General features: G+C 37.7%; 4 protein-coding genes and 1 long non-coding RNA gene across 9 annotated transcripts in view; 2 read left to right on the top strand and 3 right to left on the bottom strand.

Moving 5' to 3' along the window:
• SLC12A1 (solute carrier family 12 member 1) overlaps window positions 1-22,711 on the bottom strand; it is an 87,947-nt gene extending 65,236 nt beyond the window's left edge. The window contains exons 1-6 of one of the 4 annotated variants that reach the window (XM_059372768.1): window positions 22,603-22,711; window positions 20,779-21,414; window positions 9,494-9,628; window positions 9,263-9,338; window positions 4,426-4,521; window positions 643-782 (exon numbers count right to left, since the gene is read on the bottom strand). In XM_059372768.1, the coding sequence (XP_059228751.1) occupies window positions 643-782; window positions 4,426-4,521; window positions 9,263-9,338; window positions 9,494-9,628; window positions 20,779-21,198 (867 nt within the window). In that variant the 5' untranslated portion in view covers window positions 21,199-21,414; window positions 22,603-22,711. Of the gene's footprint in view, window positions 1-642; window positions 783-3,198; window positions 3,295-3,797; window positions 3,894-4,425; window positions 4,522-9,262; window positions 9,339-9,493; window positions 9,629-20,778; window positions 21,415-22,602 lie in introns of all 4 variants that reach the window. The other 3 variants (XM_059372767.1, XM_059372769.1, XM_059372771.1) reach the window with 3 other exon arrangements.
• A 3,797-nt stretch (window positions 22,712-26,508) lies between these two features.
• Window positions 26,509-26,754, bottom strand: CTXN2 (cortexin 2). Its single transcript, XM_059371198.1, has one exon. The coding sequence runs from the start codon at window positions 26,752-26,754 to the stop codon at window positions 26,509-26,511; it is 246 nt and encodes an 81-aa protein (XP_059227181.1).
• Window positions 26,755-49,875: 23,121 nt separating this feature from the next.
• On the top strand, window positions 49,876-82,380 carry MYEF2 (myelin expression factor 2). Of its 2 annotated transcripts, XM_059372764.1 has the most exons (17): window positions 49,877-50,188; window positions 57,001-57,209; window positions 58,440-58,492; window positions 59,707-59,714; window positions 59,819-59,912; window positions 63,904-64,095; window positions 64,795-64,948; window positions 65,496-65,545; window positions 65,665-65,728; window positions 70,046-70,147; window positions 71,646-71,696; window positions 71,992-72,060; window positions 72,301-72,399; window positions 72,700-72,762; window positions 74,554-74,762; window positions 74,842-74,893; window positions 81,659-82,378. In XM_059372764.1, exons 1-17 carry the CDS (start codon window positions 50,028-50,030, stop codon window positions 81,820-81,822), a joined length of 1,794 nt encoding a protein of 597 aa, XP_059228747.1. In that variant the 5' UTR covers window positions 49,877-50,027; the 3' UTR covers window positions 81,823-82,378. The 2 variants fall into 2 exon arrangements, with proteins under 2 accessions (XP_059228748.1, XP_059228747.1); XM_059372765.1 differs by lacking the exon at window positions 72,700-72,762 and having other exon boundaries at window positions 49,876-50,188; window positions 81,659-82,380.
• A 7-nt stretch (window positions 82,381-82,387) lies between these two features.
• SLC24A5 (solute carrier family 24 member 5) lies at window positions 82,388-109,400 on the bottom strand. Its single transcript, XM_059372766.1, has 9 exons — window positions 109,277-109,400; window positions 108,394-108,573; window positions 90,092-90,175; window positions 89,895-89,998; window positions 89,459-89,559; window positions 87,474-87,757; window positions 85,208-85,414; window positions 83,211-83,312; window positions 82,388-82,717 (listed from the first exon to the last, which is right to left on the bottom strand). Exons 1-9 carry the CDS (start codon window positions 109,398-109,400, stop codon window positions 82,395-82,397), a joined length of 1,509 nt encoding a protein of 502 aa, XP_059228749.1. The 3' UTR covers window positions 82,388-82,394.
• Window positions 108,973-111,738, top strand: LOC131999730 (uncharacterized). The gene is made up of 3 exons (XR_009399096.1): window positions 108,973-109,197; window positions 109,731-109,820; window positions 111,392-111,738. It is a non-coding gene; the product is annotated as an uncharacterized LOC131999730 (long non-coding RNA).
• The last annotated feature ends 32,441 nt before the right edge of the window (window positions 111,739-144,179 follow it).

Genomic DNA, 144,179 nt, shown 5'->3' with positions numbered 1-144,179 from the left:
CATAACTTATGAGCTGTATAATCCCCCCATTTTCTCAACTAATTTTCAAATAAAGGTACTGCTACTAATTGAATTCAACGAATGCTATCACTACCGTGAAAGAACTAGAAGTTAGTTCACCTACCAGCTAGTTAACACTCTCAAAGACAGACCGACTAGATGGTGTACTTAAACTAGGAAATGCTTAGTTTTCTTCAGTGAGTTGTTCTAATGTTTGAACTGTCTTTCATTTGGAAATCGATACCCATGGTAGTAATATTGCTGCTGATAACAGCATCCATTATTTATCTTTTGTTTCATGTTTTACACAGTGTTTCATGTATATTATCTGTTCTGTACCACATTTCTATGAAATCTATAGAACAGTATTATTAACCCATATGATAGATTTGAGAAATAATGTTCAGATGAATGGAGGGACTGGCCGTCTCTCTGAGAATCTCTCAGCTGATCAATATGAGAGCCAGGATTTCAAGTTCTGATGCCAAGCCTAAAGCTCCTTCAACTATATCCAACTTCTGCCTTCTACAGAATAAATCTATTTCCTCTCATTCTGCCATAATGATATCCCCTAGTGCCCTGAAAAGGCAAATTGAACTGAATTATCTTATGTGGCTGAAGTAAAGAGAAACTTTTAATTACCTTAAGAAGATCTACCACTGTTTCAGCAAATCCCACCACATACATGGCAACAGCCACGGCATTGGCAAAAGCAAAAATCAAGCCTATAGACCCACCGAACTCGGGCCCTAAGCTTCTGGAAATAAGATAGTAGGCCCCACCTAAAACAAAAAATGAACATGTTTTACTCTGAGGAAGTGCTAAGGGATTTAGTTTCTATGACCAAATAATTTTGAATAATTTTTTAAAGATTTTATTTATTTATTTGTCAGACAGAGATCACAAGGAGGGGCGGTAAGCAGGCTCCCCACTGAGCAGAAAGCCCAATGCGGGGCTCGATCCCAGGACCCTGGGATCATGACCTGAGCCGAAGGCAGAGGCTTAACCCACTGAGCCACCCAGGTGCCCCAATTTTGAATAATTTTTATTCTGTTAAAAATATTGCAACTTCCCAATGATTTTGAGAATCTTGTATCACTTTAATGAATAAGTTAGCCATCCTTTCTTTGTACTCTGTGAACTATAATAGAACACAATAGAATTATCCTGATTTAGTAAGTTCTGATTTACCAAAAGCCAATTATATTCAAATTGTATACAAATAAGACTACAGCAAACTTTACTAAAACAAAATACCTTGCCTTCTAAAAAAATTTCATTGGTGAGTTCAAATCAGTAATGTAACCAAAGTAAAGTTTTATATTTGAAATTTCCCGGAGCAGGCAGGCTTAGGCAGAAAATGAAGTAAGATTATCATTGCTATTCTAGCTTCCTTACTGGTGTACTTTTCTTGTATGTATTTGCTGCATTAAAAGGTGTCTGTTTATAGGTCCCCTGGGTAGTACTGTTAGTTGAGCACCAACTCTTGGTTTTGGCTCAGGTCCTGGTCTCAGGGTGGTGGAATTGAACCCAATGTTGGGCTCTGCTCTCAGCTCAGAGTCTGCTAAAATTTCTCTCTCCCTCTGCTCCTCCACCATGAAATACATAAATTAATCTTTTAAAAGGGGGGGTATCTGATTATCCACTCTATAAATTGGAATTGGTTCTCTATGTTTTTAGGTCAAGAAGGCCAAATACCCATATGAGTATGGGGGTGGCAAAAGGGAAGAAAGGTAGGTTTGGAACAATCACTTCTCCTTTGGACCTTGAAAAGATCAAAATATGTGTCTATGAACTTCTTTCTGTACACATGAAAGACTGAGCTGCCTGGTTACTCCTAGAGGGTAGTGAGAACAGGTAAAAAAAATACTAGGTGTAGAGAGGCCTAGGTAGCTAGAAGCTCTGATAGACTGTAGGAAACTAATGACTTCCTGCTCTGAGCTAGTCTTGGAGGTGGGCAGAAGTGGTAGGGGAAAGACACTGAGGGCGCCTGGCTGGCTCAGTCCTCAGGCTCCCTGCTCTGCGCTAAACCTGCTTTCCCTCTCCTTGTCCCCTGCTTGTGTTCCCTCTCTCGCTGTGTCTCTGTCTGTCAAATAAATAAAATCTTAAACAAGCAAAGAAAAAAAAAAAAAAGGAAAGAAGGAAAAACACTGGACAAATATATCTTAAAACAAAACAAAAACCTATCTTTTTTATTTTTTTCTTAATTTATTTGACAGACAGAGATCACAAGTAGGCATAGAGGTTGGGGGGGCAGTGAGCTGGGGAAGCAGGCTCCCTGCTGACCAAATGCAGGGCTTGACCTGAGCCAAAGGCAGAGGCTTTAACCCACTGAGCCACCCAGACACCCCCAAAACCTATCTTTTAAGGAAAAGGAATTTCCTCCACTGTAGTAACTCCTCTGGGTTAAAGGGTCAAAGCTCTCTTTGGAAATGTAACCAATTATCTGGGTGGAGTGAATCACTTCCTTTGTCTGGAGGTCCTTTAAATAACTTAGCGAGCAAGTTATTTTGGCATGGTCAAAAGGAGAGAGGGGCAGGGGAAGCTGTGAGTGGAGGTGTGTTTGTGGGAGGGAGGGTGCCTTAAAAGGCCCTGGGTAGGGAAACCTGGATAAGGTCCCCAAGTTGCAGCCCCAGGAGCCAAATAGAATGGGAGGGGGAAGACAGGAATTAGAAGCAATGGTAAACCTCGCGCTCTTCATTTTAGGCTTAGGCCTGCTTTTTCCTGGATGATTTAAAGGTAACTCTTTTTTCTGTTTAGTTGTTTCTATTTTCTTCTGAAGGATCTTTTCAGGCCTGGGGCCACTGGGAATGTCCTGTTGGGCAGAACTCAGGGCTTACTAAACCGGAAGTGTCGGCTGGGGTGCTGAGTGGGCCTGGGAGAGGGCCAGCCGGGCCCAGCTAAGGCACCAAGAAACCATGTATTTTACTGTAATTATTTATGTCTTCTTTCTAGACACCTAGTCACTCTCTATAAACATGTTTAATCACAGGAAACGGGTCAAAGAAAACCTTCTGGAGATCTCTTAATTTTAGTTGAGAGAATTTTGCCTTGATGTTTACATTTGGGTTAGTTCGTTTTACTTTAGAACTTTGGGGACTAATTATGAATATGAAAATTTTCCTTCCAACATTAAACCAACTGTAGACTTTACTCCGTAAGCCAAGCTTGTCGTCATAAGTAAATGAATTGACTTACCTCCTCTTACTACTCCATTTGTGCAAATAGCGGACATAGAAATACCTGTGAGTGTTGTCACCACCACACTCAGGCCGATGATGATGACTCCGAGACCTGCAAAATCCCCCAAGAAAGGAGTTTGGCTCCAGTAGGTCAAGAGGTCACCAGCAACTGGAGGAGGCAGCAGTCTGCGTCCTGTCACAGTAGGGTCTGTCTCCCCATGAAAAAACCTGAAATGTTCTAAAAGGTCCCAGTCCATGAAGGTCTCGGAAGCACCTGCAATGTACTAAACTTTAAAGCTGAAGCCACGTTGGGGAACCATTTCCCCAGAAACACCGGCAAGAGGCTTGCCGACTGGCCTGAAAAAGAAAACATTCGTCGGAGGAATTTGAGCACCTGGAAACTATGAATTGCAGATGGGCCCGCGAGGTCCATTAGAGGCGATCCCTCCGCTGAATGGCACGGACCAGGACTGAGCTCACGGTACCTTAGGTTTCCTTCTGCATCTGGCGTCAAGAACAGTGGGCTCCTTGCTTGCTCCAGTCAAAAAGAAATATATAAAAACTTTTCCTACCCGTGGCAAGCGATGAGGACATTAGGTATCTTAGAAATGTTACCTCCACGAACAAACCCGTTAGTCGCTATTGCAGAAGTTGACAACCCGGTAATAGAAGTTACCATGGTGGAAAGAAGAATTATGAGAACTCCAAGACCTGTTAGCAATGAAAGATAAAAGACAGTACGTTTTACTTTCCTTACTTGGGTTCCCTATTGCTGCAAACTACACTGCCTCTGATGTAAGTTTTCAAGTCCACGCCTTGGGCCCCAGTGGAGTTGCTTTCTACTCGGGAGAAACAGGCTTGCCTGGCATAAAGATCAAGTCCGAGGCCTGCTCATTACGATGAAGGATGGCTTCCAAAAGTAAACACAATCTAAAAGGTGCCCTGGAAAGGAAAAGTTGACTTATGCTGGTGTCCTGGGAAAGAAACTACCCCGGCTGCGGAAAGAGAAAACATGACATTTGACTTTCTCTCTTGCTCGAGAGGAACCTGCGTGAGAGAGTTGGGGGTTTGACAAAGGTTAAATCCTTCCCCGTTTTTCTTGCATCTGTCTTGCCTGGAGGAGGAAAAAAAGGAGCCAACTTGGATTACCTTTGAAAACACTCCAGAAAGGTCAGTGGTGAACTATCTGAGCCTGTGTTGCCTTTACCTTACAAATGATCATGCAGGTCACAAGTCTAATTACCTCCTCTGACATATCCATTTGTGGCAATAGCAGAGGTGGATAAACCAGTGATACCAGTCACTGTCACGGCTAAGCCGATGATAATCACACCAAGACCTCAGTTGAGAGAGGAAAAATAAAGGCAATTAAACAGTGGAACAATCCATTAGATCGTTTACATAAAAGCCAGCACGTCTAGGGTAATCACCAAAGGACCACGTTGAAATGAACAAGTTGGCTGGAAATCACCAGAGTAAATGCTCAGCTTTGAAGTTCTCTGCCTGTAGCAGCACAGATCCTAGAAAAAGAAGAGCTAAGATGTGCAGCAAAAATTGCCCACAATTGAACAACGATGGCTGGTCAAAATTTGACAGAACCCCATTTTTTATGCTGTTCTAGATACCTACAAACATTACAATTGGTCCATCCAATTCCAAGCTGCTCATATAACTGAAGAGTAAATGTTCGTCCTTCCAGGTGACTCTCTTTTCATGTCCATTTGGTTGTGTGGGAGTGCAAAATTACATACAATATAACGAGTTGTTCATCTGGCAGATAAGTAAAGTGCAAAGAATCAAATGGAACTATATTCATTTGATGGCTACACGACCTCTAGCAAGTTACTTATTTTCTGAGCCAAACATGGCAATAGAATTAGAAAGGAGACATGCGTAAAGTGTCCGACACACTGAGTGGCCCTGCTTTTTTGGCCCGTGTCCACAATAGTTACAATAGCTATTGTTTATTGAAAGTCTACTATACATCCAGCCAGGTATCAGGTAGCAAGAGAAATGCAAGGAACAAATAAAATGAGATGAAAAAAGCTGCCCTCAAGCAACTTACAGCACAGAAGGCCAATGATTCTAGGAGAGAGAAAGTGATAAACCAGGATTCAGAGAAAGGCAAGGCTACTTTCAGTTTCAGGAAGGACACAGTCAGGATGATACTGAAGGGTACCAGAATCTGCTACCCTGAAATGTACCCCTTTAGGAGAAAAATTAGTTTGAGCTAAAGGCAAAAAGAAAAAAGCAGATACTTCCCCCTATTTGCCTAAAAGCAAGACATAAGTTTGTAAAGTGACTCCATTTTCTCTACAGCAGGAAGAAGTTAAACATCAGAGCCAATTCTAGACCCTTATCAGCTGGAGGAGCACCAGAGGAACCTGCATAACGAACTCCTGATTTTCCAGTAGTCCCCACACGTGTCTGCCTTCCCACAATCTGCCACCCTAGAAACTCAGTCCTTGCCCTTTGTCTTGTGATTTCTCTAAGAAAATCTCGTACTCTTGTTAAAATGCTATGTAAGCCCGCTCCTTTGAATTACTCATTGCTGAGTCTTTTGTGTGTACACACAATGTGGAACTTAATAAACTTGTGAATGTTTTTCTCTTGTTAGGCTGTCTTTTGCCAGTGTTGCAGAAAGAAGTTTGGGGGCACAGGCACTGAAATCCCCCTGGCTCTAGCCAGAATGCCGTCCCCTGAGTCTGTTTGGCATGCTCCGTAATTGTTGGTGGCAGACTGTCTTGCTCCCTCTTAGATGAGAGGCCGTGATCCCTCTGGCCATGAGAAGGGGGAAGTGGAGGAGAGGAAAGACAGACAGAAATGGAAACAGGGCACTGGAGGCTGCCTCTTTTGAAGCTCCCAGCTGTATCCTGGCTCTAAGAGAAGTCTCGAGGCTACTTCACAGTTTGAAGTGCAGTAGGAAGAGGCTAACTATAAGCCTGAGATGTAAACTTGGACCATATTGCTTCGGACCCTACAAAGTTTGGTGTTGTAAGAAAGAGTTGCACTAAATTCTTCGAATCTGTTGCAAGGGATCATCTCCACATTACCATGTGGCCTCAGTTCTGTGTACCCCTACAGATAATTTCCTCTTATCTTTTGCACACTATTTTGCTTCTGATTTTGTTTTGATGACTTTTGATGTCAAATGTTCAGCTGACCCCAGCAACTTTGCAGAACTATATAGTTTGCATTTCAGGACATTAAACCTACTCTGATTACTTCCTTACCCTTATTTTCCCTTTGCTTCTATTTTACTAACAATTCTTATTTATTCTCTTACATTGTATATATTTCTGTAAAACATTTGAAATCCCAGAACAAACCTTTATACATTTAAACGGCAAGAGATTTACTTTTCTCTCACAATCAAACATAAAATCCCAGGGTAAGAGGCAACTTCTGGAACATTCAGTTTGTAGTTTCCTCCAAGAGAGTTGAACCATCTGCTTCAGGAAAGACCTGAAGTGTTTATTAAAAATGCCCAGACCCACAGGGTACCTGGGTGGCTCAATCCATTAAGCATCTGCCTTCAGATCAGGTGGGGCCGAGCCCCACCTTGGGCTCACCCTGGAAACTACCTTTCCCTATGCCTCTGCCTGCTGCTCCCCCTGCTTGTGCTCTCTCTCTCTCAAATAAATACATAAAAAGCTTAAAAAAAAAAAAAAAGTGCCTAGACCCACTGAATTTGAATCTTTCAAAGTGAATCCCAGGATTCTGTGGTTTTGTAACCCAGCTTTCCAGGTCATTCTTAGGCACCCCACAGTCTGGAGACTACTGCACTACCCCAGCCTATCTCAATTTGTGTTGCTTAGACAGCAAGGTTCTTTAGCTTTATCTTCAAAGAATTGGTTGGCAAATAATTAATCCAGCTCCTTCATTTTGAGATGAGAAAATGAAACTCATGGAGTATAAATGACTTGCTTCAGGTCCTACCTGTTTCATGCCTTTCTTCCATGCCTGATGTTTATTAGGAACTATCTTGCCCTAGCCAAAGTCTCTGAGACAGAGAAGAACAATTCAATGGCATTAATGGCTTATTCTACTATTGGCTTTTGGGGAAGAGAGAGCCCAAACTCATGGCCTTAGAGCAGCTACCCAAGGGCTGTAGCTACTGTGACTCGTGGCTCCAGCTTCCTTCTGGCTTCGTTCCCAGGATCTCCTCTAGAAAGTGTATTCAGTCTTTTTCTCCAGACTATCCCCACAACATGGCAAAACTACTTGGATTTGCTTCTCTTCTTACCCAATAAAAGGACTCCACAGGGACCCAGAAGATGACTTAATCAACTCATTTAGCTTTAAGTTCACAGCAAAGGCCAGTAAAACTGAGTAAGGGTGGTGATAAATTTCTACAACTCACTAAAGTCTACTTTCTGAGAACTAAAACAATGACAGACAAACCTTCATTCAAAGGAAAACCCGCTGGACACCACCTTAAAGTAGGATATGACTACTTAAAAAAAAAAAGTCTTTATTAAAACAATGCTGATATCTGAAAGTAGAATACAGTTTAGCAGAAGATGGGGTTCTCCATATTTTACAATTTTATAATAAGCGTGAAACTGAGAAGACTAATGTAAAATCTGATTAAAGTTCAGATTATGGCCCAAACTCGTGGATGTTAAATAAGTTGCATTAGAAAGAATTACTCTTGCCCTTGGCTACGCTCACACCTCCAAACAAAGTAATGTTGCTTGATGATCTCAATAAGTTACTAAACTGCCCTTAAAAAACTAATTTTGCATGAAACCCTGGAGCAAACACTTGGCAATGCTAAGATGCAGATTTTCCATGGAACAGCATACACTTACTTTGGGCCCTGCGGCTGTAAGCATTCATTTGATATGCATCATAAAGCTGGCAAGCAGCCCTTTGTCAGGAACCCAGCAGTTGCCAAACATGAAACGTGGAAACACTATGGGAACTGGTTCCAGTGTTTCAATTTACAGCTCAGCCCTTTCTTGTTGAGAGTTAGTCTGCCGTTGATGCTCAATATGTTTTGAGGGGCAATGGCAATAAATAAGGACCAAGTACCTTTGAATGTGAATTGAGGTACATTCTGGAGCAGTTATCTAAAAGCGCATTTGAACCTCTATGGTCTTGACACTCATGATTTATAGGTGTTCTCCAAAAGGGATCTATAATGTATTTCCCAAAATACAGAGTAGAACATCATCAATTTTTATCACACTGAACCAGGAACTTTGATAAAACTCAATCAAATTTTTCATATAAATTTTACCACTATATTCTAGATTAAAAAAAAGTTTGCCATAGGAAACGATATTTTATAAAAGACCATCTTTAAGAACATCAAATAATGGTGTGGAAAGTTGTCAGCATTTGGTGTCAGAAGGGAAGTGTTCTCTGAGTATACATAGGTGTTTTTCCTTTTGGTAACACAGTGTTTGGCAATAATAGGCACTCAATTTATGTCAAAGGGATGGTGAATTATACATTAAAAAAATCAAATAATCACTCAAAATAATTTCAACATCATGCATTCTCCATTGGAAAAATTAGTAATAGTTATATATCGTAGTCATTTTATTTATTATTTTTAAGCCTCTATCTGGCAACATTTTATTAATCTTTGTTTTCTTACCCCAGGTACCTGAAAGTAACACAGTTATTTTCTTTGGAAAATGTTCAACTAATTCAGCATTAACCTGGTCACACTGTTACCACTTTTCCCACAAGCTGTTTTCGATGAGTGAAATGTTGCCAGTAATCATAAGGGAGATACACAAATGTCAGTATGTCCCCAAATATGAATAGTACTACTTCAAATGTATATGTCTCTCTATATCTGTACACCTAAAACTCAAGGGAAAGGTAAAAATATTTGCTGAGCATTTATCTGGCTAGTGAGCTGGAAAATTCCAGTCTCCCAGAAGTTAACGCTTCACCTTTCCTCTCTGACAAACATCGTCAAAGAGGCAAAGGGAAAGAGCTGGCGCACAGATTATTTCTGTGACCTTCATCTCACATTCAGCGTTCATGGTCAAAACAAGTTGTGTATGGAGTTTATCCCTGACATTGAAAACTATACGCGGGGCATGGGGAAACATGCTTACCAATTCCAGCTTCTCCAACGATCCAGGAGAGGCGAATGAAGAGCATCACACCCCAGATGTTCAGCATGCATCTTACCTGTGGGTTGAAGGAGCATCAAAAGGGATGTGAGACACGAGAGTGGGGCAAAACCCAGCCCTCTCCATAATTCTGGTGTCCAGGCTTTGCTAACCCTGAATCCCCAAGGACACTGAACAAACAGATTTTATTTGGAAACATAGGAGCTTTCTCACCAGCACACCTTTCACCCATCCAAACTTCACAGCACCGGCTTTATCCTCCCCTTCCTTGTTTTCGGCTTCTTCATCTCCAGGCATCCCATCCCCGTTAGCAACCCTGTCAGCGGAACCTGGTGCCACTGCGACGTTCTGCGTTTTTACAGGTAGCAAAAGCATAATATTTGGTCAACACAGGGACCAGTAAAACTTTCAAAAGCAAATCAGAACAACTGACACAAAATTTTAGACACGCGCAAAAAAAAGAAACATATTCTAGCAATTGAATAAAATAATTTTTTTTTTTTTTTTTTTTTTTTTTTGCCCTGGGCGCTGATGGGTTTGTTTTGTGAGTGATTTCAGGCACAGCAAGGCTGCATGGGTGGTAAAGGAACTTGGGCAGTTCTACTGGTGAAAATATTACCTTAAAAAACCAGTTAGATTTGGGTACATTTAGAAGACAAAAAAGAACAAAGGAGAAAAAAAGAAACTCAAGGCAGGGTGCAAAGCCTATCAAAGTGAATGAGGGTCTTTGAGGCATAGTAGGAAGTTAATCTCATTGACGCAGACACTCTGGACTTCTTTCCAGTAACCTCCCTGGGCTTCACTTGATTCACTTAAAATAATGATAATAAAACTTCTCTAATCGTCATCTTTAAGAAGATTGAATGAAAGAACACACAAAGCGTTTCTTTAAAAACAAGAAGAAAGGGGTTACAGTTCCAAAGAGGTTTAAAGATGCTATCTGGTGACAAGAATGCTATTCCTGTAGAGGAAGTTTCTTTTACATTTGATATGTCTTTGCCTGAAAATTGCTGGATGTCCTAGTAGTCTTGTACAAAGGGTAAGAAGTCTCGTGACTGACTGACTACTAAAAAGGTAGGTTGAGTAGAAATAAGGAGTAAATTGTATAAAAAATGTCAAAAGCTTATTTAGTGTTTTTTTGTGACCTGATTTTGAAGACATTCCTTGTCAGTAGGATAATCTGAATTTAATGGGGGAAGAAAATAGCCCTGTTTCTCTCAAGTAAAGAACAAATCGAATTTCTCTTTTAGATATGACTTTGAATACTTTCAGATGCAGCCACTTGATTTAGCCTATCTGGCACCTACCTGACTCTGGCACCTGAGTTACCCACTGAGTTCCCCAAAACAATCTTATCCAATAAGGGGTGGAAACCACTGGGGATGTCTTTTAGATTCAGCACTTAATTACCATTATTAAAGAACAAGCTTATTCTATTTAAGTGCTCTAAATTAGTTTAAAGCTGGGACAACGTGTTCCCGCATTACTAGTTAAGGAGTCTCAGACAAGGACAATTGTTTCCCCCTCTAAAATGGGACTGGTATGAAATAAATATTCAGTATTTATTATAAGGACTTTATTTGAAGGTGATCAAAATCCTTGTCCTTACTATGCTCAAGGTTTATTGCTTCTTTGGGCTTTGATGTATCATTAACATACCCACTGTAAACTGACTCTAATTTGGGCTATTTGCTCCAAGTGACTGACTTCTTGTCTCCATGTTCTTCTACTGCTCTGTGTAAATAAGGATTTCCTCCAACTTTGTTTTCCCACAAGATTTTTTTCATACTAGTACGACACTTGGGTAACCAGTGCAATTCAGTTTGGTAAGTCATGGTATATTAACTGGGGGATGTGGGCTACTTCTCCTCAATGCCTGCCAAGAGCCAACCATATAGCAGGTCATCAAAAGAGTATTGAATCCATAAAGTGGATTTGAAGACCACCTGACCTCTACCATTGAAGAACAGATGACCTTGTTTCTTATTCATTTTTGCCTCCTATTTCTTTTCTCTTCCATCCCTATTGGGTATTACATTTCTCATGGTTTCCTCTATATAACCTACATTTGCAAAAGGGAGGGGGAAGAGAATGAATCTCAAGGCCGACCATCTTACTGTTTTTCCAAAAGAACTGGGAGTAAAATTCAGTGAAATGAATAGTTAAAATTTAGTCTTGAATTACCTGAGGAATATCTTAATTTTAAGCATCCCCAGTCCCTATTTGCACAGAAAATTGAAAACTGACATCATATGTTCACATCAGAGTAAGATACGGATAAAAAGAAGTCCACAGAAATCGAGGCTGAACGAGCAAGGCAGAAACTGATTATCTATACCAGCTAGAGATGCAAGTCATGTGTGTAATTCAAATATTTCCAGTAGCTCCTTCCAAAAAATTAAAGGGAAATTAAAAAAATAACTTGGGTTCAGATTTGGACCCTCAAGTTTTAAAAATATACTTAACTTTTTTTTTTTTTTTTTTTTTTAGAGATTTTATTTATTTATCAGAGAGAGAGAGAGAGAGAGGGAGAGAGAGTGAGCACAGGCAGACAGAATGGCAGACAGAGGCAGAGGGAGAAGCAGGCTCCCTGCCGAGCAAGGATCCCGATGTGGGACTCGTTCCCAGGATGCTGGGATCATGACCTGAGCCGAAGGCAGCTGCTTAACCAACTGAGCCACCCAGGCGTCCCTATACTTAACTTTTGAACAATATATTCTTAATGTTTGCAATTAATTCATTAGCTATAGTGGCATCCCACCTTGGAGGAGGAACCTGAAAATGGACTGTTTTAATAATATATTTAATAATATATTTTACTTAATAGACTTCTATAAAACATTATCATTTTAACATGAAAGCAATAAAAAAATTAATGAGACATTTTACATTGTTTTTCACACTATGCCTTTGAAATCTGGTCTGTAGTTTACACTGATAGCACATCTCAATTTGTACTAGCCACAGTTCAAGGGATCAAGGGCAGCAGGTGGCCAGGGTTATCCTATTGGAGCACACCTGTCTGTACACTGCAGTCTATTACAGATGGATGAAGCATTTGAGGTTTCTCTCCAGGCAATTAAAAATTCTATTTTTTCTCTGAATGGATTCTATACTCATAAGGCAGCTGAGTGATTCATATGTAACTTTCATTTTCCATAACTAGAAAATCAATGAAAGCACAGAATTGAGGAATGTGTTAAGATGCCCACGAATGTTGAATAGATTATTTCATTAAGAAATTCAGGGGCGCCTGGGTGGCTCAGTGGGTTAAGGTCTCTGCCTTTGGCTTGGGTCATGATCCCAGGGTCCTGGGATTGAACCCCACATCGGACTCTCTGCTCAGCAGGGAGCCTGCTTCCTCCTCTCTCTCTGCCTGCCTCTCTGCCTACTTGTGATCTCTGCCTGTCAAATAAATAAATAAAAATCTTAAAAAAAAAAAAAAAAAGAAAAGAAATTCATTTATTTGTGGGCGCCTGGGTGGCTCAGTGGGTTAAAACCCCTGCCTTCGGCTCTGGTCATGATCCCAGGGTGCTGGGATCCAGCCCCGCATCAGGCTCTCTGCTCAGTGGGGAGCCTGCTTCCCTCCCTTCTCGCTGCCTGCTTCTCTGCCTACTTGTGATCTCTGTCTGTCAAATGAATAAATAAATAATCTTAAACAAAAAAAAAATTCATTTATTTGACTTGGTTTGAGAAAAACTTTTAAAATTGTCAATATTCTAGTTAATCAAGATCTCCATGGCCAGACTCTCAACAGCTACTCATTCAGGGAGAAGGCAATTTCCTTTCCCTCAGTTAATTGTGGATCCCATGAGACAGAGCCCCTGGCCACTTGCTTTTTAAAGGCAATCTTGGGAATAAAACCTATGTTTTCTGATTAAACCTAAACTTGAGGGTTTGGTGCAGGAAATTGCTTTGTTCCTGGCTGAACTCCGGAGGTAACTGTGCCCCTTACATCTGGATTAATGGGAATACCAATGATTGTTTAAAAAAAAATAAAAAAACAACAACTTACAAAATAGGCTAAAGGATGAATAAGATATTTAAAATTTCTCCTTAAATGGGCATTTCTACCTGGCAGATGCCCTTCTTCTGAGCACAGTTTAACAGTTCTTCAATTTGTCATTAGGACATCACAATATGAAGCAAAAGGACTATTCTATGAGGGCACATCAGGGAACTCATCATATATGGAAGTTAGTAAGGCCATAATTTTTAAAAACTTCAAAAATAGAGCCAGTGTAGGATGTTCCACTCTTTCTTAGGTGAATATTTTCCATCTCCTAGAGTTTCAAAGTTTTTAATATATTTATGCCATAGAGGGGGAAAACCTTTAAATGTATATTTCTTCTCTTGACTATAAAGGACTGTAGTGAATTTTTAAGTACAGAATCCATTTCCATTGCTTACTCTCCTACAGGAGCTGAAAAATCACTGCACCATATAATCTAGGAGACTTGGAATCTGGTTTCAGCTATGCAATTAATTCAGGGTGTGTCCTCCAGCAAGTTACTTAACCTCTCCTGGATGCTGCCAAGGAGAATAAATCCAAGGGGTTTTCTGAAAATCTTGCTTTGAAATAATTTACTCTAAGGAAAAATCATTTTTCTGTGTTTGTCATCTTCTCTTCTAACATGGCAAAGCAAAACTTGGTTTCACTCTTTAATAGATGTCTCCTTTGTAAGCCCTACAGCAATTATAAAGTCAACTTATCATCAAAGTACTGAAAAGACTGGGTCGAGGGTTTGTGGGCACTTGATGGCTGAGAGCTATAACCAACCAGTGGCTGGCAGGCTTCTGGCTGGTTCATGTTCTTGAGACCAAAGTCTCAAAGACTAAAAGTTTCATGATTGCTGCCTGAAACCAGTTTTTTCCCTCATACTTTGGATTAATTTGTTTGTTCACACTCCATTACCATAAATGATGACCCACCACCTTTCGTAAATGCATTTTAAATTGCATGGCTTTAGGGAGTGATTATTTATTTATCGAAAGTTTTACCTGAGCATTAAGTTTTCGAGTAGGTAAAAGGAGATGCATTAGGAAGAAAGAAAGAAAGAGAGAGATAGAGAGAAAGAAAGAAAGGAAAATAAATAAATAAATAAATAAATAAAAGCCATTTCTCCCCTCCAATACTGATAAACTAGTGAAGTTTCAATCACATAAAATCTTTTACTTAATATAAAATGTGTGATTTTTCAGACCTCAGAAAAATGACAAATACCTTTCTAGCTGTCATCGAAGAAGAAAGAAATAAATATATTTATTCTTTAAATTCTAACTAGATAATATTTGCTACTATGCATGTCTTTAGGTTTTACCTTTTAATCTCAGGATGGTAGAAATCTTATCCCATCATTGAGAAATAGCTCCATAGATGTTTAGGACTACATGATTCCCTCCCAATTGTTTTAAACTTTCTCTTATTATTGAAATATTTAAATATATGCAGTAGTGGGGAGAATAAATAGATCTCATGTGCCTATCACTCAATTTCAACAATTACCAACATATGGCCAGTATTATTCTACTTAAACCTCTTACAACATTGGGATTTTTTTTTTTTAAAACCAATCCCAGTAAGGATCAGATAATTCCCAAGGTTCATTTCAGAATGAAAAGCACAAGTCTAATCACATGTCTATATTTTATTGATCAATGTTATTATAGTTGTACATTACTAGCCCTTTATGATAAAGGGGAGTATTTTAAATTTGGAAAATGAAGGGTTTTTTTTTTCTTGTTTTAACAGTTACTATAAACCATGCCTCTCAATTACTGCCAATGGTCACAATTTGTAATCACAATATTTTTACTGTACCTGAAAACACTTAGTTCACACACGAATTGACATATTTTTAGTAACTTAGGCCAAAAGGTGGCTACTGTGTGTAATAAAGAGCATAAAAAAACAAAACCAAAAGATTCTTAATATTTTCCACATATACTTCAAAGAAACTTCTACTTTACTTACCATCTATTACTGAATGCTAGAGACTACAGCTAAAACTTCTAACAAATATTAGAATGAGTCTTTAATTGCAGATTTTCACTCCAACAAATATTTTAGGCCACTGGTCCTTACTGACCTTCAAAGCATTTATTGCCTCAATTTTCATGTCTATTTTATTTGGCTTGGTGATATTTCTAATTTTGGATACCCCTAGTCTGAATGCTAAAGTTCCAAATTTGAACTTCAAAATACTTTAGAAAATATTATTTTCCAGAGAATGTATTTGTACACCTTTGTCTTTTTATAGACTATAAACACTTATACATCTGCCCATAATAATGCCGTTTGACATATAAAATAAATTCTGGGTAGTAGATATCAAATCTCTTTAACTGACTTTATACAGCAGCTCTTATAAACAAAAGCTTAATAAATGCTTTTGATAATGACAATGAAAAGGATTGAGACCGACAATTAATTCTATAGGAGAAGCAACATGATCTTAAGGAATCGGAATCTCCTGTTCTGCCCATCAGGACTGAGAAGCAATTTCTTCTTTGAGCTTGAATTCCACTATTTCCTATTTCCACTATTTCTTCTTCTTCTTATTCTTCTTATTATTATTCCTATCACTATCCACTACTTCCTATTTCCTAATTCCACTATTTCCTATTTCCAAAGTGCTATGGGAGAGCAGACTGAGGATGAAAAGTTCTGAAAAAGAACATGGACTCTAGAATCAGGCAGACACGGGTTCAACTTATTAGACACATGACCTTGGCTTCTTGACCTTGGAAGTATACTGACTTGAGTTTTTGTTTTCTCTTCAAAAGGATCCATAGGATTTTATGAAACCTTTGCTATCTATAAAATAGCAATAATAACATTAGTTACCCTGAAGTGTTGTTCTAAGGACTGAATGAGAATTTGCCAAGTGTGAGCATCCCATCTGATACATTAAAAAATGCTCAATAAAAAGTTTGTTTTTACACCAGAGCGTGTGTTTTGGTTTTTATTCACAAATTACTTTTTCTAATGCTTTTTATTCACAAATTACTTTTTATCGATGATAGCCTAATGGCCCCAATGTGAAGTCACCCCATTGTTTTTATTTTGGAAGAGTTTGTAAATGGTTGGTTTCCTTTAAAATAATAGTTCTGTCTTAATTTTTACATTATTTTATACTTTTCATAGACAGTTTATTTCAATAACATGAGAATGCTGACTTTGATTGAAAGGCTGGATATTTTCCTGATTTCTATATAATTATATTTTTCTGAAATGCTGACAACAATGGTGGTTAGTAAGGCTGAAAACGAATTTCATTTTGGTTAGCCCTGTAGTTAGGAACTGTGTACTAAAAGGTAGCCACAGGAGTATACTGGACACTAAAAGTGGAATTATTTTTACAAAGTAAAAATACGAGATTAAACTTGTCAGATGTCCAACAATCATTATACATGTTTTGATATGAAAAGACCTCCAATGTATATTACTTAGTGAAAATAGTAGCATGCAAGGCAATGTGTAAAGTATGTTTCAATATGTGTTTGAAAAAAATTACAGACAGAAAATTAAATTGATAGGAATAGAGAGACATAGATATATTTGTATGTTTGTATAAGCATAGAAAATTTCTGGGAGGATTTATAAGAAACTGCCAGTAATGATTGTCCTACAGAGAATAACTGAAGATCTATCTTAGATAAGAAACATTTATATATATTTTTAGTACTTGTTAAATATGTTATCAGTGCATATTTTACTTTTTAAATAAAAATCAGCTAATATGAAAATTACCATCATTATTATCAACAACCTTTTATTGAGTTTCTAACAATTGTAGGCACTGTACTACACTTTGCATACATATAAACTCAAGTATTTACAAACATCCTACAATATCAGTTGAAATTATGTAGCTTGTATAGTATTGCAGAGAAAGTAAAGGATGGAGTCATTATTTTCCTGCTTTTGACTAGTTTTTGGAAATCCATAATTCATAGCCACCTGTATAGGCATTTAGCTCTTTACTACACAGAAAATGAAAAGATTTCTTCAACTCTGATCGCAAATCATTGGGATTACAAGTTTTGTCAATATGTATTACTCCTAGAGTTTCAGTTAAGGTAGAGACTTAAAATAATGTCTTTCAAATCTATTTTTCATTTCAACTATAAGGAAAACCTTTCACATTTTTTTTTCTGACTTGGAAGTTCTAACTTGGATTTGCACAAAATCCAAATAGTCTCTGTCTAAATATGTTCTGTCATGTAGTATGAATGTACGATTCTCATATGGCTTTTTAAAGCATTAGAATCATGGGTACAAAAAAAAATGTCACTCGGGTGCCTGGGTGGCTCAGTTGGTTAAATGGCCTTCAGCTTAGGTCATGATCCTGGAGTCCCGGGATAGAGAAGCGCATCCGGCTCCCTGCTCCACGGGGAGTCTGCATCTCCCTCTGACCTTCTCCCCTCTCATGCTCTTTCTCACTTTCTCTCTCAAATAAATAAATAAAATCTTTAAAAAAAAAAAAGTCACTTGTACTATGTTAATTGGTTCCCACTTTTAAATTGTTTAGGTAAACATTATCATTTATAATTTTTTGCATACAAAATCTGTGATGTGTCTGGGTATTATTACACAGCATTTGCTCTATTGATCGTTCCTAGTTGTAGTCTGAGGGACCGCCATTAAAATGTCAAGGGCCAGGAAGGAGCAGCAAGCATAGCTACATTCCACTACAGGTCCTCATCTATTATGCTGTGAAGCAGGGGAAAATAGAATCAAATTCACTAACAAAGAAGAAAGAGATGAATTGAAGAAGGCCTGGATGATTCATGTTTGATATCGAAGGAGAGCACAGAAGTAGAACATGTGGAGAGGTGAACGGGGCCCTACAATTTTAGAAACATTAGAATGTGTATTCCACTGTTGAATTTGAATTCTGCTCCTAGTTTAGCTATGTGGATATTTCTGTATGATTTAATCAAGATGAGTAAGATCTTGGTAAGTAAGGGTTGGATTCATAAAAAGAGTGACTTATTACTATACCTTATTCAGGGCATTGGGCCTAAACCTGATTTTTTTTTTTTTTTAAGATTTTTATTTGTTTATTTGACAGAGACAGATCACAAGCAGGCAGAGAGGCAGGCAGAGAGGGGGAAGCAGGCTCCCCGCTGAGCAGAGAACCCGATGCGGGGCTCGATCCCAGGACCCTGAGATCATGACCTGAGCCGAAGGCAGAGGCTTAACCACTGAGCCACCCAGGCGCCCGTAAACCTGATTTTTTAAAAAAAGTTTTAATTATTTTAGAGAGAGAGAGCACAAGCAAGAGGGGCAGAGAGAGAGGGACAAAGAATCTCAAGCAGATTCTGCACCGAGAGCAAAAGCCACCACAGGGCTCAGTCTCATGATCCTGAGATTAGGACCGAGCCTAAACAGAGTGGCATATTTAATGGACTGATATTTAATATTTAATGCCATCCAAGCACCCCGGGCCGAAACCTAATTTTTAAACTCTTTAATTTGCTACTTCTTTGTAGCTGAGAAAAAAGTGTTTGAGGTCAAGGTTCAGTCCTTTGTCTCATTACATCTTTCCAAAAAGAATATGATATCCCAAACAGCTGTGCAATCCGTCAAATACAGCTACTTCATTTCGACCCTGGTCATTCAGATGGCTTTGGAACAACCAACCCGACTATTGTTCCCTGAGAGGTTTTCTCCCCTAACATAAAGATTGCCTTGAACTGTGGCTTTGGGAATTGTAAACAAGCTACATATCACGCTCAGTATCGGTCCAAAGAACAATGCGAGTTTGCTCCATTTCCTTTTTAATGGAATTAGAGTTTTATTTTGTTTTGTTGTAAATGAGGAGAGGAATGTGAGTGAGGATATTTAAATTTTGATGGCAGTTTTGTGAAAGATGCAGGTTTTAAAAATTATCATGTGTAATGAGGTTGATTATGGTAGGAGAGAATTTCAGGTCTTTTAAAAGTCTCATTTTCCTTCTTCAGAATAAATTGAAACCTCTTTAGAAGGCCCTAAATTTCTTCTTCTGCCCTTCCCGTATCTTGAAAATTTCTCTCCTCTTGAAACCCACTTCTCATTCTTTGCCTTCTCCCCTTTCTCTCTTCTTTCCTCTCTCCTACATGATGCAAAGTGACACCTCAGTCTGATTTCGGGAGCTTCAAATCAACCTCCTTCTCAACATTCTTAATGGGGGCTGCCATTTTTTTTTCACATTGTCACCTTGCTAACATCTTTTGATGAAAATGTCAAATATCCCAGACAAATTCTAAATCTTCTATCTGTAAAGAAACCAGCCTTTCAGCCCAGTGTTTGCCAGTATGGTCCATGGGACAAGTAAGGCGTGGTGGGGAGAAGGGATAAGGGTACAGAGTTCACAGCATAGTCTCCCCTCAGGAAGTCTCTCAGTCTCTGCTAGTAGGATGCAGAGTCAGGGAAGCTGGGAATAAGGGGAATAAGTTTTAAAGATGGGTGTCCTTGTGGAAAAAAGAATGAGCAGAAACTAAAGGGAAATCTTCAACTTTATCGGCATCTCTCTTGGGAGCAATATTCTAAGACTCCCCAGAGTGGGTGATCATTTGATTAGGAAAAAAAAAAATTGTTAAATGAATGAATATGAAAGGAATTGTTTCAGTTAATTTTTTCTTTCACCTCAAAAGCTGAGCAAAAGTAAACTACATTTGGCTATGTGACAGCTAATTATTCTTTTGAGCAAGTAGTTATATCCATAAAGAATGATATTCATTCCAAACCCTGTTCCAGAAGAGCAGAAAGATAAAGTGCTTCAACCTATTTTGGAGCAAGGTATAGAAGAAGCAATCTACTGAGTTTATAACTGATTGCTACAAGATTAGAAAAAGTGCTGCCTCATGCTTCTAGCAGATTTGGGAACCCTGGCTATATTCCTTAAATAATGAAAAGTTTAGCCATGTCTGTTGCTTCTGTACTTAAATTTAATTTAGTTACTTTTACATGCTTAAGAGCATTCAGGAGCCTTAGGCAAAGTTTTGAAGAAGAAGGGATAAAATGCTTAATCTTATAAATCTTTGCTCTCTCTTTAAAGAATATAAAATACCCATGTGCTCCAAAGGCTTGCATCACGGTATGAAGTACAGCAAGGGCCTGTGATTGTTTCTTTTTTTTGCAACAGCTGCGGAGGCCTTAATACTAAGGTGAAACCAGCTTAGTATTTAGCTCGACATGTTTAACCAAGTGTGCATTGAGCAGACCATAACGGTAAACAAGATACGACACATTGCCTAACTTTCAGAGCTAATTTTTTCTTTCTCTGTGCTCAGTCCATGAACGTTCGTGAGTCACTTCTGTGCATTTTCTGGTTATCGGGAAGTAAGGGGGCACCTGGGTGGCTCAGGGAAGTAGGGACAATCATGTCAGGAAGAAGGGTGGTTCGGAATAGACCTCTCCACCAGACATGGTGACATTCAGTGCGTTCTTAGAGAGCAGGAGATCGCCTGAAGGAGCAAAGGAGGGCACGTGCCTGTGCCCTGAAACTTACCTTTGCAAGTTGCTCATGAATCTCAAGCAGGCTGGGTCGGTTGACCTTGGGCCCACTGATGCTACCGGTGTTGCGATAGTACTCAATCTTGGGAACGGCATCCACCGTGTTGTGGCCAAAGGTTTGTAGGTAGTATGTGTTTGTGTGAGAATCGTAAGCATGAAAACTGGCATCTGTTTTAGCGTTTTCTCCATTTTGGAGGAAATTGTCATAGCACTCCTGATTCCCAGGCCTAAAGCTGATTCTGAATCTGTTATGGGTTTCATCCCCAAAAGAGGTTTCCTCATAATGTGGAGGGTCGGCATTGTTATCCACAGCTGCGCTGCTTTCATGACTCTCGTTTATGACATTAACTTGAAAGCGATTGCTATTCCCTGGCACTGAATCCAGAAATACATTGGAAGTGTTGTTCAGAGACATCTTCCAAAGTGGATTTTTTGTTTTTGTTTTTGTTTTTTGGACTAGGCTGTCTACTTTGTGGTTGCTTTTTTTTTTTTTTTTAATCTATGTCTTTTCTCCTCAAAATAAACTCTATGTGTTTACTTTAGGGAGTTCCTGGCTTTTGTTTTAGAAGGACTCAATAAATAGATTCTTGATGCATTGTCTCCTATACAGTCTTCAGAATGTTCTTCAAAGCTGTCATTGAAAAAGAAAAATAAACTTGTTTCAAGAAATATAAATACATTTAAGTAGGGATGGGGCTATGAGGAAACAGTTTTATGTCACAAGACATACAATTTTAAGTTTGTTTCATTAAAAACTACCTGTCCAGGAACTTTAGTCACCGGAACAATTAAATCCCATAGTAAATAACTGGAGAACTGTTTCAGCAAACATAATTTTCAATGCAGTCACCAAACTGTTATATGTGTTTGTAGTATTTGTTTAGACTCAGTGCAGTTGGATTTAACGTGATTTTAGAAAAGATATAACTCTACCAACTGAGTACAGGAAGAGCTGATGAGAATAGTCTCAGTTCTCAGTCTGAAACACAGTTCATTGACCATACTAAATGTTGAAACTGCAATCTATTTTATTACTGCTATGAATACATATTATGTGATAGTGATAATTTTATTATATGATGATTATAAAATTTTAAAAATATTTTTAAAACTTCTAAGAAATACATGCTATTAGTTTATAAAAATACATCCTGTGAAGAAGATAGCTTTGTAAATTTCTGGATTTTTAAAAAATTTCTGGATCTTTTACTGGCCTTTTTTTTTGCTCATACATTTATATTTTACAAATGCTATCATGGAATCTTTAAAAAAAATATGAATATTAGGATAAGGAAATAAATTTCAGTCCTTAATAAAGTTGTATGCTATATTTAGGTAAAAATCACACCCTATTGATTCCCTTTAATGAAATAGTCTCAAATACATAGAGAAGCTTATATTTAGCCATGAGATAAATAGATTACATAATCACTTTACAATCCATGAGCCCATCTTAGAACATTCTTTAATTAGAATAATATTTCTTTATTGATACCTTAAATTTTGGCTTTTTAGAAAAACAGACAAATACAAACAAAACCTGCCTCTCTCCTAAAGTTCTTAAGCTATCTATTTGAACTAAAAACAAAAAACAAAAAAAAAAAGAAAGAAAGAAAGAAAGAAAATTTTAACTTTAACTTGCAAATAAACTTTTATGGGGGAAATTATAAGTGAAGTTGTCATCTCTTTATTTTTTATAGAATATACCACTTATTATTGTAGTCTTCAACATCTTTTACTTCTACTCCACTCCTCAGAATCTACTTTATGACATAATATTAAGTGTGATTTTTACCCCACCCAACAATGTTTAACTTACCACCAGAAGAAGGAGAGTTCTTCTCAGGAAATGTTACCTGTTTCAACATCACCCAGACATATATGGGGCACTCAGCTTTCAGCCCAGAATCGTAGGCTTCTTCTCATTGGTTGGAATCTTCCTTGAAAGAGATGATTGAGCAGTGATTGGTGTGGGATCAAACTGTGGGCGCTGCCCAGTCATTAGCCCTGAGGAAACTTAAGTAACGCCTCAGCTAGTAACCAGTAGTAAACCATTAATCCGTTTAGATAGGAAGTCATATAAAGTTTCTTTAATTCATAAGGGGAGTTGGATTGCTCAACAGTAATCATCCAATAAAATATAAGCAGTGCTTCAGTCGTTCGTTGCTAAGTAAATTGAATCCCATTGTCTTCACATGATTCCTGGTGACTTCTTATTGTTTAGCATGTATAGCAAAATCTAGGCTTCCAGAGGTAATTTCTATACTTTGTAACTAGAATATGGTAGTTGAGGTCATTTCATCTTGCTTATAGTAGATATTAGCTTAATTCTTCTCTGCATGGGAAGTGAGCAGATTGAATGTAGACTCAGTGATTTACTGAAAATATTTCTTAGTGGGAAAACCGCTTCAGGCAAGAATGAAACTATGTTAAGTTTCCCAGTGGCCTTTTTGTCTCTACCTGACAAAACATTTATTTCAAACCCAGTTTTTTAGTTTTGTTGAGGGAAAGGTTTTGTTCAAATCTGTGAGGTGCTGATTATTAAGAGAGCACAAACAATTCCTCTGTGCAAGTTCTGTCACTGGTTTTCGATCGGGTGACGATCGGGGTGACTGAATGAATCCTCCTCGTCTTTTATAGAAGAAGCTGTCCAAGTGATTTCCAGCTATCTGAGCAGCATGATTGTAGCTTGATGCAGTGCCTAGGAGCAAGACTCTGAAGTCTGTATACTCAACTCACATCCAGTTTTGCCACTTCCTGTGTGAGCTCTGGCAAATTGGATGATCTCTCTGTGTCTTGACTTTCTCAACTATAAAATGCACTTGTGAATAATAATGATACCCACCTTGCTGTAAAGTTATCAAGGGGATAAAATGAGTTAATTTGTGTTGGATTTAGACCAGTCCTCGTTTGTACTTAAGCACTTTCACTGTTTTGGAAATATTTACAATTCACTGATGATTTTACTTAGTCACATCGGAGATTCCAGGGTGAATCATTAGAGATTGAGAGAGGTACTATGCCTATTAAAGTAGGAGAAAAGGTAGGTCAGTGAACCAATGCTGGATTGTAGAAAAGGGTCTGCAGATACCTAAGTAAAACCCCTTAGATGTTAGGCGAATGCCATGTGAATCAATCAGGCTAATGTCATGAGGCTGTTTCAGAAATAGAGACAGAATTACAACTATGTACCACTAACTCACTCTGCTCTTAAGTACAAGGCATTTATCTGTTCAACAAAAGGTTCTGAGTCTCCACACAGAAGGCACAGATTCAAATTCATTTGAGATTATTCCAGCTCTTGCTATTATTTAAACAGCTAAGATGGGGCTGGGACTCAAAACAAGCCCTCATCACTGGCCCTGGATGGAAGCTGTGAACTCACTGGCAGTTACTTCTGCTACTTCTAGTCCCCTTTTCCTTCAACCATTCCTTCAGCACCCCCCCCCCTTTCAGGAACCCACCTATTTATTCCTTAATCTTTTTCCTCTGCCGAAGATTGGGAATGTGTCCTATAGTGGTCAATTTCCTTTTTCCTTGCTGCTTGTCTGCCTGACTACAGTGTCGTGTGAGTTAGTTTTAGTCTTGGTCTTATATCAATCAGACATTTTCATTCTAAGCCTTTTATCTGTAACTGTGAAATGAAAGTCTTTGTTCTCTATTAAGGGGATTCAGACGTTCTGGAGCAGATGGGAGATGGTTTGGGGGATATGGATGAAATTATACCATCCATAAAGCCAACCTTGAAAGGTAAACCCAAATTGGGCTTTTCAGACATGTGGGTAAAGTAACAGGAGGAAAATGTCTGGAGGTATGCTCCTCTATTTTCTCTCTTGTCTTTTCTGATGGGGCTCTCAGGAAGGGGCAGCTAGGGGATCATCTGACTGTAACATTGGACATTCCTAGAAGAATTAGCATCTCATGAAGTTTTCATGATGTATGCATACTGTAACCATTCTTCATATTTTTTATATTGTTTCTGGCTCTGAAAAAAAAGACACTGATGATTCTTTCCCTGCTGCTACCCTCCAAAAGTCTAAGGTAAACAACAGATCATGAATAAATGCTATGGATGAAGAGATGTTTGGTTAAAAGATTTTCATTTAGTGGGACTGAAAATAATACTATGGTGGAATTGATGATATCTGAAAAGCTTTCGAGTGTTGAACTTTCAGAAACAAGGCTCATATGTCATAAACTTTTCTTGTGTTTTGGGTTTTATGGTCTTTATTCTTTTCGAAAGAAAAATTTGTCCTTGTTATGTTCTAGTCACCAAAATGGAGGGTCTTGCTGGGTATCCTCCTTGGGGGACAAATGGTGCATCTCATACTTGGATGTATATCTTAATAAATACTTAAGAAGCCTGGGTCTCAAAGGAGATGCTTAGTGTTCTGGGCACACATAATTTTCAGTACATCCAGCTGACTTGGCTCAATGAGATGTTCTTGGACAAAACTAACTGGCTATAAGGTGTCCCAGGCCCACACTCCTGTACCTACTGGAGTTCAAAGAGCTCCTTGAGGTGTGGATTTGGTCCAGAAGATTAACACCGATGTGTTCTAAGTCTACTGGGAGATAGAAAGTATCAGGAATGAGACAACTTGTTTTGGAATGTCATAGACTTGAGCAATAACCATACTTGTAAGGTGTACAGAAATTCTCAGGATAGTGTCTTGGAGTACATCATGGTCTTTATAAACAAGGCATCTGACATTGGACTGCCCATGTTCAATTCCTTAATCCACTGAGCCACCCAGGTGCCTGCCCATGTTCAATTCCTAACACAACCACTCTCTCACTTGATGACCTTGGAAAGTTATTTAATCTCTCTCAGCTTTAGCTCCTCATCTGTGACATTAATATAATAAAATGGAAATAGTAGTATTGAACTCAGAGGATTCATAAGGGTATCAAATCACATAATAAATGGAAAGCACTCAATTTAGTGCTAACTCATAGTAAATATTAGCCTTTTTTTTTAGTGTGTTTGGCAGTTTTGTGTTCTGGTGACACAAATAGTTTTGTATTTATTTATCTCCTACTATCTTCTTCCATTTGTTAATCAGAAAGAATTTCATAGTTGGAAAGAATTTTAGAGTAATATAATTCTATCTTTTCATACATCAAATGAAGAGAATGAAGATTGAAGAGGAATAACTTACACTAAACCATTCCTTCTTGAGGTTTGAGAATCTCTATTTCTATTGCCAATGAGGGTAATAAATAATGATGGCATGGTATGTTCCAACAATATTTTATGATTTTCAAGTTGCTTTCACATTCATTACACATCACTTGGTCCTCTCAACATCCCTGTAAAATATGCAGGATAGGTTTCTTTATCCTTGTTTTGCAGATCTGGAAAAGTGTTCCTTAGTCATAAGGCTAGTTCTTGACTAAGTCAACATTAGAATTCAAATCACAAGAGATTAGACTCCTAAACTGAAAAACATCTAATGACATCTTAAATCTTCATTCTTCTCAGGTCTCTGGCTTCCAGATACATTCACTGGGTTCATAGGGCACTAGAATCGAAAGGGACATTAAAAATGCTTTAATTAGCCTCTTCCTTGAAGTCCATACAGGTTAGGTGACTTGTCCAACCACACGTGTTTATTGAATTTACTGAATGAAATGAGCTTCTTCCAGCATGCTCAAGGAAATTACAATTGTATCTTCCATGTGTCGTAGTGGCATAGCCCTAAAAGCCTGAATGGTGGAACTCTCACGCAAGTGCGTATTCAAATGTCCCTTTATCAAACTCTTCAACTTCATCTTCCCATGTAGAGGAAGGCATGCTACTATATGGGTCTAAGAGGATTTTGAAGCATCTGATAATAAGAAGTCCCAAGAATATACACAAAATCCCAACAAAAGCAAAGCCAGTTTTTTGCTCCAGAGTCAATGAAAAAGCTGATACTTCGTTGACACTCATCTTAGTTGAAGAGTTGCCACAATAGGTACTACTCATTATTCACTGTCACAGCATTATGGCTCTTCAGAAGTGCTGAGGGAGTCACCTCTTGACCTAGACACAAAATTGGACTCAGTTTAGTGTTATTCGTGTATGGTATTGAGCAGGTAACCTTTCTAAAATCTGGCAGTTTTCAAACTCTCTTGACTTAGCTCACAAAAGACATGTGAAAACATCAGATATGGATCAGGATCAAATTGGCATTGGAGATGTTACTTCTATTGTACTCATTACGGAGTTGCCTTTGGGGACGCCTGAAACTACCCATACGCACTGAATATAAAATCAGGTATGAAAGTGAATATTCAAATAATTAGCCCCAGAAGCTTTTGGTTCAGTGTAAGATGGTTAAGTCATGGCTTCCTTGACCTGAATTGTCACCTAATATTTACTTTGATTTTTGTATGTGTAGATAACATCATAAATAATCATGGGGTGTAGGCTGGTCACACCCAGGTCACCTGGTGACCCTGTAGGCTGGTCACACCATGTTTTAAGGTCTCTCTCCAGTGCCATTTTGTCTGATGCAGATTCTGATCCTTTTAAATAGGTGCAATGTCTTCTCTCTTTTTCATTCTCTTAGCTTTTAGACTTATATACCTGTGTTTTCTTTCCCACGACCGCTCCATATGCTAAATATTAATTTCTTAAAGAGATAGATTGTGTTTACAAAATTATTTTAATAAGAGCAGTATCCAATATAGCATCTTGTAAGTAGTAAGCAGCAGTATCTGTGCATTAACCGTCTCCCCACCAGCCCCATTAGCTTTCAGCACCCTAAATAAACATAAAACCAAGTGAAACAGCATTATTTGCTATAAACATTCAGCTTCAAGATGAGATCCCCAGTTCTCTTCCCAAACAGATTTCCAGTCCTAAGCTCCTTCTGTACTGAGATTTTAAAACTACAGCAAAAGTATTCACAAAGTATGTGTTGGATTGAAGCAAAACAGATTTTCCCATTTGATGTCTTAATGTTAATTAAATTAAGATTGTTTAATTAAATCAAATGGTTACTAACCCATAGCCACCCTTCTTGAGTGGACTTCTAGCAAGTAACTTGTCATCCAGTAACAAAGAATAATAAATTTTTCTTGTTTGCATTTTTATTACTGCTTTTTCTTATAATTTTTAAGAATTACTTACTAAAATGGCTTGACCAAATTTTTTTGGATTCGATTTTCAGAAAACGACGGATACAGAAGAGATACGGGATGTAAAGAGTAAAAGGAAGTAACTAATAAGAACAAACTTGTAGCTTTCACAGTTATTCACTAATGAATAAGCCAGTTAATATTAAACAATATTTTACTTTATAATAGTTTGGATTACAAAACAGCTCTACCTTCAAACCTTAAGTGTCAGGAATATTTAATACATTGTGCAGTATGCAGTAACCGAAAAATATTGTTTCAAACTTCTCTGTTACACTTCATCCCATCAAATCATTTTTTTTCTTCCTTAATATGTATAGTACAGTGACTATACTTTAATTTTTTAAAAATTTAGTATCACTTAGATGGATCAGAGTGATTTTTCTGATTGAGCTCTTGTACGATTTATCCTGTAGAAGACATGAGACTGGACTGAATATCTAATGACCTTGGGACTTAACAAGAACTTTTTTCCCTGAGGAAATCTCCACTTTTATTGCTTTTATCAGTTAAAGGTCTTTTGCTGAGATCCATACATTCTCTGGTTCATTTGTTTAACAAGTGAAGACACGAAAAGCAGGATGTTTCTACATGGACATGCTGAACCAAACCTTTGTTGTGTAACTGATTCAGCCAAGTAGCTAGTTTGAACTATTTTTTTCATTAGAGTCTTGACTTTGCTAGGCTGTATCATTTGACTATTTCAGAGGATATGCTGATAAGAGGAAGCAATAAACCTGCTTTACTGGTGGATGTGTGTGGTGTGTCTAACAGGCTCCCTTCAACGCAGGACTTCTTGCCCAGAAGCTGGGAGTGCTGCCACTAGATAATCTTCAGCTGTATGTAGCCCCTTTCGTGGGGAGCTGCCTGCCTCATGCAAGGTCACAGTCTGTTCCCAGGGCAGACCATTTCTAATGACTGATTGATGCAAAATTAAAAAGCCCGGTCATTTCGACTCAATAGAGCACAACTCTGAAAGACCATTCTAGGTCTAGAGTTGTATATACAGTAAACTAAGACTGCACTGGTTCTACATTATAGTTCAACTTCTGCACACTCCTGCCTATTCCCCACTCTTCCACAAGTGTTGGGCCCTAGGGCACCACTTAATAAATGTCCTCACACTGAACTCTGCCTCAGAGACCAGTTTCTGAGGAACACACTTGCAACAATTGCTAATGCAAAAGTTAAAACATCTGGGCAGTTTTAGTAATAATCTGTACATTTTTCAACTGGTCCATATTGACATTATGTAGAAAAACCTAAACTATGTATAATTATGATATTAGTTCAATTTATTTATGTTGTAAAAAATCATACCGCAGACAGAAACAAAGGGTTGTAGCTAAGCATTAAAAGAGTTGTCAGTTAGCTCCTAATGAATAATCCGCTAGTCTCTGTTATTTATATTAAAGCCCATCAATTGACCAAACAAACAAACAAAAAGAGGCATTTTCTAGCTGTAGCAATAAAACATTTATCTCATTTGTCACTATTAAAATTAAAACACAGTATCTTCCAAGTTTGAGATACAAGATATCTTATTAAATTACCTAACACACCAGATAATGCCTCCTCCTGAGAGTCTCAGACAATCTGAATTACTTTCCTTTTTAATGCAAAAATAACTAGTTTTCAAGTACTAATTACAGCTCTCAGCTTCTATCATAGTTATCCAAAAAATATCTGAACTGAATCAAAATAAATGTATTGAAAAATCTAATTTTTGATGAATAAAGTTCTGGTTTCTGAAAATCTGATTTTTAGGCATCCAGAAAACATGTCAAAAAATATTTAACATTTAGTTGAAGTGAATAAGAAAACTTCTGTTTGATTTTAAAAAATTGGCCTCGGAGATAAATATCAAAATTCAGCAGCTCAGAGTTCAGTGTTTCTTATTTATTTTTATCAGATTGATTAATGATAGCATTCCTAGAAAGATTCACATGATTTTTACTCTAGGTGATTCCAACCCGTAAGGGCAAGGGTCCATGCACAAACAGGAAGAAAACAGCATCGGTTTCTACAAAGGCAATAGAAGGGAAGAGGGATGGGGCGCCTGGGTGGCTCAGTGGGTTAAAGCCTCTACCTTCGGCTCAGGTCATGGTCCCAGGGTCCTGGGATCAGCCCCACATCAGGCTCTCTGCTTGGCAGGGAGCCTGCTTCCTCCTCTCTCTCTCTCTGCCTGCCTCTCTGCCTACTCATGATCTCTCTGTCAAATAAATAAATAAAATCTTAAAAAAAAAAAAAAGAAGGGAAGAGGGAATAAGCTTGTATTTAGCATACACCATATACCAAACATTGCTTTACATCTATTATTTTTATTTAACCCCCATAATAACCATACAAGGTTAATATTATTATCTTTAATATCCTGACAACAGAAGAGATGCAAAGCCAACAAATTTAGAGGAAATAGAGATTTCACTCATTTAAGGATCAGGAAAGAGATTGTAAGAAATTGTATTTGAGCTTAGTCTTGAAAAACAGAAGATTTAGGTATGTGCAGAAGGAAACAGCATGACAATAAACACGAAGGTAGAAAAGTGCTGAATTTGTTCACAGTTTGGCACAAGTAAAGCGGAGTATGGGAAACAGTACATTAGAAAGGTAGGTTGAGCCAAGATGGGAAATTCTTTGACTGTTAGGCTGAGTTTGCAATTTATTTGCCTAAAGGTTGAGTTGCTTGATGATGAGGCCAAAATAGACAAAGATTTCAGGGAGCGAGCACCATGAGAGAAATGGTCCAGGTGAGAAGCAATGAGGGCTTGGACTAACAAAATAGATATGTGGGAGAGGAAATGGGTTTTGCAGATGTTTGTAAAGATATTGGGGAAGTTCTGGCAAATGATGGAAGGTAGAGAGCCATGGAGAGAGAGGTATCAAAGATGACTCCACTCTATTAAGCCTGGACAAGTGTAAAGACAGTGCTTTCATTAATCAAAATTAAGAAAATATGTACAAAGTGTCAATTTAGAAAGTAAATGAAGAGTTTAGTTCTGTGCTTAGCGAACTTATGGTGTCCATACCTGGGACATAGTAGATACTCAATAGGCAGTTTTAAACAAATTAACCCAGATCATGTTGTTTAGCATAAAATTACTGGTGAGAAGAATATCTTAAGGATATTACTGACAAATAAAATTTGTGTGGAAAAATAGCTCCAGGATGAAGAGAGTTTAATACACAGAATTTATAGATCAAAACTTAAGAGAAAGAAAGAGTTGCTGAGTTTTGCAGAAAAGGAAGACCAAGGAGGGTGCTAACTGCATTCAGATATTTGAAATGTTACTGTAGGAAGCCAGATCTACTTGTTCTGGATTGATCCAGAAAGCAATTTTTATGTCATCCCATTAAGGTTCTATTTGCAGTCACCAAAAAGGATTGAAGATGAAAGAAACCTAGCAATGAACCTCTGAGAATCCTTCTCTTACAAGAGGAAAGCAGGATCTGCTAGTGGAGTTGCATTAGGAATGATCAGAGTCATAAGTGACTCTGTAGTAGGAAGTTCACTTAGAACAAAGGAAGCTAGAGTTTCTAAAGATATTGGTAAACATTGTCAAATTCTGCAGTGGTGATAGAAACTACGTGCTGAAAAACAGGGCCTTGGGTTTGGCCTTCAGAATATTTTCATTACTTTAAAAATTGTGGTGGAATGTCCAGGAGGGACACTAAATTGAAGAGGGTTTTGGAGTGATGGGTAATGAATAAATAAAGCCAAATGATAAAAGAAACTTGACAAAAAAGATGTTTTACTTGCACAAAAATTTAAGTGCAAAAGTTTAGATCTAAAAAACAATTATTTCTAATAATAAGGACATGATTATATATTCAAATTTTAAAAGTAGAACCAAATAAATTCAGTTGGGGTTCAAAGAACTGGGGAATTTCTATTTTTAGCCAGAAATTGGGGAGATAAAGAACAGAGGTTTTATTAATATCTTAAAAGAATTTGGACTTTTAAATTCATTTTAAAATTCTATCTATACTAAAGATGAAAACAAGGTACAAGTCAAGGTAAACAATTTAAGGGTAGTATTTAAGATGGGAAAAAAGTCTGACCATTGCTGCAGGCTGTCTCCATAAGCAAATAAATAAAAAGTTAAGCAATTGCCTAACAATATGTTCAGCAAATAGATGCCCTTGGTAATTTAAGCCATAGGTGTAGCAAATGAAATACCAATATTTTCAGGCCTATTTTTTCTTCAAACATTTGCCCAAACTTTCCATTTTACTTGCTGTGTGAAATGAACAACTTGTCTCATTTCAACAGCAAGTTCTAAAGTTTTTGAGATTATATAGTAAGTGCAATGAGCTTTGTACTTTTCTATTGATATAGAGCATAATTTGATGAAAGAAAGTATTGCTAGTAACAAAATACTGTTAAAAATAATAGAACTCTCCACTTAAAATACTGACTTCTTCATAATCAATAAGATATCTGAAATTACTCGATGAATGTGGATAAAAGATACATTTTCACTTTCTCTAGTCTGTGACAGAGATGGAAAAGCAAAATAAATCATTAGGTTCTGTAAAACAGACATTTTAATGCCTACCTCAGAAGGAAAACATCATCTTAATATCTTGTTTACTGGGAAATAGAAAAATGAGAGACATTTAGACCATGAAGTTATAATACCAGGACAAATAAACCCTGTTGAGAAAAAAGAAATGAATTTTCAAAAAAAGAGTAGATGTAAAATTGTGCAGTAGAAGTTATTTTAAATATGCTACACCACAAAAAATGAACAAGATCAACATATAGGTACTTTAGAAATGAGCAATTGAGTTGAAAGTACATCATTTCCTTCATGACAACTGTCAGGTACTAAGATTTTTAAGTCCTGATGAATCATAGGATTGGGCCAACAGTATAGCTGTAGACCTAAAGGCCAAAATCTCACTCAATAGCTTTGTAATTAATAACCAATAAACAAAGTCTTTCTATGATCATACAAATCATACCATTGTGAGTAGTCAAAGATACCAGTATTTTTATACCATATATATGTGTGTGTATGTATATAATATGCATATACATACACACACATATATATATAGCCACATACGACATGGATGTTGTATGTGGTTTTTTTCTTCTGTGAATAAGTTACTGATTAGAAATATAAAATTTCACTTTTCAGAAACCTATAGTTCGTTTGCATGCCACAATGTTGCAACTGTAGAAACCAATATTGAAAAGTATATGCCCATTTAAAAAAAAAAGAGAGAGAACCTCTTGTATTTTATTTTAATCAACAGGTTTTTTTCCCTCTGGTATATTTATCTAGTAATGATAGTCCAAACAGTATATCTGAAATGACAACTATTATAGTGGAATATGGTATTCTCGGTGAAAAGTATTTTGATACTGGATATCAGATATAGTGATCTTTAATGCTAATAATATGAACACACATGATTTCATAAAATGAGACATGTAAGAAAACCTAGGCTAAAAAATGATGACTCCTCCCATATACACATATATACACCCCCCACCAAATATCAAGGTTATTAAATCCCATTCAAAGTAAACAGGGAAATGAAGCATTGTTCAGACCATTTCTGCACAGACTAGTTAATCATTAGGAATGGAATGTGTTGGAATTAAAGGAAAACCTTAAATTACAAACCCAGATGTCGTCATAATGGTGAAGTACATACATTTCAGGCCTTGCCAGAGATCCAGAACCCTGGGATCTGCCAAAACCAATACCCTCCCCTCAACCTTTCAGATTTCAACCTTTAGAGAATCTTCGTATGACTCCCCAAGGACTCTGACATTGGATCTTTTCAAATACTGGATATCTGGTCGGAAATTTTTCAAAATGTCTCACTAGAGAAACCTGGACTGTCATTATCGTTCTGCTTTGTCTCCAGTTCTCTTTGGACATAGTAAACTAAAGAAGCGTAGAAACCTCCTACAAAACATGGGAGAAGCATCAGAAAGCTAACTGCAAACACAAAACACATTTTATTTTTTCTTTTTGACAACAGCAGCAGCAGCAGCAGCAGCAGCAGCAGCAGCAACATCAGGGCTCTTTTCTCCTTTAGAATTTGAACTGACCAGACCTGCAGGCTGTATCCCCCCACCCCCCTCCCCTTTCCGGCTTCCTAGCTTCAGAAATACAAGAGAATGAGAACAGGCTTCTCCTCTGGACCTTCACTGAAACCCTGTCAGTCAATGCGGAGGGTAGGGGGAGAAAGTTACTTCGCAGGCAGCGATGTCTCACCTTCCATGCTTGTTGCCATGGAGATGAAATCCAGCGAGTAGACTTAAGTGTTGGCAGGTTTGTCTGTGTTCGCTGATCGGTTCAGTAACAGTGTAAAAGGCGTGTCCTGGGAAACTGCGTGGAGTCACAGGACCGTGGTTAGCGCTCTCCTGGCCTAGGTGTGTAAATGTCTGTATCTGTCAGGGAGAGACAGAGGACGTGGGCGCCCGCGAAGTACGTGTGCGCGCGCTAGTGTATTTGCAGGAAAATGTGCCTGGATTTATTCGATGTGGCAGAGTGTAAATATTTGCGCGCGCGCGCGTGTATGTGAAGGCGTCTGTGTTTGTGACACAGAGGAGTTGGGAAATGAGAGGGGGGCGGGGAATGGGTCACCGCAGCAACAGGCTCTATTCCTCAGTGTTTCTAAAAAGAAAAGGAAAAAAAAAAGGTGCTCATTTTCACTATCACACTGCAGGGTAGCAATCGGAGTTCATCATTCATCTGGCTTCCCAAGGCAGTGGAGGTTTAATTAATTTATTCTTAAAATCCGTGTTTTCCTCTGCTCTGCATCCGTAGCTGTGCCGCGGGCATTTTGTTGTACTGGTTGACCGCAGTCTCAGCCGAGGAGTTGACGCTAAATACGTCTTCCTTCTCGTCTGATAAGAGAAAGACGAGAGTGAAAGTGTGTTGGTTTAACTGGGGACCGCATGCGTCATTTGGAGTTATTTTTCCCTATTCTTCACCTTTTCTTTTCTGCGCAAACCCAACCGGATCCTGCCCTCCCTGCCCGCCCCTGCTTTTTAGGGATTGGCGTCTAGGCGCTGTCCGTAGTGCTGAAAAATTGCGTAGTAAGACCTACCAAGGAGCGAGAATACACCAAGACAGGAATGTTCCATAAAAGCCCATATGTGATTGCATGGCACGTTTTCTAAACACTGTTCAGTACATAGACTCTAAACTTAAACGGCATTGAAAGCAAAACAAAAACAAAACAAAAGAAAACAACAACAATACAATCTCTTCCTGCATTCTTACTTGGGGGGCTTGTCCAACTCAATTATAAGGGTCCAATTCTATTTATGTTTGGATACTATATTCAGAACCTTCAAATTGCAAACACCTGTAGATTCTCTAAAAACTTAATTATTAGTCCTGTATGTTATTAAATTGTCAGCAATTGGGGGAAACGTTGGTGCAGAATTGGGTCATTGTTAGTGTAAAAAATGCTGAAAGCCCATGATGTAAAGATGAGTTAGAATTCAACAATAAAGTGAAGACAATGTATTTAGAGTATTTACTAATTTAGGAAATTTCATGGTCTTACAAGAAATGGGCAATGTATAAATGGGAGTTCATACAAGACTATACTGAAAAATACTTATTCTTTTTCATTTAAACCTTTTAAACACCCTGGGGATACACAGGTGGTTCAATTGTTTAAGTGCCCAACTCTTGATTTCTGCTCAGGTCATGATCTCAGATTGGTGAGATTGAGCCCCACAGTGGGCTCAGCACTTAGCCTGGAGCCTGCTTGGAAATCTCTCTCACCTATTCCTCTCTCTCAAATAAATAAATAAATAAATATAAATCTTAAAAAAACAAAACAAAACAAAACACCAAAACTATTAAACACTCTATAATATAGGTGGACTGCCCACCAATGAAGAAAGTGGAAGAAGTTCTTCTAGTAACATGTTCCTAGCCATGTCTTTATCGACTTTAAAAAAAAAAAAAAACTTGCTAAGGGGGGCGCCCGGGTGGCTCAGTGGGCTAAAGCCTCTGCCTTTGGCTCAGTCATGATCCCAGGGTCCTGGGATGATGAGATACATTGTAAAACAACATCCTTTCTGCTCAGTGGGGAGCCTGCTTCCTCCTCTCACTCTGTCTGCCTCTCTGCCTACTTGTGATATCTCTCTCCGTGTCAAATCAATAAATAAAATCTTAAAAATAAAATAAAATAAAACTTGCTAAGGGCCCCCATCCTATTTTGGTAGTATATGCTAGAGCAGTGCCTCCTGAAATTTAATGTGCATATGAAACCCCTCAGGAACTTGAAAAAAATGCAGGTTTTCATTCAGCAAGAATGAGTTTGGGTCTCAGATTCTGCATTTCTAATATCCACGTGATGCCAGAGGTTGCTAGTTCAGGACCACACTTCAAGCAACAAGTTCCAGAAATATTGTGTCCTGGCAATACAGTCACTCATAGAGTATGGGAAAGGAGGTCATTTTCTTCCATCTATTATTCTATGTATGTTTCTAGACTGTTGCAAGAATGTTCTATTCAAATAAGTTCACAGGTTAACCATTTAATTTACACATTTAATTTACACAATATTAACCAACTGTTTGTATCTCAAACTGCTTTTAAATTTGTTCATTTGGTTTTGATTTTGACACTGTCTACCGCAGTTTACATCACCCTATATTTTCATACTATAACTGGCAATTATTCATTCTCTTTGCATTCCAAACTCAAGGAAAAAAAAAAAAAAACCCTAAGTAACTGATTTTACTGCTGTATGGGCCCCACACCAAGGATTTATTCTCATGATTTTGACTTGTCATTTTATGACTTTTAGTATGGCTTCATACTAAATGCTCATTATACTGACTTTACAAATCTGAATGTTACAATCTAATTCTCATCCAACTTCGAACGTGAGATAGGGCTATTGTTTCATAGATCATTTGAGTAAATGCTGATCTGTCATGTCACTGACATAGCCTAAGTATAGTTAGATTTTGAAGATTCTTCTGGATGGTTTCCTCCTCCTCCTCCTTCTTTTTAAATTCATACATATATCAGTTGATACTCTGTTTTTAGTCAATATTTTTGAATTGAAGCAAAAGATAAGTTTTGACTATATATTAAGTTCCTTGGTGTTAGTTTATGCATGATCTTGACCTTTCTCAAGCTATATGAAAGGTGATGATGTTCTGGAAAGTCTGCAAAATGGCTCACTTAGGAAAATATAATGAATTAAAATCCATTATGTTCTACTTCCTTTCCTAGTGGCTGGGTTACAAAGATAGATGATCTTTGGTCTCTGACCTTGATGAGATACATTGCAAAACAACATGGCAAGTCTACTACGTTTTATAGAAGTGCAGAGATTAGTAATTTCTATTCTATTCTCCATTGCCAAAGAAGTGATGAAGAATAGCAAAATAGACAAAACCCAGAATACCTGCATTTCAGGTCCTTGTCAATGCCTGCTGCTTAATTTTTATTTTAAAAAATTATTGACAGATAAGAAACATATAAATGCTTTTCTAAAGCACACATGATTAATCCATACTTCTGGATAGTCTATTATTTATTTTCAAACAATACAAATTATTGGAAAGGTAAATATATAGGTAGCATTGTTTAGACCTCCTCCAAACTGAATTGCCTTTCCTATGCTTCAACATTCTACTTTCAGCTTATATGCAAATATTCTGTATAAAACAATCCTCAGTTTACATGCCCTGCTCAATATGTACTATAGGGTTGTTACTACAGACTCGGATTTGCCCAACACATCACTTAATGTTCCTTATATTAAATCTCTTCAAAAACATTTTTTTCATTGACAGTTTCCTGAATTGAACTCTCATACTCCTCCTCACTTAAACCATCCAAAGTTAAGTGGGGTGTTCTCTTATACACAATGTGCATCATAAAATTGATCCCCTTTGCTTTTTCTTTTAGTCACTAGGGATGGCCAAGTAAAATTAATATCTAGAAATTAATAACTGTGTAAAATATTAAGGCCTTTATGGTTTTTTTCCTCTATTGCCTTGACTACTGCAATTTTGTTTTCTCATGTATTGGTATATTACTTTTTTTTCATTATCTGTTTTAATGTGTGTCCTATATAAATGTCCTCACAAAATCAGAAATGAAGTAAAGAAATTAGAAGTAAGTAAATACATTTATTTTTCTACATTTATTTTTCTGCTTTTTGGCCAAAAATGTTGACTACTGTGTGGGTATATATAGCTAGTTGTTCTAAAAGTTTATTTTTAATAAGACACTAAAATATAGAAAAAATCATATAGTTAGCTATGAAGATAAACATATAATTTATTATGACTACATAAATGTTAAGCTAGTGGAAGAAATTTTAACTTAGATGACTATAGATCAGGTTTGTTTTAAAACACTTTGTTTCTCTGTCTATATGCTAAATAGTATCCTTTGTATGAGTAGGACTTGCAGAAGTGTTGATTATCCAACTTCCTAGAAGATGTGGCAACTATAGAAATTTAAGGAACATGACAGCCCCACTTTTATGAACATACATTAAAATAATAGTGCAACAAAGGAACTAAAATCAAGAATTTCTTCTAACAAGCTGGCTCAGGATACTTTTCAGAGGGAAATTTTCCTTGCTGTGAATTCTTGCTACCCTGGCTCCAGCTGAATTCTTGCGCTCATGTTTTCTATGGTGAGATCATCTCTTGAACTTATTAGGCCAACATGTTACCTTCAGCTTTTTGTGGAAACCTACATCTTGTCTGGTTGAAGTTTGATTATTCTTTCTAAACTAAAATGTCTTAATATAGCTGGGTCTTTTTATTTGAAGTATTGCTATTTTCTCAACTACTGAACTCTAAAAAATGTATTAAAGACAAATATAAATTATTTTTGCTATAAACACTAAAAAATTAATCCAATGCTTATTTGGCTTTAGATGGTAGGCAATAATTAGCTATATCCAAAAGTCCCTTTTATCTTTAAACGTACATTCTTACCTATTCTAGTGTCATTTTTATCTAGCCATGCCCTTTTCTCATGTGAGTGGTTTTAATTTTTTTTGAGTGTTAAGATTGATTGAAAATACCATAAGAAATACATGACCTCTACCTAAAAAAAATTCTGCTCACAGCTTAGAGCATTCAGGGGGCTTGGAAGTCCATTTCTATTATCCCAAAGTAATTCAAGGAACAATCTAAAAACCTCAGCAAAAATGAATGGTCCATGGTCTTGTTCTCAGTCTTGTAACTTAGTGTTGACTGGCTTAAAGTCCTATACTTTTTTTGTTTTAACCATCCTATTAGTTTTCTATTTTCTTTCCTTGGAGTTCTTCCTCTAGGTCATTTTACCATCTGATCTCTAGAGAATAGCCAATGCTGAATATGCTGACATAAGATTAGAGAGTGCAGGGGTGCCTGGGTGGCTCAGTGGGTTAAGCCTCTGCCTTCGGCTCAGGTCATGATCTCAGGGTCCTGGGATCAAGCCCTGCATCAGGCTCTCTGCTCAGCAGGGAGCCTGCTTCCTCCTCTCTCTCTGCCTGCCTCTCTGCCTACTTGTGATCTCTGTCTGTCAAATAAATAAATAAAATAAAATAAAAATTAGGTAGTCCTCTCCCGATTTTACATACGTTAAAAAAAAAAAAAGATTAGAGAGTACAATAATAGGATGATTAGATTTGATTAGAAAATGACTGTGGGATTTTTGTCAACAGTGAAGAAATTATCTAAAGTAACTGGACTCATAAGTGAATTGAGCATGATGACACTTCAGTGTGGATAATGATCTAATGCTGCTCTGTTTGATGAGCACCCTTGGAAATGAGATGTTATGTTTTGCTGGTAAACTTTTCTGCAAAGAAAAAAATGTGCTAAATGCTTCAGTTCAGAGTGATCTATTTGAATGAAGTTTCATTTAATTGGCTTTAATTTATAGCCCATAAGCCTTAAATTGTTTCATTTAAAGTATACTTGAAGCGCTCTACTATATTTACTGTTGAATCTAATGAGTATGAAAGGATACCTTGGGCACAATCTCCATAAATGTGTGAGCAATAACCAGGGTATAATATATTAAATTGGTTTATTTTACTGGGTTAAAGAAACAAAGAAACAGAAGGAGTTTATTTTGCTGCAGTGCATGTGTCAGTACTATGAATCAGTTAATACATAATTGGCAAATAAGTATGTCAATAGCATGTGGAAATCAATTGATTTATATACAGTTTTCCTCCAAATGTTAGGGCTTGACTATCAAGTGAAAGCGGCTTGAACCCAAGTCTACATTAACACAGCTGAATGCAGTGAACTGTGGAGGAAAGCAGTCCTATACACATGCCCATTTCACTCCTTCTTACTCTTGGCTCAGTCTGGCCATGTGCTCTGTCTTGTAAATGCATACATATCAGTTTTTCCTGGTCTTTGTGCATTGGTCCCTATATTCATAATTCAAACTTTCTTTACACTTTTTCTATCATTCTTTCCTAACTAAAAATTTTCTTGTGAGGTTCTAGTTATATTGTAATGTATATTTTTAACTATGTTAGATTTTCATTTTTTGTAAATGTTTTTTGTGGTGTTCAGGCTGTGAAGATGAACGGGTTTTACATTTTCCCCCCAATGTGATTTTTTTCTCCTAAATATTTTCAGTTTCTTTTAATTGAGTGGGCTTTATTTTTAATTTTAATTTTTTTTCTGGGATGGGGGCAGAGGGAGAGAAAGAATCTTAAGCAGGCTCCACACCCAGCACAGCCCGGGTGCAGCTCAATCTCACAACCCTGAGATCATAACCTGAGCCAAAATGAAGTCTGATGCTTAACTGACTGAGCCACCCAGGCATCCCAAGTGGGCTTTATTTTTTAGAGAAGTTTTAGTATTACAGAAAAATGGATCAGAAAGTACAGCAAGTTCCCAAATGCCTCTTCTCCCCTTGCCCTACAATTTCATCTACTATCAACATATTGCATTAACATATTGCATATAACATATTAACATATTGCATATGGTGCATTTGGTACAATTGGTAAACCAATATCGATACATTATTATTAACTAAAGTCCATAGTTTAGAGTTCCTCTTTGTGTTTCAGTTCTATGGGTTTTGACAAATGTTTAATGTTACCCATCCACCATTATAGTATTATAATAGTTTTACTTCTTTAAATATCTGGTGCCCCACTTACTTATTTTCTCCCCTCCCTTCCACCCACCTGCAGCACGAACCCCTGGAAACTATTGATCTTTCTACTGTTTCTATAGTTTTTCTTTTCCAGAATTGTATATACGGAGTCATATAGACTGTTACTTTTTCAGGACAGCTTTTTTCACTTAGCAATTTGCATTTAAGTTTCCCTCCTGACTTTTCATGATTTGATCCCTCATTTCTTTTTTTTAAAAAATATTATTTATTTGAGAGAGAAGGACAGATTAAGCATGAGAGAGCACAAGCTGGGGGAGAAACAGAGGGAGAGGGAAAAGCAGACTCCATGCTGAGCAAGGAGCCTGATGCAGGACTCGATTCCTGGACCCTGGGATCATGACCTGAGCTGAAGGCAGATGCTTAACTGACTGAGCCACCCAGACGCCCTCATTTCTTTTTATTGCCTAACAACGTTTCACTGCATGGTTATACCACAGTTCAGCCATTCACTTATTGAAGGACAGCTTGGTTGCTTCCAATTTTTGAAAATTATGAATAAAGATGCTATAAATGTTCATGTACATGTGTGGACATAAATTCATTTTGGTAAATAACCCAAGAGTTCGATTGCTGGGTTGAATGCTAAGACTATGTTTAGCTTTGTAAGAAACCGCCATACTGTCCTTCCAAGTGACTATACCATTTTGCATTCTTACCAGCAATGAATGAGAGTAAAGTTCATGACCAGCATTTGGTATTGTCAATGTTTGGATTCTAACCATTAATCATCATATCTCATTGTTTTAATTTTCAATTCTCTAATGATATAAGATTTGGAACATCTTATGCTTATTTTCCATCTTTGTATCTTCTTTGGTGAGGTGTCTGTTCAGATCTTTTTTTTAGTTTTTAATTGGGTTGTTGCTTTCTTATCATTGAGTTTTGAATATTTTGGATAAGTGTTCTTTATCATATATGTGTTTTGCAAAGATCTTATCCCAGTCTGTCTTTTTACTTTTTTAAGTGGCTAGTTATTTTCCGGGGATAATTTTTTAGAACAGGAATTTTTCCCCCCAACCCCCTCCAGGAATGTGTGCATTGTTAAAGAAGAAGCACTTGTATAATTGATATCAGATTTCTACAACTAAGCTAGACAAGTAACACTCACACTTCTCATATTCTAAGTAAAACTAAACTGTATGAGTGTTTAATCACTTTAGGCAACTATAGACGTTAACTAGAAAGGCCTACATAGGGACCCTATCTTTCAATACTACCTAAAAATCAGTAAAATAAGTTCAAGTTAGTGAGTAGAGCACAAGGGGATACTTGAAAGTATGAAAATTCTAAGGAGAAAATATAAACCTAATGTTATGAGGACTGATTAATTTTATAATTTTTATATAATCTATATAGTAGTTCTTAGTTAACTGTTCTTAGATGATACTCAAAGCAATAAACCGTTGGGAAGAATGAGGTATGATTTTTCAGAAATATTTTTGACACTGGCTTCCAGAAATATTAAGAGTCTATATGTGGAAATCTAGGTTGAAGTAAATGGAAATTTATGTACACCTAAATTTCCTCAATGACTCTGGGACTATCAGAACAATGACCTTAACAGTACTACCATGCAGTTTCCTTAAAAATCTGAAGGATAGCTCAAAGCACTCACAATTGAGATTTGTTGATGTAGTCAAAAGAGTAACATTGCTGGGGCGCCTGGGTGGCTCAGTGGGTTAAGCCCCTGCCTTCGGCTCAGGTCTTGATCCCAGGACCTTGGGATGGAGCCCTGCATCTGGTTCTCTGCTCAGCAGGGAGCCTGCTTTCCCCCTATTCTGCCCCCCCCCCGCCCCCACCTATCTGCCTGCTTGTGATCCATGTCTGTCAAATAAATAAATAAAATCTTTTAAAAAAAAAGTTAAAAAAACCAGTAACATTGCTCTAAGTATTTTTACATATTTAACCTTATTTAGAGGCACAGACATTCCTAAATTTAACAGATACAGTGAATGAACTGATGAATGAAAAAATGGACATCGTAATTCTCTCTTTTGTTTTGGTGTACCTCAGAATATATACTAAATGGCCTAGACACTGTGCCAAATATGATTAACTGGTACCCAGCCCCATCTCCTTTATGAGACATCTCAGATTCTGTAGCCTGCAGTAGTTCAATGTAAATTATACCAATGAGAGGCACTGGTTTAAAATTTAAGATGGGGGGGAAAGAAAAAGAAATCTTTAATCTCACTAAACTTATAGTTATTAGCAAGTGGCAGGTGAGGTGTTACACCAGCAGTTTTGGGGTGTTAGTAAGCTCTGAGACTTAACTTTCTCCTATAGGCATAGGGCTCACTGGTGATAGATTCTCCATGATTCCTGCTCTTCCCAATTTTTCAAATTCTAGCAGTAGCTCCTAGACCTTTTTTTTCACCAGCCCTAATTATTGTGTAAACCTCAGTCTTTCTGCATTAAAACTTACATGAACTATCTACCATGTTTGGTTGGATATTGGTTAATATTTTTAGCATGTTTAGTTTGTGAATAGAAATGTAATGACATGAAATCACTCCAGCCTACCATTCTGTAATACACTATGAAAAAATGTACCACATTTGTATACTACCAAAAACCATTGCTTCCGATGAACTAGGCTCATAAGCAGCCATCAGGAATGGTGTGTCCTTTGTTACAAAAGGTAGTAAGAGGGTAGGATTTTTGAATTCTGTTCAGTTTCATGAAACTGAGGTAACAGAAATCCAACAACAATGTCTAAGGTAAAGGAAGTTATTTTTCTCCCCAAATAAGAAGTTTGAGTGAGTATAGGCAGGCTGGGAGTTTTACAATGGCTCTGTAAGATCCTAAGTGTTTCAGTCCCCTGTTTTTCTGATCTGTCATCCTTAGCTGTGGGTTTTGTTCTCATTCCTATTCTCTCAAGGTTTCCAAAGGGATACTCTACCCTCTAGCCTCACAGGAAAGAAAGAAGGCAAATAACTTGTTAAGAAAGACCCCCTGGAATCCCCAGTGTATTTCTCCTTACAGCTTCTTAGGTAGAGTTGTGTTCCAAAGCCACTCCCAGGATTTTAGCTGGGCACATTGCTAGTTTAACCAAAACCGTGGTTCTGTCAGTAAGGAAAAAAGGGAGAATGAATACCATATAGGTAATTTATAGTGTTCTAAACCATAAAGCAAAGGAGCAAACAAAAACCAATGTAAATGATGTCTTCAGAAAAAAACATTTTTAAAAGTAGTGTTGTGTGACCGCAGTGTAGAAGAAACTATTAAAGTAACTCAGTCATTTCTATAAAAATACTGATCATCAGGATTAAGTTTAGCTGTATAGAAGAAGAAGACTCCAAATAGTAGCAATTTAATTAGGATAGAAATTTATTTCCTCCTTTTGACAACAGTTTTGGGTGGGAATGTGAAGGTTGTTACTGTGGCTATCTAAGGATGGGCTGATTAATCTATTAGTCTATTTTCTTTCTTTTTTTTTTTTTTTCTTATTAGTCTATTTTCAAGTTCCATCATCCTTAGCACTTAGTTTCCAATCACAAAATTACTTTATGGTCAAACATGGTTGCTACTGCTATAGACATCATTTTTTCATTTAAAGCCAGCCAGCAGCAGGCAGCAAGGGAGGACAAAAAAGTCCATTCTTCCAATTAAGTCAGTTCTTTCTAAGGAACCTCCTGTTCGGTCCTCACAACCTTTCTGCTTATATTTTCCTAGTCAGAACAGAGTTACTTGGTCATGGAGAGCTATAAGTGAGACTAGGGAATAGGGACTTTTATCAATTTTCATAGTCACCTTAAATCAATTTCTATTATCAAACAAGAAGAGGAATATGGATTATGTTAGTTATTATCTCTATCACCACGATTTATAGGATTATCTTCAAATATGTGGGGAAACATATGGATTGAATCTTATTCATCACTGTAAGAAATCTATTTTCTCTTCCAAATGTTGTAGTTGAAAACTGAGAATAATAGTTCTAAAAAAAGTAATTATTTAAATGAAAAACAATATTTGTTATAATCATTTTCATTAGTATTCTTTAGATTAGGACTAAACTTAAAATAATTAAAATAATATTACCATACAATACTCATTGCCTTGGACAGAGGAAGCCCAGTTCATTGGATTATTAAAGAAGAGGGAGCAGGGCACCTGGGTGGCTCAGTGGGTTAAGCCGCTGCCTTCGGCTCAGGTCATGATCTCAGGGTCCTAGGATCGAGTCCTGCATCGGGCTCTCTGCTCAGTGGGGAGCCTGCTTCCTCCTCTCTCTCTCTGCCTGCCTCTCTGCCTACTTGTGATCTCTCTCTGTCAAATAAATAAAATCTTAAAAAAAAAAGAAGAGGGAGCAACTAAGCCTATAGGCAGAAAAGCAGGGCAGAAACCTTAGAAATTGGCTCTTCTGAGCCACCTTTTAATGGAGTTACTGGGGTGAGATTGAGGAAAAAGCAGGATGATTTAAGAAATTAGAAAGTGGACAAAAATTGAGACAAGTAAATGTATAGGAGTTATAGGAGTCTTTAGTCTTCAAGGAAAAAAATGTCCAAATATTGCTTATAAAAATCAAAAGTAAATTTGTGATTGGGTGATGACCCTGGCATTGTAAAGTTGAAAAATGAATCAGTTACCCAAGGAATTCAAGCAAAACCCTTTGTATTATCTGAGTTATTTGAATAATTGAGGTGAACGTGGGATTTCTGCCTGGATTATTCAGATAATTGCCTTAATTCCAAGATTCATTTAGTTGGTGGAGACCTTTCCTTAGGATGTATTTTTAGAATGCTAAATGTGAAAAATTAGATTCCTAAATTAAGCAGAGCAATAGAATGAGGGAATGTGGGAGGAGAGAGAGAGAAACAATGAGAGAGAGGGGAGAGAAGAGAGAGAGAAATATAACCAGTTCATTGTCAGAATAAACCATACTTTTCCCCACACTTTTTCTAATGACAATAACTGGCATCCACTTTTTCATCATACAATGAACTTCCATGATGAGAAAAGGAAATATATATGGATCTCAGATACAACCCATGGTATTTCCTGAAGTTATAAATTCCTTTTTGGGTTTCAATTCTTTAAAAGTGTGGAAACTTAGTGGCTCCAAATTCAGCCATTTAATTTTACAAAGCCAAGTAAATTGACTTAAAAATCATACTGTACTGGGGCGCCTGGGTGGCTCAGTAGGTTAAAGCCTCTGCCTTCGGCTCAGGTCATGGTCTCAGGGTCATGGGATCGAGCCCCGCATCAGGCTCTCTGCTCCACGGAAAGCCTGCTTCCCTTCCTCTCTCTCTGCCTGCCTCTCTACCTGCTTGTGATCTGTCTGTCAAATAAATAAATAAAATCGTAAAAAAAAAATCATGCTGTACTGTTTGTACTGTTAAAACAAATTAAAAGGATTATCATATTAAATTGACACTCCATTCTCTTCTTTGGAAACACAACCCTGGGCAGTGAACCCAACTGGGAAATTATTTGCCCACCTCCCTTATAGCTGAGTGTGTCATATTACTAAGTTTTGACCCATGATGGAAGTGTTGTTTGATGTAAGGACCTACTTAGCAAGAGGCTTTCATTAAAGTTAAACTGTCCCGCTCCCCTTCCCCCAGGGAACAAGGCCGGAAACCAGCTCCAGGTAACAAAGCCCAGATACAAGGGTGGGTCAGGCCAGGTGGAGACATCCGATCAGTGGGGGGGGGATGCATACTGTCTCCCTGGTTACCAAGGAGTATGGGCCCCGCCCTTTGGGAGCCTTTTGGGTGCCAATCCCAAACAAGGTGATAGGCTGGGTCAAATGTCTACTAGGGTAAATTGTAACTCAATTGGTCACCTAGCATCACTGTGGAGTTTCCTGTGTGTGTTACAATCTCATTAGTCACCTGTGCGCGGCCAGACCTGACAGCATGGCCTTTGCCCTTAAAAGCTAGACTGTGAAACAGAGAAGGGTCGCATGTCTTGTAAGAGGTGCGTCCCCAAACGTTCAGTCAGATTCTTGATGCTTGGCGTGAAATAAAGCTTTGCTTGACCTTCACTTTCTATCAGTCTTGCTCCTTTAATCATGGACCCATTATTGGGGCATAACATTTGAGACTTCTAGATAGGATCCCCCTTTTCTGAACTACTTCTGGCCTCCAGTGAGTTCAAGATGCCTAGATCTCCAGTAGCCATTTTGGGCCATAACATTGGAAGCCACACACAAGGATGGTGCAAGATTTAGAAGGAACCTTCGCCCATGATGACCATACCTGCTCTGTGATGCCTACTTCTGCACCACTTTTACTTAAGAAAGTAGTAACTTCTATTTTTTTGAAGACACAATTATTTCTAGTCTTTATTACTAGCAGGTGAACACAATTCCTAAATAACACACACATTAAAGTATTGATTGAAAATATTTTGGAATTTTAGGCTTAAATTTCCAGATATGTATAATGGCCTCTTTCAATCTACCCCTCCCTTCACACACACACACACACACACACACACCCCAACTAAGTGGTTATGTGATGTTGTACCAGTTATACATTTTCTGCAATTGCAAATAATAACATTTGCAGTGGGAATTGTGAGAAGATAAAAACTAAAGCATTACTCAAGAATTTTTCAGTATGTATACATAGACTTAAAAAAAAAAAACAGTGGAGGGAAGGAAGGACAATAGAGAAATAGAATGTAGTAATAGAATGTTAATAACGATTTTTTATTTTTACAGATTTAGCTAAGGTAATTATAATATTGATAACATGAGAGGAAGGAAACATCATAGAGCAATCTAATGCAGTAGTATTAATTATTTTCTCTTTAGAAGCTGCCCCAATTCTCTTCATCTTTTAAAGATCCAGCTCTTCCATGAAATGCTCACCAATCCCTCTTCAGAAAGTAGCCTCTCCCCTTTGTTGCATTTATTAGGGCCAGGACTAAGTTACAGTAAGGGAAATATTTGTTTTAGGCACAACATTTTAAGGGGTACCAAAAAAGCTCAGCAGTCAACAAAAATATTTTAATGGAATATTTTAATTAACACACTACACCAAGCAGATCAGTCTCTTGGTAAATAAAATTTTTTATAAATAAATTTTTAATTATGCTTCACATTTATCTCTGCTTTAGCACTCAAATAATACTTTTTATAAATGTTCTCCCCAACAGTGTTATATGCATTTTCATATTCCTCATGTGCTTACTACTTTGTTTTAAGCATAAAGTTCTCTTAAAAATATTAAATTCCATCTATTGAAAGATTTTGCAAGAATATCCTGTATTAGGGACAGCTGGATTATGTTTTCAACATTAAAGTCAACTATAGCAAAAGAATAATAGAGGGTGATCAATGTTTGAAATTACTTATAGTTCAGTTCTATGGAAAAATCACCTGACTTCTCTTTGACTAAAACCCTGCTCAGCCTGGAGAGATAAGGAATTCTAATACTATTTTATATTCATATAGCATTTTGCCCTACATAAAGTGTTTTCTTTTAATTCTCACCTTAATCCTCCTTATTTATTACAGAAAGATTGAGAAGTTAAGTGACCTGCCCAAGGAGTAACAGGCAGAAGTGGCAGAGCTGGGGTTCAAACCCAGGTTTTCTGTGTCAGAATTCAATGCCTTTCTGCTATTCCAAATGCTGAGTTTTGGGATTGACTGAAGATAAGGAATTCATGAAGCAACTACAACAGCATGTGTTGTGTTTATGAAATAATGTCAATAGCACCCAAAACAGTAGTATTTTACCAACTGTATTGCTCAGGACCAAGACTGTTCCGATTTTTTAATGTGTGTATGTTTGATGAAGTAGTGCAACTCTTCTGTTCCAAGGTATTTTTTTGGTTAAGGGCAGAAATCTACATAATTAAAATGCCAAAGAACGGGGGAAAATGAGGAAATTATGTATTTCTTGAATATTAGTTTCTAACTACCACTTTACCACTAATCTGTGTGTGATAGTCTGCAAAGCATGTAAACCATGTGTTAGCTTCTTTTGGGAAAGTCTTTAAACTTTTCGGCTGACAAAGGTTATTTAAATGTGAAATATTATTACAGTACTCAGGAGTTAGGAGTTGATTAAGTTTAACGGGTTACTTTTTCATATTTAGGGGGAAAAATCTGACTATATTTTAAAACTCCACATGGTAATTAAATGTTTGAAAACCTATTAACTGCTTCAAATATAATTTTCATCAACATAAAATAAACAGAACTCCAAACCAAAATATCCATTATCAGCCATTCTAGAAGATTTCTTATTAAAATTATAGATTCTCCTCATTGGTGGCTGCCCAGAGAATTCAAAAACTTCAGTCTTCTTTTTGTAAGCTGATAGCCCAGTTCTAAAGGAAAGCCTCCTTCTTAAGAAAAACCAGAATTCAAAGAAATTCAAAGCTATTCATTTTGGTGAATTGCAACCTGTCATCAATAACTATTTATTGAATGTCCACAGGGTGCCTAGGCATTCAAGTGGCAAGTGATTTATTTGCATTATTCAAAGGATTTCTAAGGAGAGTCTGAAGATTTGCAGATGTCTTTAAAGATGCAAAGTGGTATGTGCCTCTTTAATTTAAACTGCCCCTACCAGGGATGAATTGCATAGTCTGGGTTTCAGAGCTCTAGGGATTTCTAGCACTCAGAGCCGACTTCTGTAAGCGAAGACCCCATTGGGTGCCAAGCGACAGGCAGGCTGGTGGTCAGAACAAGGCCCCACCGGGGGATTCTGGACAAGTCAAGACCTCCCCGGGCTGAGGCAGGGCGGACCGCCGCAATGGCAGCCCTGACCCGCCGCCACCCCATCCCTCCCCCCTACCCCTCCACTCCCACCCCCGACATCAGGCTCACACCCTCTCCCAGTCTCCCAGCTCCGACCGGTTCTCGCGAGATCCGGGCAACTGAGCGCTCGGGGCCTTTTCAAATCGGGATCCGTTACCGCTTTCGCGGCCGCCGCCATTGTAGCGCTCGGAGCCCCTCAGCGCAGGCGGCTGAGGGGGAGGCGGAGGCAGCGGGAGCGGGATGGCGGACGCCGACAAGCCCGAGGTGCTTCGGGCCGCTGGCGACGACAGTCCGCATCAGCAGCCCGTGGAGCAGCCGGGCGAGCCGCGGCGAGAACCGCACCCGCCGGAGCCGGAGAAGCAGCCGCCGCAACACAGCAGCAGCTCCAATGGCGTTAAAATGTATTGTCTTTTTCTCCGGGGACCGGGGCGAGGTGGGGGGTGGGGAGTCGGCCTGTGGCGGGCGGGCGTGTGTGTGTGTGTGTGGGGGGGGTCGAAGCCGGCCTGGGCCTCGGTGAAGGATAACCGCCCCAGGGCCGTGGGCGGCGGGAGGAGCAGGTGCAAGCCGGGCGGCTCCCAGGCCTTACCCTCCCGCACGGTGCCGGGGGAGCCGGGGTGCGAGCCCGGGGCCGACGCCCCTCCCCTGTTGATCCTCCCGAGACTGCGGGTCACCCCTTCTTCTCAGACTTCAGCTGGAGAACCTTTGAGCAAAGCTCCGCGGCCACCACGGTCTGCAGGAAAATGGTCCCCCTTTTAAAGCCCAGTACTGTAGTTAGTGTTCATCACTAGGGAGTATCTAGGGATGACATCATCGGACATTTCCTCTTAACTACAGAGAACGTATTTCAAAGGAATATTGCCCTTTCTCCTGGCCTTATTCTGAGCTTTAGAAGTTCAGTGTTTACTGTGGCTTTCCAAAGGATATATTAATTTCTGAACTGATACATACCAAGAGGAAGTTTAATAGTGTGCTGTTAGACTGAATCCATTGTGTTATTCTTGAATTGGTAGGAGGTTATTCTGAAAGGGAAAAGGCGCGTGGTGTCTTGCTCCCCTCCCACTCCCTACCCCGCAAATGTTTCTAAGTCATGCAGGTTCTTTTTTAAGAACTCATCGTGTGATGGTTTATTCTTAATTTTGGTAAGTTGGTAAAATAAGATTTTGTTTTTTAATTGAAGAAAACCCACTACTTCTAAGATTGCCCCAGTCATCAGGGCTTATAAAGAATTTAGTTAGCTCGAATCCATAATTTCTAGTTATAAGAAAATACCATGCTTCCCATTGTTCTTGTTATGTAGGGGATATGAATCAGGCATTCCTTTGCATGTGCTCAGCTCTTTAAACTTGAAGTTGAAAGTATGTTAATAATTTAGCCCAAACATCCTTTTCCTTCTCTCAGTTATGCTTCAGAGTAGAAGGCAGTTGAACATATGGTCACACTAAAATAGGGAAGAGAAATGTTCTTTACTTTTGTATAAAATGTTTGAAGCAATAGGGGCAGACCTGGACTAGTTTGTGTAGGGGTTGAGTGCAGATGAGGTAGCTCTCCCAGCTCAGTTATGACACTCTTGTTCTTAGTTGGGTTTGAATAGCACAAGTGGCATCTTCTAGGTAGAATAGAGATGTAGGTATAAGAGATTCAACCTCAGTGGAATTTGTTGCTAGGTGCAAAGTGGCGCACCTCAGTAACTGGGCTGAGGGAAAGTGATCACTTTATACCATGCCTGCCAAAATTGTTGGCTGTCTGGAATTTGGCATCATAAATTCGAATAAAAAGCATTGGAATGCTAAATATAAAATATGTGCTTTTTGTTTATATCTAAACATGGGCTTGCCTGCTGAACAAAAGGTACAGCCTTGAATTACAGAAAGAAGCCCTACTATACTTGGGTATGATTAGTATAATAGTGTCAGTACAGATAAAGCTGGTATCTAAACCTCCCAAGTCTTTAATCTCTTTTAATGTCTCATTTTGGTTTACCTGGATAGGAGAGGACAGAGGTAGGAAAGAATCTCACTTCTAACTGAAGATGAGGAGACTATAAAGTGAAGAAATTAGGGAATGTTACTAGTAAATACAAATGAAGATTTTTTCATATTGCTTATAATTCATCTCTCGCCCTTCCTCTTTTCTCAGAAGTTGAGTAAAGATGCAAATTTATTCTCAAGGGTTTCTTGTACTGTCAATTCCATAAGAACCGTATAGTGGTCCAGCATGGGTCACTCATACTGAGTAACTAGGGACATTTACCTGCGTCAACCTAAAAAAACCTTTTTTTTTTTTTTTTCTTTAACTCCAAGAACTAACTGGAGTAGTTAATAATCCAACACAAAACCCTTGAGTTGATTACTGTATGTGTACTTAACAATCCAACCCACAATCCTGGAGTTGATTACCATACATTTTTAAGGATAAGGATTCACAGATTATAAAAATTACCAAATATTGCCTTACTTAGAAGTGAACAGAGTGCCACTTACCAAGATTGAAATGACTTTTCTGAGGTTAATCCATAGTCATTGAGGATGGAAACCCCTGTGTTTTATTCATCTTTGTATCCCCAAGGCCTTACGCTTTACTTATTTATTTTTTGAAAGAGTTTATTTATTTACTTGACAGAGAGATCACAAGTAGGCAGAGAGGCAAGGGGAAGCAGGCTCCTTGCTGAGCAGAGAACCAGACATGGGGCTCCATTCCAGAGCCCTGAGATCATGACCTGAGCCACCCAGGCGCCCCTAGGCCTTACGCTTTAAAAGGCCTAGTATATTTGTTTAAGAAATGCAGATGTGAACTTTTATGATCATGAAACATATGCACAAGGACTTTGTGGGCATATTCACATCTTTGGACAAGAAGTTAAAGATGTTTTCCTAGGTTTAGTCTTTTTGTTTATGTCAAAATGGTATACCAGTTCTCCTTTTCTTAAGTGAGTAGGAGGTAAAATAGCAGTATTGTTACAACTCTATTATTTCTGTGTCCTTAGGTAAAACCGTATATAGAGATTGAGAGTTATATTAGGGTATAAAATATTGTATGAAATATTAAGCATTGAAGCAAGGTGAAGTGTTTGAAGTGTAGTATTTTTTTTTTAACCATATTGGTAGTAAAGAATGGAACTGTGCTTAATTTTATTTGTATTTTTTATTTTATTTTATTTATTTATTTGACAGAGATCACAAGTAGGCAGAGAGGCAGGCAGAGAGAGAGGGGGAAGCAGGCTCCCTGCTGTGAGCAGAGAGCCTGATATGGGGCTCGATTCCAGGACCCTGGGATCATGACCTGAGCTGAAGGTAGAGGCCTTAACCCACTGAGCCACCTAGGTGCCCCTGTGCTTAATTTTAGATTGCATACTATAGCACTGTTTTTAAAATTAAAACTATTTTCCTTGTTTGGTGTTGAATATTGATTTTTCAGATATTTATATTATAATTTGGGTAGGCATAATTCCATCTTAAGAGTAGATAACCTGTTAGTGATTTAAAATAGTCACAGTCTTTATCTCAAGTACATTAAGAAGAGAGTTTGTTTAAATGAATAGTTTGAGCATTATTACATGGAATTCAAGATCTAGTGCCAATATCTGATATTATGTAGTGTTGTTTCTCTGAGAGTTTTCACATGTATCTTAATTGTCTATTCCATGGTGTATTTATGGCATAAAAAGAGTTTAGGAATTGAATAATTATATCTTAGTTTCTTTTTTTTTTTTTTTTAAGATTTTAGTTATTTATTTGACAGACAGAGATCACAAGCAGGCAGAGAGGCAGTCAGAGAGAGAAGGCAGGGAAGCAGGTTCCCTGCTGAGCAGAGATCCCAGGACCCTGAAATCATGACCTGAGCTGAAGGCAGAGGCTTAACCCACTGAGACACCCAGGCGCCCCTATATCTTAGTTTCTTAATAATCAGACCATACCTCTAGCCACTAAACTGATCTGCATTCCATAGATAATTTATGCATTATAGATGAGCAGTGTAACAGTATCTTTAATATCTGCTAATTGTTGAAAACTTGAAGAAATTGCTCTGTCTTATCATTGTTGGAATAAATATTTTAGAGAAGATATCCTACCCTACACAATAATTGCTTTTTTTAAAAAAAAGATTTGATTTATTTATTTGAAAGAGAGATGGTGAGAGAGAGCATGAAAGGGGAGAAGGTCAGAGGGAGAAGCAGACTCCTGTCGAGCTGGGAGCCAGATGTAGGGCTCAATCCTGGGACTCTGGGAACATGACCTGAGCCAAAGGCAGTTGCTTAAACAACTGAGCCACCCAGGTGTCCCTATAATACTGCTTTTTAATGGAATTATCAGATTGTTGTCAGCAAACACAACATTCATGTAAGAATAGAAGAACATAGTATTTTAGAACTTTGTGCCATTTTCATAATTGGTTCCATCCAGGAAGAAAATAGGTAGGAGGGCGCCTGGGTGGCTCAGTGGGTTAAGCTGCTGCCTTCGGCTCAGGTCACGATCTCAGGGTCCTGGGATCGAGTCCCATATCGGGCTCTCTGCTCAGCAGGGAGCCTGCTTCCCTCTCTCTCTCTCTGCCTGCCTCTCTCTCTATCTACTTGTGATCTCTCTCTGTCAAATAAATAAATAAAATCTTAAAAAAAAAAAAAAAAAGAAAGAAAGAAAATAGGTAGGAGAAGGCGTATTGAGCTAGCGACTATATAGTTGTCGGGTTACCTGAACAGACTTATTTTAAAGCCATTCACTTAATTCAGCCTACTATGTAAATGGGTTCCTTGGGGAATTAAAAAGAAGAATTCTTGTATCTGTTGTACTCAGAAACCAGAGAAAAGGCCTTTTGGCTGCTTCCTGCCATTTTCAGAAGTGGCACACTATTCAGACAGATAGGTACTTGGTGGAGTTGGACAGTTGTAAGACCACTTATAGGCTCTGCCATTTCTGGTGAGAGATGTTTGACCAGAAAGGTGCTCCTGTCGAGGTCTGAAAAGGCTGGCAGAGCAAGTTTGGCCCTTAATGTCTCTTCCTTGATTTTAGCAGTTTTTCTGGCAGACAGCAGCACCATCTGTGCTCCTATTAGGATGGGTTCTTAATTGACTGTTCATGCATTCAAAAATTAATATTTATTGAGTGACATATTATGTGCAGTCACAGTGTTAGATGCTGCTCATACCAATGCAGAGAGTTTTTGTTCTTACAGTTTTACATAATTTATTTATGGCTGTGCTCTTACCTGCTCAGGAAAGTAGTACCTAAAAAGCTTAGTATAGTAAGGAACAAATGACCACATTAGGTGTGTGTGGAGCACTGCAGTGTATAGATTTCCCACAGTTACTTGACTTAGAAGATAAATTAGAGCCTGCATTATGAATCCTGGTTGGTTGTTGGACTAAGTGAAGAAGCTTTAAAAGATTTGGATTTTGAATGTCATTCCCAGAGATTTTTATTAGTATGTGTTTGTGGAAAATTATTTATCTGTTTGTTTATATTTTTTTAGAGAGGGGAGAGAGATAACGGGGGGGGGGGGGGTGGGGGGGTGGCATGTATGGGGAGGTGCAGACGGAGAGGGAAAGAAAGATTCTTAAGTGGGTTCCATGCCCAATATAGAGCCAGATGCGGGGCTTTGAGATCATGACCTGAGCCGAACTCGAGAGTTGGATGCTTAACCAACTGAGCCACCCAGGCACCTCATGGAAAATTACTTTAAATTGAAGTTTTACTAAATAGTTTTAGATTCACTAGAGTAATTAGTGATTTAAAAGAAACCTATTGTTATTTATTCTGTAAAAAAAAGATTACTTTTGAAAAGTAAATTATATTTTTGTAATATATACCCAGATTTTTTTTCTTTTTTTTTTAAAAAGATTTTATTTATTTATTTGACAGAGAGAGAGATCACAAATAGGTAGAGAGACAGACAGAGAGAGAGATGAGGAGAAGCAGGCTCCCTGCTGAGCAGAGAGCCCTATGCGGGACTCGATCCCAGGCCCCTGGGATCATGACCTGAGCCGAAGGCAGAGGCTTAACCCACTGAGCCACCCAGGCACCCCTACACCCAGATTTTTATCTATAAGGTTTTCTTTAAGCATATATTTACATGTTATAGATGGTTGGTGTGTACCATCATATAGTTGCATTGTGATTGCAGTCTTTTTTTTTTTTATAATTTTTTATTTTTTAATTAACATACAATGTTTTATTAGCTCCAGGGGTACAGGTCTGTGAGTTGCCAGGTTTACACACTTCACAGGACTCAGCATATCACATACCTTCCCTAGTGTCCATAACCCCACCACCTTCTCCCTGCCCTGCAACCCTCCGTTTGTTTTGTGAGATTAAGAGTCTCCTAATGGTTTGTCTCCCTCTGGATCCCATCTTGTTTCATTTATTCTTTTCCTGCCTCCCAAACCCCCCACTTGTGATTGCAGTCTTAGAAATTAAATATTTTTCCAGTTAGGTTCTCATTAAAAAGTAGATTTATAAAATTCTTATTTGTGTTGCCTCTATGTACTGCTTCCCATCTCCACTCATACTCCATCCCACCTTCTAGGTAACAACTACCAGTAAAAGTTACATGATTCTATGAAGTACCCTATCCTAGTTTATAGGTTAATACACAGGAAATACTGAGTATGAAAATATTAGAATACCTGACCAATTAATTACATTGATCAAAATTGAGAATAGAAAAAATTTAAAGAAATGTAGGAGTGTATGCATATATAGATAGTAAAACTGTGTATTTTAGTTATGTTTTTAAACAAGGAGGAGAAAAGTTATGTGAAGAAACTGTTAATCTTGAAGAGATAAACTTTTTTCAGGGTATCCTTTTGCAGATTAATTCTTTATAGAGTTTTGATTGAAGCTCGGAAAGTTAGGACTTCTTTAAAGAGGGCTGTTACATATATTCTAGGAATAAAACCACCCATTTTCCCCTCTTGTTAGGTTCTAATAATATTTATTAAGTAGTATAATGGGAGAAGCTGGGAGACTGGATGCTGCAGCTATTTAATATGCGAAAAAAGAGGATTATTAAATGAGAAGTTTGGTAAGATGCCCAAATCCTTGCTTTGAAATGGCACTGGGTAATTTCAAAGCAAGCAAGCTGACTCTCCAGCTGCTTTGCTAAGGTCTTACTGGAGAGTTTTGTGAAGTGAAGTGATAAATATAAAATATTTGTGTAATGTAGGCTTCTATTATTAGAAACATGACTGAGGTTTTCTTCTTGTTTTGTTTTTAATTCATAGGGAGAATGATGAATCAGTCAAAGAAGATAAATCTGAATTAAAAGAAAAATCTTCAGGAAATAAGAAGGCTAATAGATTTCATCCTTATTCAAAAGACAAGAATTCAGGCACTGGAGAAAAGAAGGGTCCAAATCGAAACAGAGTTTTCATTAGCAACATTCCATATGATATGAAATGGCAAGCTATTAAAGATCTAATGAGAGAAAAAGGTAACCATCCCTGATAAACCTACTGTTGGATAATCTTCATATAGAAAGGGGAGGGAAGTAAGCAAACGTTTTTTATTCCCCTGAGCCACACAGACTCAAAAAATTGAATTTTGTTTATTTCTTGACATGAATTCTTTTCCTCCTCTTTCACTTGACATGATTTCATTACAAAGTCTTATGGATAAATGAAGTTCTTTTTTTTTTTTTCCCATTTTAGTGGTATAGTAGTGAGCCAGCATATGCATGCCACCAAGAATTTTGTTAAAGTGATTGCTTTGTCTAGTTGAAGTTTTTATAGATTTTTAAAGGACTATTGCATTAGTTAAGCAATACATTTAGCGTGTTAAAGTATGAATAATAAGGTCTGATTATTTTTTTCCAAAAGCTGTCTTGTTATTATCTTGGTGGAGTCTGGAATCTGGCTGTGGAGTTCATTTTGTTTGCATTGTCATGAATGCCATGATGCTGTCTCTGCAGTTCTATATTAAAATTGCGTTACTGCTGTTGCAGTTTTGTTTTTAGAAAAACCTGAAAACCTTCATTTTATATACATGGTTGGTTTTGGGGAAAAATAATTTTAATATTTGATCTTGTAAAAGTTAGCTTTGTTATCTCTTGAAAAATTGAGTTTCAACAGTCCTGCAAATTATGTACTTGGCTTTGAGGCTGATCTCTTCTAATAAATAAAAAAAAATTTGCATTGGTGTATCTGTTGTAAGGTGACAACTATTTGATTGGTTTTATTCATTGACTTTATTTAGAAAGTGTGTGGCTTGCTGTGAAGCATGACTTGTAAATTTAGTTTACTGATGGCAAATATGATTGAAGACATTCAGGTAGAAAGTCACCTTAAAACAGCTGTTGTGTGTAGGCGACCAAAGTTATTTGAAAAGTGTTAATGTTGATGTTTTTAATATGATAGGCTAAGGGACCATTTGTATGTATATGTGCATTTGTTCACCAACTATATCATGCTGGCCAAAATATGATCTGTAGTATGAATTAGGTTAATATGGTTGTTAGCTTTTTTTAGAGAACGTGGATGATGTACATTTCAGAAAATTAGTTAAATTTATATAGCCATTGATAGGAGGTATGTTGGTCTGGTTTTGATTGTTGGTGAATAATAGGTGCTTTTCTGTAGAGTTGTGCACAGGTGTGCAGTAAAGCAAGATATTGGTGTTTAAATGTATTGTTTCTTGGTATCTTCCTTTTGTATGTCTTATGTAGTTGGTGAGGTTACATACGTGGAGCTCTTTAAGGATGCGGAAGGAAAATCAAGGGTAAGTGCTGTGGGCAATAATCTGCTTGAGGTTTAAAAGTTCCTCAGCAGTTTACTTTTTTGTATAATATTTGTACCAGTTTTTGGAAACTTAAGTTTCATTTTGTTTTACTTTATTATGCAAGATTTGAGGCTTTATACCAGCAATTCTGACACTTATCCAGACCAAACTAGCTGCCTGGAAGGGCTGGGTTTCATAAAGGGCATTCACTTTTCTAATGCTCTAAGGTAATGCTTTTTCTTAGCCAACAGATTTTAATATAGGATTTTTTTTGTTGTGTTTTGATGTCTTCAAGGATATTTTAAAAGTTACTGAATTGATAATTTTCCCTAAGAGTTCTATGAGAAGCCCATAGCTCAAAGGTGTTAATTCAGAATGTATGTTTGAAACTTATATTGAAGAACTTAATTTGGTCGCCTGCAAGACTACGTTAATAGGCAGGGCTCTGACCAATTGGTATGAATGACTTTGATGATTAAATTGACATAGAAGGAATTGGTTGATAGTCGTACTATTTTGATTTTTAGCAACAAGAAAGCAATACACAGAAGAATACAATGGAAAGCTTTTAAAAGTGTTAAATTATATTGCAAAAACTAGTTGGTGCATGAGAAAAGCTTTGTCATCACATACAAATGGCACTTCAAACAGTATAATGACAAATAATTATTTTAAAATGATTCTATGAATTTGTTTCTTTAGCATAGGTGATTTTCTTTTACATACTTAAACTGGATGCTGTTAAATTGTATGCAGCCAGTTTTCTGTAATAGAGAACTTAGTTAAAAATGCAATTATTTCCTATTTTGATTTTAATTGAAAGGTATACATGAACTTTGTACATCATACATCTTTTGAAAATATTTTTAACAATATAAGAATAGGTATGTTGAAACCTTCAGTTATTTCCTTCAGTTACTTTTGATTAAATTTGTGCAATGACATTACTTAGTTTTAATTTAAAGAAGAGGCCTCTAAAAATAAATATTTGCTTTAAGATTGTTAAATGCTAGATTTTATCGTCTTAAATATAGATTTAAACATTGACAGGAAATTTGTGATACTTGCCTATTATGTTCTGGAAGTGTAAAAGACAAAATGTAATTATTGATTGCTTTTAATGGACTTAAATATTAGAGTCTGCCATTAACTTCATCTACTGATCTAAAACTTTTTTTTCTTTTGCATATATTGACCAATCTACCTGGATATAGGGTTGTGGGTAAGAATTTTTTTTTTAAAGTATCTTAAGTCAAATTTAAACTTCTGATTGGAAGGAAGTAAACTTAGTAAATAAACATTTCCTATAAATTTTTCCTCCTTAAGTGTGGTTGAATTCAAAGATGAAGAATTCGTAAAGAAAGCACTAGAAACTATGAACAAATATGATCTTAGTGGAAGACCCCTGAATATTAAAGAGGTAAGATTTCTTATATTTGGAATAATTTAATCTTTTGAATATAAGGACACGTTTTCTTTTGATTTTTGTCTTTGGGGATGTATTTCTCTGACTACAACTTTTTTTTTTTTAGCATAGATGCTTATCAAGGCATTATATATTTGATGATAGTTTTGCCTGTACATGGTTTCCTATTTGTCTTTAAGCACTTTTATGTATTTGATTTGTTGTAAGTTATTATAAATAACTAAATGATTAAAAAAAACTTTCAGATATTTCAAGATGGCGAACTTTAGGTGCTGACTTAATTTGGTATAGACATTTTCAATTTTTAGATTGTGTTGCTTAATTTGAGAAATGTAACAGATATTCTTACAGTTAATAATAAAAGGTTGCTTGATAATGCAAATACCTAATGGCTTTGAGTAAGATTAATACTCACTTTTAATTAAAATTACCCTGAAACTGTACCAGATTAAAATTTAAGAAAACTTATGAATCTATTAGTGAAATTTGTAACTGGAACTTGGAAACCTCTAAAGTGGAGGTATTCCCTTTGTACTAAAGGAACTGTAGTAGCATGAATCTCTTGAAAAAAGAATGATCAGAAGATACATAAAAAACTATTTACACTTAGGTTTAATTGACCTTGGTAATGATTAGCTTGAATAGAAGTCATTCTCATATCTTCCTTTAGTTTATATTGTTACTCTTATCTGAATAGTTTGGTCACAGACGATTTATTTTTACTAAACTCTGTATTATAAATAATTGAGAATGTACTTTAGGACCCTGAATAGTCTCCACCTGCAAGGTTGCAAGTCATTGGAGTAGAGCATTACTGTTGGTCACAGTTTAATTTGGTTTAGTATACCATATAAACTATTTAGTATTATCATATAGACTATGGTATAGTCCCAACTCTTATCACTTTCTAACTCTGTGACTAGGCATGTTACTTATACTCTAAACCTCAGTGATTATAATAGCACTACTGATAGTATTCACCTAATAGGGTTTTTATGAGGATTAAATGAGATAACATGGTAAAGAAGTCAGGCTTTTGTATCAGATAATCTGTGATTTAGGGCAAATTACTTACCTTTAATTACTTAACAAATTCCCCAACTTTAATTACTCTCTATTTCTTTGTTTCCTTATCACTAAAATGGGAATAATATTAGAAGCTATGTGATGATTTTACAAGGACTCAGTTCATATATGTAAAGCATTTGATAAATGTTAGCTACTATGATAGTGATGTTATTATATAAAACTCTTAGCATAGTAGTCAAAATATGAAATAACTACATAGTAAATGTTAGCTGTAATAATAATTGTTACTGCTGCCTGAGGTGAGAATGTTACTGGTTGTTGATTTCTTGATCCTAAGTATGAGGTGTTAATAGCTTAAGATGAAATGCTGTGCCACCAAAAAATACAGGTATCCCAAATCCCTTTATTGGAGTCAGCTTCAGAATTCTACTTCTGTTTGAGTCTGGGGGTTATTTCATTCTTTATTTCTTTATTTTTCTTTTTTTATTAAGATTTTATTTATTTGAGAGGAAGAGAGAATGAGAGAGAGAACGATAGAGAGAGAGCATGAGAAGGGGGAGGGTCAGAGGGAGAAGCAGACTCCCTGCCCAGCAGGGACTCCAGGGACTCCTGGGACTTCAGGGTCATGACCAGAGCTGAAGGCAGTCACCTAACCAACTGAGCCACCCAGGGGCCCTCTTTCTTTTTTAACATTTTGACTGGGAAGTGGAGAAATTAGTAGGGAAACTACTATTGTAGTCTATGCCAGCCATTTATGTGGTGGTTTTTATGCTAAAGGCCAAGTCCATGTTGTTTGTGTTACCTTTTTAGCATGTCGTAGATCCTTAGTAATATTTCAGAGACCCTAGTATAGAGTTAATGTGATCCAAATTGATGTAGGATACTTGCGTTTTAAACTTTTTTAAGAGAGAAAAATAACCGAGTTTGGCCTAGCTAAGTGAAGAGGTATTCTTCATTCAGCTAGCTTTTTCAGATTAATATCATAAAGGTTTGTTTCCCAGGAATATCTAATTTATAGATGGGTGGCTGAGCTCAGGAAGGAAAAATAAATTGCCGGTATTCCTTCCCAGATATTGGAATTGTGTTTTTTTCATTATATTAAATGGGACTTAGTAGCAGTTATAAGCTTATAGGCCCTCTAATAGCAATAGCTGGTAGTGACCAGCAGGCTCTCATCCAAGGGGAAAGAGGCATAAAAACCATGTTATATAGTGGTTAATTTGTTTTAGATAAATTGTATTTTATTTTATTTTTTTTAAGATTTTACTTATTTGACACAGAGAGAGAGATTGCAAGTAGGCAGAGAGGCAGAGAGAGAGGGGAAAGCAGGCTCCCCACTGCGCAGAGAGCCCAATGCAGGGCTCGATCCCAGGACCCTGAGATCATGACCTGAGCCAAAGGCAGAGGCTTAACCCACTGAGCCACCCAGGCGCCCTGATAAATTGTATTTTATATATGTTTTATGTATTTTTATGTGTATGTATATATTTTTGTGTGTACACATTTATATACATATTAAATATAAAAAGACATATAGGAATATGCTTTATTATTCTTAAGATGTTAAGGACAATCAGCCTATCTTAATGGTTTATGAAGCACCTCTCCTACCCCTCCTCTTCTCCCCATAGGTAACCACTATCCTAAATTTTGCATTTGTACAAGTTTTTGAAGCTTTAGTTAGATGCGAAGCATTATTAACTTAAAAATTTTATAGCATTTTCCAAAACATTTATTTCTTTATGTTTGTATTTTTATTTCTTCATGGTGAAGAAATACTTTGGAAGCTGGTATACCTTTATACTTGCATTTACTTTTCCACCTTCTATTCTTCCAGCCTTCCTAGAGAATTTCTTAAGGTTATCCAATTTTCTTTTTATTAGTATCCCCAAAATGAGTCCAGCAGAGTAGCATTGATTGGTTACATTTATCATTATCATTTGGTATTGGAGATGATAGCGTACAGTGTGTTAACGTGGATTTGTTTTTTGCATTCTACCTAGTGAGATACGAGTGAGAAGTACATTGAAACTCGCTTTTTTAGTTTTGTTTAAAGGTAGACTATCTCGGGGCGACAGGGTGGCTCAGTGGGTTAAAGCCTCTGCCTTTGGCTCAGGTCATGATCCCAGGGTCCTGGGATCGAGCCCTGCATCGGGCTCTCTGCTCAGCAAAGAGCCTGCTTCCTCCTCTCTCCCTGCCTGCCTCTCTGACTACTTGTGCTCTATCAAATAAATAAATAAAATCTTTAAAAGAAAAAAGGGTAGACTTTTCTTTTATAAAGTTAATGAACTTATTAATAAAAAGCAATGTTTAGCATCATTCTTTACTTGGACACTTAGCCATTCTTTATCACTCCCCGGCCCCCTTCATCTCTGGTAAAATTGTCAGGTCATACACATTGTTGAGGAAAGAAGAAGGTTGGAAATTAGGTAATTATATTTTGTTTAGGAATGAAATTTATACATTATAATAGTTCCCCTTTACTCCAATATTCCTGGGTTTTATAACAGTCTGTTCCACTGTTGAAAAGCTTTCAATTAGTCTCATTTGGCATTGCCTTGGGCATCTATCTGGTGGTGAGAATTCACCATTACTGCATTTTGGAAAGAAAAGAGTCAACAGTAAGTATTTTGTTCCTCTTTGAGTTATGTATATTTGTGTTTTCTGTCATATATTTGTACACTAATATAAGGGCAAAATTAAACTAATTTCAAGTTCTTAAGTGACTTTAGTGATTGGAAAGAGGTATTTAATTGACACCCCTGGAGACTGAAATCTTTTGTCTGTCCACAGGTTTTTATGGGACTGAATTCCCTGGATAAGAAAAACTCACTCTTCAAGAGGGCCAATAATTTGAGCCAGTTGGGATAGCTACTGTAGAATTTGAAGTTGTTATTTTAATGATACAGATTTACTGATGTATCTAGTGGTATTTAACATTCAATGTGTGTTATAGGATCCTGATGGAGAAAATGCTCGTAGGGCATTGCAACGAACAGGAGGATCATTTCCAGGAGGACATGTACCCGATATGGGATCGGGGTTGATGAATTTACCACCTTCCATTCTCAATAATCCAAACATTCCTCCTGAGGTTATCAGTAATTTGCAGGCTGGTAGACTTGGTTCCACAATTTTTGTTGCTAATGTAAGTTTAAGTTTTAGTCTAAAATTTTGTCATTCCGGTGTTTAATTCTAATCATGAGATTTTTAAATTAGATGAATGGGTTGTAGGTTTATAGAACATTTTGCTTATTTTTAACTAAAGTAAGCGAAACAGTAATGGTAAACTCGAACCCAATTTAAGTCTATATATATAAGATTAGGGTATAAGTATGAGTAGGATTCTTTTAAAAGAGAACTGTGGAATTTATAAATACCTAAGCAGTTCTTGAAAATGTTTACTTGCATTACATTGTGATTTTGTTCATATTGGGAAATGGATTTCTTTCTTTAGCTTTGTTATTTGATATTTGTGAATGTGCACGTTGTAGTTGGTTTGTCATTTGTTCGAAGCTTTTGAAAGTCAGTGATATCAACAATACTTTCCAAAGACTGAATTTCTCAGTAAAAATAGATGTGCAAGTTTTAAATGTATAAAACAGAGTTGGGCAGTTGAGAGACCATTTTGGGAATAAAAAAAAATTAAGGATAAGGAACAATGTGGATGTAGCTTAACTGATTTTAAACAACTTAAGATGTTTTTATTTGAATATTCTTGATGTACTGTCTAATAAGAAGTATACTTCTTTGTAGTTTTGACAGTTTAGAAAAGATATGTTTGTATTATTTGTAAATGGGAAGAAGGGTTTATTAGGTATGTAACTTTATATAATTTTATGTTAAGCTTGACTTCAAAGTTGGTTGGAAGAAGCTAAAGGAGGTGTTCAGCATAGCTGGAACTGTAAAGCGGGCAGATATTAAAGAAGACAAAGATGGCAAGAGCAGAGGAATGGGCACAGTCACTTTTGAACAAGCAATTGAAGCAGTTCAAGCAATTTGTATCCTGATTTACACTTTAGCATTATTTAATAAGGTTGAAGAAGTTTGATACTATTTTGTGGGGTTGTGGAATTTAAGGTTGCTTGGCTTAGAAATGTGTATTAGACTTTAGTCTCCAGCACATAAAACCTTTACTATGTCCAAGTACTAAAGTCACTCTTAAAACTTGAATTAGCCATATTGTATAAGTCTGGTAATGAACTTTTTTCTGCTTTCTCTTCCTACCACAACTAATTGTATATATATCTGCTGTTGACAGTTAATGTAATCCATTATATATTAATGCAATTGCTTTAAATGAAGCCTTGTTAATTTTCTTTTTTCAGTGGTTGGATTAGATTGTATTTTATTTATAAAGTAAAACTGTAAAGGAAAGAATTCAAGATTTTTCTTTGAGTATATGGAAGGGACTAATACAGATAAGTACAATAGTAAAGATGATTAAAATTTTAGGGTTAGTCTGACTCTTAACTCTAAGATTATTAAAAATGTATGTTCAGGTATAACTTTATAGTCTTAACTGAGTTTCCTTGACTGAACCAACAGCTATGTTCAATGGGCAGTTTTTGTTTGATAGACCTATGCATGTGAAAATGGTGAGTTCCTATATATCACTTCAACCCTCCAATCTCTTCAAATCTTTATCTGCTTTCCTCTGCATTATAGATCCTTTCAGTTATGAATTAACCGTACAATAAACTTTTTTTGCAATTAGGATGACAAGTCTGTCCCTCATGAAGACTACCGTTCACATGATAGTAAAACACCACAGTTACCACGTAAGTAAAAGTTATTATTAGAAACAGTGCAGACTATTTTGTTTTTCAATTTTATTATATGCTAAACAAAACTCTTTATACAGACAAAATAAAATTACTCCTGTTGTTACCACAGGTCATATTGTTTTAGATGAGTTTTCTTTAAAGTAAAATTTTACAGATAAAATTGAGACTCCCCCTCTTTCCTGACCACCAGATACCATATCAAGAGGAAACAACTTAAGGAATATAGTGTTTATCATTTAGGCTTTAGTCATTTGGCTACGCATTTATACATCCATAAACACTCCATGAAATTGTTTTGCTGGATAAAAATTTGGGGTGAGTGATATCATATTGTATATATTATTCTGAAACTTGCTGTTTTAGGTTTAATATTGTTTTGAGATGCATTTATATTGATAGATGTCGCTCTAATTCCTTCATTTTAATTTGCCAATACCGCATTTTATATGTATTTATTTTTTAGGTTATTTCCATTTTTGGCCATTAGAAACAGTACTAAGTTGGGGAGTATTTATTCTTTTTCTGATAGAATAATCTGTTCTCGCATTGTTTTATGAGAAATTACTTGTAAATACTGTCTGGCCTTCCTCTTTTATTTGGGGGAAGACTTGAACTAATGATTGTTCATATTTCCTATTGCTTCTTGAGTCAGTATTGGTCATTTCAATTTTTCTAAGATTTTTATAATTTTTGTTCATTTTCACATTTATTGGCATAAAATAATCTCTTAAATTTCTGCTACATCTCTAGTTCTTCGCTCTGATAAATTCCAAAGGTTTGCAATTTCCCCTTTTTTCTTGGTCAGTTTTGCTTAGATTTTTCAGTTTTATTATAGTAAGTGCTTTCAAAGAAGTGAATTTCATTTTTGTATCTTAATTTCTGTTCTTTGCTTTAATATTTTCTTCTGTCTCTTTGGGTTTAGTCTCTTATTTTGTCCAAATTCCTTAAGTTGAATGTTTACTTCACTAATTTTACAGCCTCTCTCTTCTAATAAAAGTAGTTACAACTATTAAATTCAGCTGTTGTATGCAGGTTTTGGTATGGAGTATTTTTATTGTGATTTAGTTTTTATTAAATTACTATTATGATTTTTTCTTAAGCCATACTTTTTTGAGTTTCTAAATGTAAGGGGCTTTTTCTTATTAATTTTTAACTTAACAGTATGGCCAAAGAAGATATGATTGTGATTCTTAGAATTGATTTGGACTTTGCATATGGTAGCTTAATATATGGCACTTTTTAATATATATTCCAGGTGTGCTTGGTGAGTGCAGTGTTTTATATATGTCCATTAAACAAGTTTATTAATCATTTACATTTTCTTATGTCTCTACTAATAGTAATGTCTGTTTGTGCTGTCAGTTACTAAGAGTTTTATGTGGTAACATTTCCCACTAGAATGTTGGATTTGTCTTCTTTTTTCTTGTTTTACTTTAAATATTTTGAAACTAAATTAGTAACTACATCCAAGTTTAGAACTGATATAGTTTCCCAATAATCAAAATTCTATCATTTTATTTTTTAATTTAATTTTTTTCAGTGTAAAATTTTATCATTTTAAACTGATTTTTATCTTTACTAGCTAAGTCTTATCTAATATTAATGTAGATACAAGAGCTTTGTTTTATTTATTCACATTTATTGATTTATTTGGATTAATGCCCATTATCTTATTTTGTATTCTGTTTTTCTGGTTTTTTTTTTTTTTACAAATATTTTTCTCCCATCTTGCTTTCTCATCTAGTGATTATCCTGGATTTTTAATATAGCAATACAAAGTCTGAAGTTAATGTAATTATTTGTTTACTCAATAATAGAGTGCCCTTTGAATGTTTTAGTTCTGATCACTCTTCTACTGAATTATGTGTTATTATTGCTCATTGTCTTAGTTGTATATATATATTTTTCAGTCCCACATATTAGACATTACTATTACTTACCTTTTTTTTAACCTTACCTTTTTCTGCTTTTACCCTGGCACTAATTTTTTTTTCCCCTGAAAGATATATTTTAAAAACTCTTTCAATGAGGATCTGTTGTTAGTAAATTCTCTTAATTTTGGATACTCCATAAATATCTTCAAAGATAGTTTTATTGGTTTGCAGTTTAAGGTTTATAGTTATTTTGTCTCAGCACTTTGAAAATATCCCAGTGTTTGGGCTTCCATTGTTGTTATTTTAAGCCAGCTATCAGTTGAAATGTCCTTTCTTTTTGGTTAATCTTTGTTCTTTATGTAGCTGATTTTAAGATATTTGTCTTTGGTGTATAGTTTTCTACAGTGTGGGTATGAATTACTTTTTATTGAGCTTTCACAATATGAGAATTCAAGGTTTTTTGGTAATTTCTGGAAAATTCTCAGCTCATGTGTCTTTGAATATCATCTTTTCTCTCTTTATAAGATAAGGGCAGTCTTTTCCTGCCTCAACCAAATTATCACTTAGTACTTTTCGTCTTCCGAGATCCTGCCTGGCTTTCTGCAGGGGACTTCTGGTTTACTCTCCACTATTAGTACTCTTCTATTTATTTATATTAAAAAATAATTCTCTGTTGTATTCAGTCTTCTTCTTTATCTGTTTTTTTGAGATTTACATTTTTATATATTCTTCTTTCTTGAGATATAATATGAATTCATAGACTTTATTTTTTTTTTAAGATCTTATTTATTTATTTGACAGACAGATCACAAGGTGGCAGAGAGTCAGGCAGAGCAAGAGGGGGAAGCAGGCTCCCTGCTGAGCAGTAAGCCCGATGTGGGGCTTGATCCCAAGACCCTGAGACCATGACCTGAGCTGAAGGCAGAGGCTTTAACCAACTGAGCCACCCATTCGCCCTGAATTCATAGACTTTAACAGAATCAGTTTGTTGTTCGAGTTAATCATTACTAATGTCCTTTTTCCCTTCTCTTCTTTTGCTCAAATTATTGTAACTTTGTCAGGTGGGAGCCTTCTCATTTCCTGTGCTGCTGATACTCTTACTTTTGGTTAAAAGCATGATTTCCCAGATCTGGGAAGGTTTTGTTTTTTGGTGTTTTTTTTTTTTTTTTTTTTTTTTGTCCCAGAGACATGGAATTGGCCTAGTTTCAAGGAGTCCTGGTTCCTTTTAATAAAGAATGATATCAAATGAAAGTATGAGTTTTAGGCATAGACATGAGCATTACTGATAGTCAAATGTGCTATTGCTTTCAGTTAGACCATTTTTGGGAACTGAGTTGAAAAATATTTCTCTTACCAGATCACATTAATCTTTCCAGCTTAACACAATATGCTTCTGTATGTATTGAAAAATATGTATTGTAAAACTATATATGGTATATAATTTTCTCAGCCTCTACCATTTAATTGCTACATTGCTAGCAAGAACTTTGGGCTAAGTCATACTCAGATTTAGTAGAATAAAATAGTTGCCACTCAAATATTAAGTCTTTAAGGTCATCAAATTAACTTCTTAAAGTCTATTTTCAACAAATTTAGTTTAAGAGAGGTAGTAAAAAGAATATTGGATTTAGGGGCACCTGGGTGGCTCAGTGGGTAAAGCCGCTGCCTTCGGCTCAGGTCATGATCTCAGGGTCCTGGGATCGAGTTCCGCATCAGGCTCTCTGCTCAGCAGGGAGCCTGCTTCCTCCTCTCTCTCTCTCTCTCTCTGCCTGCCTCTCTGCCTACTTGTGATCTATCTCTGTCAAATAAATAAATAAAATCTTAAAAAAAAAAAGAATATTGGATTTAGAGACAAAACTTAAATACTCGTCCTAGCTCAATTACATAGCTAAAATGGCATTATACAAGTAACTTAAGGTTTCAAACATCTCCTCCTCTATGGAAAATAGATGTGAAAACACATAAGGTTGCCATATAAATGTTAATAAATATGTCATGGTCAAACCAAGTAATGTAATGTTTGTTTTATTCAGTATTATGTTATCATTGTTGTTGACTTTAGTTTGATTTAATGCATCTTAAACGTAATTCTTGTATTTTAAGTGGTTCTGTAAAATTGAGCAACTTCTCATTTTCAGATATATATACCATTTTTAAGGTATATAATGTTATTCAAAATCCTCTTGGTATTTCATTAGTCCTTTTTAATATTCCTTGAACCTAGGATAAAAGATGGGGCTGCTTCATAAAACACTTCTCATTAATAAATGGTATTATAGTGACACTTCAGTGTGCTGCATTCTAATAAAAAGAAGAACCAGTGCTCTTATTTGCAAAGTTTTGGAAGTATTACTACAGGCATCTAGCTTTAAAACATTTACTTAGTGCCAGTTAGTTAATTATATATGGGTGAGTACTATTCTTATTTATGTTTTAGGTGGTCTTGGAGGCATTGGAATGGGACTTGGTCCAGGTGGACAGCCTATTAGTGCCAGCCAGTTGAACATAGGTGGTGTAATGGGAAATTTAGGTCCAAGTGGTGAGTATTCTCACATTTTTATTTCTTTTTAAATGGTACATTTGCTGGATTACAAAGCCTACATTTACTAGTTTGTAGTAATGTTCAAAGGACTCTGTTTTTTAGTTGAGCTAAATTTAGGATGTCATTCAGTCTGATAAAAGAATGAAACCTTGAGAGCAGAGAACATGAAAAAGGCTGAGCAGAGGTCAGTCAGGTTCCACTGGGGCCAGTTGTGTTGTAGCTAGCCTTTTAGCACTTTGGATTTTAAAATGTCTGTAAGGCAGAAGGAGAATGTTTAAATGTAGTGCTTTGTGTATGTATCATGGTTATACAATGTTTGTATATGACTGAAATGCTTCCCTCTTATAAGCAGGTTAAATTGAAAGATATAGCTGGGACGGTAGCTCTTCAAATAGCTGTTTGGCTCTTCACCTGGACTAATTTAGAGTTTGTCTTTGAAGATTAGTTTTTATACTTTGTGGTTTCAGAATTCTTTTACTCTCAAAATCTGTTGAGGATCCCAAAGTGCTTTTGTTTATGTATTACGTTTTGTTTTGTTTATGTAGTTATGTAGTTATGTTTGTCGGCATTTACTGATAAGAAATTAAAACTTAGAAATTTAAAACTACTTATATATTTAAGATAACAGTAATAAACTTGTGTTAACATAAATATAATTTTAAAGAAGCTAAGTTGTCTTTTCCAATACAAAAACATAGAAGAGTGGCATTGTTTTACCTTTTTGTACATCTCTTTAATGTTTGGCTTAATGCAAGACAGCCATGTTCTTGTGTCTCCTTCTGCATTTAGTTTGTTACAGTATCAAACATCATGTAGTTTCTGGGAAATTGGATTTTATATTCATGAGAGAATGAGAGTCAAACAGTCAAATATTATCTTAATGTGATGTTTGAATGAAATAATTTTGACTTATTAGACCCAGATCATACTTTGATAACTGTGTCTTAATTGATGGACTAATAAATGCTATCAGATTCCTGTTTTTGCTGAGATGCTATAGTTAAACTTTTAAATTATTAGGGTAGCTACAGAAATCATTCTGACCCAAAGAGATAGAAACTTGTTCCTTACTCTTAGGCCCTCTGCCCTCCTAAATACATGCTTTTTTATTCTTAGTTTTTTATTGCTCCCTTAGCTGCCATGTAAAGAGTCCTTACTTTCTAAAGTGATCTCTAAATCTGTTGTGGTGATATTTTTATTTGTGTGTGTTGAAAAAAAAGGGAGAGCGATTACCTGGTCCTAGATATTCTCTGCTTGAATATGAGTGTGACCAGTGAATTTTGTTTTTTCATTCAATAAATATTCGTAGAGGCCTTTTTGAAGACTCATGATAGATAGCTGATGTGGCATAGCACACATGCCACCTGCGTTCCACTGCTTCTCTAGCATTCCGTCATGACTAGACCAGTGGTATCTTTTGCTGTATTGCGTTATGTCATTCTTTAGTCATAAAAATAAGATTGACTGAACGTACATACTGTGTATTTTATTTGAGGTATGGGAATGGATGGTCCAGGTTTTGGAGGAATGAATAGAATTGGAGGAGGTATGTATAAGCATTTGTTTTTTGTATGTACCCATCACCATTTTTAGTAAATTAGAAGCTGTGTTGAGAATTCCAAGGAAAAAAAGTCATGGTTTATTGTTGGCTCACACCTAAAGACTGCTAGCAGAGATTGAGCCTGGTACATACTTAAGGGATATGGAAATGGATGTGTTAAGAAGCCCCTTGGACAAGGTAGGGTGGATGAAGAGCTTACTGATGAAACCAACATTTACAAAATGTACCTTTCAGCTCTCTAACTGACAGTCGGATCTCAAAATTAATCTTTATTCCATAGGAATTGGGTTTGGTGGTCTGGAAGCAATGAATAGCATGGGAGGATTTGGAGGAGTTGGCCGAATGGGAGGTAGGTAAATGTAGGAATGGGTACTGTAGAGGTCTTCGGAGGGCATATGGGCATAGGGAATAGGACAGGCATGACGGGACTGGGATATTATATGGCATGTGAGGTAAGTTGGTAAATCACGGACTTTTTTGTTTTTATGACTTTTGCTGTCTTTTCAGTTTAGTTTCAAAATTTTTCTAAATAGATTACCGTGTACTGATGCATTTGAAAAAGGGTTAATTTGTTGCATAATCGTTTCAGAGCTATACCGTGGTGCGATGACTAGTAGCATGGAGAGAGATTTTGGACGTGGTGATATTGGAATAAATCGAGGCTTTGGAGATTCCTTTGGTAGACTTGGTAGGGTTGGCTGCATATTTCTCCTTTTCGTTTTGTAGGTCATATTTTTCAAAGTCTGTTTCCCTTTTTTTGTGAACAGTTGGAAATTTATAATGTTTCACGTAATTTATTACTTGATGAAAAACACATTAGGTATTTTAATGTACTTGCTTGCTATTTCAATATGTTATGTATTTGAATCCTATTTCTAGAAGACATATAGTTTTTTGGTTACTGTACATCTGAAAGCATAGTACTTTGGGAATTTTAAAATATGATTATTCAAATTAATTAGTATATTATCTTTCCATCCTTGTTTAGGCAGTGCAATGATTGCAGGAAGAATAGGAGCTTCTAACATGGGTCCAGTAGGATCTGGAATAAGTAGGTTTAAATTTTACTAGAATTTATTCAGTAGTATTTGAGTGCTTGCAAAAGATTTTGCAAGAATAGTTATTGTAGTATTACTATACTACAAAATCTTGTTCTTATGTGTTACTATGTCTTGTCATAATTTAGAGAAATTTTAATATTTACTGAGCTTTTCTGTTTGATCACTGTTTGAAATTTGCAAACTAACTTTGAATTTTACTTTGACATTTCTAAACTAACACCAGAGTATGTGTTAATTGTCAGCTAATCCAAGAAGCTCTATTCCAACTAAGGAATCTGGGGATTTCTGTGATCACATGTCAGGAGAAACTTTTGCTTTAGCACCAACTTTGTTTCCTTGCCTATTGTCTACAGTTGCTGGTTGGTGACTAGCTTATTTCATCTGTGAACATTTTGTGTCTTTTGGTAGATGCAGGTGAATCGCCCTAGTTATAACACCTCTAGAGACTTCCTGAGGTTGAAGGCTAAGGTTGAAAGAGATGCTTATTTCCTCTCCTCTTAAACTTTTCCTGTGATAGAATCAAGAGTAGTTGCAACACTGGGCAATGCCCCATGTCTTCCATCTGTTTCCACTACTACATTTGAGGCCTTATATTAAGTCTTAAGACATTGCTCAGTTTTTGATCTCTGTTGCTTACTGAGCCATGTCTTTGTGAGCTCTCCATACTTAACTGAATTCCTTTAATTGATTGAACTCTCACAAATAGGAAATATAGCCTACTTGAACTTTTGTAAAATCCTGTTAGCTAAAGATATTTACTTCCATTGTACCTTGCTTCTCATTCCCTTTCATCATTTTTTTTAGCCTTGGTCATCTTCCCATTAATCGTAATAACTTCCCTACCTTCCTTTTTTACCTCAATGTTCATACTTCTGTTTCCCGAGCTTTATATTTGTTATTCATAGAAAGTCAATTTGAAGGTGATGTTAATTTTTAGAATTTCTGTGTATGAGGATATTAAATACAAGAGAAAAAGATGAATTTTGAGGATGAATAGGATTGGAATTAATTAAAGGGGACTCAGTGCATAAGAATGAATTAGGTATGCACTGTGAGTTAAATTCTCAAGCTCTGGCCAAAGGCATATGATTCCATTTTTTGTTATCTCCTTAAGATCTATATAATATTGAGATTAAAAGTTAGGTTTTTCTGTGGTTATTGCATATTGAATTGATATGAAAGAGAAATTGCATGTAAAACAGAAGATACTGAGGTGAAAAGAATATTATATGGGAGAGTATGATGAGATCAACAGTTAATGCGTTGGAGTTGTAATAGCAGGGCGAGGTAGATGGGGGGAAAAGGGGGTCGGGAATTTGAATTCACTTCATATATCTTTGTTCTTGCATTTATTAAACATGATATTATTAAAGAAAAATGATAAAAACTCATATTCCATTAATGGATCAAATATTGGGCAGAGAATTTATATAACTTATATGATGTATTTTATGATCAGAATATAATTTTATAGAAGTATATAGGTATGATGTATTTGTGTAGTGGCTAGATTGAGATTCAGTTAGCCATTAACAGTCAACTAACTGAATGTACATCAAATTATATTGTTTCTTGGAAGATTTTTCTGTTGTGTATAAGAAAATGATTCTATGTTTATATATGATCTAATTATATAAATGAATTAATTTTTCTCTTTCTTTCTTTCTCAAAAATGATTCTCTCCCTCCTCTTTTCCCTCTTCTTTCTCCTTTTTCTTCTGTTTTTAAAACAAAAACACCCAAATTCCCAAATCCCCCCCCCCTTCCCTTCTTGAAATCTAGGTGGTGGCATGGGTGGCATGAACAGTGTGACTGGAGGAATGGGGATGGGACTGGACCGGATGAGCTCCAGCTTTGATAGAATGGGACCAGGTATAGGAGCCATACTGGAAAGGAGCATCGATATGGATCGAGGATTTCTATCTGGTCCAATGGGAAGCGGAATAAGAGAAAGAATAGGCTCCAAAGGCAACCAGATATTTGTCAGAAATGTAAGCAACTAAATGTAAAGGATACTTAAAATTTTTTTTTTCTTTGTATATCTGTTACTAATACCTTTTTTCATTCTAGCTGCCTTTTGACTTGACTTGGCAGAAACTAAAAGAGAAATTCAGTCAGTGTGGTAAGTATGCTAATGACTGCAGACATGTTAATATTGATTATGGAGGGAAAACTGATTTTAAACTTTTAAACATTGTATTTAGACCTTACCTGCCCGGATGTTTGTTCCTGGATAGTACGACAGGTCTACTTCTACTTCAAATAAATTACTCTGTTGTCCTCTGACATAGAGCAGGGCAAATTACTACTAAATAACAAGATTTAGAGTAGAGCCTGTTTTTGTCTTCTGTGGATAAAGAAAGGGCTTGTTTTATTACCTGATTTTTAAAAGGTTAGTATATCATCATTGCTTGCATTTAAAAACCTTTTTTTTTCTCTGTGGGAAATATTAATGAAGGGTGTATTTATTTCCTTGTTTGTAGTGTAGTGCAGTATATTGTCAACATGACCCTAAAATGCTGACATCCAAATGATGTGGAGTTAATAGATGACACCTGTTCTGCATACTCTATTACCTATAGGACACAGGAAACTTAGTTGATAGCTAAGGAATTCCTTAGACAGGTACATTCTGGTGGCCCTTCTAGTTTTTTCATAAACTATTCTTGGCTGTGATGATGCTGTCTATACAACCTTACTGTGTTTATTAGTCCTGTAGGTCTTCTTACTTTAGAAGAGGGCTTTTTTTTTTTTTTTAAGCTTTTGTTTATTTATTTTACAGAGAGATACACAGTGAGAGAGAGAACACAAGCAGGAGTGGGAGAGGCAGAAGCAGGCTTCCTGTTGAGCAGGAAGCCCGATGAGGGGCTCGATCCCAGAAACCTGGGATCCTGACCTGAGCCAAAGGCAGACACTTAATGACTAAGGCACCTAAGCGTCCCAAGGCCTTTTTTTTTTTAGATGATGAGAGAATTAGTGTGAGTGGAACAACATAAGCAGATTTTCTGCCAGTACTTTCCTGCTATTGCATTGTATCCCAGAGACTATAATCATAATGGTAAGTTATAAAGGTGGCATATAGTGATGAAAAGGGACATTCAGTTTTTGAGAGTTGATGGAAAGTTAGGTGTATTTGGAATATATCTTTAATTTTTTGAGATCTTGAGGGGAATAACTTTAGTTGTGATCAAAGTGATCACGTGGCTGTCATCTGCTCTGTTCTCAGAATACTTTATATATACCCGACTCTGTGATAATAATGTGCTCACATGTTTTCTTCCCTCCTAGATGGAGGCTCTTGATGGAAGAACTGTCATTTTTAGTCTAACATTTTTCACCCCCTTGGTATATGTTGTAAGAGTTTGTTGAGGGTTTATGAGTGAGTTAAACACTCTGAGCAAATCTTATTCATTTATTCAGTTTTTAATCATTGAATAAATCTACAAATACTGTACTTTTGACAGTTGATTATCATTAGAATTAGAAATGTGAACAAAGAAAGACATTATCCCTCTTGCCCTCAAAGGACATACAGTGTAAATCTGTTTAGGATGTTCGTGGGACTCCATTTGTGGATTTTTTTTTTGTATTTCATTTATATTTTATTCAAAGAAGAGAAACTTGATTTTTTTTTAATTGTAAAAAAGTTGTTGAAAATGAGTTAACTACTAAATAGGTATCACTAAGAGAAAGTAGAATTGTAACAGTTTTGCAGAGTTGGAAATATTTGTAGAAGTAAGAAGTCTACCAGAACGAGTAAGTGGCATTTGGCAATGAATCACATAGACTGCAGAGGAATGAATATATTAGGGCCTTGTGAAATATGTCAAATGAGGAGCAGTGGCAGCAGGTATGGATGATCTCTGTGATAGTTTCAGTAGGAAAAAAAATCTCCAAATGAGATATATGTCATTTTTCAATCCCAGAACCCTGGCATCATGCCCTGAGCCAAAGGCAGATGCTTACGACTGAGCCACCCAGGCACCCCGTTTTTCTCAATTCTATTGTAAGAGCTTCTGACTTTTAGATTTATATTAAGGTAATACCATATTTAAATAATTCCTTGGGGCACCTGGGTGGCTCAGTGGGTTGAGCCTCTGCCTTCGGCTTGGGTCATGATCCCAGGGTCCTGGGATCAAGTCCGCATTGGGCTTTCTGCTCGGCAGGGAGCCTGCTTCCTCCTCTCTCTCTTTCTCTTTCTCTCTGCCTACTTATGATCTCTCTCTGTCAAACAAATAAATAAAATCTTTAAAAAAAATAACTCCTTGCCTTCTTCCTGTTTTTAATCTTGAACTACATTGGTGGGAAAGAAAATAAGTTATGGTAATATGGAATTTAGTGTTCAGCTATTGACAGCTATGGAAAGTATCTGGCTTGTATGAACTGAACCATCTTTATTTTTCTGCCACGTTCTTTTATTTATTTATTTTCAAGTCTTGGAAAGGTTTTTCTTTGTTAGTATGGGGAGTTTGTTTTTAACCTGCTGCAGTCAGTAATGATCTCTTTAACAGCAAAAGGCAGGTTTTTTTTTTTTTTTTTTTTTCTCCCTTGAGCCCAAAGTGAGTAAGTGTATATGCTTGGTTGCTTCTTAGTAAGAGTCTTGTGGTAGTCCAAGCAGCTTCCCTAGGCAATATCTGCCCATAGGTGACTCACCAGCAAGCAGTTTGCTTATTAAATGTCTATACAGATCTTCCACGACTTAACAATGGAGCTATGCTTAACCTACTGAGCATCATAGCCTCACCTAGCCTACCTTAAACATGCTCAGAACACTTAATATTAGCCTACAGTTGGGCAAAATCCTCTAACACAAAGCTTATTTTATAATGTGTTGAGTATCTCACGTAATTGATTATATACTTAAAGTGAAAGTGAAAAACAGAGTGGTTAGGTGGGTACACAATGGTTATAAATGTATGCATTGTTTATCCTTGTGATCGCCTGGCTTACTGAGGGCTGCTGTTCAATGTCTTCTGCCCTGTATCATATATCACATATCATCAGCTTGGAAAAAGATCAAAATTCAAAGTACAGTTTCTATTGTGTATCGCTGTTGTACCATCATGATGTCAAAACATTGTAAGTTGAACCATTATAATTTGAGACCATCTATATAGTGGTTAAATGTCCTTGATAGGGCAAATACAAAGGCCCTAGAAAATGCACTTTAGGTTATACTACCTTCAGTACATTTCCTCAGCCTTTATAATTTAGGGGAAAATGTGTTCAGATATCCCAATATGTAACAATATGAGAAATAAGTGACTTTAATAAAAAGAGATCCTGTCTATCCTATCCTATGTGATTCTTCAATGACATGCATTTTTTAGAAGGCTGAGTATAAATAAATTAACTGACTCATTCAGAATTGGACACCACATTAGTTTAAGTTGTGCTAATGGAGTCATATAGATAGTCTTTCAAACTTGCTCCCATATTTGTCCACTTTAGCTGTACTTTGACCTTCTAGCTCAGTATGATGATGTACCATAATATTTTAGAACTGCAGTGCAAGGAAAGCACATTTAATTATTCTCCTATAAACCATGTAAACAAATATAGCTTTGTTTCACACATTGCCATTATGGAGTTTTCTAGATCAGTATGCTTGTTAACCGGCTAGAAAGTAGAGACTTGTGGTAGATTTTATTTACTAAAGCACATGCTGCTTCAAGCATGACTAGTGGATTTTAACTCTGGAATAATTTAATAGTAAAAATAATGCATGGAGAACATTCATTGATAGCATTAAATCTTTGTTTTTTGTCCTTTATATCATAATTATGGCTTTTTGTAGAACCTGATTTTGCTTTTTTTCTCGTTTCTATGTTACACTTCACTTTGGTAGTAGATTTTATTGAACCACTTGTTTCTGCTTTTAATTTGGTGTATTTTTAGATATGCTTTTAAATCAGCATTTCTCAGATCATACCACAGGATAATATTAATAGGCTGGATTGAATAAAGTGAAAAGTTTTCTTTTCAGGATAAGTCATTTTTATAACTAGTACATGAAACAGCAACATGTTTGATTATTCTGTGGTACTGATTTCTCATTGCATACTATTTTGTCCTATACTGTTGTTAAAATAGCAATTCTATTTTTGCTTTTTGTGGAATCATACAAGATCAGTAGATATTTAAGTCATTTAAGAAAATCCTCAAGAGCATGTAAAAATAGCCAGGGAAGTCAGATTTTAACTTTTTGAAACAAAATTTTTTTTCTCCTCGATTATTGCTTTAGAAAAGTAAGTTATCTCAATCAGTGTTTTTATGGGATTAGGAAGAAACTTAGAAAACACACAGCTCTTTCTGGTTCTATGCCTAGTGGGGATTTTTGGACAGCCTAACCATGAAACACAAGTATCTATAGGACATTTTCTATAGCGTAAGTGTCCCAACTGTAAGCATGTTGAAGCATCTTGGCTGATAGACCTTGTCAAATTGAAATGCTGTGAGGTCACTGTGAGTTTAGGAATTTAGGGATCTGAGTATTGATTCCTAAATTGAGAGATACAGTTTAAGAGAAGAAAAAAAGAGAGAGAAGCTTATCTTGAAAGATTGAGACAGATTTTGCACGAGGTAATTACGTATTTTCCTCTGAAGTTCTGAAGGTTTCTTGCTTGAGTGACTCTTAGTATTATTGCTAATAAATCTATGATGGGATGCTTACATTAAGAAAAGCCCTAAATTTTTATAAAAGGTAAAAGTAGAATAAGGAGGAACCTCTAACCTTAAAAGCCCTTAAAAATTCTCCGCAATCTCCTTTGGAATCACTGTATAATGCTGCCATTGACCAAGGTATGCTTCTTTAAATAAACTTCTTTTTTTCAGGTCCCAGCATTCAAGATATTAAGAGGATTCTGGAAATTGCTCTGCATCTATCTTTAAAGCTTTTTAAAGTTTCATTTTATGTTATTAGAAAATGTGATTTCTGTGTTTTTTGTTTTATTTTTTTTTAAACAGTTGTAGGTTGTAGATCCAAACAATATATAATTTTTTGGGGGGTGGGAATTAGTCTGTTTTATAACTTTTAGAAACAGTTCAAGGCTGCCCAGCCTGGGTTACAAGATCATGGTTTTGGTTTGCTATGACATTTATTAACTTGGACCATTTAATTAGTATTGAGTGGGTGAGCAGTTGACCAGCAGTTGCTTTAAAAAAATATAGTAACGGTGGGATGGGAAATGGATGAAAAAATAAAAGTAGAAAAGTGGTCCAGGATGTTGTACATAAGAAAGCATTCAGATCAAGATTTAAACAAAACAAATTTTTCTACTCATGCATTGAGATTAAAGTTGATCTTATCACCTGGAAAAGGGCTTAAGCAATTTTTTTTTTTTTTTTTGTTAAGATTTTATTTATTTATTTGACAGAGAGAAATCACAAGTAGATAGAGAGGCAGGCAGAGAGAGAGAGAGAGAGGGAAGCAGGCTCCCTGCTGAGAGCCCGATGCGGGACTTGATCCCAGGACTCTGAGATCATGACCTGAGCCGAAAGCAGCGGCCCAACCCACTGAGCCACCCAGGCGCCCTTAAGCAATTTTTTTGATAAGCCTTTTGCTTTCATTGTCCCCCTCTTCCTTTATAGTCCCTTTATAGAACTAAATATAGTTGGCTTTCTATGTTGGTTGCTAGGCTAAAATTAGCCCATGGTAATTTGGCAACTATATAATAATCAAGGAAAAGAAATATTATGGTAAATAGGCACACAACTTACCTGTTGTGGATCAGGTGATAATATATCCCAGTTTGCCTGGGGCTAGTCTCCCTTTGCATCTGTTATTTAGTGTATAATTACTAATAACTCAATTTAACTCTCTAAAGTGTTCTAGTTTGGATGGTCGATTTTTATGGACTTTCACAATTTGATGAATGATACTGTTTTACTCAAATATCAGTCTCTAGAGTCAACAATGATACTAACTACATATGGAACAGTTGTCTGGTTTTCTTCCTCCTCTTCGAAGCTTCTCTGAGTTCTTTTTGTTCTGACCATCACTGTTTTTACTTTTATTGATTTAAATCTGATACCTCTTCCATGCCTATTTCCCTAGCCCATTTGGTACCACTCTTAACACTGGAGTTCAAATTGTGATGTTGAATAAATAGATGATTTTGCACTGTGGTTGATAAGCAGAATTACGGGGGCCATTTGTGGCCTAGTAAAAATTAAAATTCTGGGCAGTTGCTACTATTTGCAGTTATAAAGGAATGGAAAGGAGGATAAAAGAGAAAGAGATTAAGGAGATTGGGCAGAAAGTGACAGTTTTTTTCTAAAACTAATTTTGTTTAAATTTATAAGTTTGTTATTGGGCATGGTGACTTGGTGGCATTTTTGTGCTAGTTTGCCATATTGCTATAAAATTCACTTCAGAAACTAATAATCTTTCTTTTAAGTCTTTATTCATTTGAGAGAGTGTGTATTTGCACGCATGCGTGCACAAGCTGGGGGGAGGGGCAGAAGAAGAGGGAGAAGCAGGGAGCCTGAGCACGGAGCCTGACACGGGGCTTGATCCCAGGACCCCGGGATCATAACCTGAGCCAAAGGCAGTCACTTAACCAACTGAGCCACCCAGGCACCCCCAGAAGCTAAGAATTTAACACAAGAAAGAAGTTATTTATTTTTTTATTTTGATAAAATATTAAATACTAAGTAAGTTTAATTCTTGTTTTGTGTATTTTAATGTGTATATTTATTACTTTATATGAATTGCCTTATAATCAGAATATGAAATGATGAGAATAATGTTTATATGATGTTATTTAATCATTAATGTTTTTAGTCAGTTATTTATCATTTCATTGGCTGTGAGGAATTTCAGACCTGTGCAGTCAAATGAAACCCATTTAAACTGAGTAATAATTATGTAATTTTTCTTTTACAGGTCATGTAATGTTTGCAGAAATAAAAATGGAGAACGGAAAGTCAAAAGGCTGTGGAACGGTCAGATTTGACTCCCCAGAATCAGCTGAAAAAGCCTGCAGAATAATGAATGGCATAAAAATCAGTGGCAGAGAAATCGATGTTCGCTTGGATCGTAATGCATAATTTCAAACCACGGTTGGAACATTCTTACATCTGTTTTGCTGAATCTCCTAGTAAAAAGTCATTTTTTTAGTAATACTGTATGCTTACAAAAGCTGTAAAAATGAACTTTTAAAACTCCCACCAGCTTTTAACAGTATAGTGTTAAATATACTGTGATTTTTGTTAATCTCAAGTTTGGGTTTTTAAAGACAGCAAGTCAGTCATTCAGTTTAAATGAATGGTTATACTGTTTTTAATGAAATAAGCCATTTTCTTGTTGTTACTTTCAGTACTACATAGTGGGATTTGTTTGTTCAAGTTTCCTCAGCTTTTATCAACTTATTGTAAGGTAAAACATAGATGATTTTTCCCAAAACTTCTGTTTTATATATGTAATTGTCCTTGAAAGAAAGGGCTCAGACAAATTAGGATGTGATTTTGGTTGGCTTTAAATTACTTTTCTTTGGTGATAAAGAATTACTGTAAGTAAGTTTTAGTTCAGGATATTTTTTATTATACTTAAATGAAGAAATGGGAGTTTTCTTTCTCTTCCCTCTCCCATCATTCACATTTTCCACATAACACTATTAATGTTAACCTCCACAGCCCCTTATTTTATTATTTCCAATGATTCCAAGTTCATATAGAACTGATAATGTGGTAAGTCCCAAGTATAATAACAGGCAGACTGCTCCCAACTTCCTGTCTAGTTTCCAGCCATTGAAGTGAACTGCTGAAAAAAGAAAAATAATTGATATGTTGAGAGCGATGGTTATGTAAGTTAGTCCTCTGCTGTTCACTTCTACAGGAGCTGATGCATTCATAAATGCAGTTTTAATAAACCATGGAACACCTAGGCAAAGCATATCAAACACGTTGGATCCCATGATGTTAGACATAGCCATATCTCCTTTGCCTGCAAAAAAAGCATATTGTTAAAATGTGCACACCAATACTGTATTTTATTAATAAGCTTCATAAAAAAAAAACACTGGAAATTCTTTTTTGTTTGTTGGTTTTGGAAAATTGTTATATTAGAGCAAAAGTCTTACTGAATTTGTATTTTTTAATTTGGGGATTAGTATTTAAAGTCTTAACATTTATTTAATAATTATCTTTATTTATTAAATCATTTTTCAATAAGGTCTGTAGATTACTTGTTGCTTTTCATTCTGATTTAATATGGTTTATTACAATTTGATGCACATTTCAGATGAATATTATTTGGGGGATTAGATTTAGTGAAGTTATTCTGCTATTAAATAGTAAACCCTTCTATTTGAGTCACTCTTTTTTTTTTCTTCAAAGTATGTTAACTGAGGAAATAAATATTTTTAAAGGTACCTTTGCTCAGTATTTCAGCCAGCCTTGTAGAATAGGCATTGCAGCTTGAGGGACCTAGCTCTTACCTTTTCTTGCAATCAATACACTTGCAATCGTGTCTGGCAGACTTGTTCCTGCTGCTAATAAAGTAAGGCCCATTACTGTATCTGGAATTTCTAATGTTTCCCCTGTAATTAACAGAGATATACTACAAGTTGCAAATCTTACAAATTCAATAACCATTCTCTGCAGTTACTTCAGATATTTCCTTCCTGAACAAAAAGAAAATAGGCACATTTAGATTTCACAACCAATATGTATTTAAATTTTACCTAGCAAAATATTTGAATAAGATTGGTAAATTGGGTAGCCCAGGTAGCACAAATTTTTAATAGCAGATATCTAAAGATATTTAATAGAATTCTACTAAGGAGTAATTCCCCTACCTGATATACTTACAGAAGGTTTAGATGTTCACTGTTATCTCATCAAGGCCATTGCTTAATATATGCTAATAAGATAGGTCATTTTCTGCTTTTCAAACTATTTTCTTAAAGTGATCAGAATTAAGCAAATTGTTTATAGCTATTTTTAACCTGTAAATGTGTTACATGGTATACATTTTTTAAGTTGTACGTACTTTGGTGATCTACCTTAAACAAAGGAAAACAAAATAGGGTTCTACTCGGAGTCTTCCTAACATTATGGTCCTGTTCTGGTAAATTCAGTATCAGTTCAACATTTTTCAGATATGTGTTCATTTTGGGAAGCAAGCAGAGGGAAGTTAAAAAAAGGTACATGTAATTGCTCTTCTAATGTTGTGATTGAAAACTTACTTTAGAATCTTTTTTTTTCTTAAATTGTCAATTGAGAGAACTTTAGCTGTTTATTGCATGCTTTATATATTGATATTGGAATTGTAATTGGTTGTTAATTTTTGTTACTGGTTTGCCGGAGTTCATATGTACATAAATAACAGTAATATTTATCATCTTGGGGGCTGTTTTATGATCTAGTACTTGATTTTGTTCTTTTCCTGATTTCCTACTGTGAAATATATTCTGGCTGAGAAAATTTGAAGAGATTTAATATGCAAGCTAATTGGACTTTTTGATCTTTCTCATTAAAAAAAATAGTGCTTTCTTGCTAGCATGCTATTCTAAGTCATATATTAATTTGTGAAAAGTCAGAGATCAGCTTTTTTTTGTAAAGGGCCACGTAGTGATTACTTTAGGTTATGCAGGCTATATGGTTTCTGTTGCAGCTATTCACCTTGGCCACTGTAGTGTGAAAGCATCCGTAGATAAGGTATAAATGAATTAAATGAGTGGGCATGATAATGTTTAGTAAAACTTCATTAGCAAAAACAGGAGACCTGGTCGCTTGGTCACATAGGCTGTAGTTTGCTCACCTCTGATATGTCCATTCGGGCTAAACTTTTTGGGAGAAATTTCTTGATTTTTTTTTTTCCATGTTTATATTCAGTTTTTTCTTCTGGAGTCCTGTGGGACTAGAATGGATTATGGCCAAGCAGTAATATTTAAATTCTAGTCATGAAGATAGTAGAAACCTAAATTGAAATTTTATTTTATACCCTTTTCACCCATTTCATAGTTTGTTTATATGTCCATATTAAAAAGCAAAATAAAGTGCATTTCAGTTAAACAGTGAGCATATATCGTTTTCTCAAAATGCTGGCCTCTTGCTATATTTTTCATTATGGAATGGAATTCAATATAAAGAGTATATTGTGGACCCCATATCATGTGCTGTAATTATTAGCACAGTAGAAAGCTATCCTGTGTATTTGATTTCATTTATAAGAAGATCCTGTGGCTTGTAACTCTGAACTGTATAATATTGGGAATATAGTTGATATGTAATATGCAACTTACAAACCCTGAATGATCTTGTTGGTATATTAATATTTAATCTTTTTGTAAGTAGCACATCTCTTTAGTCTTTTGCTGAGAGAGAAATTTCCTCTGTAGCTAGATTACTTTTTGTGAGTATATGCAGTTTGTTCTTCTATAAAACTGATTATTTTCTTTTTACACTGTGCTCTTATGCTAAAGATACATACCAGTTATTGTGACCATCCAAACCAGGATATATGTAAATGCAGATATCCATAGTGCTGACATGAAAAATGTTATTACAAAGTAATTTTTCCAAAACTTTCTTCTACAGTCTGGTATGGTTAGAAAAAGTAAGGTAGTAATAGGAAGGGATAGTACCCAAAAAATTCTTTTTAAGTCGGCTTCAGGCATGTTGAAAACACTTGGTGGATCTGTTGAGGAAAAACAAATGATTCTGAGTTTTTTCTAATGGCCACTTAAGTTGGAAATGTCCATTTAGAAAGCTATATTGAAATAAATTAGCTGTATCAGTTTTTAAGAGGCTATTTAAAACATTTGAATACCTCATTACTGATACTGCTGGCAAAAAGAAACTAACTGAGACTTTAGGGCAGATAGTATAAAATGTAATACTCAGTGTTTCTTGATTTGGGGCCTTAAATCCATCAAAATAATCTTGGATCATTCACTAAATATATTAGCCATAATGTTTATGAAGTGTCAGTTGGACTTCTCTGGTTTTCTACAGTGTGGATGGTCTTTAGTAACTTTTTTTTGCTTATGGGATTAATCTGGCTTCTACCTATTATAGCTATTATAGTTGTTTCTATTCCCCAGTATTGTTGATGTCTCTAGCCTGCCCTGTGTGTCAGATAATGCATACTTAGGAGGTATAAAATAATTACAGCATAATCTTTTTTATTAAGTTTTGAATATTCCATCCTAATTCTCATTGTAAGTGAGTTTTGGAGGCTTGCTTCATTTTTCTTTCTTCCATTAGTTTACCAAATTTGGAATTCACTACCATTCTTAAGAAGAACCTTGAAGAAAATAGGAACTAGCTTGGAATCTACAATATAACTTAAAAAAACTCGAGTATGCTCCTTTATACAATTTGTTTTATTAAATTAATGGAAGACAATAATAGATTGGATAAAAATAAGCATTCACTTTAAAATTATTTAAAATTTGCATAGCATTTACAAAAGAATGTACCCATATATTAGATCAAATTACATTACAACTAATGCTGGTAAAATAACTCGTGAAAAAAATTTGCCAAGCCCCAGCCAATAGGCCACTAGGTAAATTTTAGATGTAATCTCAGTGTAATGAAAAAATTTAGAGTGGTTCTTTTTGAATTGTTATAAAATTTAACTTGGCAATATATACCACTAGCACTTGAAAGGCTAAAAACTATAATTATTGTAAAAAGGGGAAAAGTCTTTTTTTTTTAAGGTAGTAAAAGAATAACTTCCCTTCCTAATGTACTTAGATAAATTTAGAATCTGTTTCATAGAACCACTTTGTAAAAAACTAACACAAAAATTTTTATTTCTGGCCATGGATGAATTTGACTTCTATTAAATACCTAAATGTGTTGCTGCTGCTTCAGATGGCATGTTTAAAACTCAACTATTTATGTTTTCCCACACCAGCCCTTTTTTCTAAATTCCAAGTTTCTATAAGTGGTATTTCTTTTTTCTCAATCATGAACAAAGCCTCAGAATTTTCTCCTCCCTTTTCTTGTCCCATGTAGTCCTTCCATTGCCTAGTCTTGGTGATGCTTCCTTTGCATTGTCTTTTTTATTCCTACTTTCTTTTGGTCTAGGCATCTACCAAACATCAGCTTTTTTAGTAGCCTCTTACAGACCTTCATTTTTTTTGTCCTCAAATTTCCCTGCTTCATAAACCTACAAAGCATTTAAGACTCTTACTATCCTGTTCTTTCTTATCTACCTTTTCTCTCCTTCCTTACTGTGTACATTCTGTGTTCTAGGTATGCTAGTACTTGAATAGGCCTTTTGCTCATATTAATTCCTTGGCATCAAATACTATACTCTTACTTCTACATTATTTACATAATAGTCTTCTATAGCTGTTACTATACACATTACATATTTATTTATGTAGCTTTGTTCATAAATCAGGTCATCAGCTGAAATCTGATCAGTTCTACAAGGCTCAGTTTAAATACTCCCTTCTCTGTAATAATCTTTTCAATGTAGCCATCAAATTTTATACAATCTGTCCCATTTAGGAACTACACTTACACTTTTTTCTTTTATAGTACTAAAACCTTCATATTTTAGCTATTGTCTTTTTTCTCTACAGCGTTGGAAGCTTCTTAAAGATAGGGACCACCTCTTCGTCATTTCTGAATCTCCACAGTATCTTTTACATAAGTATATATAGTAATTGCTGAATTGAAATGAGTTTTTAAGTTTTTCTAGTGAATAGACTCAATAGTGGGCATGATGTGCTTATTACCTTCAGAAACCTGACTAAGATCCTGTAAACTTAAAGGAAGCTGAGAGTAGCCAGACTCTTCATGAAATATCCCACTGTCAGTTCTTGATTGCCGACGGATGAATGGCTGACCCTCATCTTCCCATCCCATCAGTGGCTGTTGTTCACTGCTCTCCTCCATAGCTCGGGCAAGACAGGTGCACCAAGGACTGAATTTCTTTATAATATATTGGTTAATTTTAATGTTAAAACACAGCACCAAAACATATAATCCATATATCAAAAGCAGCAAAGTTCCTTCATACCTATAAATCAGAGAAATTTGTGTGTTTTAAAATTAAAAACACTTTTTTTTTAAAAAACGTTAATAGCTTTGGGCATATCTGCTTAATAATTTTATAGCATAGCAATAGAACAAGCAAAGAACATTTCTAGGTGTATATTGGTTTTATGGATACATCCTCGCTTGGTTACAGCTTTACTATAAATTGATAAAAGCTTAAGAGTCCTTTCTATATTTCAAATAAAACCAAGAATTATAAATTCATTGTCTTCATTTACAGATTCTTTATAAATGGTAGGCATAAACAATGCTTTGAAAATGATAATTGTAGATTTTCAGAATAAAAGTTAATGAATAGTGATGGGCATTCTCCATCTCTGTTCATTGGCAGCAAATATTCCCCAAAATGTATGGTAATTATAAAAGAATATAGTATCAGTTAGTTCATTTCAACTGAGTCTGTTCAAATCCCATATAAGAATTTTGTGTAAAATATTCAGAATATATGAGTCTTTGACTGGGACTTCTCAGTTTACAGAGTTTTTTTATTTTGATGTAATTAAATTTGGCATGTATTCACAAGAAGACGAGGATAGTCTTAAAAATAAAATTATACCTTAGGCCCTGAGAACTGTTACTCTGTGCTCTGATTTCCTAAAGAGTTATGATTGGCTAATATCATATTTGCACCTGTCATTTACCTTTTATTTGATAGCCAGTGAATTTCTGCTGCAGTTGGAAGCACAGAGTTCTTGATTTCCCTAATGGAGGGAGCATAAGCTTGGATACTATCCTTGTCAGTGTCCACTTAGAGATGACTGCTGGGTCCCAGAAGGATCCCTACTATATCCATTGGTCTTTCTTTGGGAAACAGACCAGATTTTAGGATGATTCATTTAGAAATTTTTCTCCCTGCTAGATTTAAGTTTCTTGTTAGCAGGTATTTTGCAGGGTTGCTAAGTTGTAGTATTCCAGAAAGGTGCCATTTACATTGTTTTTTCTTCTTTTCTGGTATCCTCTGGCATTGAGCAATGCACAACCTCTTTGGTTGTGCATTATATATTCCTCTCCATCCCTTATGATTCCTAGCGTAGTGTTAAACACCTATTAAACACTTGGTTCTTATTAGTTGAAAAAGTTATTAGCTATTCACTGATTCACCCTTTTTTTTTCATTTTCTTGCAACAGCAAGATACTGGGAGTTTACAAAGAAGGCAAACAATTATTAATACCTAAATATTGTTGATTCTTAGAGGAAGAAGGCTGTAATTCCTCTGCTAAATGAACATCAGAGAGAAAGTTGGAAGAACCTGAAGATTTTAAAATTTACTTCCTCCATCATTTCTCTCCAGTCTTGTGACCATGACCACTTCTAACCAAGGCAAGGTAAACAACCCAGTAGTTGAAAAACCCAACTGTTGGGGCTTTAATAGACAACAAAAGGGGAGACTTTCTGAACAGGTAGTGCGAAGAAGGAAGGTTGGTAATATTCAGTAATTGTGAGACAAGGAGATTGACATGATTATAGAAACTTTAAAGATGGGAAAGCCCAACCAGCAGCTGTGATGAGGAAGTTTAGCTCAGAGGCATCCAGGAAAATGGTGCAGAAGTGGCAGATAATTGAGATCTCAGTTAAAAAAAAAAATTGCTAAAGCATTGGAATTTCATAAAATACTCTCTGAAGTTGTGTTTTACATAAGAGTAACAATTATTTCCAGCTTACCAGTAAACTTGGTTGTCGAATATTATGCCAAGAACTGCGGCTACACTAATTGCATATGCTGCACAGTCTCTGAAAAGGGGCCAACATGATAGCGTTGAGACCTGTAAAATGATAATTTACTGTTTCCATTACACTGTAACTTTAAGTACATGCTTAGTGTGATACTGAAATTGTATGTTTGTAGCCAAATATTGTTATCTTTTGCATTTTGCTTAGAGAAAGGAATTTTAAGAAAAATTGTGTTTTAAAGCCTACTCTGGTTTTCATAAATTTGACCAAGAGCTATTTGTGGGTAAACTTTAATGGAATACATGTTTTTCTACTGATTAATAAATTTGATTGAACACATTACTAGTGCCTTCTTTGTTCTAGATTATAAATAGTTTTAAGAGTTTGTCAAAACAATAAACATGTTGAGTGATGTTTTCTTACATACCACATTAGATAGCAAGCCACAAGCTGCACAGATGCCCAAGAGGTTATACATTGCAGATCCAAGGATGGTGCTAATGCCGATATCTCCCTTTGTGATAAATACACCTATGAGCAAGGTAATTGCTAAGTAAGTGTTACTAGACTTGAAGATGAGAAAATCACATTGAGTAAGCAGAAAATATAAGGAGCAATATTTACCCAGGAAAGCAGTAACTAATTCAGGAGCTGAACTACCGGCTGCCATAAAAGTTGCACCTGCAACATCCTGAGACAATCCAAGGGCTGAAGACAAATGAAATTATGTTAAAGTGGCAAATGAAAGTATGTCTTTATACCTAAATATTCAAATCTATAGCTTCATAGAAAAGCACTGACAGTGACTTAAACTGGAAAAATAAAATAGGCAGGTTAAAAAAGAGGAATCCAGTGCCTTACTTTATCTGTGAACTCATTACTTAATGGTTCTGTAGGAAGGGAGAGAAGACCAGGGGCTTGTGGAGCTATGCTGAGACTCGGTATTGTAAATGCCAAGATACAGGGTTTTTTAGGACCCAGAAAAGATTCTTTTCTAGCTGTATGGCTTGTAGGTGTATAGTGACAGCATAAATTATTTAAAATAACACTGCCAACAGTGCTCCAATAGGAGTTGGGAAAGTAAAGTATTTCAGGAGTCTTAATCCAATTTGAAACAGGAGGAAGAAGTAAATATTGGTCGTTTTTAAGATCTGCAAGTGAACCTGAATTAAGGAGCTTATTCACAAATTGGCAGTTTCAACCTTGTCATTACAAATGAGAGGAAACTGGTTAACTAGGAACCAAAAAGATTTACTATTGTATAATTAGAATCTATTGATTCAGGACATAAAACCATTAAGACGGCTCTAGAGTAGGAAATATGAGAAAACACTACTATTCAAATAGTTTGTGTATATCCCTCAGACTTAACAAGTGTGGAAATTCCTTATCTTTGGTGATTGCTGGGATGAGAGTCTTCTTTTAAAAATTAATTAATTAATTAATTTTAAAAACATTCAATGTATTTTTATCCCCAGGGGTACAGGTCTGTGACTCGCCAGGCTTACACATTTCACAGCACTCATCATAGCACATACCCTCCCCAATGTCCATATCCCCACCACCCTCTCCTGTCCCCCGTCCCCCTAGCAGCCCTGGGATGAGAGTCTTAAGAAACTTTTGGCTCTTTCAATTTTAGAGTTAAGGGATCTATTATTGGAAGGAAAAGAGAAAGCCATGTTGAAAACTTGCTTTGGGGAGGCCAAAACAGGTTGCATCAGAAATGCCCAACTGGGCTTTGCTGGTACACTAGAAAGTAGCCCATAGAAATAGCATGCTTTTTTATTCTTGGTGTGGCAGATTGTATTTTACAAAGATGGCTACAATATTTGCATCTGTGTGAATTTTGAGAACCTTTCCATTTCCTGCCCTCCCCCCAACCAAAAAAAGGTAGAGTTTATATGTCCTGTAACTGCTTTGAGTAACAGAACATGGCAGGGCCATAATATCTCTGAGGCTGGGACATAAAAGGTGACAAAACTTTATCAAGCTGGTACTGCCAGCTGAGCCCAGTAAACCCTCAAAGCTGTGAGTGGTAATATGGTGATTGTTGTTTTAAGCCACTAGTTTTGGGGTGATTGGTTAAGCAGCCATTGATAACTGAACACCTGGCTATTGTTCACTTAATTTGTTACACTTTCTGAGTACCTACTATGCCAGATGCTTTTTTAAGTGCTAGGAATAGGACAGAAAAAAATAGACAAAAGTTTCTGCTCTTGTGGAACTTTCATTCTAGTGAAAAGAAACACAAGTGAAATATGTGTTGTGTTAGATTTTTGATGTTATTACTGGAATTGTTTGGGGTTGCCATACTCAACTTCACTCATACAAGACAGTGAATTTAGCTGATAAATATTGTATGTGTTCAGACTGCTCTACCAACTGGCTATTCTGCTATTTCTCGCCCTCTCCTCAGGCCTCCCTAGTCCCTGAGACACAAAAATATTGAAATTAGGCCAGTGAAAAAACCTACCATGGCCTTCAAATGTTCAAGTGAAAGGAAGAGTTGCTCATCTCTCACTTGAAATCAAAAGCTGGAAATGATTAAGCTTAGTGAGAAAAGCATGTTGAAAGCAGGGATATGCCAAAAGGTAGGCCTCTTGTGGTCAAATAGCTAGCCAAGTTGCAAATGCAAAGGAAAGTTTTTGAAGGAAATTACAAGTGCTACTCTAGTGAACACACAGAAGGTAAGAAAGTGAAAACCGTCTAAATGCTGATATGGAGGAAATTTCAATAGTCTGGCTAGAAGATCGAACTAGACGCTACATTCCCTTAAGTCAAAACCTAATCCACAAAGCGCCAACTCTCCTTAATTCTATGAAGGCTGAGAGAGATGAGGAAGCTGTAGAAGAGTTTGAGGCTATCAGAGGTGGTTCATGTGATTTAAGGAAAAGCCATCTCCATGACATAAAAGTGCAAGGTGAAGCAGCACATACTGATGTGGAAGCTGCAACAAGGTATCCCGAAGATTGAGCTAAGTTCATTAATGAAGGTGGCTACGCTAAACAGATTTCCAGTGTAGACAAAACTGTTCTGTTGGAGGAAGATGCCATCTAAGACTTTCTTCATAACTAGAGAGGAGAAGTCAAAGCCTGGCTTCAAGGCTTCAAGAACAGGTTGACTTTTGTTAAGAGCTCATGCAGATGGTGACTTGAAGTTGAAGCCAATGCTCATTGACCATTCTGAAAATCCTAGGGCCCTTAAGAATGATGCTAAATCTACTTGGCCTGTGTTCACAGTTTACTGAATATTTTATGCCCACTGATAAGACCTGCTGCTCAGAAGAAAAGATTCCTTTCAAAATACAACTGCTCATTGACAATGCACCTGGTCACTCAAGAGCTCTGATGGAGATGTACAAGATGACTGTTGTTTTCATGCTAACACAGCATCTGTTCTGCAGCCCATGGATCAGGAAGTAATTTCAACTCTCAAGTCTTATTATTTAAGAAATACATTTTGTAAGACTATAGCTGCCATAGATAACGATTCCTCTGATGGATTTCAAGAAAGTTAATTGAAAACCTGGAAAGGATTCACCATTCTAGATGCCATTGAGAACATTCATGATTCATGGGATGAGATCAAAATATCAACAGAACAGGAATTTGGAAGAAGTTGATTCCAACCCTCGTGGATGACTTTGATGATTTCTTCAGTGGAAGAAGTAACTGCACATGTGGTAAGAATAGCAAGAGAACTAGAACGAGAAGTGGAGCCTGAAGATGCGATTGAATTGTGGCAATCTCATGACAAGACTGTGATGGATGAGGAGTTGCTTCTTATGGATGAGGAAAGAAAGTGATTTCTTGAGATGGCATCTACTCCTGGTGAAGATGCTCTGAAGACGGTTAAACGACAACAGAGGATTTAGAATATTACATACACTTGGTTGATAAAGAAGCAGCAGGGTTTGAGAGTATGGACTCCAATTTTGAAAGAAGTTCTAGTGTGGGTAAACTGCTATCAAATAGCATTGCATGCTACAGAGAAGTTGGTCATGAAAGGAAGAGTCCATCATTGTGGCTAAAGTCATTGTCTTATTTTATGAAATTGCCACAGCCACCCCAGCATTCAGCAACCACCATCCCAATCAGTCAGCAGCCATCAACACTGAGGCAGGACCTTCTACCAGCAAAAAGATGATGCTCTGAAAGCTCAGATGATGGTTAGCGTTTTTTTAACAAAGCATTTTAAAATGAAGGTATGAACATTTTAGTCATAATGCTGCTGCACACTTAATGTAAACATAACTTTTATATGATTTCACTCACTATTTTATTGTAGTATTTGCTCTGTTGTGGTGGTCTGGAACCAAACCTCCACCATCTGAGGTGTGCCTGTACCTGGGCTAAGAGTGCTCAAGGCAGGAGTGTGTAAAGATTGGATGCTAGAGGCTAGCCTGTGTGTTCAAAAAACAGAAAAAGGCTGGCATGTATGGAATAAAGAGTGTAAAGGGATAGCAGTAGGAGATAATGTAAGTGGCTAGATCAGGCAAGACTTGTAAATCTTAGCAAGGATTTTGGCTTTTATTTTGAAAGATACAGGAAGTGCTTGGAAAGTCATCCACATACTGCCTGTCAGTGATAAACCAGCCCTGGTCATCATTTCTCTCATGGGGTATATTTGGTCTGAGAGACTAACTGGAGGCTGAGCCATTTTGTGAAAAGTCCTCTTAGAAGAGCTGGAATGATTCCTCACTATTTGCCTTTGGTCATGTTGCTTGATGAACATGTTGCAGTGATGAATGAAGGGAGTGAAGTAATGTTTCGTGGAACAGATTTCATAACATTTCTTTTGCTGTTTAGAGTATCTACCTATCCATCAACAGTCAATCTATCCATCTATTCATCCCTGTGATCTGTAGTAAGACCAATTGGCCATAAAATTTAAAATAGGACATGATAAGGCATATTGCTCTGTGTTAAGTTTTTTTCATTTTAGGAGTGAAGTAAATGTTATCTTACATTCATGGTATACAATTCACTTTCATGTACATAATTTAATCATCTCAGTTATCCTCAGATATGAGTGGTGGTATTTCTTTTTTACAGATGAAGACACAGGTCCAGGGACCTCAGTTACATGGATAGTGAGGATCTTCAGTGTGAGGAGTTTGGGCATACACCCTGAATCTATTGTTTCTAAATCCAATGCTATGTCTGTTTTATCACAGAAACCTAGTATAAAAATGGCACTCAGACAAGCCAATTATAACATGATGGGTAACTGAGTTATTTTCTTCCGTGATTCTTGGCATGGGCGTATTACTGTCTCCATTCTAGTCTTTCCTAGGGGAAATAATAGTTACTAGGACTCAGGGGTACTTAGGAAGTTTTCCAGAATATTCCAGAAGATGTATCAATTGAGTGATACTGGATATTGGATTATCATGAGTTCTCTAATAAAATCAGGGCCTGATAATATGTGGATGAAGTTGAAAAAGAAAGATACATTATTTTGAACTAAATGTCCGAACTCGGTACAGCTGAAGAGTGAATGACCAGAAGAATCTTCAGCCGCTTAACACTAGCTGAAGAATGCTTCGTTAGAAAAATTCAGTCTCAGGAGGAAAAGGTGATCTATTGAGTTGTTTGTTGCAAGGTGGAAAAATAAGTAACTCTTCTGAACACTTCTACTATCAAAAGACAGTAACAATAAAGCTGGTTGCTATTCACTGGACTCTAATTGAGTTATGAAAGGAAAGATTCTGTAAAGATGGATATATAAAGCTTCAAAGATATTTTAACAAGTTATATCTTAAGGTTCTAAGAATATTTTGTAAAATGGTTTATACTTTTGAACTTTAGAATAGACTGACTTTGTCTTTGCTGACCTTTGGGTAGCATTTCTCTCTGCTATAGTTTATTATTGAAGATAAATTGTTCTGGTTTTTTTCTCCCTTAGAGCTATTACTTTTTTCCTCTTTATTACTCTAAAGGAATAATCACATTTCCTTCAGGATATAGGAAGATTGTTCAAGGTGAGTTTTCTTTATAGGTTTAGATATCATTACATTGTTTAAATAAAGTGCACCTTTATTTATGATAATGAACTGTGGTCCATGGGTACCACGACTTAGACCAAAACTCATCAGACTTTCTCTTAAGCATATTGTCTTCTCTGGCGCCATGTTAAAAGGCTTATAACAGTTTTTGAAAACTCTCTTCTGGAAATATAATTCAGTAGGAAGAGTTTTAAACTAAAATGAAGACCTGTATTCTGGCCCTGCCCTAATATGAGACTTCAGACAAGTCATTCAGACAAGACTTGTGTTTTGCTGTCTGTACAATGGAGCATTGGATGACATGATCTTTGAGGTATCTTCTAATTTTATCAATTTTTATCAAAACGTAGAATATGGATTCTATTCTTTTAGACTCTATACCACTTTTTATTGTTAAATAAATTTCTTTTAATAAAAAACCCCTACATTATTGAAAATTTAGGAGATAGAGTGGAAATATAGAAGGGGAAGAGTCACATGTTTGCCATTGTGTTTTAACCACTGCTATAATTTTAAGATATTTACAGCTGTTTTCATGATGCATATATTTTTTAAAGATTTTATTTATTTATTTGACAGAGATTACAAGTAGGCAGAGAGGCAGGCAGAGAGAGAGGAGGAAGCAGGCTTCCTGCCGAGCAGAGAGCCTGATGCGGGGCTTGATCCCAGGACCCTGGGATCATGACCTGAGTCAAAGTCAGAAGCTTTAACCCACTGAGCCACCCAGGTACCCCCCATGATGCATGTCTTGATAAGAGCTATAAGCATAAGCTATATATATATGTGTGTGTGTAATTTGGCACCCTCTGGCTCAGTTTTAGAAGGTCCCCAGTGATAGCAAATTTTTATGCTTTGTTTTGGAACCAATCAAAGGTCATTCATACCCAAATCTAGTGATTGGGATGGTAGTCATCCTGTCTAGTTTTATTTTGGGTCCAATATGAAGTGTGACAACAAGCTGATATATTTTTTTGTGATTTGCAAAACTGCTTCTGACATTAATTTCAAATGTATTTTTAGAAAAATTTTGAGTAAAACTTTAGATTTTTGGAATAAATGTCTAGCTTCTCAATCCGCTACATATATATGTGTACATATATATATATATATTCTGTGATTTTTTAACAATAAATACAAGCATTTTGAGTTCTTTATAGTTACCCATAAATTTTGAAACCCTGTATAATATGTAATTTATATGCAATATATAATATAATATAATATAATATAATGCTTTGAAGGTAATTCCACTTAAGAGGACTCCCATAAACCCCGAGTCTGAGGCCTATAATATTATAATTAATTTCCAACTTTCCTAAGCTTATCATATAACACATGCACAAGACGTAACCTCACAGTTACCTCAGTTTTGGGTCCATAACTTGCCCACGGTCACATAGATAGTAATTGGAGAGATGGGATAGGCACCTAGCTCTTTTTTACTCCCAAGAAGCTACTCTTTCGTTATCCATGTAGGTAAAGTGAAGATATGAATGCATAGTTTTATTTTTGTTGTTGTTTTTGTTATTGTATGTTTCTGCTATTGCAGACTACTCAGGTAATACCCAGATGACTGGGTACTTATCTAGATCCATACACCTGGGGTAGATTTAGATGCAAATCCAGGGAAACCACAACTTAAGGTCAGAGGGAAAAGAAAAAGAGGACGGAAATGCTCTTGAGAGAAGGATGAGTGCCCTTGAGTCAGGGAGGAAGCACTATTCTTAGACTCTTTGTTCTTTGGGAAGGCTTCGCCTCTGTAAATTTCATGAGGATTAAGAATCCAACAATCCCATGAAACTGTAGGCTATCCAAATGCCACACTCATGGAATTATTAAACTCCCTTTCAATTTTATCAAGTTAGAACCAATTCTATGTGGATTTAAAACTTGCATTTCTTTCTTACTCTTTCTGAGACATAACATTGAAATTGAACATGGGCAAACATTAGTTCAAAGCAAAATGAACAAAATAAGTTTTTAATACAAAATTAAATATTTTATTTAAGTACGTTTCCCCAACACCTTATTAAGATAATTTTCACTTAAGACATGTTATACCTCAAAGGATCAGCACAATGGAGGGATTAGCGTTTCTGAGTAGTATATTAGTGTAACATTTAAAAAGAAAAGTGTCTTAGTGAGCTTATGGTAGTCTTTGGGCTGTATCAAGTGACCAGTCATAAAGCATTCTCAGTTTTCTGTGTAGTTAGCTTGGAAAAAGGTAAAGAAAGCTGCTTTAAACTGTGGTTAAATAAGTCCCCATTACCTATCAAAAGGGCACATAAAAAGGATTTATTTTGGCTTTATACTGAACTTTTGTTGTTTCTAAAATTGGACTGCTTATAGAGATGAGAGATAATAGTCCTCTTTGGGCTAACAGTTAATATGGTTTGTATTTTTAATTTATATCATATATGAAATATTAATTTATATTTAAATTAAATATACTTTAAAGATATCATTTTTTAAACAAGGAAAGATTGCTAAAGATAGAATAAAATCATAAAAGAAGTAAAAGGAACCCTAAACAGAATATCCCAAAGAAGTATCATTTAAGTTACCGCATGGATTATTAGATCAAAGAGTGGATTTCATAAATTTACCTCCTAGCTTGTGAAGGTAGTACTTGCTTTTATTTGCCTTGAACTTGGTGTTCAGGCTCTAGCAGATGCTCCCTAGATTTGGTGTTTGCCCCAAATATATTCATATTGACTTCGATCACTCACCTTCTGCACTTCCATCTTTGCTGAGTAAAGGATTATAGTCTTTGTAGTCTATTCTTATGTAATAATGAATAACTTGTGAATGTTTACTATGTTCTAGGTTTTTGTGTAAGCAGTTTAGTTATATTACCTCCTGTACGTGGCACACAGCTCTATGAGCTGTCTCTGTCTCCATTTTTCTGTCACCCACATACCTCAGTGTGTCCACCAATTATGGGTCTAGGGTCTAGAGGAACACGGCTGGCAGGGATGAGGGAGCTCCCTTAAGTATGTTCTTTACCCCGTTGCCTCTAGCTTCTTTGATCTCAGATAATATTTCACCTCTGATGACACCTTTTAACCCCTTCCCTGAATCCTCATCCTATTTCTCAATTCAGAAACCAGATCTTATCTCTAAGGTAAAATGCTCTGGACAGCTAGAGTGTGATTTTTTATTTAAGCAATTCAGCAGATTCTCTTTATTTTGTACTATAGTTCCTCCATAGTAACAATGGGTATTTGATGTATTTTTTGTTTTGGTCAAAATTCCATTCCTTTGGGAGGAAAATGCCACTTAAGACTGTTTATATAGAATGGTACTTCCGAAATAACCATATTATGGCAGTTAACCTTAAACAAGAATGTGTAAAATTGAGAACATTCTTGGATTTTGGCATTCGAGAGAACAGTCTCTGCAGGGTCCAAGCTGTGTAGTTTTTTTTTTTTTTTTAAAGATTTAGAGAGGGGGCACTGGGGAAGTTGGGGGGGGGGGGGAAGGGCAGAGGGAAAGAATCTTTCAAGTAGATCCCCCTGCCCGCTAATTGAGGACCCTGACTTGTGGTTCAATCCCACAACTCATGAAATCGTGACCTGACCTGAAACCAAGAGTCTGACACTTAACCGACTCAGCCACCCTGGTGCCCCCAGGCTGTATAATCTTAAGTAATTAGTTATCATCTGAGCCTCAGTTTTCTCATCAGTAAAACCAATCTATAGTCCTGATTTGGTAGGGTTTTTGTGAAGACTAAATGAAACTATCTCTATTTAGTTTAGAACCATGCTTGGTCTTCTATAATTGTTTTATGATAAATAGCTAAAAAATAAATATATAAATAAAACCCCTCCATCACACTGTGGAATGCTTCAGTAAACTGTTTTCAGGATTATATTAATCCTTATTAGTTGACAAAATGGGTGGAATTATTACAACTCAGTGCTCATCAAAGAACTTGGGGAAATATAAAGCATTTGCAGACTTCTCTGAAGCCAGTTTCTGTGTCTGTAAACAAATTTCAGGGAAATTGTTTCTTATTGCTGATGTCCTAATTTGGATGAGAGTATGCTAGACCTTGAACAGAGAAATGACAGAATTAATCTATAGGCACTTAAAAAATGAATCTAGCCAGCACTATTTCTATCTCATTTTGTTGCCAGGTATTTTCAGTACTCAAGACCAGGGTCAATTCCTAGCAGCTGAAGAAGATTTAGCAGCAGTGTGGGCATCCATCACTCATACATGCGATATTGTGATCTATAAGAAATATATATTTGGTCATTCAGATGAAAATATATGAACAAAATGTATTTTTCATATATATTTGGTCTTGAGCCATAGTTACTGACTCAGGCTCCCCAAACCCTTGGAATTTCCTAAGTATTGAGAGCGATGAAGGCATCTTTCATTATGTTAACAAGGTGACTTGTGGGCCCCACCTAAGAGCCAACACTGTAATTAGAGGGTTAGAACTTTCAGTCCCACCTCTGACCTCTAGGAAGGAGAGGGACTGGAAGCTGGATCCAATGTCAATGGTTAATTATTTATTCAATCATGCCTATTTAATGAAGCTTCCATAAAACTCAAAAGAAGTTTTCTGGAGAGCTCCCAGGTTGGTGAACATGTGGAGGTTCAAGGAGGGTGGAAACTCCATGCCCTTTCCTTATACCTTGCCCCATGTATCTCTTCCATCTGGCTATTATGTCATTTTATAATACCAGTATATAACAAATATATAATTATACATAATTATGTATTTATTATATTTATATTTATTTTATATATAATTATATATGTATATTATTTTTCATAAACCAGTAATCTAGCAAGTAAAATGTTTCTCTGTGTTCTGTGAGCCACTCTAGCAAATTAATTGAACCCAAGAAGGAAGTTGTGGGAATCTGTGATAGATAGCCTGTTGGCCAGAAGTAGGGGTAACAACCTGGGCTTATGACTGGTGTCTGAAACCCAGGGAGGGGTCAGTTGGAATCCCCAATCTATAGCTAGTTTTCAGAAGCACAAGTTTGCAATGGCATCTGAGTTGGGGGGTGGGAGAGAGGTCTTGTAGGCCTGAGCCCTTAACCCGTGAAATTTGATGCTATTTCCAGGCAAATACTGTCAGAATTGAATTGATATCTTGGACACCGTGCTAGTGTCTGAGCATTGCTTTTGCTGGTGTGGGAACCCTCCCCCACCCCCATGCATATACATTGGAATTGGGTTCAGAACCTATTTAGTTTGGCGTCAGTGAAGTGGGGTTTGCTAGAATGACCCTGGCTCACAGAAGCATTTGGTTTGGAAAGAGAAAAGGTGAAAGGACAGGGAATGAGGAACCTTTGATTTCTGGGTGGCTATGTGGTCACCCACGGTATGGAGCCGCAGCTGTGCTGTGGTCAGTTACTAAGAGTAAAAGTTAACTAAAGATAAAAGTTACCAGGAATTTAGAGATGGATCCAACTCCTGTGGTTGATTCACTTAATATATAAGGAAATGTGAAGTATGAGAAAAGGCAAAATATTCTACCCTTTAGTTATTGTTATCTGTAATAAAAGAGGATGCCTGACCAGATCTTGATGCTAAATCAAGCTTCGATTTCAGTGAGTCTGAGCATAGGCTACTAGCCTCAGAGCCTCCCAGCAAGGGGAGAATTACACAGGGGTATCAGAAAGTACTTTTAAGACCTCTGGTTGCCAAGAAAGTGGTCAATAGAGAAAAACAGCAAAAAGAGAAACCATTGAAACCAGAGGGTATAGTGTGAAGGAATTGTTTCGTTTTGTGTATTGCTATCAGTAGCTTCCTGAGGAACCTTTCCTAAGGGCATTGTAAGGGTGGTTTGGGGGCTGTGTCTGGTTTTGGACGCTGCAGAGTGAAAGAGCATGTTCGGGTTGTTAATGGGACATAGAGCTAGCTCACTGTGAAAAAATTACAGATGGCTATATGTGATCCATACACATAGGAAGTTATTCCAGAGAGAGAAGGACTGGATAAAAGACATGGAATGGTCTGTTTACCCTGAGAATGCAGACTGCCCAGTTTTCCCTATGAATATCAAGTGGGACATCCCAGATAAAGCTGTTGATAATGCTTTGTATGTACGCCATGTGGGACTGGCTTTATGAAGATTAGGGTATTCACCCACTGAATATGTCCATTACCCATGTCATGACAGATGCTGTGGTTAAGGGAGCCTTCATGAGCACCCCATATCACCTTATTGTTGCAAAACGGAAAAATAGGGAATCTATATCAAATCTGCTGAGCTTCCTCGCATGGGTCTTACAGATGCTAATGAAAACATTAGGTTAATTAATAAGAAAATGGGAAGAGGCCAAGGGGAATGCCAAGGGACTGTTTCCAAGAAGGTGAATGAAAATTTCTAGAAGGTTATTTAGAAATACATTAACAAACCAAATATTGAAAGGGAAAAACAAAGGAATCAGAAAGGAGAAAGTGGTAGGACTTGTCCCAGCAGGGTGGACGTCTTTAGATGATTATTAGTAAATGGGATGAATAGGGATGCCTGGGTGGCTCAGTCAGTTAAGCATCTACCTTCGGCTCGGGTCATGATCCCAGGGTCCTGGGATCAAGTCACAAATTGGGCTCCCTTCTCAGCAGGGAGATTGCTTCTCCCTCTGCCTGTTCTGCCTGCTGCCCCCCTCCCTGCTTGTGCTTGCTCTCTGACCAAACAAATAAAATCTTAAAAAAAAAAAAAAAAAGGAAATGGGATGAATAAAGCAGACATTGACTGGGTTAAAACTAAGGTTTTAATGAGTGTTACCTAAGGTTGGTGGGCCCATGGGACCCCCTATTGGTCACCCATCATTAAAGGACCCCAAACACATGTGTTCTATTTACCTTGTCTGGAGAAATTATAAAAACTGGAATGTAGCGGTTACTATGAGAAAATGGACCAGCAACCACTTGAGGCAGTAGTTAGGCAGATGAATCAAATTAAAGGTTGATGAAGGGGCCAGGGTCCCTTGGGTTGACCCCTCACTGAGGACCTTATGTGCAAGTGTGGATAAATTGGGCAGTAATGGAGAAGAGTAGTTTCCAAGGCAGTGCCCAATGGCCTGGCCATATGGTCAGATTAGAAAGGCAATAGGAACCTGGGTACTAAATATATGTCTACATAAGACATAACCCTGTGGAAATCACTATGAAAATTTGAAAGGTGCGTAAAGTAGGAGCCTATAAGAAGAACGCCCTAAGTCTGGAGGGTGATTGAAATAGATAAGTAGATATCCCACTGTGCTCCCTTGAGATGGCTGCCTGGGGGTCCATGAAATGACTAGACAGGAGAGTCTGCAGCAGTGCAAAGATGGGCTGAAGCCAGACACATTTTTCTTGCACCCTCTGAAGCACAAAATGCCAATAAGAGCTGTCCTACCTGCCAACAAGAGAGACAGAGACAGCTATGTGTCAGATTCCCTGGTGGGAAGGTCCTGAACATAGCTGGCAAGTGAGATTGATGCTGGTAACCTTCGGGGGCTACAAATGGGTCCTGCCTGACAGGAGTATTTACTGCTTCCAGACTGGGTGTTGCTTCCTTGGTAGTAGATGCAAATGCTCAAAATACTATGAAACAATAGCAGCAGAAGATAATTGCATGGTTCCTTCAGGCCAAGAACACATTTTGCAACCTCTAACAGCCAACAATGGGCAGAGAGATAAGTTTGATGGAGAATTAGAATGGGCGATTGAAACACTGGTTATCGAAAACGGGGGAAGAAAGAGGTACTGAGGACTGGCTCACCAGCCATCCCCAGAGTGTGCTTACCCTAAAAGTGCAGAGTCCTGAAGGGGTGGCCCCGCTTGATAGCTTCCTGGTTTCTGGTAGGTCTGGGCAAGAGCGGGAAAGGGAGCTGTTGGAATTCCTTCTTTTGCACTTTGCTGCAACTTATGTTTCGTTTGTTTTGTCCCCCTGCTAGGTGCAGGGGGTCCCAGGACCAGGACTGCAGCTACAAGGGCTGGAAGCAGGGAGGATGAAAAGCCAGAAACTGTGACCATGTCTTTAACACTTCGGTTATGATTGCTGAGAGCCTGGTGGGATAGGGTGTACCTTCACCCCCTTTGCCAAATTGGGGTTAATAGTGAATTCAGCTTTATTGCTTGTAGTAAAAATAGCTCACTAGTTGTGCACCATGTGGCCTTACACTGTGTGATGAGGAATGGGCTGAGGGAGAGACGCTTGCTAGTGTTGCTATCCGTGATCGAGACCAGCACAGTGGGCTGGGTAGTTACCAATGAGAGTCTGGTAATAGGCCAGTATCTTTGGACTGCCATGATTATTTTGCCATAAGGGGAATATGTGTGTAAAGACCAGGAAGTGGGCTGTGATATTGTGAGTGTTAAAAAAAATATATATATATATATATTATGTTATGTTAATGAGGCATATTTTGGACACTATCTAGCATGGCTGTTGGTTGCCAAGGAAGCAAACCACGTGATTAGAGGATGGGAACTTTTAGTCCCAACCCCTGGCCTCCAGAGGAAGGAGAAGGGAGAAGGGCTGGAGGCTGAATCAGTTGTCAGTGGTCAATGCTTATGTGATGGAACCTCCCTAAGCAAAAAACAAAAAGATGGGATTTGAAGAGCTGGGGGAGTGACATGTCTGGAAAGGACATAGAAGCTCTGCTCCCCTTCCTTGTACCTTGCTGCATGATCTTTTCCCTCTGGCTGTTTCTGAGTATATATCCTCTTACAATAAACTAGTGATTTGGTAAGTAGAATGTTTCTCTGAGTTCTGTGAGTCACTCTAGCAAATTAATTGAACCTAAGGAGGAGGTCATGGAAACCTCTGATTGATAGCCCATTGGCCAGAAGTATAGGTAAGAACCTAGCCTTATGCCTGGTATCCAAAACCCAAGAAGGAGATTGTTGGAACTCCCAATCAATAGCCAGTCAGTCAGAAGCATAGGTAATACTTGGGCTTGCAGACGCCATCTGAAGGCAGTGAGGGCCAAGTGTGGGGGCATTCTGGAATCAGACGCTATCTTTGGGTAGATAGTGTCAGAATTACTTGCTGTTGGGGGAACTGCACTCCCTACCCTACCTCCCACATGTTGGAATTGTGGACCCAGTTCTGGACTGAATACCAATTTACACATTTGTAATATCTACTGTTATCATATTTCAGAGCAAAGAGTGATTCACTTGTCTGCTGATGATGTTTCAGAGTAATTCCACAAGTGGCCTGGTGGAAGTCATTATTATAAATCGTCTGTGAAGTCACTTAATGAAGATTATTTTGAAGTAGCAATCTAAATTTTAATGCAGTTTCTGCTGCAGGCCTAGAAAAGTTATTTATTTATTTACTGCTCCCAAGACAATTTTTCTATAAACAAAATTCTTGATGAATTTATTCTTTTAGTCAAGTCATTGTTTAGAAATGTGAAAACGAAAAAAAAAAAAACACAAACCAACAACACTTTTTGACTTTCTATTTTCCAGGAAGAGAAATTTTCAGGGTGGGACAAAGTACCTTGAATTTAGAATTTCCTAGTTTCTGTTTTTATTTTTTATTCTGTTTTGTTTTTAAAGATTTATTTAATTATTTTAGAGAAAGACAATGTGTGAGTCTGGGGTCGGGAGTGGGGGGGTGAGAGGGAGAGGAAGAGGTAGAGAGAAACTTAAGCAGACTCTGTGTTGAACTTAGAGCTTGATGAGGGGTGCGATCTCACCACCCTGAGATCATGACCTGAAGTAAAACCAAGAGTCACGCTTAACTGACTGAATCATCTAAGCAGTCCAGGCATCCAGGTCATGGTCCTCAGGGTCATGAGATTGAGCCTTGAGTCAGGCTCTCAGCTCAGCATGGGGTCTTCTTGGGGTTCTCTCTCTCCTTCTCCCTCTACCCTTCTCCTGCTTGAACACTTTTTCTCTCTCTACCATAAATAAATAAATCTTTAAAAAAATAAGATAAATAAAAATGAAAAAAAATTCTTATTTTAATATAATTAACATGATCTATTTAGATTTTCTAACTAAAGGTTTAGTCCTGGCAAAAGGGAGATTATTACAACAGTTAAGAGTATAGAAGTGGAGAGACTATGGACTCTGAAAAACAATCTGAGGGGTTTGAAGTGGCGGGGGAATGGGAGGTTGGGGTACCAGGTGGTGGGTATTATAGAGGGCACGGATTGCATGGAGCACTGGGTGTGGTGAAAAAATAATGAATACTGTTTTTCTGAAAATAAATAAATTGAAAAAAATTAAAAAAAAGGTATAGAAGCGGATGTACATACATCTATATGTAAGAATTTAGTATGTGAAAATGGGTCAACTTTCTGAAGATAACATTGCACCTATAGTCAAATTCTTAGTGAAAGAAAGAAATAAATGTAAAAAATAAAAGAGAGAGAGAAACTACATGTAAAAGAAAATTTGACAATTTTTCTGACCTGAGGATAAATGTCTTTTGAAGTATAAAACCAAAAGGAGAGGGGCACCTGGGTGGCTCAGTGGGTTAAAGCCTCTGCCTTCACCCCAGGTCATGATCTCAGGGTCTTGGGATCGAGCCCCACATCGGGCTCTCTGCTTAGCAGGGAGCCTGCTTCCCTTCCTCTCTCTCTGCCTGCCTCTCTGCCTACTTGTGATCTCTGTCTGTCAAATAAATAAATAAAATAAAATAAAAAAAAACAAAAGGAGAATCATAAAAGAAAATATTTATAAATTCACTTAAAATATATAAACTTCAACGTGAGAAACACACAAAATACAAAAGCAAACAGCAGAATATGAAAAGCATATGATATAAAATTATATTAGAAAAAGTGTTAACATCCTTATATGAAAAAAAGTCTTGGGAATCAATAATAAAAAGACAAATACCCCCTGTTAGAACATGGGCAAAAAAAGCAAAAAGCAAAAACCACAAATTTCAAATTTCCATAAACATGAAATGTTCAGTCTCACAAAGAATAGGATAAATCCAAATTTTATAAAATGAAGTTCCATTTTTAAAGCAATTAACAAAAACATTTATTATGTTATTATTCATGGTTTTCTAGAGTAGAAGCTATTCCACTCTCTGGAGGTTTAAGTTAGCATACCCTATGTGAAGTGTTTTTGGCAATGTATAAAATAAAGCTCAAAATACACATAGCTCTGTATCTTTATCAAAAAATGATCAGAGGGGCACCTGGGTGGCTCAGTGGGTTAAAACCTCTGCCTTCAGCTCAGTTCATGTTCCCAGGTTCCTGGGATCGAGCCCCACATCGGCCTCTCTGCTCAGCAGGAAGCCTGCTTCCTCCTCTCTTTGCCTGCCTCTCTGTCTCCTTGTGATCTCTGTCTGTCAAATAAATAAAATTTTAAAAAAATGATCAGAGAACTTTGCAAAGATTTTATACAAGTACAGGCTTTTATTGCATGAAATAATAATAATAAAAAACCTCCAAATGTCCAAAGAAAATAATTTTAAAAATTATACATTTCTACTGGGTACCTACTGTATATAAAACCCAGTGTTAGATACTTTCATCATTTACAAAATCATGCTACCATTAAAAATCACGTTTTTCAACAGTAATAATATGGGAAGATGTGAGGAATAAAATATGATGAAAAGAAAAAACCTCAAACTGTATTTATATCAAGACCTAAAAGCCTGAAAGAAAATACATCAGATGCTGACTGTGGGGATCTCTGGGTGATTTTACTTTTTTCCTTGCATTTTATCAGTCTAGGTAAAAATACTATGTTAAAGTAATTTAATCTGTTTTATAGAAAAATATCAAGGTGGTCATAAAATGGAATGCCAATGTAAAAATGATGATATTTAGACCTACTTGAGTTAAGTCATAATAATTATAACAAACTTAAACTGACCTGTTCTATGAATTTTTTTTTTTCCTTAAAACAAATATGTGTTGAGAGCCTCTGGTCTTGTCAGGTCCTGTTGTAGGTCTTAAGGATACTGCAGTGGTACAGTGAACAGGAGAGAAAATCAGGAGCATTTCAGCAGAGCCAGAGGGCTGGGGCCTTGGGAAAAGGGAGAGTTAATGTTCTAGCTTTCTCTGGGAAGAAATGTTAGCAGAGTGTGTGTGGGGGTGGGGATGGGGGTGCTGGGGGTGGATGCTATTTCTGTACAATCCTGTAAGCATGCAGCTGGACACCTAACCCTTAACTTTGACATTCTCTGAGGTAAGCATGCTCAGTCAACTAAACCAAGCTGGAGACAGACTGGAAATTTCTGCTGGCACTTCTGTTGCATAGGGCATGACTCATCATTGACATCCTGATTTAAGGGACGAGGATTCCAAGGAAAGGTCTATGCTCAGAATTCTTGTGTGATCTACATGGCTGAGGGGACAGAAGAAAGAGGCTTGGCCTGGCAGATCTTATTTTCAGAAACCAGTGACTGAGCTTAAAGTTTAATAACTGAATTTACAATTATCTGATACCTGAAGTCACTTTACGTAAGATGCAGGACTTATTACTTATTTATTGGTTCATAAATACCAGTTAGTCTCCTTACTAGCATAAGGCTGAAATGAAAAATGTCATTTGTTTACCACCCATCTTATCTTAAAAAAAAAAAAATTGAAACAGTTTTAGAGTAAAACAGCAGGTTTTTTAAAGTATAAAATGAGCATTAGGAAGGCCTTATCTTACGTGTACACATCAAGGGCACAAATGTGCAAACTTGGAAGAGTTTACTAACAAATGGCCAGGATTATAGGAGACAAAGAGTTTCTGGAGAGACCCATTGTAATAATAAGTGCTGGGTGCTCATTTAAAGATGCCACGCTGCACATGAACTACCAAGAAAAACCACGCACAGGCCCGTTCCTTGAGGTAGGACCCCTCAACACAGAAGTCCGTGCTCTGTTACCAGCTGAGACGGACAAAATTGTTGCTGAGCTGTTTTAAAGACAACCATGCGCATGTGGCACCACATTTCGGAAGCTTATGGGGGAGATTTTCAATCACTTACCTTCACTGATGATTTCCAGGGAGGGTAGGAAGTACTCGTCACAGACAATAGACATGGCCATGAACATGTAAAGGATAATTAGGAAGTAGATGACAATGCCTCCATCTGTGCGCTCCTGTTTTGTGAAAAACCCTTCGGGAAAGTCCAGTGATGGAGACATAACACACTGGGTGCTATTTCCTGGTAAGAAAAAGAAGGTGAAAATTTGAAGTATGCTGGTGTCGCTAGTTCCAATCCCACAAAGAGAGATTTCTTAAGAAAACTAAGTGTGTGGTCACGAGATGGAATTTTAAGAACCCTAGTGGAAATGTATAAGGCATTTTGAATATGATGTAGAGCTTTTGAAAAAAATAATTATTGGGGCCCAAAAGAGGAGCTTTAATGAAGTAAGCTGATGATAGTGAAAGAATTAAAAAAAAAAAAATCACGAAATCACTCTTCCTTGTCTGCTTTATTTCTTAAAAGGGAATTCTGAACCCTTCCTCCTCCTCAAAGAGAAACTGTATCTCTGGTGAGAAAGATTCCTAATATCTGTACAATTTCATTTTCCCATTTCAGAGCCCAAGCTGCCCACGGGCCTGTGAAGAGTCCTCCACTGTTGCAGAGAGAATTTCTAAGATGAAAGAAGATTTTTTTTTTTTCACGATGAAGTCTCCAACAATAAAAACCGGAGGCTCGCCTGCTTCACGAAGCCTGTGAATTCTTTCTGAGCTATCTTTGAGAACTTATCCGAGGGATCAAAAGCGTTTGATAGTCTTCCAAATGCTAAAATCAGAGGAGGAAGCATGAGCCGAAGTCAGTCAAGTGAGTATTTTCCTCTCTTTGTCCCTCCATCTGTACATGGCAGCTGCGGCAGAGGCCGCTGACCCCAGTGTCCACCTACCTGTGGCCCTTAGGAGGAGACGCTGGGGCAGGGAGGCACTCGGGGGAGGCAAGCGTGCAGTAGCCCCGAGGATGCCGAGGAGCAGAGCCCTTCTTGCCCACCGTGGGCCCCCTTCAGTCGGCATTCCTGCTGTGCTCTTACTGCAAGAGTGCTGCTTTGGGAAGGGGGAAAGGGTGGAATAAGCTGGGTCATGTGAGGAGTCTCCTTCCTGCTCACTGCCCTGCCCAGGACACATCTCAGCCAGGCCGGTGCAGGAGGGAGGGTGAAAGGAACCAGGCAGTCTCCTCTGCTCAGGAGCCCCAAGCTCCAGAGAGGCTGGGGGAGGTGAGGAGGAGAGCAGATGATCCCTGTGTACAGCTGTAGTCGTCCCTGAGGCAGATCCAGGCGGCTTGTTCTTTATGGCATGGTTTGATTTACTGGTCTTCATAGTGGCTGTGATTTTGACTTTCTCTAGATTTGGAATGACCTGAGTTTGCAACTGCTTCGTCCCCAGCCCTCACTTCTAGAAGTTGCTGGGACAGGTGTATGTGAATTCTTTGGCTAGGTATGCATGTTTTTATCTTTCTTTTGGGCCTCTCCTCCTCCTCTCCCATTAGAACTAGAGGCAGAAAGGTAATTTTGGAGGTTGTTGCAATAATCTAGTGGAGAAATGATGGGAGCTTGAACCAGAGCCGTAGCAATGGGGGTGGGGAGAAGCGGACAGCTTCAGGAACTGTATGGAGACATGGTGGATGCTATTTGATCATTGATTAGCTGTGCTCTCTGCCAGAGATTTTGAAATGCAAATTCGACAGGCCAGGGGGTTTCAAACACAAACTACTAACTCCCCTACCCTAGCATTTATTGCACTTGCTAAGGCATTAAGAACTTGGGGCAATGAAGTAACTTGTGCCTAATAGCACAGACCACATAGTTTGGGTCATAGCACTGCTACTTCCTAGCTCTGTGTCCTTGGGCACATTATTTAACTTCTCTGCTTCTCAGTTCTTCTCTCTGTTAAAAGGGAATGGTAGGCCACCTCACCTGTGGTGAGGATGACATAAATGAATGCATGTAATCTGCTTAAAAACAGCCTCTGCCACATGGTCAGTGTTACCTATTTATCTATCATCTGTCTTTATTATTATTAATGTGTTACTTTTGATTACAATAAAAGCCTCTTGGGGCGCCTGGGTGGCTCAGTGGGTTAAAGTCTCTGCCTTCAACTCAGGTCATGATCCCAGGGTCCTGAGATCGAGCCCCCCGCATCAGGCTCTCTGCTTAGCGGGGAGCTTGCTTTCTCCTCTCTCTCTCTGCCTGCCTCTCTGCCTACTTGTGATTTCTGTCTGTCAAATAAATCAATAAAAATCTTAAAACAAAACAAAACAAAACAAAACAATAAAAGCTTCTTGGCCAAAGGATTTCTTTTTTTTTTTTTAAGTTTCGCAATTCTCGTGGTTCCTTTGCTTTGCAGAAAAAGCATAAAAATTGATGTGTTTGTTAAGTTTTAGATTTAGAAACTGGGTTTTTCTGATGGAAAAGAGTAAGTTGTTTCTGGATGCTTATTATGATTCTGGGTTGGTAAAAATTCTCAAACGCCCTTTTGTTTTGCTGGGAATTGGTAGCCATTATAAACCTCTCTGAAACGGTCATTTCTAGGAACTGTCTATCCAGATGTGTGGTGTGGTTGTGAGGTTGGGACAATGAGTCACCAAAGTGTAGCTCAGAACAGAGCAGATTCTCAGCAAGCAGTGTCTGGGCTGCTGACCCCCACAGAAGGCAGTGCCCTGGACCACGAGACCGTGACCTCAGCGCCAGCAGTGGCCGAGGCCAGGGTAGAGGCCACTTAATTTTGTGCTGAGTGGATATGTTGCATGAGCCTTTCCTCTCCAAAATGCAGTAGTTCCACCAACTGATAAAACTAAACATTACAAACAAACAAAGTAGCACAAACATTCAAACCATAGTATTTCCAGTGCCCAATATCAATCTGGGAAATAGTACATATCTCAGGATACCAGCCAATTACAATGGAATAGAGTGCTTCACATAGTAGTTACTTTAAAAATGTTCGTTGATTGATTACATTGTAATTTATTTTTTAATTTTTAAAAATTTTATTTATTTATTTAACAGAGAGAGAGAGCACAAGTAGAGCAGCAGGCAGAGAGAGTGGGAGAAGCAGGCTCTCTGCTGCAGAGAATCTGATGTGGAGCTGGATCCCAGGACCCTGGGATCGTGACCTGAGCCGAAGGCAGACACCCAACCGACTGAGCCACCAAGGCATCCCCATTGTAACGATTCTTCAAAATACATTTCCCAGAGCACATATGTACTTGCTCTGAACAAATAATAAAATCAAATAGGGGTTTATTGAGGAAAGAGAATTTAGGAGGCTAATTATACATACTTTATATGTTTATTGCTCATTTTACAAAAGGACATTAAGAAGTTTTTTATTGTAAAATAAAGCATAAAGCCCAATGAAATAAATGTGTAGCTTATTGTTATATTATTATTATTATTTTATAAGATAGAGTCCCTTGTAAACACTGTAGATCAAGAACTAGAACTTTGCCAGCCACCCTAGAAACCCCTTCATGTGCCTCAATCCCACCTCCTCCTTTTCTTGGAAAGTAAACAGCCACGGACTTCCAGAGTAATTACTTCAGAGTCTGTGTATTTTTAATTGTTTATCACCCACTCCTAAATGGGAGCATCTTCAGGACACTATAGCTTAGCCTTAGAAAAAAAAAGACCTTTAAGTTTCTTTTAGTTTACAGATTTCCCCTCCTTCTTTTTCTTTTCTTTATAATTTATCTATTGGGAAACCCCAGGACACTTGATCTATAGAGTTTCCCACAGTCCTAATTTTGCTGGGTGTGTCCTATGGTATAGCTCAACATATACCTCCATTTCTTCTGTTTTTGGTAACTGGCAGCTGGATGTAGAGATTTGATCAGACTGGGTTCTGTCCCACTGGCAAGACCATAGTGGGTGGGCAGTGTGGCCTTTCCTTAGAAAGCACATGGGGTCAGTTTGTCTTTTCTTTTGTGATGTTAGCAGCCTTTCCTTCTCTAGAGGTCACAAAAAGGTCATGTTCTAATTCTGTAATTTTTTTTCACTTATTACTTGGAATATTTTATAGTGAGATGATTTCTATCATCTACTCTTTGGATACACAGGGGTACCCAGTTTATATGGAAAAGTTAAGATATGTGCTTGATCCTTTTCCTCTACTGATCATTTCTCAAGTTAATTAGTTTTCAGTTTTCTTCCAAAAATAACCAGCCAGATTTTAAAAATGATTATGAATCTATGTATTTAAATATATTTGATGGCTTCCAATTGCCATGATTATCCTTTTTAAATTTCAAATCATCTCATCTTTAGCCTTATCTTTGGGTTGACTTCTGAGAGCCTTTGACATGACCTTAATAGGTTTTAATTGCTTTCTTATTACGTGATATAAAAGAAATATTCCAGCCTCATCCTACACGCAAAACCAATCATTTCTTCAAAATGACCCTTTATTTTTTTTAAGTGGAAAGTATATCCATATCATGATCTAAGAATCTGGGTTACTAGCAATGCTTATTGCTACTGGATTGCTCATTATTTGTAATCCCCTCTGCCCCACCCCTCACCATATCTCTTTATAAAATATCTCATGAGTTCATACTCATACTTCCTATTCAAGGGTCCTGGATGATAGAATTGGCATATCTAGAATTTCACAATTATTTATTTCCTGGTCCTATGTTAGATATATGAGTCTCAAAATGATGACATTGATTCTACCACCACTAATAGAATCACTAAGAAAAGTCCAAAAGTTTTGCTTATGCTCTTTCCATTCTCCTTCTATTCCAAGAGCTATAGCCTATCTGCATTGCTCCCTTTAATCCTCATTTAGTCTTGGTAGTACAAGTAACTACACTTTTAATGTTTGCCACTGTTCTAAGGTTGATGTTTCTCTAGACATTTTGATGCCTGAAACATACTTTCTAATAGATCCCTTGGAAGAACTCATAGGAACTGTGTTCTTCGAGTTCTTTCCTGTCTGTAATGGTTTCTCAATAGTCTTTATACTTGAAAGTCAGCTGTGCTGGATATAAAATCACTGGCTCACATTTTTTTCCCTGAAGTATCTTCTGTTGCTCTGTTTTCTTATGACACAAAGCATTACTGTTGACAAGCTGATAATATATATATATATATATATATATATAAAATTTTACTCCCCTTAGATGTCACTTGCTCTTTTTTCCTAGATACCCAGAAGATTTATTTTTAAAGATTTTATTTATTTATTTGGCAGACAGAGATCACAAGTAGGCAGAGAGGCAGGCAGAGAGAGAGAGGAGGAAGCAGGCTCCCTGCTGAGCAGGAGCCTGATGTGGGGCTCGATCCCAGGACCCTGGGATTATGACCTGAGCCAAAGGCAGAGGCTTTAACCCACTGAGCCACCCAGGCACCCCACCCAGAAGATTTTTTTTTCTCTTTCTTTAAAGTTCAGTAATTTTATGAGAATATCATAATGTTGGTCACTTTAAGTCACTATTCTTAGATATAAAATGTGCTCTCTCAGTGTGTAGTTTCAAATTTCTTGATTTCAGGCAAGTTTTAGAGAATTATAGTTTTCAGTATTTGTTCTGTTCCCTTTCTTTGGATTTATTCTCTCAGGGACTTCCACTATTTTTATGTTGGATAGTCTTTGGGTATCATCAGTATTGTTACTTGGTCATGTATCTCTTTTTATCTTTTTTTTAAATTTCTTTTTGATTTTAAATTTTTTCATTTTCCCTTTCTATTTCTTTTAAGATATTATCTGTTGTGCTTATTGCTCCTATGTTCTTTCTAGTTTCATACTCATTTTTTCAAAAATTGTTCTTTTATATCTAATATCTCCTGATGACTAACACCTCATTTCTGAGTTTTTTTCTTTCTAAATCTGATTTGTGTTGTTCTTATCTCGTGTGATTTTCTTCATGTCTTTTAGAGTCTAGTTACAATTTGATCTGTTGTGTGGCCATGTCTTCCTACCATGCTTCCCGTGTCTGAAGCAAGGCTCTTCTCCCCCCTTATTCTCTTTTTTTCTTATGGTAATTTTGTGTGGGATTTGACCTTCACATCTTTCTTTTCCTCATTTTTATGTGAAACAAATTTTTCCTGAACTTTAAGAAGAAGGTGTTGTTTAGTGTAACTTCTTTCAATTTGCAGAGATGGCTCTTCTATTGTTTTCTTGTAGTGTTAAAAAAAAATCATGACTTGCTCTCTGAAATTTATTGGCTCTGTCCTCCGTGCCTACTTTTATTGGGACTTCCTCTTTCCTTTCTTCCCTACTATCACTATCCTGGTTAGCTTTTTTTATTCCATGATTAGAAGTTTCAAATCTCTGTGTGTCAGCCCCATCCTGGAAGGGAGTTCTGCTTGATTAGTTTTGAGACTTCATGTGTTTCAGACCCTATTGCGATCCCTTGTACTCAACCAATGTTAGGCTGAGCCCAAACTTTTTTTTGTTTGTTTCTTTTTGTTTTTGACTGGTGTTTGCAAATAGTCCTATTTCATCAAATTTTTGTTGTTATTTTGGGGTGTCCTGTTCTCAGTTTGGTCAGATTGCCTGTGCCTTGCCTGTACTTTCTCCCACATAGAAGCTGATACCATGTATATTTAGTATCATGAGGGTGCTTCATCCCCACTCATTTGTGTTTGGGGCTGCTGGTGGTAGCTCCAAACAGCTTTCTGTTAAATGCTGTTAATGGGTCTTTGCTATCTAGTTGCTTTGTCTGTTTCTATTGGAGATTTGGAAAGATTGGAAAGCCATGCCACTCCTGCCTCCATGCTGAAAAACCTTTTCATCTTTAAGCAAAGGAATCCATAGTTGTATTTTTTTAACCAGAACTTTTTTTTAGTCCATTGAACATATGGTTTACTTGATAAAGATTCTATTTACATACAACCAGTAGGAAACTCATCTATTATGTAAAGTCGCATACAGCCAAAATGTTAGTGAGGTTCTTGCTGTGCAAACAAAACAAAACCATGAAGTTATTGGATGTTTGATCTTGGGATGATGACTTTACTTCCTAGGGCTTCCTCGTGCCCATTTGTAAAATGAAAGGGCTGGGCTAGATATGTTCTTAATTCTTTTTATTAGCATTTGCTAGTAGTCAACATTATCAGACTCTTTTTTTTTTTTTTTTTAAGATTTTATTTACTTGACAGATATCACAATTAGGCAGAGAGGCAGGTAGAGAGAGAGAGGAAAGGAAGCAGGCTCCCCGCTGAGTGGAGACCCCCCCCCCCATGCGGACCTCCATCCCAGGACCCTAAGATCATGACCTGAGCCGAAGGCAGAGGCTTTAATCCACTGAGCCACCCAGGCGCCCCAACATTATCAGACTCTTGAGTGTGGTTTGTATTGAAATGGAAATTAGAAATAAACAGAAAATAAACAGAAAATAGAGAATCTCCAGAAGAAGCCATCTCTTGAAGTGGCCAAGGAACTAATCCATTCAGATTGGTACAGAGATGGTTATTGAGCTGTGGTCAAATTATAGACTGGTAGTCATCCTTTCTTTTAAGACTCTGTAAAACTCTCAGAATTACCTTCAGCTCTTCCTTACTCACTGAACGACTTCAGTTTAACAGTCTTCTCTGGAATACCTGGGCCTCTGCTGAGTAAGATGCCACCCGTTGTGCTTAGGAATCAAAGCCAACAGTCCGTGTTTACTAAACCTGAGATCTCCTTGTGTATCATGCAGTATAAATTTCCTACCAGCCCTAAAGGACAGAAGAGGAGTTCTCACTGGTTTCTCAGTAGAAGTACCTGGTGGCTTTTAAAATTACTAATGATCTGGCACTTACCCAGATGAATTGAACCAAGATTTCTGGGCATGACTCAAGCATGGATATTAAAAAAAAAAAAAAATTCCCAGCTGGTACCAGGAGTGTTGAGAACTACCAGGATGGATATTGCAATATCCTTGCTTTAAAAAGGATAGATTGAATTGATTGCCTAAGATCTAAGTTTACATAGCATCCACCTAAGTGGCAGAGCCAGGATGTAGGGAAAGGTCTGTCTAAGGCCAAAGTACGTGGCATCCTCACTTGCAGCCTGAGTCAGGTCCTCAGAAAGTGAGTTTCATGAGGGCAAACCCATGCCTATCTAATTTCCTATTGCATTGCCTGTGTTCAGCTAGTGCCAGGCACATGGTGTGGGTACCTAATAAGTATTGGGGAAGGCATGAATGAATGAAGTACATAGGGAATTTCACAATGACTGTTCCTTGACAACATCCCCGGGACCCTACAAGAATGTGCAGGGTCTTTTGTCCCATTCCAATGCCATTGGCTGCATTGTCTGAGCATCTGTCTGAGTGTCCCCTAACAGAGCAGCTCAGTTAGCTCTCCAGCTCCACCTGCTGATGCTTCAAACACAGTTGGGCTCTCCAACTTCCCGTTGGAGGAAATATGGAAAAATCTACTCTAAGAAGCCCTGTGAAATCAGTCATTTGAAAAGACATTTTGATTCTTCTCCATAGAATCAGACCTAGGGATGTTTGCTACTCCCTGCCTTTGAGTATCTGCTCCCTTAAATGAAAACTTTCATAGTCTGCGCTCTTCTTCTGAAGACAGAGGAGGAGAAAGAATCACATGACTAAGGCTGTCCCTGTGCTCGAGTGACTCTAGCATCTTGATAGAACTTTTTTATTTTTTAACTTTTTATTGTATATTATGTAATGTATATACACATATTACACATGGATATGACACAGTGTGTGTATTTCACCATTGCCTTTTGCAGTTTAGACATGCAACATCAAGCCCCATAGGTGATCCTTAATAAAGTGAGCAATTACGTGTCCCTACGTGTGTTCAGCACAGCCTGGGAAGGGAGTGTTGAGTGGGAATGCATTGTTACAGGGAGGCTTCAGTGTCTCAGTTGCTGCTGTCCTATGAGTGGCTGCTCATTTAGGAGAGTAGCCTGGGAATCCTCAGGACAAGGAAATTTTAGCTCAGGCTACCAAGAACCTTCCTGTTTTGTCTGCAGCCATCGCAAGAGTTGTCAGCTTGAGCCACAGCCACGGCTGTGAGCTGAGTGTCATTCTGCTTAATGGTTCACATATTCACAGGGTGCCTGCCATCTTTCCTGCACTCCCATCCTCAGGGAGTTTATAAGCCAAAAATCAGGGTTGAGCACTGGTTTAGGATATGACTGAGTATGTTCAATTTTCAACCCAGGACAGGTTGGTCTCATTCACTGATGTGTGTGTCCAACTCCATGAAAATTATTCAAAAACATTTTCAATTCCTAGAAGGCCTTCACAGTTTTCTCAGAATTTCTCCCTTTCCCCCCCTTTTTATGGGAGGGTATATTCCAATTCTCTGAGTCCTGAAGGGGAGTTCACGTTTTTCAGATCAAATATTATTTAAAAAACATTTTGGAGTGGAAGTAATTAAATTTTTTATTAACATATAATTTATTATTTGTTTCCGGAGTATAGGTCTGTGATTCATCAGTCTTACACAATTCATAGCACTCACCATAGCACAGAAATAATTTTAGAATTAATTAAACCTCAGTTAAATCTCCCCTTCTTGATTATTTCTGAAACTTAGTAAGTGGGGATAATACCACTTGTTTTTAGGCTGTGTAATCATAGACCTAGAATATAAATACTCGTCCCCCTTTCTTCTGTGTTACATCTCCATGAGAGCACATTTTATGTTATTAGAACTTGGCAGAGTGCTTAGCTCTCAATGAAATTGAATACATCAGGCAGGCCATCATCTGGGAACAAAATGATAAGGGATTTTTATTAGCTATATTTACAAAAATTTGAAATTTTGCTTTTAGCCTGCTTTTTGATACTTGTTACTGTCACTTAATTTGTGGTAGCCTTTCTTTGTTTTTGCTCTCTGAGTGCAAATAAAAGCCTTCCCTGAGTGAGTGCAAATAAAAGCCTTCCCTGAGTGATTCAGTACCTGGTGGTTGAATGAGTAATCCGGAAGAGGGCCTGCCTTAGCCTGACTTTGCATTTTCTCCTCCAGCTCTATTTCATTGAGGTGCTGTGAAGGGGTGGCAAGTGAGACAAGTGGAGGGCCCCTGACTAAAATATGTTGGAGTGTGGAGATTTATTTTCTTCACTTTAATATAATAAACCCCCTCAGGGCCTGAGTTAGCATCATCATTTTTCCTTAGTCTGCTCTCTGAAGGCTGCCAACCCTACGTGAAGAGATTGATGCCTCCTTTACTATAAATAATCGGGATGAAGGCATTTATCAGGGATTCTTCAAAATTTGCTGGCCTTAGAACTTCTCCCCCCTAGGCTTGGAACTCAAAAGCCCTAGAGCTCATAAAGACTGAATATAAGAGAATCTGGTCCTGAAGAGAGAAAGACAGTAAGTGCTCTGTAACGTCTCTCTCTGCTGGGGTTGGCTGTACAGATTATATTATGTGATTTGAAGTCCTTGCTTAGCTAACAGAGAAGGGAGTTGCTATGACGGGGTGGTGGAGTATGGAGCTAGAGGAGAAGTAGGGAGGTGGACCAAAAAAGATGGGCCACTGTAATAAGAACAGCTTAGTACACCATACCCATGCAGTCCAGGACAGCTGGTGGGACTGTGACCGTGGTCGGTCTTTGTAAATCAATCTCTCGAGGCATGGTCTGCACAAGTCTCTGTGAAAAAGGCCCTCGCCTTCCAGAATGCTGGGCTACTTGTACTTCTCTGTCTTTGGCTAGATATTCCCTAAGAACTAGAACAATATTACTCCCCCTCACCCCGCCCCACCTGGAACCTAAGGACGCCCGTTTCTCACTCTTTCCTCTTCTCTGCCTCTCTTCTCAGTTCTTCTCCAACTGGAAGGTCACTGTGGGAGACATGAACTTGTGTCTCCCAGATCCCCTTTGAGGGAAGATTGCTGCCCCAGCCCTGAGGCCGCCTCATCTGCCATCATGCTGTTCCCAGACCACATCGAAATAAAGGAGGGCTGTAGAAGCCCAGACATTTTGTTCTGACATAGACAACTCTGATGGGCACTACTCATTTCAGAGCTTCTCACTGGTTTGGCTACAGCTTCATTCATCTGCCCCCAAGTTCAAATTCTTCCTCCCCCAAATCCTGCTTCTTCCTTTTCCTCTTACAGATGCTGAGCCCCAGTAAACATCTTGTATCCCAACTCTATCTCAGTGACAACTTCAGAGAAGCCCACATGTGAGGGGCTCTAACCTGCCTGATAGTTCTATGCTCAGAACTCCAAACTTTATTCTAGGTGTATCAACAAGTGAGTTTTAGATTTTATTTTATTTTATTTTTTTGAAGATTTTATTTATATTTGACAGAGATCACAAGTAGGCAGAGAGCAGGCAGAGAGAGAGAGGAGGAAGCAGGCTCCCTGCTAAGCAGAGAGCCCGATGCTGTGCTCGATCCCAGGACCCTGGGATCATGACCTGAGCCAAAGGCAGAGGCTTTAACCCACTGAGCCTCCCAGGCACCCCGAATTTTAGATTTTAGAAAATGCTTTTTTTCTTTCAACATATCTTGGGTTTCAAAAACGTTGTCTCTGGACAAAAAACAAAAAAACAAAAAAACATTGAAAACTCAATGTTGAGGAATGACTCCTTTGTTCTAGGCTGCGTCTACACTTTCCTTGAAGTTGTGAATGTCATCGATTCCATGGATGGGTAGTCGGTCGCAGGGCAAGAAGAAATGGGGGAAAAGAAAGAGTTGGAAAGTATCATTATATCCCTATTACATGACTTTGTAAACTGTAGAGCACTGGATAAAACTTGATGGTTGTAGCTCTTTTCATGGATGAGGGCTATCCCTTTCACCATGTTGCAGTCCACTGAATAACTGGGCTGGCCTCAGCCAATCTGGTTGTTCTCAGATACTTAGGAAGGTGATTTAGACAGGAGGAAACAGTGGTTATGATGGCAGAAATGGCTTTAATCAAGTTAGGATATTTTAATTTCAGCTGCTGTGTCTATTGTCTATCATGCTTTCTACTCTCCTTTTGTTTATGTGCTTATTTTGTGCTCTGGCTGATCCCTCTAATCTGGAGATTTTCAGACTTTCTTCCTAGATACATCGGGAGTGAGAGGTTCATTGTTGGAGGGCTGTCTCTCCTGCGCCTTGTGTGCTTAACCTTTTGAATATGACTTGTGCAGCCGTCCATTTGTCCTGCATGTGGACTCATGTCCGTGGGAGGTATGACCTGGGAGAACCCCAAAGAACAGCAGCCTTGGATTCCCTTCACAAGGAATTTCACTGCAACATTTAAGATTCACTCAGCACCCCCTTAGGAGACTTGGCTTTCTTTGAGGCGAGGTCACAGAGAGAAACAGAAATAGGGCTGCCCTGCAGGTAAAGTCTCTTTTTTTGTGCCTGAGAGACTAAAATAGAGCTCAGAATTTCTAACCAAGTCTCAGGATTCTTCCTCTCTTTCTTTAAGACTCATGGTTTTCTTTAAAAAAAAAAAAAAAAAATCATAGGGGCACCTGGGTGGCTCAGTAGGTTAAGCCTCTGGCTTCGGCTCAGGTCACGATCTCAGGGTCCTGGGATCAAGCCCCGCATTAGGCTCTCTGCTCAGCAGGGAGTCTGCTTCCCCCGCTCTCTCCGCCTGCCTCTCTGTCTACTTGTGATCTCTCTTTCTCTGTGTCAAATAAATAAATAAAATCTTTAAAAAAAAATCATAAAAGTCATTTGGTACTTCCTCATGGCCAAGTAGAGGTTGTGTTAAAAAAAAAAATTGATGACAAAAATAGCTTTTATTGAGCATCTACTATGATCCATGCACTGTTCTAAGCTGTTCTAGTTATTACTATATTCTTCCAATAACTGTAAAAGAAAGTTGATACTATATTTCCATTTTGTCATGAAGAAAGAGAGACAAAGGAAAAAGGCATCCATCCATTCTGGTTCATTTCTTAACTGTTCATAAGAAGTTGCTAGCTATGTTTTCTTTTCTTTTTTTTTGGTGGGGAAGGGTGCAGGTAATCTCCTTATTCTATTCATAACTATGTTTTCTTTTCAGTTACTCAATAACTATTCATTGAGCACCTGTTGTGGGTCAGGTGCAATGCCAGCACTGGAGGATAGAGTGCTGGATAAAGCAGACAAGGTCTCTGCACTGTTGGAAGTCAGAGACAGTCAGAACATCTGGTTTTTCAGGGGCAATACCTGCATATCAAGGTTTTTGTCTGGGGAATCCACCTCTAACCCTCTGCTTGTTGTCCAATTTTTCTTAAAGGCTAAGCTGAGAAAAAGCAGGTTTCTGGAAAATTTCTAAAGAATGTATTATATGCAGCCCATTTTCCTCCCAAATTCCCAGTCTTAGTGAATGAGATCACCCTTTTGGCATCCTTTACTACTTGTCCTACTTTTCCCACCCCTTATCATATCTCTCAGTCTGTGGGTCCAGCTATTTCTTTCTCCTAAACATCTTTTGGGTCACCATGCTTCTCTCCATGTCCACTGTTCCATCATTTGTTCCCCAGAATTCTTCTGACAGGGTGTCATGTCTCTTGCCCCCCTAAGCCCACTGTCCTTGTGAGTCAAGCAGACAGTTGAATACAGGAGTATGAACTCAGAGGTGCATCCTGATAGAAGAGGAGGAGCCAGCAAATGAGTTTCAGCAAGTAGGTCGCTGAGGTGGGAAGAAAGCCAAAGAGTGGTCGTATTGCTAGAGTGGAAGATGGGTGGGTTTCACGGAGGGACTGGTTAGAGGTTAAGGTGAAATACAGAACAGTCCAGTATATTTGGCAGCACAGAGATCAAAGATGACCTTAACAGAAAAGTCCTATGGGTAAGTAAAATGGGAGTAACCTTGAGAAGGAAAGAAGTAGGGTTTATTTTTTTAAAATCTTATTTATTTATTTACTTATTTATTGTTAATCTATGTGAAACAGAAATTGAGGAGAATATTGGGTAGGGGATTCGTGTTTTTGTTTATTGTTTTTTTTTTTTTTTTTACCACAGGAAATTCTATAGCATGCTTATGCATTGATGGAATGATCCAGTAACAAGCAAGAGTGAAAGTACAGCAAACATAAGGGAATCCTTGAGAAGGTGCTGAGGATGAGGGCCCCAGACCTCCAGAGGTTGCAGATGGGCCATTGTTGGAGGAGATTTGCTTCCTCCCATGGAACAAGAGAAATGGGGTAGAAACAGGTAGAGATGAGGCAGATTCATAGATAAAGCAGAGAGGAAAGTTAGGAATTCTTACCTGATGGTGTCTATCTTTTAATCAGAGCATTTAAAAAATCATGTTTAATTCATATTTAAAGAAGGTTTGAGAAAAGAGACTGTGGAAGGTATAAACGAATCATAACAAGATTAGAAAAGCTAATTTACTGAGGAAACAGAAGAGGAGTGTTGAGGGTTTTTAGGTTTCTGGTCATGAATTTAGAGTGAACCTGGTTTGCTGTATTTCGTGCGTGTGTTTTTCCTCCAGGAGTATTCTGTCTTTTAAGTATAGGTGTGGATAAACTGGAGTCCACCAGGCTTGGCTTTATTCCAGGCAAGTGTGACAGAAGAGAGAGGTGTAAAGGAGGGGAGGAAACTTTCTTTCAAGGAGGCGATAATAATTATAGAGCCCGTAATCTAAATGATTCAGAAGGATAATAGAAAGAGGGGACTGACTGACTGATGGATAATGGGAAGGTGGCTGATGGTTTGGAGATAGCAGAGAGGTTAAAGAATCATGTTGGTGAGGACAAGCTAGGGGAGGAGGTTTGGGTTAGAGACCGGCTTTCGTGAAACAAAGTTGGAGGTGGTGTGCTGCTGCAGTAACACAGGAGTGGGTGACAGTAAGACTAGCTTAACAGTAATAGGGTGGAGGGAAATACAATTGGAGATGAGAACATTAAGGAGCTAAAATTCAGCGGTTTATATTTTATCTCATTTTGAACACATCTTAATGTTTTGTGGTGGTTGGTCTATCTTTCCAACAGGTATGTTGTTCTCTGAAGGAAGGAACTACATTTGTCTTGTCACTGCTTTCTCCCTCATGCCCAGCACAGTACCTGACCTATAAAATACTCAATAAATATTTACTGAATGGGCAAAGAGGTCTATTCTTTTAAAAATTCTAGAAGTTGTTTCTGAATTGAGAGCTGCACCCTAGGACAATTGTGTTGACTCCTTATGGACCTCTTTCTGTGAGCTGCCTTGTCAGTAATGACGTTTACTGCTTCTATGGCAGCCCTCCTGTCTAATTCTCCCTGGTATTTAATATAGGGCTTGCTGAGGAAGTAATTCACTCCCTTACACAGTATTCCCTTCATTAGGACCCACAAGGGAAACTTTTCTAAGATTTCATTGCTTGGAAGACCTGTGGCTCTCTTAAGTGAACTGACACTTTGTGTGCCTTGTAAGCAAATATGTACTCCTCTTTGCTTTGCCCATTACAGTCAGATTTGTGGCTCAGGCTCAACTTAGCAATTATGCAGAAAAATATGGTATCAATTTCTTAGGACTAATTTTACCCTTTGCTTTATCTGGTTCTCTTTTCCTGGTTTCCTCAAGTCGGTGATTTCTTCTCATGTTTCATTTCTATTCTAGAATATTTCTTGAATATGTAAAGCTAAAGTGTATTTCCCCAAGGTTCAGCTGCATGGATTTTATCTTGACCACTTCGACTGGTACATGCTTCTGGTGATCAGGTTAAAAGTGAGCCTGTTATTTCATAACCTATAATAGTAAAGATTTAACTTACAACGATTTATAAGCAATACACATTTCTCAGAATTTATTGACCTCATCTTTTTGAGTTAAGTTCGGAATTTCTACATAGAATGTTAAACATGTCACCTATTTGGGGCTTAATAACAAGCACAAAATTGCTTACAAAGAGTAAACACATTTTTGAGCATTTATCAATTAAATCAAAAGCTCCTATCTGAGCCTTTATTAATTTAATTAAAGAATCTTATGAATTTTTTGAGCATATATTTGCTTAATCAAATAATTGAAGAAGTGCGAAAAGAACTAAGTCATGACTAAGGACTTTGGGAACCTTATTAGAAATGCAAATGCATGGGCGCCTGGGTGGCTCAGTGGGTTAAACTGCTGCCTTCGGCTCAGGTCATGATCTCAGGGTCCTGGGATCGAGGCCCGCATCGGGGGGCTCTCTGCTCAGCAGGGAGCCTGCTTCCCTCTCTCTCTCTCTGCCTGCCTCTCTGTCTACTTGTGATCTCTCTCTGTCAAAAAAAAAAAAAAAAAAAAAGAAAAAAAAGAAATGCAAATGCAATAATAAGGCAGAGATCAAGATGACAAATATGGACGAAGGCCACTGAAGAACGAGAAGGATAACTGGAAATAAGAGGACATAAGAAACTCTATAGGACCAGCCACAGAGGAATACTGGACACAAAAATCTACACATGAAAGAAAATGAAAAGGAAAAACAGGAAACATGTCACAGCTGTGAGCTTTGCAATACAGGATATTGGAGAGTCATTAAATACACTGAGAGAATACATAAATACTGTCATTGTGGGAAAGTTTATTCCAGAACACAAGCTGAGATACCTACTATATTTTACAAGAGTTGCTTTCTGCAGATGGAAATGTGGAACCCACAGGGTAGAGAAGGATACACAAGTCCAGCTCAGCAATGGTGCCTGTACCAGTGAGGCCAAGACCAGACCACCATTTGTAATTTGGTTGGAGACAACTGTAACCTTCCTGTAAAGTTTGATCAGTGGTTTCATTAAGTATTGTATCTGAGAAGAATGAGATTGTTGATTGTGTTGGCCGTGAAATAGATGCATAGGAAAATAAAATACATCAATATTTTATCAACAAGTGTAAAAACATTCCAGAATGGTATAAGTAATGTTGGGATAGCAACTTTTACATATTTTTGTAAGCTACTTTGCATCCTTTCTTGGGAGAAGCAGGGCTGTTCATTAAAGAATGTAAAGCCAGACTATATAAAGTTATGTTTTCAGTATTGAATTTAAAAATGACTCTGGGAGTAGAATGTTTATTATTAATATTATTAGATCTATTAACTATCATACATGGTGTGCTTCTATGTGCTAAGCAAAGGCTAAACATTTTTTTTTGGTCTTACTCATTTAATCCTGATTGTAATCTGTATTACAGATTACAGGAATGTAATCTGATTGTAATCTGATTACAGGAATGATCAGGATTCGCATTTATGCATACAGCAAATATTTATTGAGTTCCTACTATGTGCTGGCAACTTTTCTCATAAGTCAGACAAAAAACTTCCTTTCATGTGTTTCCTTACCAAAAGAAGACAATAAATACAGAATCTAACAGAATACCAATAGTAATAAATATCTAAATGTTGGGAGAAATGTAAAGCTAGACAAGGAGATGGCGAGGGACAAGGGGTACATTTTCAAAGAGTGGTCAGGGAAGGCCCCTCTGCTGAGGTGACATTTGGGAAGAAACCTGCATATGGTGAGAAAGTCAGTCATTTCATAAACACCAAATTCTGGGCTAATTCTACCAGAGCCTCAAGGATAGTTTTGAAAGTAAAATCTCAACTCCTGGAATTCTATCTTCCAAAGTCAGGGCTTCCACTGTTGCTTGGTGGCAGCCCTGCTGTGGTCACAGCAGTGGGGCTTGGCTTCAGTTTCATGGCAAAAAGATAAACATGTCTTTGATGAAAACAGATTTGAAAACCAGCTGGGATCTGTCCTGCCATGTGAAAATAGTGAGAGGGGAGTGTCTTTGGGAGCTGTGTTGTGTTGTGTCGGCACTTCTAAAGCATTACTTGATGAGGTACCTGCAGAATGTTCACATTGCTTGAGGGTAATTCATGTTGTGTCCTGCACCCAAGTCCTACAGGATCAAGTTGATAGAGTGAAAACACATTTGCTTCTTTTAACCTCCTCTCACTAGTTTCCCCTGCCATATTATAGAGGCTGCTAGAAGGGGATGCAAAGACTGTCCTATTTACACTTCACAACCCACCTTTGTTCATCTAGAATTCCTGTCACCAATTCTTCTCTTCCTGATCCCCTCAATACAGAGAATGGACAGTCCCTGGCTGGTCCCATGGTACTGTGTATATTGATTGTGTTTAATCACCTTCTTTCCCAGGGTAGGAATGAGTCCTGGTGGTAGTGTTTGTTCATGAGAAGGAGGGGAGAGCATACTGTTGGTGGGAGCCTGGGCTGAGGTAAGTCCCCAAGGAAAGCCTGGTCCCTAAATATGCAAAATAGCAGTCTTTGAGTTGATGTAGATTTGAATAAACCTCTGAAGTTGTTGGAGAGGTCATAGAAGGGCTCAGTAGAATTCTAGACTGTTTGTTCATTTGCTCACATGTACATTTTCCATGTACCATGTACTTATTAGGTACCTTCCATAACCACAGCACTGTTCTTATTCTGGAAGGTGGTCTCATGGGACGGACAGATTTGAACAAGACCATTGCATTTAGTATTACAAGTGGTCAAAAGAGGTACACATGGGGTGATGTCAGAAACACAAAAAGTGACTGCTGGGGAGTTCAGAGTAGCTTCAGAGGATGTTTTCTTGGGAGTGGACCTTAGTGGAGCAGTAGAATTTGCCAGAGAAGGAAAGAAAGAAGATAGAGGGGATAGATAGATAGATCTTTCTAAGATAGAGGAGATGGCATGTCCAAAGGCAGAATTCAGAAGTGGCCTGGCTGACTCAGGAAACAGCAATGGGACATGAGATGCCTCTGCAGGGAACCAGAGGAGGGATGGCTGGAGGGGAAGCTGGCTGGCCCAGATGCAGGGCCTTCTCTTCCCAGCCAGGGAGCTCAGGCCTTTTTCTCTCCCTCTGTGGAGTGGAACCGTAAGTTTTGGGAACATGTAGTGGATAAAAACCCTGATGCCCAGAGGGCTAATGATGTTGAACATCTTTTCCTGTGTCTGTCAGCCATTTATATGTCTTCTTTGGAGAAGTGTCTGTTCATGTCTTTTGCCCATTTTCAAACCACATTGAGATAACACCTTATACCAGCTAGAATGACAAAAATTAACAAGGCTGGAAACAACAAATGTTGGAGAGGATGTGGAGAAAGGGGAACTGGAACTCTCTTACACTCTTGGGAATGCAAACTGGCACAGCCACTCTGGAAAACAGTATGGAATTTCCTCAGAAAGTTAAAAATAGAGCTACCCTATGACCCAGCAATTGTACTACTGGGTATTTACCCCAAAGATACAGATGTAGTGAAAAGAAGGGGCACTTGCACCCCAGTGTTCATAGCAGCAATGTCCACAATATCCCAACTGTGGAAGGAGCCAAGATGCCCTTCAACACACGAATGGATAAAGAAGATGTGGTTGATATATACAATAGACTATTATTCAGCCATCAAAAAGGATGATTACCCATGCATCGACATAGATGGAACTGGACGGGATTATGCTAAGTAAAATAAGTCAAGCAGAGAAAAACAATTATCATATGGTTTCACTCATATGTGGTTCCACATATGGTATATGTATATATAGTATAAGGAAGAGCATGGAGGACATGAGGGGAAAACTGAAGTGGGGGGAGTTGGAGGGGGAGACGAACCATGAGAGACTCGATTCTGGGAAACAATCTGAGGGTTTCAGAGGGGAGGGGGGTCGTGGGATGGGGTAGCCTGGTGTTGGGTTTTAAGGAGGGCATATATTGTAATAAGCACTGGGTATTATATGCAAATAATGAATCATGGAACACTACATCAAAAACTAACAATGTACTGTTTCGTGACTAGCATAACATTAAAAAAAAAAAAAAAAAAAGAACCTGACACTCAGTTGGTGACTTGATTAAACTAGATATTTAAAAATAGAATATGTTTAGGAGTTATTGCTAAATGAGAAATTCCTGAAGATTTTTGTTTTGTTTGCACATGTATGTATCATTTATGCATGATTTCTCTCCCTTAGCTATGCTTATGTGCAAGTGATGGACAATGTGTCATAAGGGCTGTGGATTCTTACAGTCATGAAAAGTTGGTTCTGTCAATGAGTTTACTGCACAGCATGAAGACTGATGCTTTGGACGCTCACCCACACCATGCAGGTGGGAGTATAAATTGGAACAGCATTTCTGAAGGGCAATTTGGCAGTGTGCATCAAAACAACCTATGCAATCTACACAGCATTGACCTCAAACTCCTTTTTAAAGAATTTATCCTAGAGGAATGACCAGAGATGCATCTAGAGTATTTATTCTTGGTAGCATTTTTTATGATGTCAAAAAATGAGATCACCTACATTTTCTAATAAAATAATTACAGTATAATGGAGAGCACTGTTGATGTTAAAGGGATTAAACAGAAGTTTATTTGTTTTTATGGAAATGTGTTCCTAAGTGAAAAATGCAGTTTGTAAAATAATATGTACAATGACTCCAATCTTGTAAAAATTAGATGTATAGTCTACTTATGTGTATGTATAAAATAAGTCCAAAAAATTATATACAAAGATGTTAATAGTGGTAGTAGGATAATAAATAATTCTCAAGTCTTACTACTGGTTTATCTATATGATTTCTAAGGTTTTTTGTTTGTTTAACAATAGACATGTATTACTCTAAGGCTTGTGCAATATAATTAATTTCCCCACGTGTGTACACACTGGCTGGTTGACTGTTTACCACTCCTTTTAAAAATTCTTCTGTTATTCCATCCAGGACTGTTTGGCCAACAACTCAGGAACATGAAAAAAAAAAAAAAAAGTCTGGGGATCATATATTATGTTTGGAAAACTTCTGCCTTGTGTAGGCCATGTCTGTGATCAGAAAGGTAAGCTAGGCTTATCTCCATTCCTTCCTGGAAAGGACATATCTTTAAACATTGCTGGCAAACTTCCAGAATTTCCATTTCCTTAGTAACTGAGCAGGGTAATAAATTGGATAAAAGCATCTGCTATTTTTCAAGTCATCTGTATTGTACAAAAGTCTCACCCAGACACCTGGATTCTTTTTCAAAAACCATGACTTTCTTTTTTCTTTAAATGAACATATAATGTATTATTTGTTTCAGGGGTACAGGTCTGTGATTCGTCAGTCTTACACAACTCACAGCACTCACCATAGCACATACCCTTCCCAATGTCCATCACTCAGCCAACCCATCCCTCCCATCCCCCTCCCCTCCAGCAACCCTATTTGTTTCCTGAGATTAAGAGTATCTTATGGTTTGTCACCCTGTCTGGTTTCATTTTGTTTCATTTTCCCCTCCCTTCCCCTATGACCCTCTGTCTTGTTTCTCAAATTCCTCATAGCAGTGAGATCATATGATAATTATCTTTCTCTGATTGACTTATTTTGCTTAGCATAATACCCTCTAGTTCCATCCACATTGTTGCAAATGGCAAGATTTCAGTTTTTTGATGGCTGCATAGTATTGCATTGTATGTATATACCACATCTTCTTTTTTTTTTTTAAAGAGAGCATGAGAGGGGAGAAAGTCAGAGGGAGAAGCAGACTCTCCAAGGAGCAGGGAGCCTGATGTGGGACTCGATCCCAGGACTCTGGGATTGTGACCTGAGCTGAAGGCAGTCGCTTAACCAACTGAGCCACCCAGGCGCCCTATACCACATCTTCTTTATCCATTCATCTGTTGATGGACATCTAGGTTCTTTCCATAGTTTGACTATTGTGGACATTGGTGCTATAAACACTGGGGTGCACGTGCCCCTTCAGATCACTACATTTGTATCTTTGGGGTAAATACCCAGTAGTGCAATTGCTGAATTGTAGGGTAGCTCTATTTTCAACTTCTTGAAGAACCTCCATACTATTTTCCAGAGTGGCTGCACCAGCATGCATTCCCACCACCAGTGAAACAGGATTCCCCTTTCTCCACATCCTCACCAACACCTGTTGTTTCCTGACTTGTTCATTTTAGCCATTCTGACTGGTGTGAGTTGGTATCTCATGGTGGTTTTGATTTGTATTTCCCTGATGCCAAGTGATGTTGAGCACTTCTTCATGTGTCTGTTGGCCATTTGGATGTCTTCTTTGCAGAAGTGTCCATTAAGGTCTTCTGCCCATTTCTTGATTGGATTTTCTGCCATTTCTTGATTGGATTCTTCATTGGGTGCTGAATTGGGTAAGTACTTTATAGATTTTTGACAGTATCACTTTATCTGATATGTCATTTGCAAATATCTTTTCCCATTTTTTCGGTTTTTTGATTTTATTGACTTTCCTTTGCTGTGCAACAGCTTTTGATCTTGATAAAGTCCCAATAGTTCATTTTTGCCCTTGCTTCCTTTACCTTTGGTGATGTTTCTAGGAAGAAGTTGCTGTGGCTGAGGTTGAAGAGGTTGCTGCCTGTGTTCTCCTCAAGGATTTTGATGGATTCCTGTCTCACAATGAGGTCTTTCATCCATTTGAGTCAATTTTGGGGTGTAAGAAAATGGTCCAATTTTATTCTTCTGCCTGTGGCTGTCCAATTTTCCCAACACTATTTGTTGAAAAGACTGTCTTTTTTTTCCATTGGACATTCTTTCCTGCTTTGTCAAAGATTACTTGTCCATAGAATTAGTCCATTCCTGGGCTCTCTGTTCTGTTACATTGATTTGTGTGTCTGTTTTGTGCCAGTGCCATACTGTCTTGATGATTATAGCTTTATATTAGAGCTTGAAGTCTGGAATTGGAATGCTACCAACTTTGGTTTTCTGTTTTCAACATTCCTCTGGTTTGTGGGGTCTTTTCTGGTTCCATATAAATTTTAGGATTATTTGTTCCATTTCTTTGAAAAAAGTTGAAGGTATTTTGATAGGGATTGTATTAAATGTATAGATTGTTCTAGGAAACACATTTTCACAATACTTGTAAAATATTTGTGAAATATCCATGAACATGAAATGTTTTTTCCATTTCTTTGTGTCTTCCTCAATTTCTTTCATGAGTACTCTATAGTTTTCTGAGTACAGATTCTTTGTCTCTTTGGTTAGATTTATTCCTAGCTATCTTATGGTTTTGGATGCAATTGTAAATGGGATTGACTCCTTAATTTCTCTTTCTTCTGTCTTGCTGGTGTATAGCAATGCACTTGCTTTCTGTGCATTGATTTTATATCCTGACACTTAATTGAATTCCTGTTAAGTTCTAGCAGTTTTGGTATGGAGTCTTTTGGGTTTTCCACAAAAAGTATCATATCATCTGAAAAGAGTGAGAGTTTGACTCCTTCTTTGCTGATTCAGATGCCTTTTATTTCTTTTTGTTGTCTGATTGCTAAGGCTAGGATTTCTAGTACTATGTAGAATAGCAGTGGTGATAGTGAACATCCCTGCCACGTTCCTGACTTTAGGGGAAAAGCTCTCAGTTTTTCCCCATTGAGAATGATATGTGCTGTGGGTTTTTCATAGATGGTTTTGATGATATTGAGGTATGTACCCTCTGTGCCTACCCTGTAAAGAGTTTTGATGAAGAAAGGATGCTGTACTTTGTCAAATGCTTTTCAGCATCTATTGAGAGTATCATATGGTTCTCGTTCTTTTATTAATGCATTATATCACATTGATTGATTTGTGGATGTTGAACCAACCTTGGAGCCCAGGAATAAATCCCACTTGATTGTGGTGAATAATCCTTTTAGTGTACCTTGGAATCCTATTGACTAGAATTTTGGTCAGAATTTGTGCATCCATGTTCATCAGGGATATTGGTCTGTAATTCTCCTTTTTGATGGTCTTTGTCTGGTTTTGGGATCAAAGTCATGCTGCCCTCAAAAAATGAGTTTGGAAGTTTTCCTTCCATTTCTATTTTTTGGAACAGATTCAGGAGAATAGTCTAATTAGTCTGATACAAGAATTGCTACCCCAGCTTTCTTTTTATGTCCATTGACATGGTAAATTGTTCTCTACTCCCTCACTTTAAATCTGAAGGTGTCTTTGGGTCTAAAATGAGTTTCGTGCAATTAGCATACCAATGGGTCTTGTTTTTTGTTTTTGTTTTTTTTTCTTTAATCCACTCTGATACCCTGTGTCTTTTGATTGGGGTATTTAGCCCATTTACATTCAGGGTAACTACTGAAAGGTGTGAATTTCGTGTCATTGTATTGCCTGTAAGGTGATTGTTATTGTATATTGTCTCTTTTCTTTCTGGTCTGTTACTTTTAGGCTCTCTCTTTGCTTAGAGCACCCCTTTCAATATTTCCTGTAGGGCTGGTTTGGTGTTTGCAAATTCTTTTAGTTTTTGTTTGTCCCGGAAGCTTTTTATCTCTCCTATCATCCAGCCTAACTGGATGTAGTATTCTTGGCTGCATTTTTTTTTTTTTTTCTCATTTAGTGCTCTGAATATATCATGCCAGTCCTTTCTGGCCTGCAAGGTCTCTGTGGATAGGTCTCCTGCCAGTCTAATATTTCTACCATTGTATATTACAGATTTCTTGTCCTGAGCTGCTTTCTGGATTTTCTTGTTGTCTCTGAGACTTGTAAGTTTTACTATTAGATTACAGGGTGTTGACCTATTTTTATTGATTTTATTTTATTGATTTTTTTGATATTGATATTTATTTTATTGATTTTTATTGATTTCTGTGCCTCCTGGATTTTGATGCCTGTTTCCTTCCCCAAATTAGGGAAGTTCTCTACTATAATTTGCTCTAGTATACCTTTTGCCCCCTCTTCTTCTCCTGGGATCCCAATTATTCTTACATTTTTTCATCTTATGGTATCTCTTATCTCTTGAATTCTCTCCTTGTGATCCAATAGTTGTTTCTACTCTCTTTCTCAGCTTCTTTATTCTCCATCATTTGGTCTTATATATCACTAATTCTCTCTTCTCCCTCATTTCTTCTAGCAGTAAGGGCCTCCATTTTATATTGCATCTTATTAATAGCTTTTTTTATTTCAACTTGATTAGATTTTAGTTCTTTTACTTCTCCATAAAGGGATTTTATTTCTCCAGAAAAGAATTCTCTAGTATCATCTATGCTTTTTTCAAGTGCAGTTAGCATAATTATAATTGTCATTCTGAACTCTAGTTCTGATATTTCACTAATGTCCGTATTGATTAAATCCCAGCAGTCGGTACTGACTCTTGTTCTTTTTCTTGAGGTGAGTTTTTCCACCTTGCCATTTTGTCCAGAGAAGAATAGATGAATGAGAGAAGAAAATGTGAAAAGGGTAACAACGGTTCCAGAAAAATATACACTAACCAAATCAGAAGAGACACGAAACTGGGGGAAGAAAGAAAGAAAAAAAAATGAATAGGCCGGTGAATAGAACAGAGCCACACATTTGATTTGGGGTATATTTTGGTCTGTTAGAAGAAACTGTCTCCCAAAATTTTAAAGAAAGAAAAACTTATATATATACAAAAATAAGGGTAAACATGATGAAGTGATGGACTATGACTGTAAAGATGAAAATTTTAAAAATTTTAAAAAAGAATAAAAGGAAAAAACAAAAAAGGAGAGAATGTGATCAGTCTGGAGACTAGAAAAAAACCATATGCTAGGTTTAGGATATATTTTGTTCTGTTAGAAGAAACTGTATCCAAAAATTTTAAAGAAAAACTTGTATGTATGCAAAAAATAAGGTTAAATAAAATTAAGGGATAAAATATGACTATAAAAATGAAAATTAAAAAAAATGTCTTTAAATATTTTCTTTATTTATTTACAGACAGAGATTGCAAGTAGGGAGGCAGGTGGGGGGGGTGGTGGTGGAAGCAGGCTCCCCCTGCTGAGCTGAGCAGAGAGCCCTATATGGGGCTCAATCCCAGGACCCTGAGAGCATGACCTGAGCTGAAGGCAGAGGCTTTAACCCACTGAGCCACACAGGCACCCCAAAAGAAGATTAAAAAAAAATGTATTGATAAGATAAAATAGTTAAAATAGGGAAGAGGAAAGATTCAAAAAAATAGAAAAAGAAAAAAAAACCCCAAAACTTTAAAACTTCAACTTTGAAAGCCTAAAGAATTGTAGGAAAAAGCCATGAATTCTATGTGCTATATTTCCCTAGAACTGGTATTTCGTAATTCTCATTCATCAGCAAACTTTGTCATGGCTGGTTGTTCTTGCTGCTTTTCTGCGGAGGGTCCTGTTGCAGTGATTCTCAAATGTCTTTGCCGGAGGCTGAATTGTACCGCCCTTGCCGGGGGCTGCTCGGGTTCACTTTTGGGAGCTTTTGTTCCCTGAACGCTTACCGTAGAGTTCCGGAGGCAGAAATGAAAATGGCGGCCTCCTAATCTCTGGCCCAGAGGAGCCAAGAGCTTGGGGCCTTGCTCCTTGGTGTGTCCTTGGAGAAAAGCTGTCAATCTTTCCCATCACCCTGACCTCCAGCTGAGCTCCAGCTGGTTACAGGCCGAGTGAGTTACAGCTCACCCGGCCTGTAACCCAGCGTTTCTATCTCTGGCACAGGGCCCTGTTTGGAGTCTCCAAACCCAGCAGATTACTGTCGCGCACTCTCCCACACCCTCCTCCCAGGGAGAAAATGGGGAGTTTCCCCAGATTTACCACTTGTGGGGTCCCTGCTCGAAAAGCAGTAGCCAGGGTGTTCTGGGAATCATGGTTTATGACACCCCGAACTGAAAGCCTACTCTATGGCTCCGTCTCTGAAGCCAGTATCCCTGCTCTGATACCTGAAAGCTCTGTCGCATTCAGGCAGTCTCATTCTTTGTGAGCCTGAGGGACCTGGGACCACACTTTCCCAACGATGGTTCCACCTCCCCCCTCCCTTAGCCACTGGAGCGACGTCCCTCACCAGAGCATGCATCTGGAAGTTCTGATTTTGTGCTCTGCTGTTCTACGGCTTGCTGGTAAGTGGCTGACAGAGGTTCCCTCCCCCCGCCATCTATCTTCCCAAATGTAGCCTCGGATTCACTTCTCCCCAGGTCCTACCTTCCAGAAAGTGGTTGCTTTTCTGTTCATAGAATTGCTGCTATTCTTCTCTTTGATCTCCTGTTGAGTTTGTAGGTGTTCAGAATGGTTTGATAACTATCTAGCTGAATTCCTTGGGCCAGATGAAATTTAGGTGGTCTACTCTTCCACCATCTTGCTCCTCCTCCAAAAACCATGATTTTCATCTTGTGAACATACAGATGGAAATGCTCTGGGTTTAACCAGTCCTCATAGAAAGAGCTGCTTATTTGTTTTTTGCCTACTGTTATGACTCTAGTGTTCAAGTGTGCATCACCTAAATCTTGCATTTATTTCTAAAACTTTTAGAAAGGGTTCTGTACCTTGGGTTTTATGAAGATCATAAACACATTATAGAAAATGAATTGAAATGCCATTCATTGTTCTTATGTATTGATTTCAAGCTGCAAGGAAAGATACACAGCAGATCCTGCCCATTTCTCTTTGCCTTCCTCATTGATGAACTTGGAGATAACATTTCACTAGATTAGTTCTGGTCCAAATTAGATTCTCTTCTGCAAGTCTCCTGTTGCTTTTTTCTGAAAAGGTCTTATCTGCCCTGGGATATCTGTAACCTGCTTGTACCTTTATTACAAAGACTTTATTTATGGCAGAACAAAGGATTGAGATATTAATTGATGCAAGTTTTACCTCCTCCTTTCTTGGTTCAGATGGGAAACAAGGGTGTTGTGTTTCTTTGCCCTGGAAACTTGCAGAGCAGTGAGGGGAAGCTTCATGAGGGCAAAAAGCCCAGTGTGTTATAAAATCTAGAGCTCCTCAGAGAAGGTGTTGGGTATTCTGGAGAAGTGTGGTGTGGAGGGAGAACCTTTGAGGGCAAAATGAGAGTAGGGGCATCCCAGGTATTAAGAATGAACGTGGGTGGGTGCCTGGGTGGCTCAGTGGGTTAAGCCGTTGCATCGGGCTCTCTGCACAGCAGGGAGTCTGCTTCCTCCTCTCTCTCTCTGCCTGCCTCTCTGCCTACTTGTGATCTCTCTCTGTCAAATAAATAAATAAAATCTTCAAAAAAAAAAAAAAAGAATGAACGTGGGGTGGGATCTACACCCTGTTCCCAGCAGTGCTCTGGGAGGACCAAGGCTTCAGGAGGGTAAAGGTCATTGCCGCACCAGCAAGATGGGCAGAGACCCTATGCTTTGGAGCAGTCACACTTCAAGAAACCCTGTGGACCCTTTGAACATGTCAGAAGAAGCTGTTGGAAGAAATGAGGACCTGCCCCTAGTTTAGGGTTTTTTTTGTTTTGTTTTGTTTTGTTTTTTGATAATTCTTCCAAGTAGTGGAGGGGGAGGAGACTGGAATAAAAGTCTGAGATGCCATGTATCTCCAGTTCTGAATGACATGGGTTTTGAGATAGACTTATGTGGATGGAAAGAAAATGCTGTTTCTGTCTCTGATGTCACTGGCTCTGAGCCCATCAGACATATATATTTTTAGAGCACCTGTTTCCTTTCAATATTTCTCCAACATGGTGCTGATGGTCATATACATTTCTGAGGTTTGTAGATCTAAAATGAGATTGGACTACCGCATTCCCTTTGCGAGGATAAGTAATGTGGTGGTCAGAAGCTGAATTTTTAAGGACTTCGGTTATTAATGGGATTTGCAATCCCTTTGTGCGGGAAAAGTCACTTCCAGGTTGGAGCTGAGCCGACACAGACCATTTCTGTAGCTTCCTGAGATTTCCTCTATCATGTTGGTAAACCTCATCCCTTCCCTCTGTAGCGGCGCCAGCTCTAATTTTTTCTCTCTGTGTCGGCGCAGGTAATCCATTTTAAGTTGCGCTACTTAAAACGACGCCATTGATTATTCCTTGGTTTATATCATGGTTTCTAAGGCTGTGCAGATATAAAGTCACTGTAAGTTTGGAGCTCTGATAGTTGCTGCTTATGCATTAAATGGGGCAATCAGCGCAGGCTGGTGCAGTAAGGATGGCGCACCGTGAAAATGAGCTTGGATTACAAGCTGAGGCTGAAAAATAAAGGTAGCAGCCCTGACCTCAGCTTTCGGACAGCTCAGTGGAAAAGTTAGAACATAGTCCCCAACACCTGTAACACACAACCTTAATATAAGGCAGGTATTAATAAGGGCTATAATCAACTTGCAGAGCATTATGGGTATTTATAAATGGGAGAGTTCATTCCTGGATGGAATGTGTGTAGAATAGTTCTGAATGATGCAGAGGATATGGGTAGGCAGAAGGCAAAAATTTGGGATGCCCGGGTAGCTCAGTCGGTTAAGACAATGCCTTCGGCTCAGGTCATGGTCCCAGGGTCCTGGGATTGAGTCCCACATCAGGCTCAGCGGAGAGTCTGCTTCTCTCTCTGCCTCTGCCTGTCACTCTCCCTGCTTGTGTGCTCATTCTCTCTCTCTCTTGCTCTCTTTCTCTCTCCCCTCAACAAATAAATAAATAAAATCTTTAAAAAAAGAAAGGAGGCAAAAAATTTATGTTTTATTACTCATGAAGTTTTATTATAAAGCCTATGGATTTGGTTCTTGAGATAACCCATAGGCAATCCAAAACACCATGTTTTCCCATCACATCTTAAGTCTGAGTTTGAGGCAGATTGGAGCAAGGAAAGATTGTGTTCCTTTTCTTTTTAGGAGGGCTTTAATTCCATTTGTTTTTTCCTTTCCAACCTTTTTAACTGAAGACTGAGCTGAGCCAGCGGTTGAGTAGAGATGTTCTCCGTCAGGGATGACTGGGGACAAGGAGAGGTTTAGAGCTCCCTTCTCCTTCAGAGTGCTACTGCACGAGCCCTCACCAGCCTGTTTATGCCTGAGAACCATGTCAGAGCAAACAGGAGGAGAGGGCAGAAGAGAGGGAATGTCTCCAGGTTGCTCAGCTAATATAAATCGCCAAATTCCAAACATGGGAAAGGCCCGAGGCAGAATGCAACAATGAAATGTGGGGAACATGGTGACCAAGGGAAGCATGCTCTCCCCACACGTTTTGGATCATCAGGGAGACAATGGTGAAATGGAGAAGTACCCAGACAGAAAAATGTCCAGATTTAATAGCACCAAATCTGGCCGTTCTATTATCACATAACCATAATAGCTCAATTTATTGAGCACTCACTTGCTGCCAAGCTCTTGACATGCATAATCTTATTTACTGCACAGAACAACCCCATGCAGGCGATACAACTGTTACCCCTCTTTTATAGATGGGGAAATTTAGGCAGAAGGGTTAAGACAATTAGCCAAGGTTATTAGCTAGTAGCTAGGAAAGCACCGAAGTCTGACTCCAGAGCTCCTGAGTGTAATTCTTCTGCCACAGCGACTGTCTGCTTTCAGGAGAGCAGAGCAGGGCATGCACAGGGAATTTCTGTTAGCACTCCCAGCATTTTGGTTGGTAATGGAGACATCACTGAGTTTACTTGCATCGGCAGAGATAATTAAATGAACCATTTTAAACAAAGGCAATGGTTGTATTCATGTTTCACATTTCCTCAGATGTTTTCTCTTTTATCCTCTGCCATCAATAGGGTGGTGGCTAGACAGAGGCATTTTAAAAAAGCACCCATAATGAATTAAAATAGCTTTTTTGATGGAAAAACTATCAATAGCCTATGAAAGAGTAACACTCTGAATAACTCACCCGGACTTGACGGAGGAAAGCAGCCTGGTGTATTTTGCTGGTTTCCTTTCTGTAAAATAAATAAGCCAGTAAACTCCACCACTGAAGATTATGTTGAGTTACAGGGTTGTAATATTTATTCACCAATCAGGAAACATGAGCTTGCATCCCTAAACAGGCCTTTGCTTCTCAGACACATATTTGTGTAATTCTTCAGCTTCCTGTGGGAGGAATGATGTTGAACCTCTATCCTATTTACAAGTTCACAGCCAATTCTAGGCTCCAATTCTAATTTTAGAAAAAGAGAACATTTCTAAGAGAACCTTCAGGTTTACATCTCCACCAAAGGGATGGTGCAAATACATTGGAATTAATAGGAATTTTAATTAAATATGTCCCCTCCTGGAGTTGTCATTCACTATTCTCTAGGACTCGAGTGCAAGGGGTTTCTTGAGGGAATACACAATCTTAAAGAAAATTCACTTATATTTTGGTAAAGGTAACACATGCACATAATACAAAATGTAAAGGGTGTTAGTAATTTATACTGAAAAGTGAGGTCCCTGCAACCGTCTCCCCTAGCCACAGCAATTACTGTTTCCTTGTCTTGTGTCACATGATGTCTTGATTCAGATAGTTTGAGAGTATTTTGACTGCCCTGTAAAACAATCAAACTTTCACCTTAAAAGATGTTATCATGTAACACACATGCAGGGGGGCATCCCTGCTCTCCTTCACCCCTCCCCTCAGCTGCTCTGATGCTCACCCCGTTAAGGATAAGGGAGAAGGCAGGAGTTAGGGCTTTGATGAAGTCTGGGGACGGGCAGGAATGGTGGGCAGTCAAAGCTAGGTAGGATGACAGGTGGTGTACAAATCAGAGTTGTGGGCTGTGCAGACTCATTTTTTCAATCCAATTTCACAACTCAAATTGGCTGCTTCATGAGGTCGTGTTTTATGTGATGCAAAGCCTTAGTGACAGCCCTCAGAGGAGCTTAGAATCTGATTAGGTCATTTGGTTGTCTAAGGTAATATAACAGGAGTTCGTGACTAAGCCCTAATGGCGAGTAAGCACTGAAAGCATTATTACGTGTTCCAGCCTTCCTCCCTGGCAGGACTGAGCAGCAACCCCACTTGAAACAGTGTGAACAGGGGGAAGGTAGGAGGCTGTTGTAGAACATGCTTCCAGACTTCTCCGAAGCTCTTCCATGCCCACAGGCTATGAGTATCTTTGTAACACCTGTTCTCACACCCCCATTCTACCCCACCTCCAAAAGGTTTACCATGGTTTCTAGTTCTGATCGATTCATTATAACACAGTTTAGTGGATATATGGAAATAAAGGGATGTATATATTATTATTATTATTGTATCTCTCCGTATACATGGAGAGACAGTTGCATTTTCCAGGAGGATGAAAGAAGATGGAAATAAACACAGAGGAATAACATGACCAAGGCATGGAGGAGGAACAGAGCAGCATGGTCAGGTGTGGGTGAGAAGCATGGAGTGACCCGCGCTCAAGAGGAGGTTTGAGCCTGGATGATGCTTGGCTCTGTATGAAATAGGGATGAGTGCTGGGCTATTTGAGTCAGTACAGGGTATGGTCAGAGTCCAGAGTAACATCTTTGGTCACAGCGTAGAGAGGGTAGCTTAGAGAGAGGAGTCAGAGTTGCTTGTTTCCATCATGTCTACTGGCTAGCAGTCCTAAATGTCATTGCCAAGAATCCAAGAATATACTTTAAAGAAAATCCTTCATCATCTCTCACCAGAGGCATAAGGAATTTTGATGCCAGTTTTCTTCCTATATTTTGGTCTTCCTAAAAAACTTATCTAGCCATCTGGCTGACTCTTTGGACACTACCTGGTTGCATTACCATCTGCCTGGGGGTGGAACTCAAACACTTTGGGATTCTGCTTCATGTCTCAGTCGTTTATGTTTTTTAGATCCCTCAGGGAAGGAGTTGGCTAATTTCTCCGATTGGACAGGTCAGTTTACAGGTAAATTTGTCATATTCCCAAAGGATAGGAACATTCTTGTGCAATAATGTAGGCACAACAGCATTGAGAAGGGCTAAGATGAGGTTTCCAGTATTGGAAACTTGTGGCCTGCCTAACTCATGCCTTCAGAGCTGGGCTGGTATGACTCAGCCCCACTCAGTAAGGCATGTGAGGAGGGCGGACAATGGGAGCATGTTTGAATGTTTCTTTTATGACGAATATAGGTAGGTAAACAGAGTGGTAAGGAAAAATGCTACAAGGATATATTGAAGATATTTCTTTTAAGGAATTGGCTCATGGATTATGGAGGCAGGCAAGCCCTGAATCTTTAGAGACGGCCATCAGTCTGGAAGCCTGAAGAACAGTGGGTATTTCAGTTCAGGATCTCTTGCTGGTGGAATTCCCTCTTGGGAGGGAGCTAGGGGTGATGGGATGTCCATCTTTTGCTGTATTTAGGCCTTCAACTGATTGAAGGAGGCTCAGCCTCTTGATGGAGGGCAATGTGCTTCATTCAAAATCTGCACATTTAAATGGTACTCTTACCCCCAAATACCCTCACAGAAACATTCAGAATAACATTTGTCCCAATATCTGGGCAATGTGGCCCATCCAAATTGACACACAAAACTGACTCTCACAGACACTCAGGCACACAGGGCTGAAGATACTATAAAGAAGGAGACAGAGATGGGAGTGATGTGTTTATAAGCCAAGAAACACCAAGGACGGCTGGCAACTATGTAAGGCTAGGACAGATGTCTAGGCTGGTTTCTCCTACAGAGCTTCCGGAAGGAATCCATTCTGCATATACCTTGATTTTGTTTTTGTTATTGTTTTAATAACCTGATTTTGGACTTCTGTCCTCCTGAGCTGCGAAAGGAAACATTTATGATGTTTTTAGCCCTGTTGTTTATGGTCGTTTGTTATAGTGGCCCAAGAAAACTAATACGTAGTTAAACTCAACAGTGTCCCAGCCACATATCCCAGTAGAAGTTAGGGTCTGTTGTCCCATTCTGGGACTCGGTTAGGATGTTCATGGTGCCAGGCACATTGGCAGAGCTCTGGGGAGGACTGTGGAAAGAAAAGAAAGGCTTAGATACAGGGCTCCCAGGGGACACTACCTACGAAGACCAAGAGCAAACACACTGCATGGAAGTGGAACAGATATGATAGGGAAACGGGTTAATTTCCTTATATAGGAAAAGCTGCTATAAAAAAATCAGGAAAGAAAAGACAAATGTCTTTTAAAAAAGTGAAGAAAATTGAGGAACAATCAATACAGAAAGGAAAAAGCTGATGAATCACCCCTGGGATGACCTGGGCTCATTGTGCCTCTTCTCTCCTCTTAAATTTGTACTCAAAATGTGTTAAGTGTATCCTGAAGATGCACATCCAGGACCCAGCTTGTGAGGACCAGAGAGAAGGCTTGGAGTGGGCCACATGAAGTAAAGATGGGCACCACGCCTCTTGCTCGTTACCCATCAGCAAGCGAGGTGCTGCTACTTGGAGAGGGTTTCCTCAAACCTGGAACAAAGGGTGATGGGGACTATGAAAGCATGATCAGTTGATTATAATCAAGAAATAGCCATTTACTGAAGACCCACTTTGTCTCCAGCACTACCCTGTGCACCAGAAAATGAGAACACCATGCTCTTTGTCCTCCCCCCACTGCCCCACACACAAGAGAAAAGACAGGGATGAGGAATGGCAGAACAAAAATTCAAGAGGATAAATCTTTTGGACTAGATTGTAGTAGTGGTTTCCAGTTCTGGATGCATATTAGAATCCTTAGACAGCTTTCTACAAAATGTGGATGCCTACTAGAATGTTCATAGTACGACCACTACTTATAAGTGCTCCAAGCTGGAAAGTCTCCAAAAGCACATCAACAGGAGTTTGGATAAATAATTATGGATTATTCACGTAATGGAGTACCATTCAGCAATGAGATGCAAAGAATGACAGCTACACACATCAACGTGGATACATCTCTTTTGTATAATGTAGAATGAAAGAAACCAGATTAAAAAAGAAATCACACCTCCATATGCCTTCGTAATGTAAGATATTCACCTCATAGGGACCTTGGTACAGAAGCTCTCTGCACCATGTACAGATTTTCTGTAAAAGTAAACTCTTCTAAAATTTAAAAATTAATTTAAATATAAAATATCATACTGTATGGCTCTGTTTATGTCAATACAAAGACAGACAAAATTTGTCTTATGCTGTTAGAAGTCAGGAAAATGTTTACCCTGGGGGGAGTGGTTTCTGGAAGGGCACATGAGGGGACAGTAGGGAATTGGTAACATTCTGTGTCTTGATCTGTGTGCTGATTACATGGGCACATTTCAGTGTGAGAATTGACTAAAATGAACACTCTAATGCACTTTCTGTAAGTAATATTTTATTTCAATCAAAAGTTAAAAGCTGTTCTGATGTCTAATCCTACCTAGACTAACTAAATCAGGTTTCTTGGAGGAGGGCCTGGGCATTAGTAATTTTAAAAGCTCCCTAGATTATACTAATATCCACCCAGGATGGAGAGAGCAACTGTTATTTGTCCCATAGGCAGTGAGAGAAGCCCACAATCGGTGCAGACTCAAGCTGTGAATTCAGGCTTCCCAGAGAGGGCAGGCTACGCATGGGTCCTCAAAGGCTAGGAGGGATGGATGAGGGCCGTGGAGTCACACAATGAATGAGTGTTTTGAGCCTGGGAAACATTCAATTTCCAATTCTCATTTTCCTGTTTTTCTGGTGATAGCTACATTTTCACTTAGAAACTTGATTCCTTAGAAAATTGATCTTAAATGCTCTTAGATTCAAGAGCTTGCAAACAGGGGCTCGCCAGAATTCATGCAAATAAAATTAAAAAGTGGTTAGTCTTCTGTCCCCCAAATGCTATATTTTATCTAACGTGTCCCCTTTTTTGTGTCTCTGCTCAAGCCCCAGTAAGCCCTCCAGAAAGCATGCTTGAAAGAAACAACTAGAAAAACAAGCCGCAGCATCTAGGCTGGATCAACAGGAGCAGTCCCTCTAGTATCAGTGATCAACTGCTAAGACATAGCACAAACGTTTCAGTGGACAAAACCACGTAAGGGAAACTACGTCGGGTCAAATTCTGATGGATCCTGGCTTACAGGGTAACTGCTGTCTGAATGCCTATCATTGCTTAGGATTAGCAGTGGTTCAGACAGGCCAGCTGACTCACTGATAGGTTTCTTAGAAGGAGGGAAGAGCTATAGAACATCCACAAGAGCATCTGTGAACCGAGAGCTGACATTTTCATTCTGCTAGCCTTTCCTTCCTTGGGCTCATTCTAGGTAAAAATGGTTAGAACAGCCAGCTTTTACTGAGTGCTCACATCACACCAAGGACACAGTCATGCCATTTCCATTAATGATCTAACTGAATCCTCACTTCAGTCTTATGAGTCCACACTTGACAGATGAGAAACCTAATGCCCGGGACTCACAATTCATCCAAGTTCCCACCA

The sequence above is a fragment of the Mustela nigripes genome, chromosome 13 (assembly GCF_022355385.1).
Source record: "Mustela nigripes isolate SB6536 chromosome 13, MUSNIG.SB6536, whole genome shotgun sequence".
In the NCBI taxonomy this organism is placed as follows: Eukaryota; Metazoa; Chordata; class Mammalia; order Carnivora; family Mustelidae; genus Mustela; species Mustela nigripes.
The sequence above is the reverse complement of the archived record's forward strand: the minus strand, read 5'-3'. Positions and strand labels throughout refer to the sequence as shown.

Bases quoted from the DNA above. Each gene is read 5' to 3' on its own strand.
- MYEF2 (XM_059372764.1), top strand. From the start codon at position 50,028: ATGGCGGACGCCGACAAGCCCGAGGTGCTTCGGGCCGCTGGCGACGAC. The intron at 65,546-65,664 runs GTGAGTTCCTAT...TTTTGCAATTAG, and splicing joins GACCTATGCATGTGAAAATG to GATGACAAGTCTGTCCCTCA. The intron at 72,400-72,699 runs GTAGGGTTGGCT...ATCCTTGTTTAG, and splicing joins AGATTCCTTTGGTAGACTTG to GCAGTGCAATGATTGCAGGA.
- CTXN2 (XM_059371198.1), bottom strand. From the start codon at position 26,754: ATGAGTAGTACCTATTGTGGCAACTCTTCAACTAAGATGAGTGTCAAC.
- SLC24A5 (XM_059372766.1), bottom strand. From the start codon at position 109,400: ATGCCGACTGAAGGGGGCCCACGGTGGGCAAGAAGGGCTCTGCTCCTC. The intron at 108,574-109,276 runs GTAGGTGGACAC...TTTTCTTACCAG, and splicing joins TCTCCTCCTAAGGGCCACAG to GAAATAGCACCCAGTGTGTT. The intron at 83,313-85,207 runs GTATGTATCTTT...TGTTAATTACAG, and splicing joins TTGGATGGTCACAATAACTG to GGGAAACATTAGAAATTCCA.